Source organism: Oncorhynchus masou, chromosome 6 (genome assembly GCF_036934945.1).
Source record: "Oncorhynchus masou masou isolate Uvic2021 chromosome 6, UVic_Omas_1.1, whole genome shotgun sequence".
Classification (NCBI taxonomy): domain Eukaryota; kingdom Metazoa; phylum Chordata; class Actinopteri; order Salmoniformes; family Salmonidae; genus Oncorhynchus; species Oncorhynchus masou.
Window position 1 is genome coordinate 66,487,470 of NC_088217.1, and position 144,179 is coordinate 66,631,648.

The 144,179-nt window shown below is 42.6% G+C and overlaps 2 protein-coding genes, 1 long non-coding RNA gene and 1 pseudogene across 3 annotated transcripts; 1 reads left to right on the forward strand and 3 right to left on the reverse strand.

The window, feature by feature from the left end:
• Window positions 1-18,184: 18,184 nt before the first annotated feature.
• On the reverse strand, window positions 18,185-22,681 carry LOC135542456 (N-acetyllactosaminide beta-1,3-N-acetylglucosaminyltransferase 4-like). The gene has a single exon (XM_064969416.1). It carries the CDS (start codon window positions 20,376-20,378, stop codon window positions 19,299-19,301), a length of 1,080 nt encoding a protein of 359 aa, XP_064825488.1. The 5' UTR covers window positions 20,379-22,681; the 3' UTR covers window positions 18,185-19,298.
• A 13,082-nt stretch (window positions 22,682-35,763) lies between these two features.
• Window positions 35,764-99,106, reverse strand: LOC135542457 (muscleblind-like protein 2a). Its single transcript, XM_064969417.1, is given in 11 exon segments — window positions 35,764-35,873; window positions 42,817-42,911; window positions 43,821-43,856; window positions 45,897-46,056; window positions 46,548-46,601; window positions 50,369-50,617; window positions 51,608-51,814; window positions 51,925-52,055; window positions 52,058-52,091; window positions 82,576-83,466; window positions 98,829-99,106. Coding segments are annotated over 10 exon segments (1,155 nt in total). The 5' UTR covers window positions 82,750-83,466; window positions 98,829-99,106; the 3' UTR covers window positions 35,764-35,858.
• Window positions 99,107-112,942: 13,836 nt separating this feature from the next.
• Window positions 112,943-115,206, forward strand: LOC135542458 (uncharacterized). Its single transcript, XR_010456084.1, has 3 exons — window positions 112,943-113,007; window positions 113,891-113,939; window positions 114,694-115,206. It is a non-coding gene; the product is annotated as an uncharacterized LOC135542458 (long non-coding RNA).
• A 22,215-nt stretch (window positions 115,207-137,421) lies between these two features.
• Window positions 137,422-139,683, reverse strand: LOC135541665 (zona pellucida sperm-binding protein 3-like; annotated as a pseudogene).
• Between the last annotated feature and the right edge of the window lie 4,496 nt (window positions 139,684-144,179).

Genomic DNA, 144,179 nt, shown 5'->3' on the forward strand with positions numbered 1-144,179 from the left:
TGCCGGTGGACATTAGAGAAGTGATGGAGGCCCAGATCTCACTAGAAGAGGTTGAGAGCGCTCTTAGGAGGATGGGAAAAGGGAAGGTGCCTGGGATGGACGGGCTGTCGGCTGAGTTTTATCTCAAGTTTTGGGGTATACTTGGACCAGTGGTTCTCGAAGTCTTGAAGGCCATCCTTGAGACGGGGGTCCCGGGGGGATCAATGGCTGTTGGTGTGCTGTTACCTTTATATAAGAAGGGGGAAGTAACAGACCTTGGCAACTGGCGGCCGTTGACCATGCTGTGTGTAGATTACAAGCTACTTGCAAAGGTTTTAGCAGACCGGTTGCGCACAGCCCTTCCCTACGCCGTCCATGAGGATCAGACGTGCGGGGTAGAGGGCCGCTCTATTAGATGGAACCTACAGTTAATCAGGGACTCCATCGCTTGGGTTGAAGATAGAGAATTGCCTTTAATGGTAGCAGCGCTAGATCAGGTGAAAGCCTTTGATCGTGTGAATAGATCCTTTTTATTCAGAGTGTTAGGTCGATTAGGATTTGGGGAGAAGTTCATAGGATGTCGGAGCGGGGTGCCGAGTTAGTGTAAATAGTCACTTGGGTGACGTTTTTGACCTCTCGTCTGGGGTCAGGCAGGGGTGCCCACTCTCGGCTCTCCTCTTCGTTCTGTACATGGAGCCTCTGGGGACTGCCATTAGGGCAGACACAGGGGTGGAAGGCTTGCTGATCCCTGGAAGTGGTGGGCTGCGTGTTAAGATGACGCAGTACGCCGACGACACTTCCTTGCTGCTATGCAAGGACTCGTGCCTGACAAGGTCCCTTGCCATCTTTGAGGATTTCACCCGAGCGTCGGGAGGGGTTCTGAACCATGCAAAGTCTTCCCTCAAGTTTTTCGGAAGATGGCGCGGTAGAACGGATGTGCCCAGGGGGTTGTCTCTCTGTGAGGGGGCCCTGAGGATTCTCGGGGTCCATTTTGAGACCTCCGGCTCAGCGACGCTAAACTGGAACATTCGTATCGCAGTGGTACAAAGGAAGCTAGCAATGTGGAAGGCTAGGTATTTGTCATTTATGGGCAAAGTCCAGGTCCTAAAGGTGGATGTGTTGCCGTCTCTTTTGTTTTTGGCGTACATCTACCCATTGCCGGCTTGTCTGAGGAGGCCTCTAGTAAGGCTTGTGTTTCAGTTCATGTGGAGTGGCAGGTGCGAGTGGGTCGCCAGGGCACGCATGCTCTGTCCCATCGGGGAGGGAGGTAGGGGGGTACCACATTTCCCCCTCAAGCTGGACGCAATTTTTGTTTCTTTCTTGTTAACGGAGCTTGCTCATCCAGTGATACACCCGTCCGGTTACCTCCTGCGGGTGTTCTTCTCGTATCAGGCGAGAAGCGTAATGGTGTGGTCTAACACGGGTCCTCGGGCGGAACAGCTGCCGTGGCACTTTGGTCATGCGGCCAAGTGGCTGCGTGCGCACCCTGAGGTTGAAGTTGCCCGAGTAGGTTTAGATCACAGGCACCTGTATGAGGAGGTCAGAAAGGCAGGGAGTCCGGCGCCTGTAGTGGGCATCTCGGAAGTGGTCTGGGAGGGGGTGTAGGCGCGGGGTCTGGACAACAGGCTCAAGGACCTGAATTGGTTGACCCTCCATAAGTGCTTGCCGGTACGTTCCATCATGTACCGGTATAGTTTGGTGCAATCCCCCACCTGTCCAATATCCTCTTGTGGCAGGGAGGAGACTGTGCGCCATGTCTTTTGGGACTGTGCCTTTGCAGGAGTAGTATGGGCTAGGGCACGGGTGTTGTTAGGTTTGGTAAGGGGGGATTTTGTATTGACGTGGGCCAGGGTAGAGAGAGGTGTAGGGAGAGCAAGAGGGATGGATAGGGACAGGTTTCTGCTCTGGCTTCTCATGAGTCTCTTTAAACGGGGGCTGTGGGAAGCCAGGCAGAACATGGTGAAGACAGGGAGAGATTGGGGGGTGGAAGGGATAGTGAGGAGAGTGGAAGGAGATTTGAGGGGGAGGATGAAGAGGGAGGAGAGGAAGTGGGGGCAGCATGCTGCTCGGGAGAGGTGGAAGGGGGGGTTTAGGGCTGGGTGTTATTTAGATTTGTAAGGGGATAGATTAGGGATGGGGAGATAGGGAAAGGTAGTTTGTAGGGTGACTGGGAGGGAAGATGCTCCCCTGAGGTTTTGTTTGGGGTTGTTGTTTAGTTACATTAAAATACCATTATTGGAGTATGTATGAAAATTATGAGTTGTAAAGAATGAATGGTATTGAAGGTAATAAATTATTTTTTATTAAAAAAAAGATAGGGCTGGGTAGGTTTTTTACGGTTATTGGTTTGTATTGTTCGTTATTATCTTTATTAAAGATGTATCGAGATAACCACGCTGCATTTTGGTCCTCTCTTTCACCGGACGAAAACCTTAACACTGTGGCTTATTTTTCAAATTGGCGTGTTTTATTTCTAAATGTTTGTACATGTGTTAAGGTTTCATCGAGTTGTGAGACAGTACTTTTGCACATATAACACACTGTGGCTGAGGAAAGGCACTACTCCCAATATAAGTGAACTCCAAATAAATGTAGTTCTCATCATATTTGCACCTCTTCGATGGTCCCTGTCTGGTGTCCGGTGATTTCCTGGGTAAGGGGGCAGTAGCTCTTCAGCTGCATCAGATTCACAACTGTCAGTGTAGAATTTCTGATGCTGGCATTGGATGTGCTTGTGGAAGTAGAACAACTTGTGTCATCAACAGGTGCTGGTAGTAGCAATACTACCAGTAGAGCTGGTCAGTGTCTCTAAGGACACGGGCCGTACTTTTTAAAAAGCGTTTATCCATTTTCGAGTTAATGTGATTGGATGTTCATTATTTGACTAGGCTACCTGTATTTGCCATTGTGTTGTTATTTTGCTGAAAACTAGATGGTTTAATTTTATTTTTGGCAGTGAAACGAGGCTACTCAGGTAGCCTCACCCAAACGTTGGAAAATATAAATGGACTGTTTGAAAATGTGAACAGGTTTTAGGGGAAGTGTTTGTTCCCGGTGGTTCTCTGTCGAGTTTACTAGACTAAAGTACTTAAACAGCTGCAGACTGAATGTTTCAGAGTTTCTAACCATTTTGTCCCTTTCAGTTCACGCTGTTGGTTACGCTGGTCTATTGTAAAGTCGAACCATTTTACAAGTCCGGCTTACTGTCCGTATACTGGTGTCTAACCATTTGTGACGTCCGGCTTACCCTCCACCTATTGGTCTGATGTGAATTCCGTCATACGTCGTTTTATACACTCTGGAAAAAGGCCGGTTCCATTACGTTTGGCATAATGTCTGTGCTCATGTGGTTACTGACTGGATAAACTTTATTTGAAAAACATTCTCATTTAGAAGGCTAAGATCACATTTAATCTTCTCACAAATAGTTTCATATTTAATCATATAAGTTCCACAACATTTAGATGTAAATCTGATAACTGGGAAATATACACAATCAGAGATACAGTTGTTGTTCTACTGTCCTTAGTTACATCACAGATTAGTAACGAATTCGGACATGATTGTCCTTTAAGTCCCCCCCCCACCATTTCCAACATTATTTATATTAGAAATATTGTTTTATTCTCCACTTTTGGATGATGGTGTTTTGGTGGGAAGAAAGTTTTGTTGCAAAAGGGTTCTTTCCCCTCAATCCTGCAGAGCCCAAAGGCAGAGTTTCTGCAAGGTATTTACGACCGTTGTAAAACTGTTCATCTCCATCCCTCTCCCTCTCTGCGGGAGAGAGAGGGTGCTGTAGAGCGGACCCACTGTAACCTGATCCTTCAGATCCTCACAGGAGAGTCATGACATTTGGAAGAGGTGGGTGGTGTGCCAGCCTCCTGAGTTGGACTAGAAGTGCACTCTGAGTACCTCTTCTATGCAGGCAATGTTTTGGGTCAGCCTCTGGAATCAGTTCAATTACCCTTGGGGGTACAAACAAAGGATCCGATTCGGGAAAGTCGTATTCCTGGTCGTAATGCTGGTAATGCTGGTGAGTTACCGCCGCTCTGATATCCAAAAGTTCATCCAGGTTGTATGTAATAACACAAACATTTTTCTGGCCTAGTAATGTAAGAAATAACACCTAAAAAAAACAATGATAACTGCTCCTCACCTAAGGAAACAGCAGGAAATGTTGCTTCTACATCCAATCTACCTCCAATCTTCCCCATTGATCCTTAACTAGCCTATGTGCAGGTGGTTATGACCTGAGGTTGCTTCAGAAACATTGGATGGATCTCAATATTCAAGCATCGTATGTACTGTATGAGCGTGGATTGGAGCAAAGAATAAAATCAAACAATGCAGAAGATAAAATAAAACATTTATTGCAGTGAATAAAAAATACCCAAGCTTATGCCTGTAACAAAAGTGGACAGCCATTTGCAATGAATTCAAAGCAAATTACATCCATTTCTAATTTCAATGTCTCAACTCGGGATGAGCTAAACAACCACAATACATAAGACTTATAGCTAAATATGTTGTTTTAATCAGGCTTCAGCGGGAGAGACCAGAATCACCTGTACCCAGCTGTGTTCATGACGAGTGACTGGTGTATGGGTCCACCTCTCCAGTTCAGACAAGAAGACTTTCAAGTTAGATACATGTGCAGCAATAAACACACCCCCCCCCCCCAATCATTTTCAATCTATTGAATGTGCCAGTTAGTTCATAGAATCACGGTTATGTGAGTAACCTCTGATATCTGCTATTAGCGGTTGTGACAAACCGAGCAGTTTCTGTTTTCTACCTACACATTTGGCTAACTTTTGAGACATCCTAGCCAATTATTTTCTGATATACTGCCTCAAAAACAGCCAGATCGATCTGATCCTGGATTAAGTTGCATGGACTCACTCTGTGTGCAATAATAGTGTTTAACATGTTTTTTTAACGAATACCTCATCTCTGTACCCCACACATACAGTTGAAATCGGAAGTTTACATACACTTTGGTTGGAGTCATGAAAACTAGTTTTTCAACCACTCCACAAATTTATTGTTAACAAACAAACTATATTTTTTTGGCAAGTCGGTAAGGACATCTACTTTGTGCATGACACAAGTAATTTTTCCAACAATTGTTTACAGACAGATTATTTCTGATCTCAAGACATCAGTCAGACATTTAAGCTTGGTTGCAAATGGGCAATGACCCCAAGCATACTTCCAAAGTTGTGGCAAAATGGCTTAAGGACAACAAAGTCAAGGCATTGGAGTGGCCATCACAAAGCCCTGACCTCAATCCCAAAGAAAAGTTGTGGGCAGAACTGAAAAAGCGTGTGCAAGCAAGGAGGCCTACAAACCTGACTCAGTTACACCAGCTCTGTCAGGAGAAATGGGCCAAAATTCACTTAACTTATTGTGGGAAGCTTGTGGAAGGCAACCCAAAACATTTGACCCAAGTTAAACAATTTAAAGGCAATGCTACCAAATACTAATTGAGTGTATGTAAACTTCTGACCCACTGGAAATGTGATGGAATAAATAAAAGCTGAAATAAATAATTCTCTAGTATTATTCTGACAATTCATATTCTTAAAATAAAGTGGTGAGCCTAACTGACCTTAAACAAGGAATTCTTACTCTGATTAAAAGTCAGGAATTATGAAAGACTCTGCTTAATTAAATGTATTTGGCTAAGGTGTATGTAAACGTCTGATTTCAACTGTACTGTTCAATCTGTAAGGTCTCAGTCGAGCAGTGAATTTCCAAAACAGATTCAAACACAAAGACCAGGGAAGTTTTCCAATGCTTCATAAAGGACACCTATTGGTAGATGAGTAAAAAAAAGACATTGAATATATTTAAGCATGGTGAAGTCATTAATATTACACTTTGGATGGTGTGTCAATACACCCAGTCACGACAAAGATACAGGCGTCCTTCCTAACTCAGTTGCCGGCGAGGAAGGAAACCACTGAGGGATTTCACCATACTAACCTAATTGACAGAGTGAAAAGGGGCCCCCGAGTGGCGCAGTGGTCTAAGGCACTGCATCTCAGTGCTAGAGGTGTCACTTGTGAGAACAGAAATTACAAGATTATGTTATAATACTGTGATTGCATCGAAATAGGGGGGTTTTAGAACACTCATCTGAGTGTGGACTGAAAGTGTGTCTGGGAGATTTAACACTGACAGTAGATTTACAATGGATTGGTGATAAAACAGCATTCCATTCCATGATTAATGTCTGTCTGTCGGTAACAGGGAGAACCAATCTCCAGTTTCTTGAAAGAAAGTATTTAGTATTCTTAGGATGCATTAGTATTTTTGTACAAGCAAGAAGAAAATTAACTCGAGACAGATATTTGGCACCATGTAAATCTTGATGTCTGTTGCATGAGAGCAAAATGTACCTTTTGTATAAATTCTATCATCTGTGATTTGTCATGAACATCCAGGAGGATGGACTGTGCTATAAAATGCTGTGGCTTTTAATCCTGCTGGTTGGGCTCTCAACGAATCACCTACGGGAGGGTGGTTGACAAACTCCATTATTTCAGTAATTACATAATAAAGTTAACTTGTTTTTAAGAAATGTAATTCAATTTTGATTCAAATAATTTCATGACAATTTTGGCGACGATGAATGAACTTCATTTATCTGATTTTTCCCAGTGAAATTCAAGTTAACCGTGCACGGGGAGTTGCATTAGATGCAGCTGGGGAAAGCCATACTCCACTATTCGGAGCAGATCGGATCCCCACCTGCCTGGGAGCGTCAGCTGAATGGATACATCATTTAGAACAGAATTGGATTAAGGGTGAGACTGGTTTCTTACAATGTTTGAACTTGAAAGTGCACAGAATTGATAGTACTAATTAGACATTAATTGAACATTGATGTCGGAGTGGACAATCTGTCAATAAGCGATGATAAGATAAGAAAAAATAAAGATAAGAAAAAGATAAAAGCTCCCGTTGAGGGTATGCTCAGAGCAAGGTCTTCCTTAAGAGGGCCACAGCTGGGGCAACTGAGTTGAGTTGATAAGAGTGTTCTTAAGTGAGGTATCCTTGGACATGATTGCTAATCAGCCAGTTGCGGGCAACCAAAAGTCCAGATCCGTGGTTCTGGGTTTGATCACAGTTGGACTGGTGAGGTTAAGGTATTGAACGAGGAACTAGAGTGCAGGAAACGCCTTGCGAGGGCATCTGGCTTGGTGAAGTTAAAATTATAACTATAATTATAATGAAATGTTTATATTTGGGTAATATTTTGATAATGTTATGGGTTTCCCTGTTCATATAGACAGGGTTTGAAATCCTGTGTGGGTAATCTTTGTCAAAGCATTCTGTGTGGGCGTGGTAGGTTGACTCTGTGAGGGTGATCTTTCAATGATGTTCTGTGTGGACATCTGACCAAGTCTGTGTGAGTGGTCTGACCATTCCCGTGTGGATGGTTATTTAGTTATGTTTTGTGTGAGCATTTGATCAATCCTGTGCGGGTGATCATTAAGGTTCTGTGCGAGCCTGAGAGAATTAACAATTAGTAGATAAGTTAATGATATGCAATGGTTTCAAATAGTTAGGCACATACGTGAAAGCTATAAACCAAATCCACCTATTGAAGTAAGAAAATATTCCAGCAGGTGATAAAAATGGATTAAGTGAAATAATATATAGACATTTGCATAATAAGTATTGCTATAATGTTATCGTGGGGTTCCGTCCATCACTAGGCATCATAGAATATCTCGGGGTGGTATTGAGAGCGGGATGTTAGCAGCAACTCTATAGATTCTGGGAGGCTGGACTTTTCCGTGGTTTCTGGGAGGACAGAGAGCCATTCAGGATCCCATGACAGGGCAGGGCAGTGTCTGGGAAAGTTCCATTTTTTCCCCCGGCTGGGAGAATGTTTGTGAACATGGATTGGTGGATGTGAGTCCCTAAGAATTTCTAACGTTCTATATGGATTCTGTGAAGATATGAAAATCTGATAAATTGTGTGTGTGTATAATAGATTACTAGATATTTTATAAAAGTAATACTGGGAATTTAATGAGATGCAACTTAAACAACCCATACATACAGTAGACATACTTTAGGTTCAGAGTTGGTCCCATTGATAAAGATGGTTTACGCATTATTAAACTCTACAAAGTCTGGGCAATTGTTTCAGAAACGGATTGGAGTGTGTCCAGGCACCGCGCAAGGATTTTCTCTCTCCCGGGGCGAAGGGAGGGTTTGACCAATACGTGCGGGTGCTAAGAAGATAGTCAATGTTCATGACTTTAGAGCTATAAGGAAGTTCTCGCTTTTTCAATAAAATCAGATATGGCACACAGCACATTAGATGTAAATGTGGTTTTTAATTGAATTTGACCAAATATTAAACAAAATAGCTATACGCCTAATACAGGTGACCACAATGCAATGACAAAAACGTCAGAAATGAATAATATCCAAAGTGCAGCCACAACGAGAAGTGCAATGCATTTAACCCATGCCTGTTAACTGTGCACACACTTGTAAAACGAACTGGCAATCATCACAATCTTAGTGATTATATTTCTATTGTAAAAATCCTTGTAGGCCGACAATATGCTGCGTCTTGATTCATCCAGATCAGCGCGATTGAATCATGTTCCCACCACTGGACAGGCGCACTCTGTCAATAAATAAAAGGCCTTTCGGTTACTCACCAAGTGTGACAGCCATGTCGTTTTCTATGTCTCCTCTCTGTGAAGGTACCTGGTATGCAGTGCAACGCACTGACCACACCTGCTCTCATACACTCTCTGTTCTCTCGAACTAGTTTCGAATGTCCATCACTTGTATTGCAAGTGTTCCAGTATTGCATATTGTTGAACCACTCTTTCTGAATTGTCCACTCATTCCACGCTGCCATTGCATATTTATGCTCCACATTAGAGTTGTGTATTGAATGAACTTGTCACCTTCTTCCAGTTCTGGTAGCCATCGAGGGTAAATGCAGCCTTCTCTCCACCTATGGTTTCCTGGACATTGAAAGTGGCGGAATGCAATGATCAGTTTTTCCATTGATCATCCTTGAGATGTTTCTACAACTTGATTGGAGTCCACCTGTGGTAAACTCAATTGATTGGGCATGATTAGGAAAGGAAAACACCTGTCTGTATAAGGTCCCACAGTTGACAGTGCATGCCAGAGCAAAAACCAAGCTATTAGGTTGAAGGAATTGTCTGTAGAGCTCCAAGACAGGATTGTGTCGAGGCACAGATCTGGGGAAGGGTACCAAAAGATGTCTGCAGCATTGAAGGTCCCTAAGAACACAGTGGCCATCATTCTTAAATGAAAAGAAGTTTGGAACCACCAAGACTCTTCCTAGTGAACTGAGCAATTGGGGGAGAAGGGCATTGGTCAGGGAGGTGACCAAGAACCCCATGGTCACTCTGACAGAGTGAGGCCGGACTTGAACCCAATTAAACATCTCTGAAAAGACCAGAAAATAGCTGTGCAGCAACGCTCCCCATCCAACCTGACAGCTTGAGAGGATCTGCAGAGAAGAATGGGAGAAACACTGCAAATACCAGTGTGCTAAGCTTGTAGTGTCATACCCAAGAAGACTCGAGGCTGCAATCACTTCCAATGGTACAAAGTACTGAGTAAAGGGTATGAGTACTTATGTAAATGTGATATTTCAGTCTTTTATATTTAATACATTAGCAAACAATACAAAATAAGACGTTGCATTGTCATTGTGTAGATTGAGGGGGAAAAATAATTTAATCAATTTTAGAATAAGTCTAATGTAACAAAATGTGGAAAAAGTCAACGGGTCTGACTATTTTACGAATGCTCTGTAAATCCGATTTTTATAGACTTGCTAAAGTGCAATTTTCACAGAAAAGTTTTACTGCTGTGACTCCTAGGAATATTTTAACCCACTTATCTCCATCATGGCTGGAACACAGACGTCCGACCAGTGGAGGTGGGCTGCAGAGGTTTTGTGGCAACATCTACAACCAGACTGCTTAGAGACATGGGAATTAAGGGCCAGAGCCAGCGTTCGGCAATCAAAACTGTATCGGAGGCGGCAGAAGGCAGCAGTCAGTGTCTCTGGAAGAGAAGAGGAAAGACCCCAGCTGGGCCCCGAAGTGAGAGTGCCAGGAGGTATGCGGTCAACAATGCTTGACTCAGGGAGGAGGACGCCCCTGCCATGCATAGTCCCATGGGACAAGGCAACTCCTATAACTAATTGGGAATGGGACGCAAGCCTAGGATTGATCACTCTGTCGCTGGCCGCCTTTGGGGAGGGTGTATAGTGTGAAAGGCCGAAACACCCTAGGAACCAAAGGTACACTACTGACGATGCGCTCCCCAAATTTCACCAGGCTCACTGTTCATGAACTCTTGGAAGTGTTTGCACAAAGGATAGTAACATCTCATCCTGTGTACTTGGAATCTGAATATCTGGACTTGTCCAGTGACTGCTGAGAAAGATCAGCTGACAACAGGGGAAAGTCCTTGTGGCGGCACAGAGACGGCTGGCAGGAGGGAATAGACCCCACTGGGACAGTCATGGGGTAGCTTTCCATTTCTGTAGTTTCCCATGCTTCGCAGTATGTTGGAAACACCCGCTTCAGCTACAGAAAGTCAACATACGAGAATACCCCTCGAGTCTGCGAGAGCGGGGACGGAAGATGACTCATCGGCTGACAACATGGTAACGACTGGACCGGAAACGACTACGAGTAATGAGAGCACAGCACAAGAGAACACCACAGCAACTGTCACAAGTTCCGCTGCAACAGCAGGCCACAAACAGATGCAGGTATGTGTCTGTGGTTGGAGGAAAGTTACATCACACCATGGGTTGAGGATCCACCAGGGGAAGGGGTGTTTGGTTAAAGAGAGACATAGGCCTCGCATTGATTACTTTCTGCGAAAGCGATCAATTCAGTCGAATGAAGCACAGCAACTGGACGCAAACCATAGTTTGCAGTGCATCAGTACCACTGTCATGGAGGATGTAAACTCAAGCACCGAAGTAACAACTGAGGTGGAACCAACAACAGGAGTGGAACTCACCCAGCCTCCCAGACCTGCAGTCAAGAGAAGACAACCAGGGCACAGACCGTATGTGAAGTGGCCTGGCGCCAGTGACAAGAAGTTGTGGGAAACAGTGAATACTGACCTTACCTTGACCCTTGAGAAACTTCGAGGCACAGTGGAGCAGAAGTTGGAGAGGATGGGGGACATCATCTATGAGTACGGGGCAGAAAGCTTTGGAGTGCAAGAGGCAAAAGGCGGGAGAAAGGTTCCAACCCCACCAGTTTCCAGGAGGCAACAAGAAATCAAGCGCCTCGTTCAAGAAAGGAGACAGCTTAAGAAACAGTGGAAGAAGGCCTCGGAAGTGGAAAAGGAGGGCATAGAGGCACTTCAGGCTGACATCGAAACCCGGTTGGCATCCCTCCGTAGAGCAGAGAACCTACGGAAATGCAGAAAGAAGAAAGAACAAACTAGAACGCGATTCTATAAAGATCCCTTCAAGTTCCTTAAAAGTCTCTTCACGAGGGAAAAAGGTGGAGCTCTAAAAACAGCAAAGAAAGACCTAGAGGAGCACCTGAGAACAACAAACTTTGACTCAAAGCGACATGAACATCTGGCCATCCCATCAGATATCCCACCCATTGAACCCCCGGAACATCATATTGAGACCAGCCCTCCGACATGGAAAGAGGTGGAAAACACAGTTCGACGGGCAAGAACAGCATCAGCCCCGGGGCCAAATGGAGTCCCGTACAAAGTGTATAAGAATGCACCAGACGTCCTGAGGTTCCTCTTGAGGCTTATGAGAACAGCTTGGCAAAAGAAGATATTACCCAAAGTGTGGCGTAGGGCAGGCGGGGTCCTGATCCCTAAGGAGAAGGATGCAGTGAACATCAGCCAATTGCACCCAATCTCCTTACTGAATGTCGAGGGTAAAATCTTCTTTAGGGTCATTGCCCAGAGGATGGCCGAGTACCTGCAAAGGAATGCGTACGTCGATACATCTGTACAGAAAGCAGGAATATCAGGGTTCTCTGGCTGCTTGGAACATTCCAGCATGATCTGGCACCAGATCCAAATGGCCAAGGTGGAGAAAAGGGACCTCCATGTAGTCTTCCTCGACCTCGCCAATGCATTTGGCTCTGTGCCCCATGAACTCCTTTGGTCTGCCTTCAGATTTTTCCACATACCGGACACCATCACAACCCTGGTGAAGTTGTATTTCCAGGATCTGCAGTTCTGCTTCACCATCTCAGAGTTCACCACCTCATGGCAGTGCCTGAATGTTGGTATAATTGCGGGATGTACCATTTCTCCGTTGGCATTCATAATGGCAATGGAGGTTATCAACAGATCATCAAAATGGGTTGCTGGTGGACAGCGAGTCGACTCTGGTTTCCGCCTCCCGCCACTCAGAGCCTACATGGACGACATTACAACATTGACCACCACTGTCCCATGCACCAGGAGACTGCTCAGAAAACCTGAGGAGAACATCAGCTGGGCCCTTATGAAGATTAAACCATCCAAGTCACGCAGCATCTCGATTGTGAAGGGAGTACTCTCTGACCTGAAATTCTTCATCGGAGATGACCAAATCCCAACAGTGTCTGAGCAGGCGGTAAAAAGCCTTGGAAGGTGGTATGATGCAAGCCTGAAGGACAAAGACCAGGTGCAACAGCTGCGCAAAGACATCAGTAGTAGCCTACAGTCCATCGACAACACCTGGAATGTTAAAGGCTTGGTGTCTGCAGTTTGGTCTCCTACCCGGGTGTTGTGGCCCCTAGCAGTGTATGAGGTTCCAATCTCAACAGTGGAGAAGATGGAAAGAGGAGTCACAGGCTACTTAAAGAAGTGGCTCGGAGTTCCCAGATGCCTTACCACCATAGGCCTCTATGGAGATGGTGTCCTCAAGCTGCCCCTCACCAGTCTAACAGAGGAATTCAAGTGTGCAAAAACCAGGCTCCAGATGACACTGAATGAATCTCGAGACCCAGTGGTGAGCAACAACGCGCCAACCTTGGCAACTGGGTGCAAATGGAGGCCAGGAAAAGCAGTCCAGGAGGCAACAACAGCCCCCAGACATGCTGGCATTGTGGGTCATGTTCAGCAAGGGAGAGGATGCCTTGGGCTAACTAGCCGTACTGCTTGGAGTAAGGCCACTGCATCAGCGCGGCAGAAGATGGTAGTGCAGGAAGTACGCCATCAGGAGGAGGCTGCAAGGTGGGCCAAGGCAGTCTCTCTTGCCAAACAGGGACAGTGGACTCGATTGGACAGTGTGGAGAAGAGGAAGATCCGCTGGAAGGATCTGTGGGCCATGGAAGCGAGGCGGTTGAGCTTTTCCATCAGAGCAACATATGACGTCCTTCCAACACCAGTTAATCTTCATCAATGGTATGGTGAAGATCTGGACTGTGCCCTCTGTTCCATGCCAGCCAACCTCAGGCACATTCTCACAGGGTGTAAAACAAGCCTCACCCAAGGACGCTACACTTGGCGTCACAACCAAGTCCTTAAAAACCTTGCGTCCGCCCTGGAGGACAAGCGAGCTGCCACCAACTCCCTACCACCCCCAGCAGCATCACACCCCTTACGGACGACCTTTGTCCGCAAAGGGGCTAAACACCGAAGAGCGGCTCTACACCATTAGAGCGAGACCAGCTGCAACTCCTATGACTAATTGGGAATGGAAAGCAAGCGTAGGATTGATCACCCTGTCGCTGGCCGCCTTTAGGGAGTGTGTATAGTGTGAAAGGCTGAAACACCTTAGGAACCAAAGGTACACTACTGACGATGCGCTCCCCAAATTTCACCAGGCTCACTGTTCATGAACTCTTGGAAGTGCTTGCAAAAAGGATAGTAACATCTCATCCTGTGTTCTTGGAGTCAACATTTCTCCCGAGTTTTCACCATATTATTTTTTACAAAGTTGTACTACCCAAAAGGTAGGCTATTTAATTGGTGGAACGACCCAACTAATACCCAGTGCGCGTGTGTAATGTATTTACACTCAGAATATAAATGTCAGAGCGAGGATTACAAGGATTACAAGCTGTCATGACTTCCGTTGAAGTCGGTCCCTCTCCTTGTTCGGGCGGCGTTCGGCGGTCGACGTCACCGGTCTTCTAGCCATCGCCGCTCCACCTTTCATTTTCCATTTGTTTTGTCTTGTTTTCCCCACACACCTGGTTCACATTCCCTCATCAGACTAAATGTATATTACCCTCTGTTTCCCCCATGTCTGTGTGTGGAATTGTTCTTTGTGTAGGGTGTTACGCTACGGGCTGGCTTGCGCTAGGATTGTTTCAAACCTAGGTTTGTTTGTTTTGTTTAATCCGGTTCATGTTACCATGGTTGTGCTTTGTGCTGCCTCGCCTGTGCCTTTGGACCAGGGTGTATATTAAAGTTCTCCTGTTATCACCAATCTCTGCTCTCCTGCGCCTGACTTCCCGGCAACCAGTCACTCACCCCGTCACACAAGCATGGCGTAAAGAAAGCAAGTTTGCATTCCTTCTATCAAGAAAAATAAATGGATACATACTGTATATACACAGCTGACTATCAAAGCCATCTTATTGACCACATTGGGAAAATGCAAAACAGGGAGATTCCACTGATGACGAGTGGAAGGTGTGGCTGGGAAGAGAAGAATCTGGGCTTTTGTGATGGGCTTCACTTCTCATGCACACACAAACGGTATCCTCACTTCTCCTCAATAGGGTCTGGCGCCAACAAATACACTAGATGGCATCGAACATCTCATTCCAAAATCGTGAGCATTAATATGGAGCTGGTACCTCCCTTTGCTGAAATAACAGCATCCACTTTTCTGTGAAGGCTTTCCACAAGATATTTTAACATTGCTACATCGACTGCAAGCCACGAGCATTAATGAGGTCGGGCACTGATGTTGGGCGATGAGGCCTGGCGCACAGTCGACATTCTAATTCATCCCAAAGGTGTTCGATGGGGTTGAAGTCAGAGATCTGTGGAGGCCAGTCAAGTTCTTCCACACCGATCTCGAACAAACCATTTCTATATGGACCTCGCTTTGTGCACAGGGGCATTGTCATAATCAAACAGGGGAGGGCCTTCCTCAACAAAGTTGGAAGCACAGAATCGTTTAGAATGTTATTATATGCTGTAGCGTTAATATTTCCCATCATTGGAACTAAGGGGCCCAGCCCAAACCACGAAAAGTAGTCCCAGACCATTATTTCTCCACCATCAAACTTTACAGTTGACACTATACATTGGGGCAGGTAGTGTTCTCCTGGCATCCTCCAAACCCAGATTTGTCCAGACTGCCAGATGGTGATGCGTGATTCATCACTCCAGAGAAGGCGTTTCCAGAGTCCAATGGCGGTGAGCTTTACACCACTCCAGCTGATGCTTGGCTTTGTGCATAGTTATTTTGCCTGTGCTTAGCTTTATTATGTTTATTTTCATCCTACAAAACTCCCTAGTCCTTGCCGATGACAAGCATACCCATAACATGGTTCAGCCACCACCATGCTTGAAAATGTGAAGAGTGATACTCAGTGACGTGTTGGATTTGCCCAAACATAACACTTGTTTCTGTTTTTTATTTTGTGTTTGTTTTTTATTTTGAATACATTTGCTAAATAAAAAAATAAAACGTTTTTTTGTTTTGTCATTATTGGGTATTGTGTGTATATTGATGAAGGGGGAAAAACAAATGAATACATTTTAGAATAAAATAACAAAATGTGAAGAAAGGGAAGGGGTCTGAACTTTCTGAATGCACTGTATTGAATATTCCACGTGGTCTACATTAAACGACACTTATTTAATATAATAGGCTTTTAAAATTTAAATATTGGTACACAATTTCTACTTAAAATACCAAAACGGTACAGAAAAGGCACTCTTCATGTAGCGACCCAGTTATAGCTCATTGCTCTCAAAAGTATTCAGACATTCAATATTCAGACATTTAAGTGGCAGACATTCTTTTTGTGACTTTATTTAGTTTTTTTTTGTTCATTGAAGAGCTACGGGTACAATATCAAAATGTTATATTCCGTTTAGATCATATTTCACATTCATTATTTCACACATGTACAGTATATTCTTGTTGTACCTGTGCCACAAAACATTAAAAAAAAGGTACATAACTACAATTGATCATTTTTATCCTATTACAGATGAAGTAATAATAAAATTCAGTATGTACAGGAAAAGAAAACACAAAAAGAAGTGGGCCTCAGCACCACGCAACAAGAAATTGCCCCCATCCCTCCTGGTATTGGGCAACTTTAGTATTTTTTGTTGTTGTTGTCTGAGTGAGGGAAATGCTGTAAATTAAGATGACTCTATGTCTTTTGAAAACACCAGTTTGTCCTCTCACTCAAACCCTTGTAATTGTTTTGTCTTATGTTGTACCTACCCCACATTTTCCAGGAATAGTCTTATCATGCTACTGAATGTTGCCAGAATATTTTCATGTTATGAATGTTGCCAGAATATTTCGTTATCAACAAATGCAACTGAACAGTACAGTAAATGTAAAATTCACATAATATCAACAGTGTAATTTTGGATTTGGTCTTGTGTCAGTTGCTAAGCTAAGGACCCTGGGACTAAACACCTCCCTCTGCAACTGGATGCTGGACTTCCTGAGGGGCCGCCCCCAGGTGGTAAGGGTAGGTAACAACACATCTGCCACGCTGATCCTCAAAACAGGGGCCCCTCAGGGTGCATGCCTTGCCCCTGTTCACTCATGACTGCATGGCAAAGCACGACTCCAACACCATCATTAAATATGCCGATGACACATTGGTAAGCCTGATCACAGACAACAATGAGACAGCCTATAGGGAGGAGGTCAGAGACTGGCCGAGTGGTGCCAGGATAACAACCTTTCCCTCAATGTGATCAAGACAAAGGAGATGATTGCGGATTACAGGAAAAGGAGGACTGAGCCCGCCCCCATTCTCATCATCGGGGCTGTAGTGGAGCAGGTTGAGAGCTTCAAGTTCCTTGGTATCTACATCACCAACAAACTGTCATGGTCCAAACACACCAAGACAGTTGTGAAGAGGGCACGACATCGCCTATTCCCCCTCAATATATTTATATATATATTTATAGATTTGAATTGAAGTGTTGTGTACTCACCTTTGGTCTAATCATTTTCCCATTATCTCAAAACTTTTCCCATCCCAATTGCTACCATGATTATGCATATCATTTGCTGGTTCATTTCAGTCCAAATCTAGTCGCTGAAGCGTTACAGATTGCGCCACAGAAATGTAAAAGGTCATTTACGATTGGGCCGGTTATGCAGCGTTTACCGGGAACGTAGTCTCCGCTAATGTGGAAACATTGCCTTTAACTTTCAATCACGCTGTAACATCAAACACGGATTGAATAGAGCCCCAAGTGTCAAGAAACTATCTTGTTTGGCTTTTCTTGTCTGGCGGCAATGGAAACAGTTCTACATTTAAGCATTGATGCTTTCTTGCATCAATTTTCCCTTCATCGTCGTGGCGTGGCATTCTTGTGCTCTGTCTGCTAGCATTCTTATTTTGCATCTTTAAATGACCATGTAAAATATTGGAAACAGAGGGTATGATGCTGATGAGTTTCTGTACATAACGTTTTGAATGTCAAATATCTGTAACAAAAATAGAAAATACATAAAAAAATATTAAAAAATATGTGTTTCAAAACATGTGCAGGAGCTTGTGTGAAATTAACCTTTTAAACACATTTCAAATTACAGCGTGTATGTATGCTATCAGAAAGAAATGAGGTGGGTAGCTCGGTAAGTGTGTCATTGTAGCAAAGTAATTATAAGCAACAAATCAGAACTCTTAAATGTTTTGTTAATTTTTGTTCTTTTATCTATACAATAGGCAATCATTGATCTTGACATATTACATCTTTCACGGAGTTTTCCGTTTTGATATGGTTATTTTGCCTATAAACCTTTGGGCCTGCCAATAGAAAAAAACAACTTTGCACTCCTGCCCAGCCTGGCCAGTGTCCTGAAGGCATAGCTGCAGGAAGATGTTTGGGGGTGCTGCTTTGAGAGAAAGAAAAAAAAGTATCCCTGCGCTGCAGTCCTCATATAGGAGTAGTAAAGGCCCAGTGCACTGCTTTTGTGAAATAAATCACAATATAAAAATGTATTTGTATTATTATTGTTTGTATTGTTATTTGTTTCACAAAGTAGTGCACTGTGCCTTTACCACTCCTGTATTTGTTTTTTCAGAGGGCGCTGCAGTACCCTCAGCGCCCCTATGTCCCGTGGCTATGCCCAAAGTGTGTTCAGCATCCCCAGTGGCTCTACAAGTGCATAGATAGAGGGTATACTCCACTGCTGGCCTGCTCTCTAGGTACCATCTCATGAGGCTGAAGCCACGGACTCTGGCCAAACGTGTGTTTTCGAAAGTGAATTCAAAGGCATTTAATAAGGAATTTTTCATTTCATTTGTATTTCATTATAAGTAAGTCACAGCCTATATGCGCAATTTATAGACTCAAATGATGTAATACAACAAAATGTTGTTTAAAATGCTGGGCGCTTAATGTTCCTGCCAGTCTAGAGTGTTGGACTTGCAAATGCTTCATCATTTATTTATTTGTAGACTATAGCCTTGAAATAAAAGGCTAATAAAATAGCCTAAATTATTCATTTTTGTTCCTTCCACTCAACTCGCTCATATACTCTGATCTTGGCACTCCTCCACCATTCAAAAAAAATATTTTGGAAGCTATCAAAAGACGTATTGATATACCACTTATTCTATTACATAGCCTTATGCCTCTATTTAGGAAGATACTGACTTTACGGCCAAAATTAATCTACTTGCACTTTTTAGTCAATTTTGGTACTGAAAAAAAGGTTTCTGATTAATATCGATGTCACATACGCCGAGAGAAGTCAAGTTCCCGAGTTCAGTCCTGATTAATGTTTCCCAACAATACCTCTGTAACCCACTCTACCTGTTTTTAAAAGTTTCCCATCAATATCTCTCTTTTCCAACCTTATAGAATCCTAGAAACATTCTACAAACGTCCTCAACGGAAGTGTCAAATGGCACTAGATGCATCGCAGTATTCTTAAATGGATCTTACACTGTCTGTGCTGATCTGAACATACAGGATAAGGGAAGCCAAATGTCAGAATACATTCAAATATTAGTTTGGGTAAAGGAAAGTATGCTATTTTAGACCATTCATAAGGATAATTTATCTATGAAAGGAATTCTCAATTTAAGGTAGCGAGACAGATAAGCACAGCATGATATACACACACAATGCCAGATGTCTCACATCCTTGATCTAAAGCATTGCAGCTTTGGGTCCTGCTGTAGAGACCACATTGTCCACATCTCCGTGGGATTCAGTTTGTGCACCACCATGAGCTCCCTGTAAATGCAGGGGTTGAAGTGTGTCACCCCCTGTTTGAGTCCAAAGGTCTTGAAGCCAGAGTGGTGCGTCAGCGTGATGTTCATCTTCTGTAGGCACAAGCCCACAAAGACATCATCAATGGGGAACAGGTCAATGCTGGACGCTGCCACTTCCAGACTCAGCACAGTCTGATTTGACATCAGGTAGCCCCCACCCCCAGCGTATAGAGGATATGGCTTGTTGGGGTACATCTCCACTGGTATGAAATATTTACTTTGTTTGTCCCGGACTGGATAGCCAGACATGATGTTCCCAGCATACAGTTGCTCGGAGGGCTTGTTGTCCTTAACATATTCCACCAGATTGCTGGTGTGAACAAAAACATCATCGTCCCCTTTGAACACATAGTGTGCCCAGCGGCACTCCAGGCGGAACCATTTGAGGAAGTGGATCTCCTTTAGGGTCAGGTTGAAAAAACTGTCGTCAAAATCCCACTGCAGGATATCCCCAAACTGTCTGCTCTCCCACTCCAGTACCTGCTGCAGCGGGTAACCCTGTATTGTGTCTGAAGATTTACCTACTAGGAACAATAGTTTCACCTTCTTACCCTGAACATATCCCTTCTTCCCCCATGTGTTCCGAAGTGCAGACCTGCGATCAACCTGGATGGCTGTGGACTTAACGGCCAGCAGGAGAAAGAGGTCATTCTGACAAGGTGTCGGAGACAGCAGGCGGGAGAATGTCCTGCAGTGTTTGTACACGAGGAAGTTGCGGTGGGTAGGTGGAATAGAGGATGAAATGTTGTTCACGGTGTCATTCCGGGAGCACTTGAAGACATCCACAGCGGACTGTGACTGTGGTGGTTTGTCAGAGGGAGAAGTGTTCCGGGGCCCATCTGTGTGGTTCACGTGCAATAGTCTGAGGACGCCAATCATCAACGCAGTGCCAATGACAAGGGACCATCTACTGCGACTCTGGACTCTGAAGAGGATCCTCATGGTTCTGAAAATGAATTGAAAGCACACCACTTTTTAGTCACAAGGAGACAGAATTGGAACTGGTACAGTGGGGAGAACAAGTATTTGATACCCTGACAATTTTGCAGGTTTTCCTACTTACAAAGCATGTAGAGGTCTGTAATTTTTATCATAGGTACACTTCAACTGTGAGAGACGGAATCTAAAACAAAAATCCAGAAAATCACATCGTATGATTTAAGTAATTAATTTGCATTTATTGCATGACATAAGTATTTGATACATCAGAAAAGCAGAACTTAATATTTGGTACAGAAACCTTTGTTTGCAATTACAGAGATCATACGTTTCCTGTAGTTCTTGACCAGGTTTGCACACACTGCAGCAGGGATTTTGGCCCACTCCTCCATACAGACCTTCTCCAGATCCTGCAGGTTTCGGGGCTGTCGCTGGGCAATACGGACTTTCAGCCCCCTCCAAAGATTTTCTATTGGGTTCAGGTCTGGACACTGGCTTGGCCACTTCAAGACCTTGAGATGCTTCTTACGGAGCCACTCCTTAGTTGCCCTGGCTGTGTGTTTCGGGGTCGTTGTCATGCTGGAACACCATCTTCAATGCTCTTACTGAGGGAAGGAGGTTGTTGGCCAAGATCTCGCGATACATGGCCCCATCCATCCTCCCCTCAATACAGTGCAGTCGTCCTGTCCCCTTTGCAGAAAAGCATCCCAAAGAATGATGTTTCCACCTCCATGCTTCACGGTTGGGATGGTGTTCTTGGGGTTGTACTCATCCTTCTTCCTCCAAACACGGCGAGTGGAGTTTAGACCAAAAAGCTCTATTTTTGTCTCATCAGACCACATGACCTTCTCCCATTCCTCCCCTGGATTCCAGATGTTCATTGGCAAACTTCAGACGGGACTGGACATGTGCTGGCTTGAGCAGGGGAACCTTGCGTGCGCTGCAGGATTTTAATCCATGGCGGTGTAGTGTGTTACTAATGGTTCTTTTTGAGACTGTGGTCCCAGCTCTCTTCAGGTCATTGACCAGGTCCTGCCGTGTAGTTCTGGGCTGATTCCTCACCTTCCTCATGATCATTGATGCCCCACGAGGTGAGATCATGGAGCCCCAGACCGTCATCTTGAACTTCTTCCATTTTCTAATAATTGCGCCAACAGTTGCCTTCTCACCAAGCTGCTTGCCTATTGTCCTGTGGCCCATCCCAGCCTTGTGCAGGTCTACAATTGTATCCCTGATGTCCTTACACAGATGTCTGCTCTTGGCCATTGTGGAGAGGTTGTAGTCTGTTTGATTGAGTGTATGATTAGGTGTCTTTTATACAGGTAACACGTTCAAACAGGTGCAGTTAATACAGGTAATGAGTTAAGAACTGGAGGGCTTCTTAAAGAAAAACTAACAGGTTTGTGAGAGCCGGAATTCTTACTGGTTGGTAGGTGATCAAATACTTATGTCATGCAAATGAATTACTTAAAAATCATACAATGTGATTTTCTGGAGCCAGACTATTGGAGGTCTACAATTTATTTTCTGAAGTCTTGGCTGATTTCTTTTGATTTTCCCATGATGTCAAGCAAAAGAGGCACTGAGTTTGAAGGTAGGCCTTGAAATACATCCACTGTTACACCTCCAATTGACTCAAATGATGTCCATTAGCCTATCAGTATGTTCTAAAGCCATGACATAATTTTCTAGAATTTTCCAAGCTGTTTAAAAACACAGTCAACTTAGTGTATGTAAATTTCTGACCCACTAGAATTGTGATACAGTGAATTATAAGTGAAATAATGTCTGTAAACAATATTTGGAAAAAATACTTGTGTCATGCACAAACTAGATGTTAGATGTAGATGTCCTAACCGACTTGCCAAAACTATAGTTTGTTAATTAACAAGAAATTTGTAGTGGTTGAAAAGACGAGTTGTAATGACTTCAACCTAAGTGTATGTAAACTTCCGACTTCAACTGTATGTGATTATAAATGTATTAACTCGTGACCTACCTCTCACATGCCCAGGGCCCACTTTGGGTCCCGACCCACAGTTTAAGAAACTCTGCTTTACCTCCCTAAGTGTGCACTAATGGCACACCTCATCATTGACTTTAAAGCATTGGATTGAGTTATATATATTTTTTCAATCTGGTTTGTATTTAAAACCCAGCAATAGCATATTGATTTCAGACTTTCTGGTCAAAGAGCACTGAACACATTTTATCGGTTAAACATTTTTTCATAATAACATAATTTGAATATCAATGCACAATGCTACATTTTTGGGAAAGATACAATGTCTGTAAGAACCCTGATAATAGTACTTATCTAATTAGGAACTCTGTTTTACAGGTTGTGGAGAGGGTTGCAGTGGAGGTTGTAGAGTAGTGAGCCCTCGACTCCCCTGTTCCATAGATGGTATCCAGACAATTGGGTAATCCGGTGTGTGGGCCAATCAGATTGCAGATTTCTCTGAACCTGTTTGAAAAAATGAATTGTTGAAATTATAAATGTGTTAATTATTCATATTTAATTGGTCTAAGCCTGTGTGTGGGTTGTGTGTTCATGATGTGTGTGCCAATAAGGTTACAGATTTCGCCAAACCTGTTTTAATAAAGAATTGTTGAAATTATAAAAAAAGTGTTAATTGTTTATATTTAATTGTGTAATCCTGCGTGGTGTGTGTGTTTGTGTACATCTTCTAAATAAAATGTTAAATATTTTGTTTTATTCATGCATCCTTATGAGAAAGTTAAGAAAACCATCTATGGGAACATTTATCGAGTTCCTTACTTTGTAATCTTCAGAGAACATTCCCAGAATGTTACAAACTCTGTAACCTTCAGAGAGCGTTCCTAACTTTAACATTCCACGAACGTTCCCCACTATCTTCAATACAGCCAAAGGAGAACGTTCAAAGAATGTTAAGAAAACCATCCATTTGAACCTTCAGGAAAGATTGGTGCGATGATCAGGGAACACTCCCACAACCTTCAGAACAAAAATGTTACTGTATAGAGCAAGTTTAAGGTGTTTGTGGAGGCTGGGCGTTGCGGTAATTCGGCCATTCTACGGCTCTGGTGGAATTTTCTATACAACATGCTGAGTGCGGACGCGATCACGGATCTGGTGGCATTTCAGAGAAGCCCCAGATCCATGCATTCTTTGGATGGGTGAATTGTGGATTTTTCTCAATGGGAACGTTACAACAACAAAAAATGCTTAGGATCGCTAGCTAATTTGTCCTGGGATATAACATTTACATTTAAGTCATTTAGCAGACGCTCTTATCCAGAGCGACTTACAAATTGGTGAATTCACCTTCTGACATCCAGTGGAACAGCCACTTTACAATAGTGCATCTAAATCATTAAGGGGGGGGGTGGTGAGAAGGATTACTTATCCTATCCTATCCTAGGTATTCCTATAAACATTAAGTTGTTAATTTACCTGAAATGCACAACTTTCATAAATTAGGTCCACTACCGTCACCGACCTCGTTCATCTTTCAGTCACCCACGTGGGTATAACCAATGAGGAGATGGCACGTGGGTACCTGCTTCTATAAACCAATGAGGAGATGGGAGAGGCAGGACTTGCAGTGCGATCTGCGTCACAAATAAAACTGACTTCTATTTTAGAGATTGGAAGCGCAGACGCTCGTTGGTGCGCACGAGCAGTGTGGATGCAATAATTGAATAACTTAGATTTCTAAATTTATTTTGCAACACTCGCACATGCGATGCCAGCGGTGTAGTCAGGGTATTAGCCTATTTTCTGGCAATTGTGCTGTTATTATGTGCCAGGTGTTAAGACTACAATTTGTTATAAATGGCCCATTTGGGAGATTGACTTGTCATTTCAATAGGCATAGACTACAAATTAAAATCTGAGTTTATGATTGTAATTGAATTTTGCCATGGTTTGCTTAGATAAAGACAGTTAGCCTATAGCCCCTGATAGGTTTACACCTAATTTCAGATTACAGTAGCCTCGACAAGATGTTGGCTAGATGTAAACTGAACGATTTAGCAGCTTTCTTAGTTTAAATTGACAGACTAATTTATTCAACATGAATAGCGAGATGATTTGTGTTAAACATCCACTGAAGTAACAAGCAAGTTTGATAGCTACAGTAGTGGTAACCAAGTAAACAGACTTGCTATTTGCTAACCAGACCATCAGTCCTAGCTTCAGTTTGCTATTATGAAAATCGAGTTAACAGTATTTATACTGTTTTAATTTCGACTTTTGGTTTCAAAAGCAGCTGAAATAAAACCTGTAAAATGAACTATAGACATTGAACTATACCATGCAAATAAGCTGTGGTAGGCTCTATCAGACATACCACAGGTATCACAAAACATGTATTCTTACTATTCTAATTACATTAGTAACCAGTTTATGATAGCAATAAGGCACCTCTGGAGTTTGTGGTACACGTCCAATATCTACCATGGTTAAGGGTTGTATTCAGGCACTCAGCGTTGCATTAGCAACGTCTGCTTCCAATTTACTCCCAAACACATAGATCCCCTGAACGCAGCTCACTCTCCAGACCCCAATCACCTGTTCACAAACCTGTATGTCATTATCACACACTATTTAGTTCACCTCTTTGCACCCCATCATTGTGAGGTATTGTTTGTTTTGAGACACTTCCAGTCGGGGTTTTCCCGTAATTTACTCCTTCCGTGTATGATAGTTTTTGCCCGCCTCTAGCCTTTTCCCTACCTGTACTGTTACCTTTTTGGACCACCTTATGCCTGCCCCTGGACCCATCTACCGACCTCCTCCTGTGGTCCTTTCCAATAAACACCTGCTGCGCCCTGCGTTTGAAACCAGCTCTCCAGTCTTCCATCGTGTTCATCACAGCATCGTGCATAAGAACAGCCCTTGACCAATATACTGTACAAGGACTATATGCCACACAACCTCGTGCCTTATTGCTTAAATATACAGCACCAACTACATAAATATCTATTAGGGTCCATTATATGCTAACTGAACAACAACAAAAAAGTATTCTTAAAAATTATAATCAAAACATGGTTATTCACTTACTTGTTATTAAAAAAAGACGCAGTTTGACAATCAAAACGTTTGTGCGAATTGAAGTGTGTGTCAAACATCCACAGCCCAGTCCAAGAGGATGCGCAAGCAATGTTTGTACATCTGTCACTAAAACGCTATTTTTGCTTGATACCGTTATGTATGCTAGTCCTGAACTATACCCGCGTTTTTAAGAAGTTATGCTACAAGCCCGGAAGGGAAGGTGCCTTTATAGTCACCTTGAGCAGACCAGAAGGGCGTGCCTTTCTGCTTTGACATTAATGTGCTTGCTGTGCAATCATTAATGTGCTTGCTGAAAGCAAGGCCACTCTAGCACCCTTACATAAGATTTTTAGTGTGCTTGCTGAAGACTAGAGGCAACTCTGGGATGCTGGCCTTCTAGGCAGAGTTGCAAAGAAAAAGCCATATCTCAGACTGGCCAATAAAAACAAAAGATTAAAGATGGGCAAAAGAACATAGACATTGGACAAAGGAACTCTGCCTAGAAGGCCAGCATCCTGGAGTCGCCTCTTCACTGTTGATGTTGAGATTGGTGTTTTGTGGGTACTATTTAATGAAGCTGCCAGTTGAGGACTTGTGAGGCGTCTAATAACCTTGTCCTCTTGCTCACTCTATTCTGGTTGGAGCTAGTTTGCGCTGTTCTGTGAAGGGAGTAGTACACAGTGTTGTACGAGATCTTCAGTGTCTTGACAATTTCTCGCTTGGAATAGCTTTAATTTCTCAGAACAAGAATAGACTGATGAGTTTCCGATTCAAACTGTAATCCGTTAAATGAAGAGTCGGTGCGCTGCACACTTTTTTTTATAGCATCATTTTTAATATTTGGGCTTGGGGAGGATATCAAGTCAGGTCGAGTCATAAGGCTCAAGTCCAAGTCAAGTCACAAGTCATTGATGTTTGTCAAAGTCGAGTTGCAAGTCATCATACCTGCGACTCGAGTCTGACTTTAGTCCAAGTCATGTGCCTCGAGTCTGACTTTAGTCCAAGTCATGTGCCTCGAGTCTGACTTTAGTCCAAGTCATGTGCCTCGAGTCTGACTTTAGTCCAAGTCATGTGCCTCGAGTCTGACTTTAGTCCAAGTCATGTGCCTCGAGTCTGACTTTAGTCCAAGTCATGTGCCTCGAGTCCACACCTCTGCAAGGAAGTGACTGAAAATGTGCAGGGAAGGAAGTGACTTCTGCAAGGAAGTAACTGAAAAGAAAACACTTTACAAAATACAATGAATTATTCCCATACCATTATTACAGCGTATCAGACAAATTATGCTACGCTCTGCCTAGTGGCTACTTAGCTTGTTAATGCCCGTCTTAAAATACAACACTTCCCCTTAAAGACATTAAAAAAAGCTATTTACCTGACTGATGGGTAGAAATGCACATGTTGTGCTTTTATTGGAACAACCACTCCGCCACTGTGACATATACTGAAGGTCTACTGCACCTCTGATTGGTTATGGCGCACCGGTCTGTGAAGAGTACGGGCCTGAGTCGTTCCTGTCAATGCAATAGAATCCTACTCCAATTGCGCTACGACTTCAAAAAATAAAAAGTCCTGTGCAGTTAGTTTTGCATACAACATTTTGCATAGTTTGTTCTATCGGTTCGGTTGCCAGAGACACAAGCGACCCATTCGTTCGGTCTGTTTTGTTCTGTATCTAAATGTTTTATTGACATACTGGCTGGCAACATTCGTATCACACATCCATAACAATGAGCTAATGAGGCACGATTTTGATTGGTATAGGTAATGTGCTCTCTTGTCAGGACACCGTTCTTCATAGGAGCTAGCCAACAACACAGCTAACACAATCACTTCAAACTGAAGCTGGAAAGACTGACAACTAGCTGCACTTCGTTTCGTTGACATTTTTTGTATATCCATAAAAATGGATGCCAGCAGATTCTTGATTTCAACTGGCTGAGAAACGCTGCCTGCCTGTCTGTCTCGTCCCGACACGTTCACCTGTTTGACTCGTCCCAACTCACGACACGTTCATTACTATGAGACTGCTGGAGATCAAATTTGAATATTGAAACACTGTTGCAAATGTAGTAGAGACAGGTTTATACAAATCTCCACTGTTGAAAACTAAATGTTAGTCTAAAAGAAATGTGAGATAATGTCTAGCTTTTTTCCCCCCAGACCTGCTGTTTTCAACTCTGTAGAGACAGCAGGAGTGGTAGAGATACTCTGAATGATCGGCTATGAAAAGCCAACTGACATTTACCCCTGAGGTGCTGACTTGTTGCACCCTCAACAACTACGGTGATTATTATTATTTGACCATGCTGGTCATTTATGAACATTTGAACATTTTGGCCATGTTCTGTTACAATCTCCAACTAGCATAGCCAGAAGAGGACTGGCCTCTGGGTGAAAAAGTTTTTGCCCCCCCCATTCACTCAATAACTGGTTGTGCAACCTTTAGCTGCAATGACTCCAACCAACACGTCCTGTAGTTGTTGATCAGTAACATCGCCGTGAGGGATATTTGGCACACTCTTCAACACTGAACTGCTTTAACTCAGCGACATTTGTGGGTTTTTGAGCATGAATTGCTCTCTTTAGGTATTCCCATAACATCTCAAATTGGGTTTAGGTCTGGACTTTGACTCGGCCATTCCACAACTTCACATTTGTTGCTTTTCAGCCATTCTGATGTAGACTTGCTTGTGTGTTTTGGGTCATTGTCTTGCTGCATAAACCAGCTATGCTTCAGTTCACAGACGGATGGCCTGGAATCTTCCTGTAGAAATCTGTGCCGAAAGTAGACGGATGGCCTGGAATTCTCCTGTAGAAATCTGTGCCGAAAGTAGACGGATGGCCTGGAATTCTCCTGTAGAAATCTGTGCCGAAAGTAAACTGACCTTGAATAAAATAAAATGTTTAAGAACAGGCCATTGTCTCCTCTAATTCATATGGCTTTTATAATGTTAGCAAAATATCAACAAGTGACTGAATGTTTGAAAATTATATGACACTAGAATTATGCATTAATCAATTGACTTGTAGGATCATCTTTTCACATAAGCTTTTATCAACAGATTAGTGGTTTAAAATATACATCTTTATGATTCTGGTGGTCAATTTCCTTATGTCAAAATATTGTGGCTGCGCAACATTGCAATGTTGACCCATGGTTCATTTTCAGAAATTACGAACCTATAGCAATAATTATTCAAATTGACACAAACATGAAACTATGTCTAATAGTACATTTGTTTAAAGTAACAAGCATTACAAACCAGAAACATGAAGATAAGACAGATATCGTGCACTTCTCTCACCAGCTGTTACTTCAATCCCAAGGTTGTGTTATTCCCATCCCGCTGGCAGGTACAAAAGTGTTTTGGTAGTTCTGTTCTTGGTATATTTAATAGAAATGAAATTACAGTTGTTAAATGGTAGAGGACACATATGACAAACACTGCAACGTGACTAGTTTATATCGTGTCAAAGGACACACAGGTGTCTGTAATCATCAGTGTTGCCAACTAATTTTCAGGTTAAGAGGCAGGTTGATTTGTTGCTAAAAGTTGCTAAATGACGTTGTCGTGTCAATGCGTGAGCCAACAATGATTTGCAATTTGCTGATATTGCTGCTGACGTCACTCACAATGCACTTTTGCAGCCAGGCACGTGTGTTGTGACTGAGTGTGTGACAGAGAAAATCATGTGACTTTTAGAGGGAAAATGCGTACATTTTAGCGTTTGGGTCACTTTTCAAAAGTTGCTAAAAGTTCCAAATCATTTTTTTTTAAGTAGCTAAATTTGTTGCTAGGTGCTGTTTGAAAAGAAAGTTGCCCAGGGTAGTCTGAAAAGTGGCTAAATCTAGCAACAAAATTGCTAAATTGGCATCACTGGTAATCATGGCCGGGTGTGGCCTGATATAATTGGTTAATTCTTAGATATAAAAATTGTGTGGGTCAAACAAAGCATGAATTAAAGGTACGAATCTCGGAGCATCGTAGCACCATTAGTTACAAAAACTCGACTTATCCGGTTGCGGCCCACTTTTTGGACGCAAACAACTCGATTTCGTCCCTACATTACGTCGGCTTTGAACATGTCACCCTCCCAAGGAGAACGGGTGACCTCAACAATTTATTGTTAAAACGAGAGGCTGCCTGGATCTTTAATTTAAAAGACCCTTGCACCCTTCGGTCTCAATGTAGATTTTGATCTGAAGCCGTTATTGTGATTTTGCTATTGTAAATGTTTGTAGGCCTTTGTAGCCAAATTGTAACTATGATCGTATGTTATCCATTCATGTTTTTGGTATGTTATTTTTTACATCTGAGAATTAACCAATGATATCAGGCCACACACGGCAATGATTACAGACACCTGTGTGTGTCCTTTGACACTATATAAAAACTAGTCACCCTGCAGTGTTTGTCATTATACCCTGATGAAGACCACTTGTCTGTCGAAACGTTGGATATTAGGTTATTCAATTATTGCATCTGAGCTCCTAGAGTGTGCGGCTCTCCTTACATTTTTTCTAGATGGTGTTCTTACTTGGAGCAGGTCAGAACTATACCTATCATGTAGTGAGAAGGCACTGCAAAATGGAAAAAGCAACATTTGTTTTTGTCCATACAAATCTACCTCAGCTGCTCAAACAATTCTGTATCCAGAGTATCCACCTAAGCGTCATAGCATGAGTTTTTTTTTTCTACCTCCAAAAGCTTCAAAACACACTAGCAAAGCGTTGTATTCCCACCAACAGACCCAAACTACCAATGCCCATACACACCTCCATGTTGCATCCTCCACTGTTCTTGAACCATCTTATGCTACAAACCCCAAATCAACGTTGACATGCAGACAGACAGCCATTCATTTCAATGGCGGAAGAACTGCCACAGAACTGTCAGAATGTTCAAACTAAAGCTATTAACACAAAACCAACTTCCAAATGTACAGACTGACCCAATGGCCTGAGAAAATATTTTTGAAAGCATGTGTACTTTTTGTACTACAACAATATTAAATGAGCTCCCAATACATTAATGGTAAAATAATAATTCTAAACCCATCTCCTCTTTCACCATTTAAGCTATCAACACCAAACCAACGTTGAGACGTTCAGACTGACCCAACTTAGATGGTTTACATTCCGATTTTGTATCATATTTATACTTTTTTGAATAATACCCATTTTTATACAAATTAACATGGATTTGAACCACAAGGTTTGAATGAGAACCCCAGGAATTCAGTGGCAGTTATTTCAAATGGTCCTGCTCCTTGGTCAATTAAGCAACAGGACAAACTTTAGAACTTTAAGTAAATGATAAATACAATAAAATAAAAATCACCCTCGGTTCCTCGATATTTGGGAGTTTTTGCTGGCCACTGTGCCTTCGCTTCTGCTGCATTGGTTTCTCTTTGGGGTCTAGACCGTGTAACTGTAAAGCACTTGAAGCAAATTGGTGATGTAAAAAGGGCTTCATGAAATGCATTTATTTACTTGTGCTTTAGTGAGGGGACAAAAAGTTAATGTATCTTGTGCATTCTGAAATGTATTTTTTCTGTTCCTCGTATCTATTGATCTGCAACATGCATGTTGTAGCACAGGGATCATCAACTACATTCAGCTGCGGGACAATTTTTTTCCTGAGCGAATGGTCAGGGGGCTGGAACATAATTACAAATCATTTGTAGACTGCAAATTGACCGCAAGAAACCCAAACAGATAATATTTGACGAAAACAGTCATTTCAAACCTTACATGTGTGGGGATACTTTGGAACAGATTTCCAAATTGTGAATCACTTGGAGCTGATTTGTGTCATTTTTATAGTCTTATGTCCAACAATAAAAGATTAAAAAAATAAAAATGTTTTACTTAGAAAAAGTTGAGCCACATATCAGCTGCGGGCCAAATGCGGCCCATGGACCGCCAGTTGGGGAACCCTGTTGTACCATGTCTGTCATTCACCACGTATATAAGAGCATTATTAATTTTTACATTTTGGCCATTAGCATACACTTTTCCAGAGCGACATACAGTCTGGGCATTCAACTAAGGTAAGTAAGACATCATTTACATACATTTACACAAGCACACATCGCAGTCATTATTCACATAAATAAGGCCATTTCAACAAACATCCTTTCCATTTTTTCTTTATTTCAATAGATTTTACACTATCTTGCTGGAACCAAAACATTTGACTATAGTAACATAAAATAGCACAAACTATACGCACAAAGAAAACTGAAAAATGGTTACATCATAACTAAAAATCCAATGAGGGTCTTTTACTCTCTCTATATATATTTTTGCAAAGTAGATGGGATACTGCATTTCTGATGGCAAAGCAGTCAATTCATTACCCGGGTAATATTCAATAGTGCACACTGTAGCGAAACATTTTGCAATGTTAAACGAAAACAAGCGTTTCTTATTGGACAAGTTCAGTTAGTCCCTTCTGTTTCGGCACGTTTGCTTCCTAGTGAATACGACCCTGGCGGCAGTCCTTTTAGGGACCATTCAGCATCGCATGTTGGCCACAGCCCTCATCATCAAGCTCTCCACAAGGACATAATAGGGCCCTGTTCCAATACTTTAAATGCATCGTTCCTTCCTCCTTCCTTGAAGAAATACCTAATCTGACATGGCCGGATTGGGGAAAGCTATGTGATAGAACTGTTGCTTACACCTACCAAATAATGTTCGATCCGAAAGTAAGTAAGGAAGGGTGTGTTAAAGTATTCGAACGGGGCTTAGAACACAAGACAGCTTTCTGTATAGCAGTCAATCCTTTTGGCCTCACCTTTAAAAAATGCAAAAAGTAAAAACTTCAAACAATTTAATTTATGTATATAAATAAAAATAGTTTTAAGTTTACATTTTAGCATTATTTATTTATATATATATAACAAAAAAGTCTGTTCAGCAGAGACCAGTTTACAGCCTTTAAAAGTTTATTTTTAACAGCGCTGGAACATAAAACCTTAAGCACGATGGACTAACGACAAGGCAAAGTGTTTGGATAAGCTGTGTCTGCTCAGCTGACCCAAGTGCTTATATATTTAACTCTTATCATCAGTCAGTCAATGTCAACACATTTCATTTAAATAAATTACATTTCTCAGCACAATTCCATTCTCTTGGGCACAACCATGACCCCATTTGAGGACAACTTGAATTTTTGTCTCATGTGCAGACTATTTTTTTGTGTTTTTCGGTATAACTAGAAACATTCAGTACGTTATCGTTTATTAATAAAAACGTTTTTTTTCATGCAAGATGTTCAAAGGTTATTTCTGTGATACGAACTGGTAGCGACTATTATACAGAATTACTGTATTACTGGTGTATAGTAACTTTGCCATACCTAATGAAATTTTCCATCGGTAATAATGAAATGTTTTATTTTACCAGAAGAAGTGCAATCCTTAACTGATGATAAACAATTTAAACTACATTCATAAATATTTTCCCATTGGTGTGCATGAAACCAGTGGTCCTTTCTCAGGGGAAAAGTTGTACATCTTAACTATTCAATTAATAGATCATTTGTTATAATTTCATCCTAAATATCATTGGTAACTTTGTCTATTACATCTTAAGTGTTAAAGTTACACCTTTATAGAGGCTGCTAAGGAAAATTGTCATAATCACGACAAATAAGAAATGTTGAAATCTGCTTTACAATCTAGTGATGTGTGCAGTGTTCTAGAAAAAAAGTAAACTTAACGATTAGATAATTTACAAAAATACAGAACTTTAGTAATTGCAACTTTATGTTGCCACAGCAACAACTTAATATTGTTATGAAATACTAGAGTGAAAAGTACATATTTTTAAAATTATTTTTTGGGTAAAATGTCACCTATACAATTAACATTCTTTTTTTCTTTTCTATTTTTTTTGTTGAACAATATAAGCAATTCTAAAGCTTTGCTCATTACTGTAATGCAATGAACTGTGTTGATGACAAGGCAAGGGAGATCCAGTAGCATTCTATTGGTGGCTTTTTAAGACTCCACCCCCTTGCTCCTGATCTGCATCTCATTGGCTGACTAAAGAGACCAGACCCTGTTGGGACGCACAGCTCAATAAATTACATTCATTTCAAAATAGAATAGGTTACATCATTCTGACTCATTTGACAAAACAATAAAATACGATAAATTACCAAAAAATATCTTCGATCACCTTCCACACCAAAAATTACATTAAAACTGTAACTTTTTAGAAGAAAATCTCAGTGAACAAAAAGAAAGAAAAAAATAATTCTAAGACCAGTGCCATATTATTTTTTAACCAAAGGTGTCTCGTTGTGGATTGTCTGTGTTGATCAAGCGCCATGAAAATGTCATGATTCTGATCTTTTTTGTTGAACACACATACAAGGTAAATAATTGGTTGTGTAGGATGAAGAAATGTGATTTAGAGTCTAAATACATACATCTCATAAAACATTAGGTAATAACGTGAAGGTTGGTTTAAAACAATGCTAGTACACTAACTATATCATGGCATAAAATAACGGATTGTTCTGGTGACACACATACCTTGATGCTTAACATCATAAAACAAACGTGAATACATTGCTGCTACAACCATGAATATAAACTCTCAAAGTATGAGACACGTTACATACATTACACACACACACATCACAATTTCCTGTATTCTCAATCACTTTTTCCAATGTAAACTACTAAAAACCTATGGTAAGAACAAAATATTACATCATGAAATATTTATCAAACATTCTACCAAGCTATCTTGGTTAGTTTATATACTTTCTTTTCAGAAAGTTACTTTTTGTCGTGTTAAATATATGTTTACAATAACACTAGGGTACTGCTTTAACCATGGCATCTGCATGAAAAGTGAATAGTCTTTTCTCTAAATAGGTCAACATACTTTTGGGAACTTTGCTTGAACCATCCTTTTGTATATTCCTATTTTTTTCTTTGACAAAGTATGTTTCTCCAGATGCTTGTTGTTTTAAAGTTAAAAGGATTTTTAGGCACTTCTACAGTTTTTCTCAAATAGAAACAGGATTCTCGGCGATAGCAGGGTGACGACTGACAGTCACAGATAGCCCTCCAGTCAAAAACTTCAAGTCATCTCATGACGATGACGAGCATCTTCGAATGCACCTTTTTTTTCTCTTTTTTTTTTTTTTTTTTTTGAGTCGTAGCACTTGTTTCACCCCTCGCCGATCTCACCCTTATCCCTCCTTCTAGCCCCACCCCTAACTCCCCCAAAGGCCTTGTCCTTGTGGTCTTGACTTTGGGGCCGCTGGTGGACTTACTCTGCCTGTTCCAGTATGCTGGCAGATGTCTATGGCTTGGCCCATCAGGCTGAGGCTCCCTCCAGCCACATGCACTCAGCCACCCGCAAGCTTTCGTTAAGCCCTTGGCACACAAACCGGAGCCATATAGGCTAGTAGCACTCCCTGATGCCAGTATAACTCTCCCCAACACGGACCCCTCTGAGGCTCCCACCCAACCAACCACATACACACAAATACACCCACAAGCCAATGTCAGCACCCATCCAAAAGTTAAAACTGAAAATTTAACAAAATGAGAAGAAATTGAAATTCTAGGTTATTTCCCCCCCCCCCAGGATGTGCACAAAAAACGAGGCCCGACTGCACGTTTTGGCCACAAAGCTGTTCCACGTCTGTTCCCTTGCAGATTGACTCCGATCGCTTCTGTCTGTCAAATCGGTCAGTCGCGATGACTTTCGTTTGGCAAGCCGTTGGTTTTCCAGAGATTAAATGTTGGCAAGTGGTTCATATGGAGCGCATACCACACCGTTTTAAAGCGGTGGTGGTGATGGGGGGTGGGGGAGCACGTTCAAATCATTGTTAAGAGGACAGTCATGGAGTAAACATAAGTCTGCCCTAACATTTGTCTTAAAAAAAAAATAATTAAAACAAACAAAATTAAACAATCCCTTCTAGCTTGGTCTGGAGCGCCAGTTGCAACCAAGGGCTTCTCTGTGACTCTCCTGTTTAAAACAATGAAGCACTTTTGACAATAAGCACTAGTTCTCTTATAGTGCAAATAAGGTGTTTTCAAAGGGTGAACATTTGTGCAGATCGAAGTTCCGTTTTGAAAACAAAATATAAAGGACCCATATTACTTTAACAGAGAAAACAATAGTTAAAATGAACTCGTCACCATCTCTCCACTAAGTGTTTGTAGTTCAGTACATATAATTTTTTTGTCATAATTTTCATGGCAATAGTTTCCTAGCAATACATATACATCTTTTTGTTGTGTGTATCTTCTTACACCAGCACTCAAGTCTTATGGTTAATTGGTAGTATTACACTCTTAGCATGCAGGTTGCTGTAGTGGGAGGGGAAGGTAGTATGTACAGAAGGGCTGTTTTGGGCTTTGTAGTGCAGCTTCTTGACACTCCATTTCTTTCCTGACAGTTACTTCAGGATAATCTGCGGGAGAGGTGAAGAAAAAGAAAAATGGAAAACAAAAACGTCAGTTCATTGTCTATACCTTTTCAAATGATTGGCTCCATCTCGTTTAATCTTTCCGTGATTCCTCACATCTGATCCCCTCGCCTTCTTCTCAACCATATTGGAGGAGAAGATCCAAGTTCCCTCTGACCTTCTCCAATGCCTTTTGAGAAGGAAGCAAGAAGAGAGGATGCAAGGAATCCAGGAAAAGATTGCACAAGAGCCAGATTGTCGTTGTAGGGTGGCTAAAAAGCTAATCCCTAACATACACTAGATGACAAAGTATGTGGACACCTGCTAGTCGAACATCTCATTCCAAAAACATGGGCATTAATATGGAGTTGGTCCCTCCCTTTGACGTCAGGTCTGCGTGCAGGCCAGTCAAGTTCTTCCACACCGATCGACAAACCATTTCTGTATGGACCTCACTTTGTGCACGGGGCATTGTCATGCTGAAACAGGACAGAGCCTTCCCCAAACTGTCACCACAAAGTTGGAAGCACAGAATCGTCTAGAATGTCATTGTATGTTGTAGCGTTAAGAGCTCCCTTCACTGGAACTAAGGGGCCTAGCCTGAACCATGAAAAACAGACCCAGACCATTATTCCTCCTCCACCAAACTTTACAGTTACCACTATGCATTCGGAAGGTAGTATTCTCCAGGCATCCACCAAACCCAGATTCCTCCGTCAGACTGCCAGATGGTGAAGCGTGATTTATTACTCCAGAGAACGTGTTTCCTCTTCTCCACAGTCCAATGGCGGCGAGCGTTACACCACTCCAGCTGACACTTCGCATTGTGCATGGTGATCTTAGGCATGTGTGCGGCTGCTCGGCCATGGAAACCCATTTCATGAAGCTCCAGACTAACAGTTCTTGTGCTGACATTGCTTCCAGAGGCAGTTTGGAACTTGGTAGTGACGGTTGCAACCGAGGAGAGACGATTTTTACAAGCTACACGCTTGAGCACTCAGCAATGCCGTTCTGTGAGCATGTGAAAGCCAACCACCTCACGGCTGAGCCGTTGTTGCTCCAAGACGTTCCACTTCACAATAACAGCACTTATAGTTGATCGGGGCAACTCTAGCAGGGCAGAAATTTGACAATCTGACTTGTTGGAAAGGTGGCATCCTATGAAAGTCACTGAGCTCTTCAGTAAGGCCATTCTAATTCCAATGTTTGTCTATGGAGATTACATTGCTATGTGCTCGATGTTATACACTTGTCAGCAACGGGTGTGGCGGAAGTAGCCAAATCCACAAATTTGAAGGGGTGTGCACATACTTTTGTATATATAGTGTATGTGTATGCAATGTCGATCCTGCAAGCTCATAATAAGTCATTTTAATGACGCGAGTCATTTGACTTATGAGCAAAAAAATGTATAAAACAAAACAAAAAGCTGAATGTTATATTGATGTTGTGTGAGGTCCCGTTGGCTCCTTGTCGCTTACCGCTGGTTACCGAAACAGAGGCCCTATCCAAGCCCCTTGCCTCTACCCCCCTAGGCACTTCCGTAGATCCAAGAATACTAGATGGGTGTAAGTAACAGAGAAAAAGGTTGAGCTACAACCTATCCAATTCTTAAAAATATACAAAATAGATCCACTGTTTAGGTGGTAGGGTCTAGGGATCGTTTTTGGACAGGACCACAGAGAGCAAATTATTGGCTTATCATGGCTGTGAAAGGCCTCAGTTAGAAAGCAGACAGACAGTAGATGAGCTGGCGGATGCATAGAGGACCACAATGATGCGCTGTACCAGCTACGGCATTGAAATAACGGCGTTTCCCTTTTGGTCATGATGGACAGAAAAAAAGGAAATGACAGGTCAGGGGTGGATGCCTGGCCCACCATAAAAGAAAAGCCAACACCAGATGATGTTGTGTGTGACACTTGATTCTTTTTTGTGCCTATGATGTCACAGAACTCCTTATTGCAGACAATCGTCCTGCAAATATGTGAACCAATGTCTACGCTAATTACTTTTTCTAACCAATGTGACAAAACCCACAACTCTAGCTTGGTGTATTTCCCAATTCAGCCAGAAGAGGGAGCCCCCACGTCTGTGTCAGGGCAGTGAGAGGTTTGACCTGCAGGTACTTATGATCAAGACTACTGTCTGTGGGGCTGATGCCAATTAGTCGACATGTCGATTGTTTGGTAGTTAGGCTGTTGGTCGACCCAGATTGTTTTAGTCGAGCAGTAACAAATTATATATATATATACACACACACATTTGTGCCCCCTCTGAACTATTCCATTGTGGAGGCCTAGACTTTAAAACAATTTATGCTTGATCAGAAAATGTGGTCGAAGGCTTCATATGGAGAGTGTGACGCAACTGCGGAGCCTCCAGATGCATCCAGAGGCCAAACTGGATCGCAATGCGCCTCCCAAATGCTGTAACAATGCGGGAGGGCTCTGCATAGCTCCGCATTGACATGATTGGTTGACGGTAGGTGGGGACGGTACATCCTGCAGAAAACAAAACTCACTTCCTTGACAACAGCTCTGCACTGCTCCGTGAAGCACAATAAGTATGAATGCCCTGACTTCTGCTGAAGCTGTATCCACGTAAATGCTGCATGGCCAAGGCCAATGCAGATGTCGGTTTGACCATGCGCCCAGATGCACAATGCACTTCTCTCTCCAGAATGTGCGCTCTCCCGCCAATTTGTGCACATTCATTATTTCATAACTTGATTGTGTGAATTGTTTGCATTTGATTATTAGTGTATAACAATTCTCCATTACATACAGTACCAGTCAAAAAGTTTGGACACACCTACTAATTCAAGGGCTTTTCTTTATTTTTACAATTTTCTACATTGTAGAAAATTCTACATCATGTAGTAACCAAAAAAAAAGTGTAAGAAAACAAAATATATTTTATATTTGAGATTCTTGAAAGTAGCCACCCTTTGCTTTGATTACAGCTTTGCACGCTCTTGGCATTCTCTCAACCAGGTTCATGAGTTTGTAATGCATTTAACCTGTAATGCATTTCAATTAATAGGTGTACCTTGTTAAGTCAATTTGTGGAATGTCTTTCCTCCTTAATGCGTTTGAGCCAATCAGTTGTTTTGTGACAAGGTAGGGGTGGTATACAGAAGATATCCCTATTTGGTAAGTCCATACTTTGGCAAAAACAGCTCAAATAAAAAACAGCTCAAATAAGCAAAGAGAAACAGTCCATCATAGCGCTTGAAGGTCAATCAATGCAGAAAATTTCAAGATCTTTGAAAGTTTCTTCAAGCGCTATGATGAGACTGACTCCCATGAGGACCGCCAAATGAGAGGAAGACTCAGAGTTACCTCCGCTACAGAGGACAAGTTCATTAAAAGTTACCAGCCTCAGAAATTGCAGCCCAAATAAATGCTTTACAGAATTCAAGAAACAGACACATTTCAACATCAACTGTTCAGAGGAGACCGTGACTCAGGATTTCATGGTGAAATTGTTAAAGGACACCAATAAGAAGAAATGACTTGCTTTGGCCAAGAAATCTGTCCTTTGGTCTGATGAGTCCAAATGTGAGATTTGTGGTTCCAACTGCCGTGTAGGAGAATGAACGCTGAGTAGGAGAATGGATGATTTTTCATGTATGTTTCCCACCGTGAAGCACGGAGGAGGAGGTGTGGTGTGCAGGTGCTTTACTGGTGACACTGTCTGTGGTTTACTTTGAATTCAAGCACACTTCATGGATACCACAGCATTCTGCAGCGATACGCCATCCCATCTGGTTTGCACTTAGTAGGGGCTATCATTCCTTTTCAACAGGACAATGACCCAACACACATCCAGGCTGTGTGATGGAGTGCTGCATCAGATGACCTGGCCTCCACAATCACCGACCTCAACCCAATTGAGATGAGTTGGCCCGCAGAGTGGAGGAAAAGCAGTCAACAAGTGCTCAGCATATGTGGGAACTCCTTCAAGACTGTTGGAAAAGCTTTCCAGGTGAAGCTGGTTGAGAAAATGGCAAGAGTGTCCAAAGCTTTGATATGTTTAACACTTTCTATGTGTTATTTATATAGTTTTGACAACTTCAATATTATTCGACAATATAGAAAATAGTACAAATAAAGAAAAGCCCTTGCATGAGTAGGTGTGTCCAAACTTTTGACTGGTACTGTATATCACCAGTAGTACATTTACTGTTAATTCCTATAATTTCTTATCTACAAAGTTTGTTACTTTGGTTATGGTAATTTCTGTTAACGCATTCAATATTATTATTCCAGTCTTTCCGTTTTCATTGTCAGGATGGACACATTGTTTGCAGAGTGCATAACCTATGCTACACTTGTAAGAAACAAGTTTTGGTTTATTTGATTCCATTTACCAGTTTTTTTTTCTTCTCCAATTGAATTATTGTCTTTTGTTTGGACCGCTCCTGTGACAGAGACAGATGCACTCCGCTCAGATCTACACAAGTGCATTGGGGCTAGGGGATGATTTGGGATTCAGGTTAGTCCCCCATATGGAACACTTTTCCCAGTATAGTGCACTACATCACTGATCAGGGCCCAAACGGCTTTATGTGCACTGTAGGGAATAGGGGGCCATTTGGAATGCCCTATGGAGAGGCTACAAAATGGCGATGGGTGTGTGCTTCTAAGGTAATCATTAAAAATCCTTAAGGGCAAAGTCATATTTCTCCCTGGTCATGGTCCAAAAACAGAACAATATCAAGGAAATTGCTAGTCATGAATGATAAATAGCAAGTGAGGCTGCTTATTGAGTTTTGAGGAAAAGGGTGGAGAGACCTATTCGTAATAGTAGACCTACAATAATAAAACATCATAGGCAGCAATAATAAGTCATGTGCCAGTAATAATATTAGCGTGGTTGGTCATACAGACTAGATGCTGGGAGGAGAATCAGTATAGAGAGAATATTATTTGGAATATCAATTGAAATTCTAGAGTCTTGATTAAAGGCGTCTGACATGTTAAAGTTTCAGTGCCTTCAGAAAGTATTTACACACCTGGACTTTTCCACATTTTGTGATCACAACCTAAATTTAAAATGTATTAAATTGCGATTTTTGGTCACTGGCCTACACACAGTACGCTATAATGTCAATGTGGAATTGTGTTTTTCTGTATTTTTTTAAATAAAAAATGAAACTCTGAAATGTCTTGAGTCAGTAAGTATTCAACCCCTTTGTTATGGCATGCCTAAATAAGTTCAGGAGTAAAACATGTGCCTAACAAGTCACATAATAAGTTGCACTCTGTGTGCAATAAGTGTTTAACATGATTTTTTTAATGACTTCCTTGAGTGGCCCGCCAAAGCCCAGACTTGAAGATTGCTGTTCAATGTCACTCCCCAACTAACTTAAGAGACGCTGAAAAAAAATCTGCACGGAAGAATGGGAGAAAACCCCCAAATCCAGATGTGCAAGATGGGTACATACCCAAGATGACTCAAAGCTGTAATCGCCGCCAAAGGTGCCTCTACAAAGTACTGAAGCAGGGGTGTGAATACTTATGTAAAGGAGATATCGGTATTACATTTTCAAAAAGCAAAAAACAAATAAAACATTTTCATCCATTTTGAATTCAGGAATAAGTCAAGGGGTATAAAAACTTTCTGAAGGCACTATATGATATGTAAGAGTACTTTTTTTTGACCAAATAAAGCCCGGGATTGAATGTATAATGATGTGAAACCATCAGAAAACAAACCATCACTTTCTACACTGAGAGTCTCTCAATATAAACCAATTTGAGGGAACAGTGTGAAATGATGAAGATTCACCGGCAACCGGAAGTCTTGATGATCACGGATCGGCGTCATCCGTCCAATACATTTCTGGGAAAGCTCACTGACCACTGAGATGTCAATCAAATCTCATCAAGCCTGTAACGTGGCCACCGCTCAAGGCCTTGCTAAGTGAGGTTAATGGGAGATTGTTTGCTGCGGGCACTCCACCTGGCAGTGCACTGTAATTGTCAGGTTTAAATGGGGTTGTGTGTGTGTGTGTGTGTGTGTGTGTGTGTGTGTGTGTGTGTGTGTGTGTGTGTGTGTCACCCGACTTACGCACCCAACTGCAACTTCCCGGCCCCTGCTGACACAGCCATGCGTCTAGCTAGTAACTGTGCTTATCTGGAGCCATTTTAGGCCGGAGACATCGTCCTGTCTCCTGCAACACTAATATATAGCAGAGATGGCCACCCTGGATCGACAGTTTCCTCAAGGCTTTCGTCCTGACCCATCGGCGAAGAGGGAGTCAACATGGTGGAGCCAACATGGTGGATGGAGATGGAGTGGCTAGGCTTTTTTTCGGTGGAAGAAAAAGTATGTGCGTGCGTGTGTCACGAAACATACAGGTGATGTTTCTAACGCAGGTGAAGAGGGAAACTTGACATCAAAGTGGATGAAAAACAACATGCATGCAAAACAAAAACTAGGATCTAATGCAACACAAGACAACTATTATTTGCAAATGTGAGAGCTCTGAATAAGTGCTTCACTGGGTCATTGAGTGACACGGCCAATAAATTATTAAACATATACTTGTACAAAACGTACAACAGTCCTCTGAAATAAAAGCCAACACATTCTGACACCTGTGGCAGACATTGTAATATACCACAGTAGCAGACTAGACTAGAGCATGAATGAGTTTCCCTGTTGGGACAATAAAGTTTGAATTTAATTGAAGGATGTTGAGGTTGGGCTCAGCCATAGAGTTGGATAGAGGGCACACTTGGCCCAAAACCTGTTTTAACATAGGCAGCGAGGGCTTTCGCCATTTTGAAGTAGTCAACTCTTCTGCAGTCATAGAAGTAAAATAATAAATTGACTACTTGGATTGAAATGATAGTAGATCAGCTCTATGGACTATGGTCATCAAGCACTTATTTAGAGCTCTGGGACTGTATGAAAGAAAGCTTTAAACTGAGCAAACCTGATTGGCTGGCGCTGCTGCTGCGTAGGGGACACTTGTGGCAGGAGTTGTTGTTGCAGAGATAGTAGCAGGCGCAGCACTGTACATCATGGGTACTTTTTCAGGAAGGGGGGACCATGGAAGCAATGAACAGGTTGGCAGTGGAGGCAGTGTGGTAACCATGGCAACGTGTGTTGATTGTTTGGTTGTTGTTGTTTTTGGGCATGACGCATATTAGAGAGGGGCGAGCCATCGTTAGGTTAGCCCAGCGGAAGGCGTGCACATCACAATGCAAAAGCGAGAGAAAGCACAGGAGAAAAAAAAAGAGAAGAGAACCTGAATTACAATCAAGGAAATTTGTCCCGACAATTAGTTGTTCCCAGAGGACTGAGTGAGATATGATGCGTGATATTATAAGATTGAGATTAACTAGAAAACAATTAGAGCCCCATCAAGATCGAGAGCTTTACTACCAATGTCACCCTCTTTCTATTTTTCTCTGGGATCAACACAGCACAGTAAACAATACAATATCTACTTTTCAACAAACAATTCATTTGGAATGCATTTTTCTTCATATATACTAATAATGTTAAGAATAACACTTCACATTTCATAATTAGGGTATAAGACAGTAAGTAGCTAAGTAACAATCATCTCTTACCGGGGAGCTCAAATTGCCATGTAGGACTTTGCAGCACTTTGTGGCGCTTTTCAGTAAAAACAATCAATCATGCATTCTAGCCCAATGTTCTACAACCGTGCCACTCAGTGTGTCACAACATCCACAAACTTTGTGTCACCTGTAAGCGCTTACATCTCCCGGCCTGTTCCCGCACTCCCCCCAATTTAAAGAGGCTCCATGGTGAAGTTTCCCCTAGGTACAGATCTAGGATCAGCTTCTCCTCCCCCAATCCTAACCTTAAACATTAGTGGGGACCCAAGATCAAAGTCTAGGGGAAAATTCACCCTAAACCTTTGAATGAATATGTGAGAGAATGAAAAGGGGAAAGGAAGGAACCTACCAAGGCTGCTAGCAGGAGTCATGCACAAGACTGACCCTGTGTGATCATGCAGTGGAAAAGAGTGAACAGAGGGTTAATAAGGGAAGGAGAAAAACATGTTAGAGAAGAAAGACAGAGATTTTGGTGGTAGCCTGGTCCCAAATCGGTTTGTACCGTATGGCATGCCATTGACCATAGGAGCCGGCAAGAGAGCACAAACAGATCTGGGATCAGGCTGGAGATTTTGGTAGTTGCTATATAAACAACATGCCTTTAAACAAATTTCACAAGCCTGCAATTGGTATAACTGGACTGTGCAGTTCGACTCCATTTGTAGTCTTATGCCATACTTTTATGCTACACATCCAGGCTGTATCACATCCGGCCGTGATTGGGCGGCACACAATTGGCCCAGCGTCGTACGGGTTTGGCTGTCATTTTAATTATGAATTTGTTCTTAAATGACTTACCTAGTTAAATTAAATAAAATGTCTGGTCTGCAAATAAATCATGAAAAAATATGTTCTGGAGGGGGTGGGAAGGTAAGGTCACACATACTACAAATGAAACTTTTTCAGTGTCAGAGGTTAATTAGCCTCAGATAGCAGATGTGTGTGCCATCTTGCCAACTCCTATGGTCTCTGTCACAGCAGACACATGGCGTGACAATGGCAATAGGAGTTGGCAAGACAGCACACACGTTTCTGGGATCAGGCTAGGGAAGGTTAAGGGCTGGATGCTTGGACCATGCAGTGAGAACGAATCAGACCTGAGTTCAAATAGTAAGTCTTCTTTCAAATGACTTTATGCGTTGGATCTGGGATGCCAGATGGGCAGAGTTTGCACTTTTGGTTCAATAAAGCACAGCTAGAGTTTTCATTGAGAAACCGATATTAATTGAACTCATGTGTGGTGTGTACACAGCATTCTGAACAAGCTTCCTACACTAGGAAAGGAGAGGAAGGGTGTAAAAGCCATGGAGGATAAAAACACTTTAACCGTATCTACATGTACATACTACCTCAATCAGCCTGACTAACTGGTGTCTGTATATAGCCTTGCTACTGTATATAGCCTTGCTACTGTATATAGCCTTGCTACTGTATATAGCCTCGCTACTGTTATTCACTGTCTATTTACTGTTGTTTTTATTTCTTTACTCACCTATTCACTTATACCTTTTTTTGCACTATTGGTTAGAGCCTGTAAGTAAGCATTTCACTGTAAGGTCTACACCTGTTGTATTCGGCACACGTGACAAATACACTTTGATTTGGACACTAAAGAAAGGAGTTGTTAGGGAGGGATAGAGGGTTAGGGAAGGTAGTCTCATCCACAAGAGGCTTAGGATTTTGGCAATGAATACCTTTATCTACTTCTCCAGAGTCAGATGAACTCGTGGATACCATGTGTATGACACTGCGTCCAGTATGAAGGAAGATAGGAGGTAGTTTTTAGAGCCAATTGCAACTGGCATTAGCGCAAGCTTAGTGCAAAGACTGGAAGTCTCCTGTTTTATAAGTAGGCCTTAAAATGCCTAGTGTACTTAATATAATCATACAGCAATGTGTCCCATCATCAGCCACAAAAGAGTTTTACCGCTGTGATCAAAGGATATCCATGCCTTTACCTTGTCCTGGCACCTGGCTGTAATTACACATTTATATGAGACGCGAGCATACCGTGGCTGCATTCCGAATGGCATCCTATCCCCTATATAGTGCACTGCATTATTTTGAACAGGGCCCATAGCAACTTGATTTCCACTTGAGGAAAAGCGCTTGATCACTCTGTTGGTTTAAAGAGAGACTGGCCTCAAACTTTTGGAGAAAATATGGGGAATATCTTATTTCCTCACAAGCTCACCTGGTGAAACCTTTTAAGGGTTATATACTTGAATTTTGCCCTTTGATGCTTTTATGGGGAAAGGGAAAGTTGGGGAAGCTCTATCCATGCTACATGGGTGTGTATCTGTATACAAGAGTGTGTACAAACGTGTGTGTGTGTGTACATAAATTGTGTATAGGTGTGTGTGCCTACATACTATGCGTGTGTCTGCGTGCATGAACATGTGTTGCAGGCGGGTGTACCCCCTACCTGTGGGAAAGCCACAGAAAGCCGTCTGCTGCTGCAGCTGTGCATTGGCCAAGGCCTGCTGGTAGTGCAACATACTGGGGTGAAAGAGCGAGCTGGCCCCGTTGCTCTTCTCAAGCGCTGGTCTCTTTGGTAGGGGCTGCAGGCAGCCGTGGGGGAACGCCTGTACGGGAGGGACGAGGAGACGTTAGATACAACGAGGCGGAGGCCTCAAAAATGACTACATTCACATGACTATTCTCTACACTATAACACGAGAAATCACCCTGCTGCTCGGGGTCTTTTGTGGCGACTAGCTACAAAACAGCACAAAGTTACAACAGAGAAGTCACAATGGCAACTTAGGTTTAAATAACCACATGGGGACAATGAAGGAACTACATACGATATCTAGCAAGGCAATTATAAAACAATGATTTACAGTACAGTAACAAACATGATACTTGGGAATTAACATTCTCATTGTTGTTATACGATCAATCAATGTAAAGCATACTAAAATAATAACTACACGAATCATATTGGTGGATATTAATTGCATAATACAAATACTTGGGCATTTAAAACAGCAAAAAGCCAAATTAAAATTATTGTGAGTTGCTACAGTACATTAAAGAAGCTACATGCAAAGCAAAAGGTGAAAGGTCAAAGTACCAGTTCTACAGTTGCCTCGAGGGGTCGCTTCATTGCTTTGGCAGTCGACTGAGTCTTTAAATAGCAGGCAGCGAGCACATGATGGCAGTGGGCCAATGGGAGTCAAGCGTATTAACATACAGGTAACAGCAAGCAGAGGTGCGTCATGGGGGACAGCATTGCATTGTGGATAGGTGAGAAGGAAAAACAAAACAAAATAATCTGAATGCAGTATACCACGTACAAAACAATAGGCATGCACATAAACAAAAAATTGTTTGTTTGTTTAATAAAGAAACCTATCGCTAAAGTTCTGAATTAGTACGAAAGCAAAAAGCATCTACTATACCTTTGGTTAAAAAGTTTAAGAAATACAAAGATTTACAAATGTACTTATGAAGTAAACAAATTACTTGGATAGCAGTTATTAGTTCTGTAAAGCTAGCTACTTCTTTACAAGTAAATCAGCTATCTAATCAATCAATGTATCAAAATATCTTGGGGGGTATTATTGATATAAACACAATCGACATTCAGTTGGGCCAAATCCTAACTTGAGATCTGTGCGCATAAGTCAGTATTTTTCACAAACCTCCCTTTGACATTGTGATTTACGTGAAAGTTTGAGTTATGTTCGCAGAACTAAAAAGGTAGGATTCGGCCTCTTCTGTAAACACACTATCTGCTGTATGGAATATTGTTGGCTCTGTTTTTGGTGCTTTGGTGTGACTGGCCACCATGACAGAATAGGATGTGAGCGCAACATACATTTTTCACTGAAAAACACAAGTCTTTGCTCTAGCCCTTGTGTTCATAGAGCTGAAAGGACTGGATAGGTGAAAGCAAACATATTAGAGGGCTAGGATGGAACCATCACCGTCGCTTCAACCTATCCAGTCCTTTTAGATCCGGGAAAACAAAAACAAGATAAGGGGCTAAGGGAATGGGCTACTAGGGACTAGATGTTCTCAGCAAGTGAGAGTTTTCAGCTCAATGGACAATGGAGAATCAAAAGTATTGTTGATTGGACAATGAAGGACCACATGTCTTATTGATTGGAATTATTCGCTTTTACAATAAAAGCAGTGCAATTTGGAACCAATGCACATTTTATGGAGGCCATTATGACCAATGGTTTGATAGAAGATGCCCTATGGCAGACAATAGTAGAAAGGACAATGTTTTGGCAGCTGGTCGGTCACATCCATTTCAGTCACAGGGTAGAAAAATGCTGATTTAAGTGGTAAAAGCAAAACTATTATTTTTCTTTCCATAACTGCACTACTACATGAGTGAACCCAAATGTGTAACTTGTCAGTGTGTGGTTAATGGGCAACTTTGGAGAGGTGAAAGTCAAAATGTGAATTGTAACAATATCTGTTATTAGGAAAGTCATCACAGAATGTGGAGCTCTGTTTATTCTACATTCCTCTTGGTTTCTACAGTAAAAGAAAAATAGATATTTGCTCAATGCAATAACATTTAAAGAAGATTTTAAAAATGGCGTTTGTTTGCAAGCCTTCTGAATGAAACCAAATCGATGAGATTGCACAAAGGAAACAGCAAACATCGATGGGACAACCAAGGCACTTATGATTACGAGACCATGCACAAGCCTTTCCTTTACGTGTAGGATAAAAAAGATTTTTCGTTAACACTTTACATTACGGTACCTTTTATAAAAGGTATTAGGTATTTTATAAAGTGTTACCATCATTCCAAATGAATACACCTCAGATTCGGTGTTAGATTCAGACTGAAATGTTATGGTTAATGGAAGCAAACGGAGGAGGGGGTAGAAATGTTCTGTTTTAATTAAGGGGGGGAAGCAAAGATGGCAGCATTCAAATTGGGACATGACAGGCTATGAAGACAAAATGGAGCAAAATGAAGTCAAATGACACCTCAGTGTAACTGCATAGCGTAAAACTCAACCACCTCGACCTGTTGTTTATAATCTTATGTACTATAAACTTGGTTCTGTCTGGGGCATATTTCCAGATGACCAAATCCTTGGGGAATGTACGCTCATGATACATGTATTGTTGGTACAGCTCCGGGCACTAGAAAATTACACAATGCATGAGCAACATGGCACTCTGACTCCTTTTGATAGTTTGTCACAACAAACTGTACTATGGTACAACTTTTCAGTGCCTGTAACTGTATCTAACTTAGGACAAGAGTCTGGTCGAGAGGTTTTTAATCCTCTTGCTTCTGGAACCATATGCTTCCCCCTTCGGCAGGGATTCGGTTTTTGCTCCTGCTCCTATCCCATCATAGAAATGATAAATATACACAAGTTCTCCTTTGTAAAAAAAAACTAAAACAGAATCTAACTTACTGTACCTTGTGTCAATACATTGTAATGGCTTTATAGTACATTATACATTTACTGAGAGAATTGCAGTGGGGAAATGCTCCCATAGAGCTGACTAAAAAGCTCTCTGTCCTCCGGTAAACCATAAGCCCTGTCGCCCCAATATTTTATCTCAGGTCACGCCAGCTTAAGGAAACAGAGCGCGAGTTGTCAAACTCATAATCATGGCTTCAGCACGGGATGACATGTGTTTTCCTATTGTTTAGGTCCTTTTTCTTTTAAACCATAACTGTGCTCGGGTCATCTTTTTACCCAGTATCAGTGGAGGTGTGGTTGTGTTTTTAGAGCAAGCAGCGATGGACGAGCAAGCTGATGAGACGAAAAGCATGCTGGACGATGCCATGGAATCAGACAGCAGCGCGAGAGCATTGACAGCACAGTGTGAGTGACAGCCAGCAAGACAGAGCCAAGTTCACCCATTCAACAGCCACTGACTCGGACCAATGTGGACACGAAGTAGAGTGAGAGGGGAGGGAGGGTCACAGCCAAGTGAAAGTCCTATTGCCAAAACCTGCTCCTGCCTGCCTCTGCCTGCCTTAGTGAAGGGGGAGGGTCCAATAATGAGGGAGTGGACCAATGGCCTCGCATTCTCATTCATCTCTCTTGATTCAATTTGTACTAATCTGCAGAGCTCTACACTTATCATTGAGAGGAGGGTGGGCATCGTCTTTGTATGGATGATCAAGGGTGGGAAAAAAAGCTCCTAGCCTGAAGCTATACTATGGGAAAGACTATGTCCCAAATGACACTCTAATCCCTTATCGTGCACTACTTTTGAACAGAGGGCTCTGGTCAAAAGTAGTGCAGTATATAGGGAATAGAAACCATTTGGGATGGGCCCTGGTCAAAATCAGTGCACTACATAGGGAATAGGGTACCATTTGGGACGCAAGCATAGACTGTTGTGGTCTGTTATACATTGACTTTACCTTCTCTAAAGCCTGATAACTATAGAGCCTATACAATGACCTGAGTGTGGGTTGAGTGGTCACATTTCCGTGAATTGTATAAAAGTGTCCATAATTGTATACTAGGAAGATGGTATATCAACTGTATGGAAAAATAAAGCAGTGCTCCACATTTTATGTACTTGTGTTCTTTTGTAGAATTTTCAAGATTTAAGTTTGTGTACTTTACCAAACTAATAGTCTATAGTTGATTACATATTATAAACATTAGAAATTATATTTCTTGATCTGGCCCTTTGTCAGGTGTGCTGTCTGACATTGCTGGGGCTACAAAAGTCTTGTAATTTTCCCAAAAGTCCCAGGTTTTCCAGAAATTACAGTTCAAGGATTCCCTCCTGATTTCAGGAATATTTCAACCAGGATTTCGGCAAATCAGGGAATTTGGAAAAGTTAGCAGATTTTTTGCCACCCTACTCTAGTGTGTGTGCTACGAGGTGCTCACTACTCTACACTACAGGCTGTGAGGGGGCGGGGGACGGGACGGAGGGTCTCACCATGGCGGCGGCTTGTGCAGCCACGGCTGTCTGGTTGGCCTGGTGCTGCGCAGCCTTGATCTTGGCCTGCAGGTGGGCCGGCGGGTGGAAGTACTTGCACTTCTCCCGGGAGCAGCGTGACTTGATGTAGTCCATGCACACGGTCACCGTGTTGTCGCTGGTGTCAATCATAGGGCTGTCGCTGGGGTGAGCGAAGCGGCAGTCCGTCTCGCCACGCGCGCAGTTGCCCCGCTGGAACTCCCGGCACACCTGGGAAGGAGGGTGGGGTGCACACGGACAAACAGACACACACACACACACACACACACAAATATTGGTTTAATATATCATACAATATAATACACGTGCCAATAACATAACAACAACTTATCATTGGGTTTATAACTATAGACTGAATAATGAACAGATTGATGTGTTTATCTATTCAGAGCCTGGGCGTAGTCAATCACAGGGGGCTTCACTCACAGCCTGGGATGTAAAACAACACCGCACACTCACTAAGTGTGGGGAGAACACGCACGCACATGTACACGCAAACACACACAAAGAACACACACAGCCCCTCTACAAACACGCGCAGGAGGAGGTAAACAGTCTCACTTAGCGTGGGGAGTGTCCCCATTCCTCAGTGGAACACGGCCTCTCATTAGCAACCACATGGCTCTGTTGCTAAGTGATGGCACTTTGAGATAAACACACAATACACCTACACTCCGAGGCCCGTCTTTGCTTGCCATCCTTCCAAGGCTATTCTTTGTTTTCATTACGACACAATGGCCTGGGTGCTTAGTTGTTGTATAAACAAAAAACACCCCCATTGAAATAACCTCATCTACCTTAAGAAGATTTAAACAACTGTGAGGTCTAGAATTCTGTTGGCCAGCGCTCAAGTTCTTAAAGTCCTCTATTCTTTCAAAGTCAAGGTGTGTGGAAAGGGAGTAGGTAAAATATAAAATGTTCTCTCTGATGGGTGAGGTTAGGACTAGGTAAAAATAAGATCTGTGTTAAAAGGGGTAACTTCTACCTCAACCTAGGTGGGTAAGGATGATGTCGTGAGATAATAATTATGGAGAGGCTTTCCCAACACCTCGTAGGGCAAACTCTCTTGATTCCTTATATTGTGACCGCCCAGATGCCGGCTCTCCTAACTTCTGGTATTGTTATTGGTTAGTTGGTGATGTCTCCTAACTGCTAATATACTAGGACATCTAGTATTGTTATTGGTTAGTGGTGGTGTACCTCCAGCTTGTCCGTGCGTAGCAGCTTCTGGTTGGAGGAGGAGCTCTGCATGGAGCAGGGAGGGCTGCCGGGAACGATGATACTCTGGGTGCTGGGCTGGAGCATCTCGGTGGGCATCATGCCCATACTGTGGGTCATGTGGGTCAGGTAGGGAGCATAGCTCAGACCCGGGCTGGAGCCCAGGCCCTGGTTAATAGGAAACGACTGCTACCGAGGAATAGGGGGTGAGGTGGGGGGGAAGAGGGGAGACAGAGAGGGACAGAAAATGTTAAAGAGGTGAGAGAGGTAGAGACATAAACAAGTAGTCCATTACTCACCATGGTAGGCTGCATGGTCGTGCCAGGGAACATGAAAGGCATCTGTTGAGCCAACATGGCTGCTGCCGTCTTCTGTTGTATGAGGTTGTTGCGGCCGTTGATCTCCAGCTGAGTCTTGAGGTGGGCCGGGGGTGGAGGTATTTGCAGTTCTCTCGCGTGCATCGGCCCTGAAAAAAAATACAATAAAAAAAATACATTAACACAAGTTAAAGACAGACCTTGTTAAAGACCGAGATTATGAATAAACCCTAAAGACAGGTCAGAGGTTAGGCATATGCAGACAGACTTAAATACATTGAATACTGAGGGGCAATATTGATATTCACAGCTGATGCTTTTGCAACGGCTAATGGGGATCCTAATATCAAACATTGTGGGAGTTGTGTGTATTGGCCTCAGCAACACGACGGGGCTGCGCGTGGCTAGCTCAGAGGTTTGAGCTCGTTAGCTAGCTAGCTAGCTGCTTCAATAAAGGATCTTTAAAACCTTACAATGTGTAGCTTTGGCTTCAACGTGTGTTAGCAAGATAATGACGCCAAAGATAGAACAAGGCACCAGATATTTCACTGGATGTATAAATCTGAAGCATCCGGTATCTATCTTCTGCTGTTGAAATGCCTCACCTCCACACCACCAGGCAGTAAGGGGAGAGCAGTGACCTAATTAGCTGAGCACCAGCTCCCCAGTCATGGGTTCATGCTGAAATAGGACAACCTCCCTACCAGTCCACTGACAAACCAGCATACAGCCAGCCACTCTCCATGCACACACTGCCTAGCTAGCTCTGACCTAGAGCTGCGTTTACTACTGCAGATTGGCACGTGCTCCCTCAGATTTGTCCTGTTTTAATTGCTAAACTTAATTGTGGGGAAAGTCAAGTCGCCAGTCAGATGGGGTGCCACAGGGCTGCACTCTACACCCCCTTCAGTTTCTACAGCTAGTTTGTGCCAGTGCTGTACTGTACTCCCGCTCAGTTTCTCCACTGGCGCATAATAGTGCTATCGATATCCCTCCTCCGCTTTACTCCATCCACAGCCAAAGGGTAAGGTTAGCGCTGCGCCTCATAGCTAAGAGCCTGAGAGGTGTGAAAACCAATCAAAGCCTCTCTCACTGACGCCGCTCTGGGCAGACCAACTCCATGGCGACTGCTGGGAGGGGAAGAGTGATGGGGGATGCGGTGCTGCTGAGGCTGAGCTTTGGATGCCTTCCCTGTTACTGTGAGGATGGCCTGAAGGGCATTAGATTGTCAGGGGTCAAAGCACTATCGCATGAGTAGGGCTGTGACCACCTGGACCAAACCCCAGAAGCTAGTTATAGCCTATTTTCTGTGGTCAGGAAAAACTCTGAAAATCATGGTTAGAAACAAGCCACATTACAACAATGCTTTCTTTGTGACATTTTGCTGCCAGTGTCATGATTGATTCAATGCATTTGGTGCCAGTTTTGAGCATCGTTACTCGCCATTTGAGGGAGGAGTTAAGCAGCCATAAAACACACTTTGGTAGAGCGTTTCATTTGACACATTAGGAACGTATCACATGTAGGGGGTTATAGTCATAAGTGTGGGGCACAGCGGTCCATATGCTCTCCTCCTAAACCACTTTACTTCTGCTTGTTAGCATTGAAGGAGCGGTGTAAATTGTAATAAGCGTTATTAAATGATAATCACAGTGTCATTTTCAGTCACGTACGTAATTAACTTCGAGCCCACCGGCTCTCGAAGTCACAGCGATGCTGGCTGGAACACTTATGCAGTAGGTACACGTGAGATGACGCAAGCAGGGTCGGTCTGTTCAGAGGGAGTCGCGCCACTGACTCTGCAGATAGAGGAGCGTTTCTGGCTGGCTCCCCGAGCAGAGCTGCCGGAGAGTGCTCCGGAGCATTCCTCATGTAACAATGACAGTGCTAAAAAGCTGCCTGTCTCAGATGATGAAACACTGAGCGAGAGACTGTCATTAGAGCTCGAGTCAGATGTTATCTTGCCAGGGGGGGGGGGGGGTTTAAGAGAGGCCCAGTTGTCTTAACCACCCACACACGGAGCAAGAATCTATTCATCCTCACCATCGCCTCAGAGCACGCATTTATGAAAAGGGGCTTTTCAAACCTGAGGCACATGATTACCCTGTTAAATAAGCCCGTTTCAGACGCTACATCGTTCAGATGTAATGACACAGTGGATCCCTTCTGCTAGCTGGGTCTGTTTCAAAATGTCAGCACAAAGTCAAGGATCTATGCATCTAGCTAATTTGTGATACCAGGCCTAATAATATAAGAGGGTTAAGAAGATAATTGTCTCTTAGGGGTTTGAAAAGCGATGACAATAAGGCAGGGAGTATAACACGACTAAATGCTTAATTTGGGTGAGGTTTTTCGACTCGCCTGAGAAGCCTCATTTCACTGCCAAAAATAAAAATTAAACCACATAGAGTTCAGCGAAATAACAACACAATGTCAAATACAAGTAGCCTAGTCAAATAATTAACATCCAAACACATTAACCGTTACTCTCTCACGGGAATTCCACTAATGTAGCCAAACGTAACTGCAGCTCATTCCGTTTGCTCGAAAATGGATAAATGCTTAAAAGTAGTAAGGCCCACATCCATAGATACACATACCAGCAGTACTACAACTGCACCTGTCCACGACACAAGCTGTTCTGCTTCCACGAGCACATCCAATACTAGCATCAGTAAATTCTACATTTGTTGTTAGCCCAGCTAGCATGAACACTGACAGTTGTGAATCTGATGCAGCTGAAGAGCTACTGCCCCCTTACCCGGGAAAGCACCTAACCATAAACATCAATACCTTTCTTAAAATCAATACACAAGTATATTTTTAAACCTGCATATTTAATATTGCCTACTAACATACATTTATTTGACCTTAGGAAATTGTGTCACTTCTCTTGCAACAGAGTTAGGGTATATGCAGCAGTTTGGGCCGCCTGGCTCGTTGCAAACTGTGTGGAGATTTCTTCCTAACAAAGACAGCCAACTTCGCCAAACGGGGGATGATTTAACAATCGTTGCACGACTGTACCTAACCATAAACATCAATGCCTTTCTTAAAATCAGTACACAGAAGTATATATTTTTAAACCTGCATATTTAGCTAAAAGAAATCCAGGTTAGCAGGCAATTATTAACCAGGTGAAATTGTGTCACTTCTCTCGCATTCATTGCACGCAGAGTCAGGGTATATGCAACAGTTTGTACCGCCTGGCTCGTTGCGAACTAATTTGCCAGAAATGTACGTAACTGTGACATAACATTGAAGGTTGTGCAATGTAACAGGAATATTTAGACTTATGGATGACCCCCGTTAGATAAAATACGGAACGGTTCCGTATTTCTCTGAAAGAATAAACGTCTTCTTTTCGAGATGATAGTTTCCGGATTGGACCATATTAATGACCTAAGGCTCGTATTTGTGTGTGTTATTATGTTATAATTAAGTCTATGATTTGATAGAGCAGTCTGACAGCGCAATGGTAGGCACCAGCAGGCTTGTAAGCATTCATTCAAACAGCACTTTCGTGCATTTTGCCAGCAGCTCATTGCAATGCTTCAAGCATTGCGCTGTTTATGACTTCAAGCCTATCAACTCCCGAGATTAGGCTGGTGTAACCGATGTGAAATGGCGAGCTAGTTAGCGGGGTGCGCACTAATAGCGTTTCAAACTTGACTCGCTCTGAGACTTGGAGTAGTTGTTCCCCTTGCAGGCTTTTGTGGAGCGATGGGTAACGATGCTTCGAGGGTGGCTGTTGTCGATGTGTTCCTGGTTCGAGCCCAGGTAGGAGCGAGGAGAGGGACGGAAGCTATACTGTTACACTGGCAATACTAAAGTGCCTATAAGAACATCCAATAGTCAAAGGTATATGAAATACAAATCGTATAGAGAGAAATAGTCCTATAATAACTAACTACAACCTAAAACTTCTTACCTGGGAATATTGAAGACTCATGTTAAAAGGAACCACCAGCTTTCATATTATCTCTGTTCTGAGCAAGGAACTGAAACATTAGCTTTCTTACATAGCACATTTTGTACTTTTAATTTCTTCGCCAACACTTTGTTTTTGCATTATTTAAACCAAATTGAACGTTTCATTATTTATTTGAGGCTAAATACATTTTATTGATGTGTTAAAATAAGTGTTGATTCAGTATTGTTGTAATTGTCATTATTACAAATACATTTTAAAAAAAATTGTCCGATTAATCGGTATCGGCTTTTTTGGTCCTCCAATAATCAGTATCGGTATTAAAAAATCATAATCGGTCAACCTCTAGTCTTAACAGCACGATTTGCCAAGGCAGGATAGTCTGAGCGCAGCCAAATCCAGAAATCTGGCAGTGGCTTCTGATTAAATAACATTTTCACAGAACCGCTTGTTGCAATTTCAATGAGGATCTCTTATTCAGATATTGGTAAGTGGACTGGAGGCAGGGCTTGAAAGGGATAACGAATCTAGATGTTTGTGTCAAATGGTTCAGGAAAGTGCCTGCGTAATTGCGCACCCAACTCACTCAGGAACTTCGCTAAATGACATTTGACATTGTCCGTAAGCTTAAATCATACAATGACGGAAAGACCTGTGTGTTGTCCTTGTTAGTGCAGACAGAGAAGAGCTCCAACTTCTTAATCATAGCCTCAATTTTGTCCTGCATATTGAATATAGTTGAGGAGAGTCCCTGTAATCCTAGATGCAGATCATTCAGGCGAGAAAAAACATCACCCAGATCGGCCAGTCGTGTGAGAAACGCATCATGCAAGCAGTCAGACAAGTGAAAATGATGGTCAGTAAAGAAAACTTTAAGCTCGTATCAATTCAAAAAAACATGTCAATACTTTGCCCCTTGATAACCAGCGCACTGATGTATGTTGTAAAAGCGGTACATGGTCGCGGCCCATATCATTGCATAGTACAGAAAATACACGAGAGTTCAGGGACCTTGCTTTAACAAAGTTAACCATTTTCACTGTAGTGTCCAAAACATATTTTAAGCTGTCAGGCATTCCCTTGGCAGCAAGAGCCTCTCGGTGGATGCTGCAGTGTACCCAAGTGGCGTCGGGAGCAACTGCTTGCATGCTCATTACCACTCCACTGTGTCTCCATGTCATGGCTTTTGCACCATCAGTACAGGTACCAGCACATCTTAACCACCGAAGTGCATTTGATGTCACAAAACTGTCCAGCACTTTAAAAATATCCTCTCCTGTTGTCCTGGTTTCCAGAAGAGGATGTCTTCCTTAACTGACCTCCCATAAACACAACGGACATATACCAGGAGCTGTGCCAGGCCCGCCACGTCTGTTGACCTGTCCAACTGTAACGCATAGAATTCCCTGGCTTGTATGCGAAGCAGTAATGGTTTCAAAACATCTCCTGCCATGTCACTGATGCGTCGTGAAACAGTGTTGTTTTATGAAGACATAGTCTGTATAGTTTTTTGGCCTTTTCCCCCAGCATTGTTCCAGCCATATCCACGGCAGCAGGAAGAATTAAGTCCTCCACAATAGTATGGGGCTTGCCTGTCCTAGCCACTCGGTAGCTCACCATATAAAGGCACTTCTAGCTCCTTCTTATTAATGGTATCCGTTGCTTTTATACATGTTTTACTACTCGAAAGTCGTCTTAATTCTCGCTCAAAAAATTCCTGTGGCTTATTTTTCAAAATGGCATGTTCTGTTTCTAAATGTCTGAGCAAGAGTGAACATTTCATCGAGTTGTGAGATAGACTTTTGTGCAAAAGTACTATAACACACTGTGGCTGAGGAGACTACTCCCAATATAAGTGATCGCCAGAATAATCCCAGGGGGACAGAGATGAAGGCCTGTTATTTCATGAACAGATTAGGATTATGCTCACTTAACCTATTTAGACGTGTCCCCTTGGAGGCTAACTAATTACACCTAATAATTGCCCATGCATACCACCTTGCATCCCACTGCTGGCTTGCCTCTGAAGCTAAGCAGGGTTGGTCCTGGTCGGTCCCTAGATGGGAGACGAGATGCTGCTGGAAGTGGTGTTGGAGTGCCAGTAAGGAGGCACTCTTTCCTCAGGTCAAAATAAATATCCCAATGCCACAGGGCAGTGATTGGGGACGCTGCCCTGTGTATGGTGCTGTCTTTCGGATGGGACATTAAAACGGCTGTCCTGACTTTGTGGTCACTAAAGATCCCATGGCACTTATCGTAAGAGTAGGGGTGTTAACCCCGGTGTCCTGTCTAAATTCCCAAGCTGTCCCTCATACCGTCACGGTCACCTAATCATCACCAGCTTACAATTGGCTCATTCGTCCCCCTCCTCTCCCCTGTAACTATTCCCCAGGTCATTGCTGTAAATGAAAATGTGTTCCCAGTCAACTTACCTGGTTAAAATAAATGTGAATCCAAAGTCTTTAACACTGAGAAATTGGGTTTTTGCATGTTGTGATCGAATCATGGCACTTTTCCCTTGTCGCCATATTGGGGTAGTCAAATGGAGCCAAAGTTGTTTCCCTCAAGAATCTCAATAATAAACTAGCCTAGTTAGTCTCTTCCCACAGCTGCTGTGAGTTTGGGGCAAGCAAGACTACTACTATACTGCTGTTGTTTAAGCATTGTGCTACGTTACCAGAAACAGAATGACACTGCTGTCCTCGACGAGGCCTTCGCGAGGAAGGAAAAACATGTACCTTTAAGTCAACACTGTGGCTGCCTGCTGCTGTATTGGCATGCCACCCCCCCCCCCCCCCAGCCCCCATCACTGCCTAGAAAAGAAATGAAAACTCAGACCCTCCCACCTTCTCAATCAGCTGTGCCCTGAATCGAGACAGATGACTGCGTGTCTGTGGGTGGCACAGCACAGAGGGCCACTTTACCAGGGGCAGCAGAATGGTGCTTCAGTTGAGGCCTCCGCTAACTACCGGCCATTTGCATTTTCCCTTCAATGGGGCTCTATTCTGCCTCGCCCGAGACAGAGGTTCACCGTCTCTCCAGTCGACAGAGGTGCAAAAAATATAAATAAAGTAAAGCCAAACCCTAATTCGGGGAAGGCTGGGTGGCCTTCCTTGTGTCACTATATGTTTTATTACATTTTGTATCTTGTATTCAACTCTGCATTGTTGGAAAATGACCTATAAGTAAGCATTTCACTTTTAGTCTACACTTGTTGTCTTAGAAGCATGTGATAAATTAAATGAAATGACATTACATCTATATGGCTTCGGGGGAGAGAGACCGTGTTCGTGAATGAGAGGGGGCTTTAGTTATGGAGTGAAGTGGTGGGGTTCTGTCGCTCTCTCTGTGTGACTAGGGTCAGACACAAGCTACTCATTCACCCTCAGGAGAAAGGTGCTGCACAGGGTTCGCATAGCTGAAACCCACATTATGACATTATCACCATCCTGACAGCCAGGATCGATGGCCATTGGGAGAAGAGTGACAGACGAGAAGGCCATTAAGACCGAATGCCATTTCAATCAAGGAAGAAGAGTGACAGAGAAAAATAAATAAGAGGCACTGGTGAGACATAGTGGAACGCCACCGGCTGGAATCTCTCTGTACGTTAGTTATTGTGCTAAACATTATTTATTCATGCCTTTGCGTTTCCAGAGACATCCACCACAACACCTGAGATGACTGCACCTCCGGAGAAGCTCTGACAACACAAAGTCCTTCCCCTTTATCCTTTAGTTCTTCTCCCCGGCGACGAGGGGAGGGCTTTGATCGCTGTGAGAACTGACACTAATTTCTATGACAAGAAGCCAGGAATATCTGTAATCCCCTTACACCATATCAGAGGGGCTCATGTCTCCACTGCCCTGACCGGGTGGCCTCTTCTCTTCCTCAGTTTCTCCCTCTGTCCGTCTTCCTCTCCCTAGGTCTCGCTCTCCATCTCTCGTTCTCTCTCTGGGCATTAATGGCTGCTGGCATGTCAACCTTATTCCCAGTCAAGTGTGACATTTTAGCGAAACCTTCTGCAATAAGAGAGAACCCAACAGGATGGGCACTTACAGAACACGTTAAGGCCCAGAAAATGCAGGTCCCGACACCGCTGGATGCACACAGACAGGAGGTCCCTTCATCCTCCTTAGGGGTAGTAGAATCCCTTTCCGGTGCCCTATTCCACTTAGGCCCACTGTAACAGGTTCACCTTAGTCATGAATACTCCTCGAGGTGCCATGACATCCGTAAGCAGTGCTGGCCACCCTAGCTCAAGTTGAGGCATTCAACTCCATGCACACAGGTCTTCCAAAAGAAAATAGGCACTAATTGAAATGCTGTACTTCCATACTGAAATCATATCCTATGGCTTTTAATCTTGACATTTGAGAAGATGAACTATACCCATTAGCGTTTCCTTTAACTTCAGAGTTTCTTACACCATAGAAATAGTGAAAGGTACAATCGAAGAAAGAACGGGAGATATATCTGTAGCAAACCTTGCCCATTTTGTGTCGGCCTACATGTCTGGAGAGTCTCATCATAAGGCTATTATGCGTCAACACAAATGAGAGTCCCCATTAAGAAAATAAATTAGGGAACAGAGGACTTTGTTCTTGCTTTTTGTCACACACACACACACACACACACACACACACACACACACACACACACACACACACACACACACACACCTCCCGATGCATTTATCCGCTGCCTACAAGATTCCAGTGTTGGCTCGACGGTAATTACATATGCCTTTGTTTCAACACCCGTAATCCTAGAGACGGGTAAGCGGTGCTACCGCTGACACGCCTGAGATTACCACAGGAGTGTGGCAAAGAGCCTCCTAAGCCTCCTGGCTTTCCACTGCAGAGGAGAGAAGAGCGAGAAAGAAGGAGGGAGAGTGAGTGAGAAAGATAGGTGGTGATAATTCCTCCCTCCTGTTCTCAGACGCAGGACACACACACTGTCATCTGTGTAGGGACGCTCCTCAGCAGGGGTCCCTCTTACCACAGGCCCACACACAACACACACACACTCCCAAAAACACATCTCCATCTGGGGAGAGGGCGTTGTAGACAAATGTGGCAGGCAGTACTGTGTGTGCATCAGAAATAGAACACAAACTCATTCTAATTCTTTGACTGTAACATCAATGAGAGTGTATTCAGAGTGAGGTGCTGCCTAGAACATTGAGCACGCACACGGTTTCTGTGAAAGACGTGGAAAGAAAACAGCTTGAAAATAGCAGGGTGGCTCTTAATACAATGATGATGCTTGAGATACAGCAGAAATATACACACTTAGTCTTTCGTTAATAAGCAAGTGTAACTTCTGCGCTTGTTGACTGAGGACTGTCTGACATATTGTTGTGGACCAGTTATGAGGGAGCGTCCTGACCTAAGAGCGAGGGCAAGTTTTTTGTGTGCATGTATGTTACAGAATTGTGTGTGTGTTCTGCTTGCCAGTCAACATAGAGAGAGTTAGGATGTGTGTGTGTGTGTGTGTGTGTGTGTGTGTGTGTCTTCACTGCTCTTACTGCAGGTGCCTCCCAGGTCTATGCTGTAGCCCAGTAGGCTGGGCTGGTAATCCAGTGAGCCGTGCCTGCTCCAGTTAATCTGATCATCTGTGACCTGCTGAGACATGAAACCCACCCTGTTGAGCTGCACTAATCCGACGACACACATACACACAGGCGTGCATACACGTACCATCCCAACCTCTGTGTTGACAGGCCGAGGTTCAGGACCGAGGCAATATTCCTTACAACGAAGCCTAACTGTCATGAGCACTCAGTCCATTTCAGACACTTGCATACCAGTTGTAAGATTGGCCTATTCGTCACTGACACCTTCTAGGAGGAAAAGGATTGTAGAATAAGTACTGGCCAACGTCAAACTGCAATTAGAGAAAAACAATTGCCATTTCAAGAGAGAAAATAAACAACAATTGCTAGCCAATCTAAAATGAATCTAGTGCAGCTGGAAAGCATTTAGACCCCTTGACTTATTCCACATTCTCTTACGTTACAGCCTTATTCTAAAATCAATCTACACACAACAACCCATAATGTCAAAGCAAAAACACGTTTTTAGACAACAACAAAAAATCAAATAAATGAAAATCTACATTTACATAAGTATTCAGACCCTTTACTCAGTACTTTATTGAAGCACCTTTAGCAGCGATTACAAGCCTCGAGTCTTCTTGGGTATGACGCTACAAGCTTGGCACACCTGTATTTGGGGAGTTTCTCCCATTCTTCTCTGCAGTTCCTCTCAAGCTCTGCCAGGTTGGATGGGGAGATGTCGCTGCATAGCTATCTTCAGGTCTCTACAGAGATGTTCGATCAGGTTCAAGTCCGGGCTCTTGCTGGGCCACTCAAGGACATTTAGAGAGACTTGTCCCGAAGCCACTCCTTCGTGGTCTTGGCTGTGTGCTTTGGGCCATTGTCCTGTTGGAAGGTGAACAAACCTGCCCCACAGTCTGAGGTCCTGAGCGCCCTGGAGCAGGTTATCAAGGATCTCTGTACTTTGCGCTGTTCATCTTTCCCTCGATCCTGACTAGTCCCCCCAGTGCCCCCACAGAGGAACTCTGGAGCTCTGTCAGAGTGACCATCAGGTTCTTGGTCCCTGACCAAGACCCTTCTTCCCCGATTGCTCAGTTTTGACAGCTGGCCAGCTCTAAGAAGAGTGTTGGTGGTTCCAAACTTCTTTCATTTAAAAACAGAGGCCACTGTGTTCTTGGGGACCTTCAATGCTGCAGACATTTTTTGGTACCCTTCCCCAGAACTGTGCCTCGACACAATCCTGTCTCGGAGCTCTACGTACAATTGCTTCGACCTCATGGCTTGGTATTTACTCTGACATGCACTGTCTGTCAACTGTGGGACCTTATATATTGGGGCGGCAGGGTAGCCTAGTGGTTAGAGCGTTGGACTAGTAACCGGAAGGTTGCAAGTTCAAACCCCCGAGCTGACAAGGTACAAATCTGTCGTTCTGCCCCTGAACAGGCAGTTAACCCACTGTTCCTAGGCCGTCATTGAAAATAAGAATTTGTTCTTAACTGACTTGCCTGGTTAAATAAAGGTAAAATTAAAATTATAGACAGGTGTGTGCCTTTCCAAATCATGTCCAATCAATTGAATTTACCACAGGTGGACTCCAATCAAGTTGTAGAAACATCAAGGATGATCAATGGAAACAGGATGCACCTGCGCTCAATTTCGAGTCTCATAGCAAAGGGTTTGAATACATATATAAATAAGGTATTACTGTTCATGTTTAATAAATAAACATTTCCAAAAACCTGTCATTATGGGATATTGTGTAGATTAAATAAATGTTTTGCTTATCAATTTTAGAATAAGGCTGTAACATACATGTGGGAAAAGTCAAGGGATCTGAATAGTTTCTGAATGAAACAAACACCCCACTCTCCATGGGATTCAGTTCCAATCTGTTAGCTAGATGCTAGTTATTTCTTTATGTTTTTAAAAAATTTGACTGAAAATGGTATGGAAAACATGGGTATGAGTGTTTCCTGGCATATACCTAGCACCTCTGGGACTGAGCAGCTCCACAGAGACATCCTCTTTAAAGGCATCCTGAAGGACCTGGCCAGGGAGGGCTGCACACGACCTCCTGTATGCCTTAGTCTCCAACCTGGATTGTACAATATTTGCACATTATTCTTTTTTAAATTCAAGCTCTGTCAAATTGATTGTTGATCATTGCTAGACAGCCATTTTCAAGTCTTCCCATAGATTTTTAGGCATATTTAAGTCAAAATCTTAGCTAGGCCACTCAGGAACATTCAATGTCGTCTTGGTGAGCAAGTCGACATTGAATGTCGTGAGGTTATTGTCCTTCTGAAAGGTGAATTCATCTCCCAGTGTTTGTTGAAAAGAAGACTGAACCAGAATTTAGTGTAGGATTTTGCTGGTGCTTAGCTCTATTCTGTTTCTTATTATCCCAAAACACTCCAGAGTCCTTGCCGATGACAAGCATAACCTTAACAGAATGCAGCAACCACCATTCTTGAAAACATGAAGAGTGGTACTCAGTGATGTGTTGTCTTGGATTTGCCCCAAACACAACGCGTTGTATTCAGGACATAAAGTAAATTTCTATGCTACATTTTTTGTAATTTTACTTTATTACAAACAGGGTGCATGTTTTGGAATATTTGTATTCTGTACAGGCTACCTTCTATTCACTCATGTAGGTTAGTATTGTGGAGTAAATACAATGTTGTTGATCCATCCTAAGTTTCCTCCTATCACAGCCATTAAACTCTGTAACTGTTTTAAAGTCACCATTGGCCTCATGGTGAAATCCCTGAGCGGTTTCCTTGCTCTCCGGGAACTGAGTTAGGAAGGACTCCTGTATCTTTCTAGTGACTGGGTGTATTGATACACCATGCAAAGTGTAATTATTAACTTCACCATGCTCAAAGGTACATTCAATGTCGGATTTAATAAAGCTTAACCAATCTACCAATGGGTGCCCTTCTTTGCGAGGCATTGGTCTTTGTGGTTGATATGTGTTTGAAATTCACTGCTCAACCGAGGGACCAGGCAGATAATTGTGTGTGTGTGGGGTACAGAGATGAGGTAGTCATTCAAAAAGCATGTTAAAAACTATTATTATAGTCCATGGAATTTATGTGACTTGTTAAGCAAATTCTCTCCTGAACTTATTTAAGCTTGCCATAACAAAGGGGTTGAATACTTATAGAATCAAGAGATTTTAGGTTAATTAATTAATTTGTAAAATAAAAAATGTTTTAACCTAATTCCACTTTGACATTATGGGGAATTGTGTGTAGGCCAGTGACACAAAATCTCAATTTAATCAATTCAGGCTTCAACACAAAATGTGGAAAAAGTCAAGTGGTATGAATACTTTCTGAAGGCACTGCAACGATCACGTTAGATGACTTTAAATCAAGACTCTAGAATTTCAATTGATATTCTAGAAAACGCCAGTCACACAAGGGAGCCTCAGCACATGCTCCTCACACTCAAACCATAAAAACTACTAACTTTACACTGACACTTTATTTTCATTCTTTCGAATATGGATATATATATATTTTTAAAGTATTTATTTTTTTACTCTGCATTTGTTTTACCTTTTTATGTTTTGAGTACATGCTTAACTCCATAGCCAGGTTATTTTTTTCATCTTACGCACCGGCCACCACTCACCCGAGCCCTCGCACTCCTTTTTAAGATTCATACATAAAAAACGCGACATCTTCTTTTCTCCAATCCTCTGAGGCTATTGATAGTTTGTCGGGTGTCGAGTGTTTCACAGTGATGTAAATCCATAGCCCAGACCAAGGGGGATAATGAGATGGAGGGGGTAGAGGGAGGGATGAGGTGGAGGGAGTGCAGGAGCCGATCTAGTCAAAGCCCCTTTCCAACACACTCAGCAAATGGATGAGCATAGATGTGTCCCAAATGGCATATCATTCCCTATTTAGTGTACTACTTACCCATAGGGCTCCGGCCAATAGTAGTTCCATAGGGTGCCATTTGGGACACAGACCAGGAAATCTGTAATATGGGAGACATGGCTGACACAGGCCAGTGTGTCCAAGGTTACAGTGTTGGGTTGTGTTATGGGCCTTTTCTATTCATTCACAATTCATTGAAGGAAAATGCTGTATTAGTGAATCACTCTCAGACTACGAAGTGGCGCTTATAGACAAGACATCAGTCATCCGTATGCGTTGAAATAGCACCATGTTCCAGCCTCAGGTCAAAAGTAGTGCAGGTAGGGAATAGGGTGCCATTTGGACACAGACACCCTGATGAAGGACGTCATCCGGTAGCGTAAAGAAAGAAGCATTTTTCCCATCAATGTCAACTGCCCTTCAAGAGTGGCTTAGTATATTCTCGCATAACCTTAATTCATGCACGTTGGTTAGGCACATTTTCCTCTACCCTGTGCATTTCCGCCATCTTTCTATAATATGCCACTTTTTAGCCAAAGTGACTTGCATTACAGTGAGTCCATCTTTATTACGTTTATGGGGTCCCTACGGAAACTGAACACACAACCCTGGCATTGCTAGCATCACACTTTTACCAACTGAGCCACACAGGAGTAAGAGAGCGATTAGGGAGACACCTTGTGCGAGCATGACAACCAAGCGAGGACAGAATGCATACAAAATGTTTTCTGGTTGGGATAGCGTTTCCCCTGGTGACAGATTTCCCCCTGTACGGCTGAACTCAAAAGCCTCTGAGGGCTTAGAGATGCAGTGGCAGCTCCTCGCCAGGGCCGTGTTCATAAGGCTGCAAAAAACACGACAGACTGAAACAGGGAGGGACTACCTGGACTTGTACAATGAGACATGCTCATTTTTGTTTTCCTTTGCAAAGCATTTTAAAATGATGCATGCCCTAATGATCATGACCCAGGGGTAGGTAGTTTGCTAGGTAGGTACTCTATGTAGGCTCTCTGGTGATATGGGCCTTCTGGCTCTAAATATAAGCCCAAGGTTGCCTCGCACTACTGGAAGTGAATTAGAGCCCAAGAGTGATGACTCACACAAGCCGCTCAAGTGGAGCTAGCTACCTTAAGCGTACACACACACACACGCCAGAATCACCAAGCAAAACACCCCTGTATCGGGAATAGAGGGAGAGTAGGGCAGAGCAAGAGAGAGAGGGCACCACACCCTCTGTAGAACAACATAGGGGTGAATAGAGGGAGTATGGGGCAGACAGAGAGAGTTTGTGTTTCTATGAGTATTCATAAAGCCTGTCAAACAACAGAGACAATACATTTGTCTCATCTCATCATTTGTTAATGAATGTAAACGTTGAATTGCATTGGTCTTTATTAAACGATGACAAATGGAAGTACTTTAGAATCCCTGCGTCACCGGAAGAACACGCTCTCACTCCTTCCGCTCCATCCCTCCACCCTCTCACTCCTACACCTCCCTTGCTCTCACCTACTTTATTCCTCCCGCCCTTGATCCCACATACCTCTCCCTGACTTCCTCCCTCACTCCTTACATCTATCTCTCCCTCCCTCCTAGGATAGTTATAATGGACTATAATGGACTGCAACAATATATGCGCTGCCAATTTGTGTGTCCCCCACAACCACCAGTACTCCCATCTATCTTTCCCTCCCCCTGTACACCCCTCTCTCCCTCCATGGGGTCATCTGAGTCTGGGGAAGTGTGTATGCGTCCCAAATGGTAACCTATTCCCTATATAGAGCACTACTTTTGACTAGGATCCATGGTGCTCTGGTCAAAAGTAGTGCACTATAAAAGGAATAGGATGCCTTTGGGATACAGTCAGTTTGTGGGCCCTGGCCCTGTGTGCGCTGCCAATTAGTGTCCCCCACCTGTCGCCACGGGTCAGTGGCGCAGGCATCTGCTGGGTGTGAAATTGCCCATCTCCATTTCATCCCTGAACTCTGCATGCCCCCCCCCCCCCCCCACCCATGCGCCTACCACCAGCAGGATCTCTAGACCTTTACCACATGACCATACACTGGAGGGGGAGGGGGGCATGCTGCTAGAGTATATGGTGCACTGGGTCGTATCATTAGTACAAACCAGTGCAACATTTTGCAATGAAAACAAGTGTTTCTTATTGGACATGTTCAGGTAGTCCCTCCCCATTTGAGTCTGTTTGGTTTTCTAGTAAATACAAACCTGGAGTGTGTAGAGCACTGGAGAACATGGAAAACACTGACGTTGACTGAAAGACTTCTCAACCTCGCATGTTGAACCAAATCACTATAATAACGACTGGTCTAATCTAGTCTTTGTACTTGGCAGTTATGTAATTACGAGGTACTTTGTTAATGTCAAATCATTAAGCACCCTTTGTGCAGTTGGAATGGTAATCAATCTGGCCTCTGTAATCATTGGATCATTTTCCACAATTGAAACACATGTGCACAGTGCAGACTTTGACAGATGAACTTTATGTGACAGGATAGCAAGGCAACAGTAAACATGTCGTTCCCCACGAATGATGCAGCACCACCCCCCTTTGGGCCAATTGAGATATCGCCTGTGACCAACACATTTCAGTTAATTACTATAGCCTTGGGCCAGTCAGTGTAATTTGCAAGACGCATCATTCACCCAAGTTTGGTCAAAATTGAGCCAGCGCCTTTTGTGATATCGCGTGTGACGAATGTACAGATGAAGACAGATCCTCTCCCCGATTTCATCGTGGGGGATTATTATGAAATGTGACCTAACGGTTTACATGTTCAGCGATTGGAACCATTGTAAAGCATTCCCTGACCGATACATTTGTGTCCCCCAAATGGCACCCTATTCCCTAAATATTGTGCACTACTTCCTATGGGTCGTGGTCAAAGGTAATGCACTACTCTGGTCAAAAGTAATGGATTACACAGGGAATAGGGTGCCATTTGGGACACAGCCATTGCATGGTATGGTTGTTTGCACGTTGAGGAAGTTTAAGATAAGACTTAATGAAAAGAAAGGAAAACACCAGCACATTACACAGAGGCCCTATTTTGGTGGCCCCCGCTTTGTTCATAAATCTCTGGTGCACTGCAGACAAACACGATAAATGAACATCGCATAGGGTGCCCACCACTGCAACCCATGGTCAGTATGATAACAGTAAACTGGGGTGTATTCATTAGCTCTGCAACGTAAAACATGCTTCTTATTGGACAAATTTGGGAAGGTCCCACCCCAGTTGCTTCCGTTTGATTCCAAGTGAATACACTCCTGGTCAGTCACCTTAAGGGGAAATTCATATCTATGCATTCGATAGGATATAGGCTCTGAATTGCATTCCAATTAATTTAAAAGTATAGTCAAGTTAAGCCTACAGGCTGTATGGACCTTTGAAAGGTCCAACGGAGCAATTTCTATCTCAAAATCCATTCAGGGTAACAATTAAGTATCTCACGGTGATTTTAATTGAAAACAAAGGTCAAAAAGAAACAGAAATGCTGTAGCATCTTAGCAAAGAGCAATTTCTCAAGAAATACATTTGCTGGGACTGTCGGAGAGTAAATCTGAAAACTAGCCAATATCAGCAGAGGTTTGGAACTCTTTCTTATTGGTCTATTGACTAATTTATCGCTTGGTAATGTCACTGGGTTATGGAACGCTGTTTGGGTCTTTGCGTGTCAAAAAATATACGTCAAATAACACTGTTTAATTGTAGAATGTTGTTTGACCGCAACATGGGTTAGCTAGCTAGCTTTAGCTTGGTACCTAGCTAGCACCAATACAACCAACATGAAAACAATGACCAGAAGAAACTGCAGTCATTTTCATTATTCTTAGCAATGATTTAGGATTCCTTGTGAGTATTAGCTAGGTAGCCACTTGTTGTTCTCCTATTGAAATTGAACTTCAGTTCATGAAAATAAATAGCTAGCCAGCTACTAAACCCTATTGCCCAAAGCTAACGTTATAAGCAGCCAGCTGGCTTCATGAGGCTTGACCGGACCGGGCTGTGTTGTGAAGCTAGCCACAACAAGGATTAAGCACAATATTTTTTAGAACTAGCGGTTTACCTACAAAATAAATGTACCACGTTGAAAATGATGCAGGCCATATTTAGAATAGATCATGTTAAACAAGGTTGGAATGTGAAGCTATGAAATGGGGTATCCGTCTACTCAATACCAAATATATTTTACGCAAATATTAGCATTGTAGCTCTTATCGCGAGACTGTGAAATCGCCTCCCCAGTCAGCCATTTCTGTGTATTGACATTCATATTGCACTGTACAGCTTTACCTAAAGATTGGGGATCAATGAAATGGGGTATCAGTCTACTCAATACCAAATATATTTTTTTCCCAACGTCCTCCTCAGAGTTATCAGACTCCAAAACATACACGCAGTATCTTTTTCCTCTGGAATAGTGTTCAATACACATGGGTTGACAACAAATGTGGCTCAATTCAATAGTTTCAGAGTCCCACAATAAGAGCTACGACCCTAATGTTCTCTGGGTGTCACTGAGTAGACTGATACCCCATGTCATTGATCCACAATCCACAGGTAAGGCGGTACAGCGAAATAAGCCCCCAATGCAATTCTAAAGTCTAATACATCAAGTGTGATTTCAACAGATTTGTCAAATTAACAAATGATTGCCTTTTGTTGATTTTATATAAAACATGCCAACCTCGTTTAGCACAATCTATTCAATTATGGCATAATTCTACTATTTGTATTCATTTGCATCACTGTCAATGACAGACCTCTATTTTGAAGGCTAACTGCAAAGTCCACTACTGTGGGTAATCCTTATTGTGGCTAACTTCACATAGATGGGTCTGACCATTAATCAAATCAGAACTGTTTTATACATTAGGGTTATTTTAGGTGATGACACCTAGCTAGCTACTGAAACAGATGTCGTTTTGCTATGTTTTTGGGGAAGAACATTGTCGGCATCCCATGAGCTCGCTAGCTTTTTTTAATGACCAGCACAGTAGGTGGGCGAGACAAGTTTACCCGCATCATAGCATACGTATCGATGAATCGTTGTGACATATGAACTACGAGTGATTGATTACACTATGTATAAAAACTATGTTAAAAAAATGGAACAGGTTACCTTATAATGTGACGTGCAGTCATATTCAGGTCCTGATTGGTCAACAAGCTTATTTGACACGACAAATAGTGTTATTTGACGTGTATATTTTTTGAGAAGCAAAGACCCAAATGGCGTTCCAAACTGGTCAGGCCAAAACTGCATCCCACCAAAACAGGCTGAAATTTCAGGTGGTCTTTTCAAACAGCTCTTATATTAAAAAGGGCATTATCATAATTTGCACAGTATTATTCCAAACTCAGTGTGGAAATAGCGTATATAAAACCCAGGGAAATCCATTTATTGACTGCACTGGGACTTTAAGGCTACCTCACTAAAACAAAAGAGTGCTTCACTTCAAGGCTTAAATCACTCCAAGATGACCGCCTCACTTCCCCCCGACATTCCCAGAAAGTGAAAGAAGAAATCATTCAGTCTCTTATCCATACAGACAAGTCATTCACTGGGCTAGTGATAAGTAATCTACTTAGGTCTCTTCCCCATCTGTATCATATTAGGCTGTCTGTCAGCACAGCTTTAGTCTGCATTCCAAATAGCTGGGTTTTTCAACTCCACTATATGCACAGTTCCTTCAGAAAGTATTCACACCCCTTGACTTTTTATACATTTTTTATACATTGTGTTACAAGGTGGGATTAAAATGGAATGAATTTGTCAACGAATTACACAAAATACTATAATGTTAAAGTGGAAGAAAAATTGACATTTGTAAAAATAAATATATAGAAAATAACACTAATATATCTTCATTAAGTAAATTCTCAACCCCCTGAGTAAATAAATGTTACAATCACCTTTGGCAGGGATTACGGCTGTGAGTCTTTCTGGGTAAGTCTCTAAAAGCTTTCCACACCTGGATTGTAAAATATTTGTCAATTTTTGTTATTCTTCAAGTTCATCATTGTTAGACAGCCATTTTCAAGGATTGCCATAGATTTCCAAGATGCTTTAAGTCAAAAACTGTAACTTGGCCGCTCAGGAACATTCAATGTCGTCTTGGTAAGCAACTCCAGTGTATATTTGGCCTTGTGTTTGAGGTTATTGTCCTATTGAAATAGTGAATTTGTCTCCAAGTGTGTTGGAAAGCAGACTGAACCAGGATTTTCTCTAGGATTTTCCCTGTGCTTAGCTCTAGTCGGTTTCTTTTTATCCTAAACATCCTAGTCCTTGTTGATGACAAGTATACCCATAACATGATATAGCCACCACTATGCTTGAAAATATGGAGAGTGGTACTCAGTGATGTGTTTGCCTCAAACATAATGCATTGTATTCATGACAAAGTTAATTTTTTTGCCAAATATTTAGTTGTTTTACTTTAGCGCCTTATTGCAAACAGGATGCACGTTTTGGAATATTTATATTCTATACAGAAGTCATTCTTTTCACTCTCTCATTTAGGTTAGGTTACGTCACCATTCCCAAAGGGATATTCTGATAGTCTGCTTCTACATTTTTTTTACCCATCTAGCAATAGGTGCCCTTGTTTATAAGGCATTGGAAAACCTCCCTGGTCTCTGCGGTTGGATCGGTGTTTGAAATTCCCTGCTCGACCTTACAGATAATAGAATGTGTGGGGTACGGAGACGAAAGTAATTCAAAATAACTTGAAACACTATAATTGCACAGAGTCCATGCAACTTATGTGACTTGTTAAGCAAACATTTTTAATTCATTTTGTAAAACACTCTAAAAACATAATTCCACTTTGACATTATGGGGTATTGTGTGTAGGCCAGTGACACAAAAATTTAAATGTAATCCATTTTAAATTCCGGCTGTAAAACAACATTGGGAAAGAAGTCAAGGGGTATGAATACTTTCTGCAAATACTGTACATCTCAGTGGAGTTGGGTTGCGACGACTGGACGGAATGTACCTCCGACAACATCAAGTTCCTATCAGTCGATACGAGGAAACAGTCAGTGGTTGTATTTGACGAAAGTTTAATTTAAAGTATGCATTTCAGAAAACAATGAAAGGCACGCAGCAACAGAGGACAAACAGGTACAGAGTAAGGGTTTAAGAATTTACATTTTTACTTGTGTCGACAGACAGTGACTCGATGTAGTCAGAGGTTCAGTCTGCCCACAGTCGTCTCCGCTCAACTCCATTGATGTGATGTACATCGTAGAGTTGAGAAAAACTTGGCTACTTCCCAAATGGTCAAAAGTAATACACAAAATAGAGAATAGGGTGCCAATTGGGATGCAAACCTAGCCTCTTTTGGTAAACCGCAAAGACCTCATAGCAGCTCTTATATCAAATGGGCTTTCAGTTGATAGCTTGTCTCCTAAAGATGAGTCATACTGGTACGTCCACTAAGTCTACATTCATACACTAAGTCACTCAAGGACTCTTGGGATACTGGCCTGCTATATAAAGCCATGATTGAACATAGTGTTTTGTTTGGATCAAAAAGAGGCTTAGGTGGTGGGCGTGGCAGGGGGTGAGGCAATGGGCGCGGTCGACTTGTCAGCGTGGCTGAATTGTCAAGAAAATTCTACACGTGAAAGAACATGTTACCATTTTAAAGAAATTCATGCAATTCCATGTATTTTGCCATTGCTGTGTATTTTGCTCAAACATAATAAAATCCATAGTGCTAAATGAATAGTTTTTGACTGAATTAGATAATTACTTTTTCTACATACTTTGTGTTTTTAGTTTACACTAAAAGCGTTTCTCCCTCCGGGAAAGTTGTATTTTTTTAAACCGAAAAAGGTGGGTGGAAAATTGTGTTCTTTTAGGACAGTACACATATTTTCCATTTTTGGTGGGTGACCATTAGTAAAGCACAGCTAGTTAAGTAGGAAAATTATGCTTTTTCATCCTGAATGGAGGACACTTTACGTATGAGCCGGGCTACGGGACACACAAGTGTTTTACATCAATCCGAGACAATAGTGCAGATCTAGCGGCCACTATTGGCTGCCAAGGCTCGCTCCATCCCAATTGGCACCCATTCTGCATTGCCCTAAAAGCTTACCAGTCAAATTAGTTGGTGGTGGTTGTGCCTCACATTACATTTTTTAAGGCCAATTAAAAGGAGACCTGTGGCTCATTAAAGGGACTCCGTCCCCTCTGAAGACAGCTGTGGCTGCCTGTCTCCGAGCTGCTCCCAGAGTGGTTACATTCTGTATCACCAGATCCCAAGGCTCACAAAACACAACAAGGAAAACAAAGTACCTAGGTGGAGTGTAGGTCCTTGTACAAATAAAATACTATTTATTTCACCTAATTTTAAAGTTGTGTAATAAAGAGCACATATTCAACTTCATAACTAATGTTTTCACATCAAGAGGTTAAATAAATAAATAAAATACTATAAAAGTGAATGTAAAAAGGGACAGGGTTGACGTGTATAAGGTGAATTCACCAATTTGTAAGTCGCTCTGGATAAGAGCGTCTGCCAAATGACTTAAATGTAAATGTTAAATGTGTATCTTAAAATCAGCCATTACTCCCCTTGTGACAGGGGGGATGGAAGCTTGTTGTGTGCAACATCAAGGGGAAATTGAATGCAAGCTTAAAGATGCACTCTCAAACTTTTGCATAATTTCAGCCAGTAGTTTTGAAAGTGGTGCTTACGAGCCAAGTGGTCCACGTTTTTTTGTGTACTAAAAAAATAAAAAAATAAAAAAAAAGTTCCTTGGTCACGTACAAAGATTGGCAGATGATCTCACAGGTGCAGCAAAAAGCTTGTTTCTGTCCCGAAGCCACTACCTGCGTTGTCTTGGCTGTGTGCTAAGGGTTGTTGTCCTGTTGGAAGGTGAATCATCCTTTTCATCAAGGATCTCTGTACTTTGCTCCGTTCATCTTTCCCACGATCCTGGCTAGTCTCCCAGTCCCTGCCTAAAAAAAAAAAAAACATTCCACAGCATGATGCTGCCACCACCACCTTCACCGTAGGCATGGTGCTAAGTTTCCTCCAGACGTGACACTTGACGTTCCTCCAGACGTGACACTTGACGTTCCTCCAGACGTGACACTTGACGTTCCTCCAGACGTGACACTTGACGTTCCTCCAGACGTGACACTTGACGTTCCTCCAGATGTGACACTTGACGTTCCTCCAGATGTGACACTTGACGTTCCTCCAGATGTGACACTTGACGTTCAGGCCAAAGAGTTCAATCTTGATTTCATCAGACCAGAGAATCTTCCAAGCAGGCTGTCATGTGCCCTTTACTGAGGAGTGGCTTCCATCTGGCCACTCTACCATAAAGGCCTGATTGGTGGATTGCTGCAGAGTTGGGCGAATCTTCCAGAAGGACAACCATCTCCACAGAGGAACTCTGGAGCTTTGTCAGAGCGACTATCGGGTTCTTGGCCACCTCCCTGACCAAAACCCTTCTCGCCAGCTCTAGGAGGTTCCAAACTTCTTCCAATTAAGAATGATGGAGTCCACTGTGTTCTTGGGGACCTTCAATGCTGCAGACATTCTTTGGTACCCGTCCCCAGATCTGTACCGACACAATTCTGTCTCAGAGCTCTACGGACAATTGCGTCGACCTCATGGCTTCTTTTTTTTTTACTCTGATATCCACTGTTAACTGTGGGACCTTACATAGACAGGTGTGTGCTTTTCCAAATCATGTCCAATCAATTGAATTTACCACCGGTGAATTCCCAGGACCGGTCCTGGGAGCCATCATTACGCACACATGACATCAATCATTACGTGCACATCATTATGAGTCACCTGGACTCCATTACCTTCCTGATGGGCTCCCTTTGGGTCTTTCCTCAGTCAGTATTGTTCCTGTGTTTATGCGTAGACACCACTATTATGTCTTGTTTCATGTTTGTTGTTTTATTGAACATCGCACCTGCTTCTCGACTCTGGCACAAAGGCCAAGCGTGTAGCTAGTTTCCGGCCTGCTTGCCTGCATTGCACTCACTGGATCTCCCCTTGGTCTGCTGCAGTGCCTGCTTACCACAGCGGATGGATGGTGCAATTAACAAGTGTGAGAGATACTGTAGAGAGATACATTCTGCAGAAGAAATTATTCAAGGAGAAAGCATTTCTCAGAGAGCATCTTGTTTTATTGAGAGAGCGAGAGAGAGAATGATTTAGAGCCAGTGAGGGGGGACTTGGTGAAGCCTCTGTCCTACAGACAGATTTTTTTAATGCTCTCAGTCTCCCATTATTGGCTTACTTGTAATACTGGGCCACTAACACCCTGTGCTGAATCTTTGGATGAGATCATGTGGGGGAAGAAATCAATACAAAATGGCTACGCTTCAGTTCCCAATAACAGAGTAAAGCAGCCAATGCTTCAGCGGCCTAGACCAGTTCTGCAGAGGTCAGAGCTGGGGCTGTGCTATGCCAGTGGTCTGGCCTATTCTCACAGCGTAATTTATGTTTAGGAAGTCCATTCCAGGACTGTGGTTTCCAGCCCACAGAGACCGTCACTGGTCCCGCACTGCGCTATACTCCACTGTGGAGACTAGCAGGCCATAGCAGGCAGGCAGGCGCGGGCACACACACACACACACACACACGCGGGTCAGAGCATTGGCCCATTTAAGAGGGAAACACTGGCCTCATATCCGCTGCAGCAACCATCTGCAACAGCTAGACCCTCGCCTCGTCCTATCAACTGTCTGACTGTCGGTCTGGGGTCACAAGATGGTAGCAGGAAAGAGTGACGTCACAGGGACCAAATTAAGTCTGGAGTGTTTACGGTGTGGAGGGCAAGCCGAGAGGCCGCTTTTAAGAGGGGGCTGCTGCCTGCTGGGATCATCAAAGCCTGGCCTCGTCCCCACCGGTATCGCTAGCCCTACCGTTAAAGCTCAGGTCAGCAGCCAGCGCTTCTTTGTTGCTGTGAATGACCCCGGGGGATCACTAGCTTTACTATGCTTTGCTGCCTGCTGCGCGGCACACATTCCCCGGTCCATGCGTGTTTGCTCTGGCGAGGGTGTGGCCCAGTTTAGGGAATTACCCTGAGGAATGCAAGTCCCCCCCAAACACCCACTCCCTAAAAAGTTTGCAAGCTTATATCCACCTGAGATGTCAAGGTGAAGACTAAGTGAAGCATTCCTTCCTCGGACACAAACGTAGCAAATAGGCGAGGTAGGATTTTGAGCTAAATTCAAGATCTGAGATCTAAATTCAAAAAGTATGTTAAGCTATATCCATGTTTCCATATCCATGTAGATCATGTACTGAAGCATGAGGGAGCGGCTGCTGCACAGAGCTCAAAGACGTCCGGGGAAGTTTTTGGTTGAATTTTAGTCAAAATCTTTGACAATTGGTTTAAATCCAGCACCAGGCTTCCTGCCTGACTATACATGCTGTGTGCACCGTAAACCTTCCAGCCAGTGCACTCTCATACCTCCTCTTCCCCACAAATCCATTTGTTTACAAACACTACCATTTTCACATTTCATAATGTCCTTACAGAGGAGAGAAAACAAGGGGATGTTCACACCGAGGGACTATGCCTGTGTCCCAAATGGCACCCTATATAGTGCACTATGTAGTCAATAGGGTGCCATTTGAGACTCAACCAATGTTTATTTGACAAGAGGAAAACACAAAACATGAAACAAAAATTACTACTAGTGTAGCCAACCGTTTCTGTTTGAAAACTCTGAAATCTGATAGGCTGAGGCAGCGTTGGAAAACAGGTTGGTTGTAAACACTCAAGTCAGGCGTGGTGGTGGTCACCGAGAAGTAGCGCTGATGGTGAAGATAACAGACATGGAGGCGAGGGAGGAATAATACAACACCTCACAACAGCATTCTGCTGGCGCTGTAAGAATCAAGCGCAGTTTTGACCATTAAATCCCAATGAATAAGATTATATGGATAGGGGGGGGACCTGATCCTAGATCAGCACCCCTACTGTGAGACACTTATTCAATTTGTCCCCTCGTTTTCATTCTGAGGAATCCCTTCTTGGTATTCATACCCCTTGACTTATTCCACATTTTGTTGTGTTACAGCCTGAATTCAAATTGGTTAAACCCCAAAATTCTCACCCATCTATATACAATATCCCATAATGACAAAGTGAAAACATGGTTTTTAGAGATGTTAGCAAATGTATTGAAAATGACATATGTACATTAGATTTCTCTAAGTTCACAGCACCGAGTCAATACTTTGTAGAAGCATCTTTGGCAGCGATTACAACTGAGTCTTTCTGGGTAAGTCTTGAAGAGCTGGATTGTACAACATTGCTATGCCTACGTTGTGTTGTGTGCCTTGAGTAAATCTGAGCTGAAAAAAACAACAACATTTCTGCCTATTCCATTACAACAACTAGAGCTGTTGTAATCAAAATTCTTATCTTAATTGGCGCATTTCAAACTGTCCTTTTATTTTGCGCAGCTGGGAACTAGTTCTGTATGATGAAGAGTGGTGGGGTCGATAAAGCAGGAGGATTCCATTAATGTTTGAATCTCCAGTTTGGGAACATTTGGCTCTCCAGTAGATTACAACGGTGATGGATAAAAATAGTATATTGCCACTGCTCAACGAGAATGGCCTACGCAGCTGCCAAAACCTCAAACATGTTGACACATGCACACTGCAATCACCCCAGTGTTCCTACCACCGGAGCAAGACGGAAACTCCCACAAAAACACCTCAACTTCGTCTCCACACTGCATTCAAGCAGTGGATTCTGACCGGGACAAAGACGTTATGAGTGTTAGGTATGTTTATATCCACGGATAAGCACCCATTCTCAGTGGTTGAGAAGAATAGGGAATTTCAGCACCTCGTAAAAGTGCTCAAGCCACCTTACGAACTTCGCCCTCTCGCATCCATTTCAGTAAAAAGGTAGTAGCCTACCCACCACTATAAGGAAGCTAAAGCCAAAGTTGTCAATGAATTGGCCAATGCACCCTGTATTGAGCTTACTACAGATGGATGGACCTCCAGGTCTTAACAGTGAAAGTCCATCACATTACCCCAGAGTGGGAAATGTAAATTACTGCGCTACAGACACGCCCCCTTTATGAGTCACAAAAGCGCATATTATAGCATAGGCCTATACAATGTCTGAGCCATGTTAACATATTGATTTCACACACATATTGCACTTTATATTCATGTTGTTCAGTAATCGTGTGTTTTCATTTAAGAATATCCAAAGTGTTGGTATTCCTGACGGTGCTCCCATCAGGCATTATATGACTCATGATCATAAATGGAATCAGGAATAGCAACACTTTGTATTTTCTTAAATAAACTCAAATTAACTACAGTAACGGTTGGCATTTCATTTTCCCGCTGTACCGAAACATGACCCCAAAACCAAAACTGCAATATTTACCGAAAAGGTGGGTTTGGTAAACTGTTAGACCCCGAGACGTGTCAGTAACAGGTGGCACTCAACAACAGGCTATTCACTCACAGCCATTACGACACAATCACATGACTCTGGTATTTATGTTGTTTTCATAGATACCTTCTGTCCTTTGAAGAGGTCGACCGATTAATTAAGACCGATTTCAAGTTTTCATAATCGGAAAAAAAACAACAAAAAAAGAAGCTATTTTTGGACACCAATTTGGCCGATAAAAATAAAAATGTAATCTTTATTTAACTGGGCAAGTCAGTTAAGAACACCTTATTTTCCATGACGGCCTAGGAACGGTGGGTTAACTGCCTTGTTCAGGGGCAGAACGACAGATTTTTACCTTGCAAGATTGAATCCCCAAGCTGACAACCTTACAGTTAACTAGTCCAACGCTCTAACCACCTGCCTCTCATTGCACTCCACGAGGAGCCTGCCTGTTACGCAAATGCAGTAAGCCAAGGTAAGTTGCTAGCTAGCATTAAACTTATCTTATAAAAATCAATCAATCATAATCACCAGTTAACTACACATGGTTGATGATATTACTAGTTTATCTAGCGTGTCCTGCATTGCATATAAATCGATGCGGAGCGTATTCGCGAAAAAGGACTGTCCTTGCTCCAATGTGTACCTAACCATCATTGCCTTTCTAAAAATCAATACACAGAAGTATATATTTAGCTAAAAGAAATCCAGTATCTGTTTTACACTTCATATGAACAATAACACCACATTTAAAATGTCAGTGAGAAATCAAACGTTTCAATGTAGCTTGCATCTCGACAGAACGTAGGCGAACACCCGGAGACGGACGTCAGGTCCTTTCGCGGCACGATTACAAATCGATCCCAATTAAAGTCAGCTGTACACCCATTAAGCTGTTGCAGGGTTTGACGGAGCCGGGCAGCTGTAATAGACCGCCAGTCAATTGGCCGATTGCTCTGCAATAACTCAAAGGGGCTTTACAAATACCAAGGGGGTTGCCAAGAAAACAGCTGATGGCCCCATAAATGAAGCGCCATTTTCAACAGCGAGTTGCTTCAAATGATGTAGAGCTGCCAAGACTCATGTAGTTATAGAGTGGTTACTGGGTTTGGTTCTGAACTGAAGCAGGCAGAATTCCACACATGCCAAAGATGTGATGATCATTACAGATGATGACATTCACAATTTGCAAATTAAAAATTTGTAGTATTTTGGCCATAAATCATGCTGGACAGAGATGTTGTATCATGTAGAATGTGCATTGATCGTAACTCATACTTTTATAGGGTCAGCGACAGTGGGAACAACACCAGAAAAATAGCAGACCCCCCAGTGAATTCTCAGTATTGGTATCATGTAAAAAGCACATCTCACTCTTGTGTGAAACTCAAACTTTTGCCTTTGACCCAAAGCATGACCTTGAAGACCATGTTATAAACACTGCATAACCTTCTGGTCGAGGTCCCTTTAAAATTGCTGCAATAGCTCACACTTTCATCTAAAAAGCTAAGGCATTGTGACGTATGACTATTGTTCGGCAAGATACCTGCTCCAATTTCTCTGCTCATTCATCATTGTCACTGGGTAGGTTTCCAAGGTTTAATCGCAGCTACTGCTACCACTGTCTTACATATAAGGGAGCCTGCACTCCCCCATCCTCACTGCAGTAGTTCGCTGTGTAATGTTATGTAAGGGGACCTGCTTTTAATACGAGGGTCTTAGCATGTTTTTGTCCGGTTCTTTCATCTTGAAAGTTCAGGGTTTTATCTGCATTTGATTTTTTATTGATTCATTGTTGAATTACGAGGCAGCATGATTCCAGTATCGGCCTAGGTCTTTTCAATGACTTAAACAAAATGTTTACACAGTGCAGAAAAAAAAACCTGGATAAATAAATATAAAGGATAAATCCTTGAATGTGCCAGGTAACACTATCTGGATAGTCCCAAGTAGATGTTCAATGAGTAGCAACAACATTTCAACTAACTATCCACCAACCCTAACCCTTCCGTAACCGTTGCAAGTATTTGCTTATCTACAGATAGTCATACGATAAACACACTATCTGTACATCTATATGGGACTATCCAAATAAAAGTGTGACCATGCACCATACTATTGTAGGTTTTATGCTATTGCAACAACTGCTTGCATAAGCCAAATAAAGAAAAACATTCACCTTAATCAACATCTCGTTTTATGTGTCAAGCTGACACAGTCTAGAAATAGAACCATCGGACACCTCTACACCGGTCAGACGTTGGGTCACTAGTATAAAAGGATGGACGTGGAATGGTAACAGGGCTAAACGTATTAAAAACCCACCCCACAACTGGCGGCAGAGATCACGACAGAAGACCTTTCGCTCAATAGGTGAAGCTCGTCTTGACTCTCGCATTGCGTGGAGAACTGACACACACTCTAATTCGTGTGCCTCCTACCATCGGAACGGCAAAATGTTAAAAATTCAGGTGTACTTACATGATACTGTGGTATGAATGATCTACGGCGAAATGCAGTTCACACATAACCTGCTCCAGATTGAGTCCCCTCATATTACAAAATTGTTATGTAATAGGCCAAGCTAATTTGCTTCGATATGCTTCCTACCTTATCTGGCTCTGAGCCTTCTTCAACTAGCTCTTTTAAACTTATTATAACTAGGGAGTTATTTAACAATGATTAGGCCGACAGCACGTCATATCTATTCAAACCAGGGCAAAAGTGAAGCCATTATGAAACAAAACCTGGTTGTAGAGCAAACTTAAAGCGTCTTCACTCTGTAGTGCCCAATTTAAATATACAGTAAATCTGTCCCAATTTAATGAGCAAAGGATTTGGAGAGCGATATCACAGAAGCCCTTAGAATAGTAGGGTCAAACTCAATCACCGTAAGGGCCATATTGAAAAAACAACAAAGTCGTAAGCCAGACATAGCCCGTTTGTATTTAAAGAATTTTGGGCCATTCTTTTACTTGAAGAATTATGCCCCTTTATAATGTCCATTAAAAACGTACATAGGATGCTGTATTGAGTGTTTCAACATTAAACAAAAGATAAATCATATTTGTCCAGCCTTTGCTGCTATGCTTGCAGTGGTGCATAATATGCTACAACCCTAAAAGTATTTCAAAACGGCAAATAACAAAAACGTACCTAGGTTGTACATTTTTCGTGCTGCATGGATCACAGGAAGTTGAAAGCAGCTGTATGTTGCTGTAATAGGCCTACATGTTTATCCTTTGCATGGTGTTTTGTTGCAGGTTTAGTTTTTTTTTTGTTTATTCATTGTCAAGCTTTAAAAACTGAAGCCAGACTGCAACATTTTAGTAGCCTAGGACTGTGGCATGTGTCCATGCCCTTTCCCTCCCCTGCGCACTTTGGGAGCGTATCAAACTGTTGACTCATCATACTCACGTGAATCCTTTATCTAATAACTTTTTGACAACCAATATGACATGACATTGTCTGTGGTACAACAATGACCCGGTTCCTACAACACGCTTAAAATCAGTCAGTGCCCTTAAGGAGAACAGTTGGAGATGCTGCAAATGTTTAGTGATGATATGATACAGCACACTGGCGGGCTCATGGTTGGGTGTGTGTGTGTGGGTCTCTGGGAGGAGGTGTGTGTGTGTGTGGGGGTCTCTGGGAGGAGGTGTGTGTGGCAATGTTCTGCCTTTGGTGCACAGAATGGGCCGGATAGAAATGTGTCACAGGCCTGATCCTGCCGGCGGGCCTTGTTTGACACATGTGCCTTAGAATAAATACTTCGCCTTTATCTCTGCTCTGCATTCCTTACCTTTAGTGAGTCAAAGCAGGCAATCACCCTTCCGTTCTCCACCTGGCAGCTTTTGGGTGGGTGTGCAAATTTGCATTCCTCATCACTCCGCGAACATGTCCCCCTCTGGAACTGCCGGCACACCTCCAGCGTCAGCCATTTTGTGTCTCGCATCGAAGCAATATTTAAAGCCATAGCAATGCCGGATGGGGTAAAGCTAGCCACTTGTTTAAGGTGAGGCTATACTCTAATGGCTCTTCAGTGTGCTAGAAAAACAACCAAAAGTGTAGCAACAAAAAAAAAAAGGTGTGTGGATCAATGAAAGTCGTTTGCCCTTGCGGACTTCAGAGCAGCAGAGCTGGTGGATTTGCAACCCAGATGTGGTCCCTGCTTGGGAGATGGAGGCTATCAGAGAAGCTGCCAATCAAGAGATGTCGCTCGTCAATCAGTTAGTCCCAGGTGCAGGCCACTGACAGGGCAACGGGGGCATGCTCAGAGGCAGGCTGGACTGACGGACCGTCTGAATGTGGTGGTAGTGGAAAGGAAGGGGTAGCGGGGGAAGAGAATTGAAACTGGTGCTATTTCGAGGGTGATGGCACTGCTTGGGCGAGAATATTAAGTGGGTGTAGACGTTGGGTTGGGTATTGACTAAACTTGCCCGAATGAGTCAGTCAACACTCTTGTGTTTTGGCAGAGTGGCCAGACAGTTCCACCAACCTCTGCAGTTAAATCGGTCTGCTTGGGTTTCTCTGGTGCAGCGACGGAGCCTGAAAAAGATGAGTTGGTAGGGCAGGGGCTGAGGTTGAGCTATCTTCTGTCACAGCGAAGGGAGGGAATGTTGCAGGCTCGGTGGAGGAGACGTGCAGGCAGGCAGCTCAAGTAAGAATGTCGAAGGCACTTTCTGTCGACGATCTGTGTGTGAGAGAGAGAGAGAGGTTATTTTCAGAGAGAGTAGCTACACAACTGCCTGAAACATTAATGCAACAGTCTTTTTTAATTTAAAGCTAAAACGCTTCATAAACTGGAAACGTATTGCTGGGGACAGCATTATTTCCCCAAAACTCCTTTCAAGAGTGAACAATCAATTAGAAAACTCTAGAAAAATAAATAAAATAGCAATAAATCCACTGTTCACAAGATGAAGCTGTGAATGTGCTTTAACAATACATATTCATTGGCAAAAGAATTCAGCGATTTTTCTGCCATTGTGATACTTGGGTGGGCCGCTAAACAATGTTTTATTTCATTACCTTTTTGGGATGGAAAAACACTGTCAGTGTAAACCTCTGTCAGTGTGTAACCTCTTCAAGGAATACCTAGGATAGGATAAGTAATCCTTCTCACCCCCCCCCCCTTAAATGATTTAGATGCACTATTGTAAAGTGGCTGTTCCACTGGATGTCAGAAGGTGAATTCACCAATTTGTAAGTCGCTCTGGATAAGAGCGTCTGCTAAATGACTTAAATGTAAATGTTAAATGTAAACCATACAAAGTAGGCTATGTAGAAATTAGAAAAAAAATTCAATAAATTTAGCAATATTATACATTTTGTTATTAGACGCAAGCAAAATAACACAGCATTAGCCCTGGTAAAATGCATTGAATTGCAGGAAACTATCTTAAAAAATCGTCAGACTAATTTGGAGAACTGTAGAAAATTTGCTTAAAAAAGCCAACATTACTATACACCGCCAAGATGAGGAACTTCTTGGCAGACAGGCCGATCACGGTCATTCCCACGCCCACCACCTAAGCCCCTTTTTGAGCTATAAAAAACCCTATCGATTATAAGATTATAATCACGTTTATTACGGTGGAAACAATATCATTCTAATCCATTATCAGGAATTGCGTCAAGCCCTCCAAATCGAAACCAGCTTAAGCTAGAAGAAAAATGTTCTCTCAATGTCATGGCCTATTCTGTCCTGTTCTAACTTTAACCCCAGTTGTTAGTGCTCTAGCAGACTTTACCAGCGGTGGAAAAAGTACCCAATTGTGATACTTGAGTAAAAGTTACCTTGTAGAAAATGACTCAAGTAAAAGTCACCCAGAAAAATACTGCTTGAGTAAAAGTCTTAAAGTATTTGGTTTTAAATATACTTAAGTATCAAAAGTAAAGCTAATTGCAAAAAGATCACTAAGTATCAAAAGTTAAACACGCAGACATCATTTATTTAGTGAGTGAATTGGAACCCTTTCCTGTCCTGCGAAGCATGTACTTTTGGGTGTCAGGGGAAATGTTTTCTTGAGAAATGTAGTGAAGATAAAGAAAAAGTAGTAAAAAATATAAATAGTAAAGTAAAGCAGATACCTAAATATATATATATATATATATATATATATATTTAAGTAGTACTTTACACCACTGGACTTTACCCCCAAAACTGAAGTTCGTGCCCTAGAAATGTAGGGCCTAAGCCAAACATTGAGAAATGGGATAGCAGTGTTTAGCCACATAATAACCAGGAGAATAATATGACTGTCAAAAACGCATCGATATAGAGACGTCTGGCGCCCTGTTTTTAGTGGTATGTGTGTGTGTGTGTGTGTGTGTGTGTGTGTGTGTGTGTGCCCTTGTTTGTGTGTGGGGCTTGGTAAGAGGAGGCTGGCTTGAAGTGTCGTGTAAGCCAACAGAGGGCGGTTGCGAGGTTATTCAGCTGCCACTTGGTCTGAGTTCCCAATCATTACTTTACGTCATTGTGTGCCAACTCGCCCGGCGCAACCCCCAAGCGTGTTGAATACAAAGCAGAGCAGAGAATGTCAACGACCCCTGTGCAATGAGACAGCAAGAGTGCAGTAAACTAAGCCAGTGCGGGACAGGAGGGTTAAAGCCCCCGGGGTCCATCCACCCTGTCGAGTAATGCCGTGACGAGAGCCGCCAGCTAATAGAAAACATGCAGCGCAGCATTATTCCGGGAAGCCATCCAACAGGCAGAGCGAGAGACCAAGACAGATGCATGTGCCAGACACGATTACGCCACTGCCCGGGTACCTAGAGCGCCTCAACACCCACCAGACAGGACCAGTCAAATTAGACGGCGGATCATCGATGTGACCAGTGGATTTTCAATTCATAGAGAGAGAATATAGGTCTCGCGGCTCTCGCTCTGCATCTGTTTTCAGGCACTGTCCTCCGTCTACTGGGGTTGTGGGGGGGGGGATGACTCTCTAGATCAAAAACAAAATGGACATAGTCTATCCTTTAGCTTGCTTTTTGAACCCATTACAAACCAACTACCGCGCAGGGAGCCTGTTATCCCCATCTGGAAATATTTTCTGGTGATAACTGGGAGAGGGGGGTGGGGGTGGGGCAGGCGAACGAGGGAGGGTTGTAAAAACCTGCAGCTGCTGTTTAAAATTCCCTTCACTGTTTCATATACCACAGATCCCTCCAATCAAAAGGCATGGGGCAAAATAAGTACAACAACACTAGCATAGTGAGCACACTGCACTCCACAATGAACAAGAGACATTGGTCAGACTCCATACAAACAAATAGACCTGTGCAAATCATAGTCAAAACTTTGGGGAAGTAGCTTTCGTGGTCATGAAAGAAAGCAAGTCCAGACAGTAAAAGCCATGGCAGCAGCCTACCGTAAGACAGGCGCTCTATCTTTGATCGCTTGGTTCGATATCATGGGCAGTCGTCACATTCAGGTCTGTTTCAATATAAAGTTAGAATAATAACAATTAAGAAAAAACATTGCATTTCCATATCTATGACTATAACCATGCAACAAGCTGCTGGTGCCAAGTTAAAGTAGGCCTAACCCATCATCAGCCATGATGCTCCATTTCTGGACCTGAAAACCAACATATAGGCATACTTTACAGGCTAATTTACAATATTAGTCACATTTCTCATGAAATAATATTTAGAAATGAATGGCAAATGATGTAGTGTGTCATTTTGGAGTCACTTTTATTGAAACAAAAATAGAATGATTCTCAACACTTCTACATTAATGTGGATGCTACCATGATTACAGATAATCATTATTCACGATTCAGTCAGGATTAAGTCAGACAAATATCGCACCCCCACAAAAAAATGCTTGGGGTATGATATTTGTGCATCTGTAACTTTCTCATCTAGTTTAGAAACATATTATATTCTTACTAAAAGGTGACTCCAAAATGACTCCAATATTTACCATTCATTTCTATTAGACAGAAAATAAATCTATAACAACCAAAACAAACAGCAAACGCATCCAACCAATTGGTAGAGTCACAAGCTTGATGTAGTCATTGCGTGCTAGGAACATGGGACCAAGTACTACACTTTTACTACTTTAATACACACAGATTAATTTTTCCCAATACTTTTAATCCCCTTAAAAATGGGGAGATAATGTACAAAAAGTGCTGTAATTACTAAACTTTTCACTCGATATGGATGAAAAGTACATGCTGACCACACAAGCATTGCAAAACTAATTGACACATACATGTTATTCAATCATTGCACCCGCCACCCAACGTCAACGAGCGCCAACGCTTCCAATCGATAAAATAGAAGTCAGTTCTATTTGTGACACTGAACGGGTTCAAGTCCTGCCTCTCCCATCTCCTCATTGGTTTATAAAAGCAGATACCCACGTGCCAACTCCTCATTGGTCATACCCACATGGGTGATTGAAAGATGAACTAAGGTCGGTTGTGGTAATTCACCTTATTTTGAAAGTTAGTTGCCAATCGCTATATAAAGAAGAAAAAGCCTGGAAGGAGGAGAGATGACTAGAAATTATTTTGTTGTGTGTGGATTAATTGTCGGAGTTGAGGACCTTGTGCATTTCAGGTACAATAACAACTCAACGTTTAGAGCTCCATTTTAATGGAATGGTCTGCCTACCCATGTGAGAGAGACAGACTCGGTCTCAACCTTTAAGTCTTTATTGAAGACTCATCTCTTCAGTAGGTCATATGATTGAGTGTAGTCTGACTCAGGAGTGTGAAGGTGAACGGAAAGGCAGTGGAGCAACGAACCACCCTTGCTGTCTATGTAACATCGGATAGGGCCACAGTGTCTCTTGACCCCTCCCGTCTCATCCTCCAGTATTTATGCTGCAGCAGTTTATGTGTCTAGGGTCAATCTGTTATATCTGGAGTATTTCTCCCGTCTTATCCGGTGTGTCCTGTGTGAATTTAAGTATGTACTCTCTAATTCTCTCTCTCAGAGGACCTGAGCCCTAGGACCATCTGGCCTGATGACTTCTTGCTGTCCCCAGTCCACCTGGCCGTGCTGCTGCTCCAGTTTCAACTGTTCTGCCTGCAGCTATGGAACCCCGACCTGTCCACCGGACGTGCTACCTGTCCCAGACCTGCCGTTTTCAAGTCTCTAGAGACAGCAGGAGCGGTAGAGATACTCTGAATGATCAGCTATGAAAAGCCAACTGACATTTACTCATGAGGTGCTGACTTGTTGCACCCTCGACAACCAATGTGATTATTATTTGACCCTGCTGGTCATCTATGAACATCTTGGCCATGTTCTGTTGTAATCTCCACCCGGCACAGCCAGAAGAGGACTGGCCACACCACATAGCCTGGTTCCTCTCAAGGTTTCTTCCTAGGTGTTGGCCTTTCCAGGGAGTTTTTCCTAGCCACCGTGCTTCTACACCTGCATTGCTTGCTGTTTGGGGTTTTAGGCTGGATTTCTATACAGCATTTTGTGACATCAGGTGATGTAAGAAGGGCTTTATAAATACATTTGATTGATTGCTAGCTAATTTGTCCTGGGATATAAATCAACAGCAAGCTAGATAAATAGGACAAATTAGCTAGAAACTGCAAGCTAGCTAGCTAAATTTCCATAAATGTTTAATGCTTTGACCGGTCTCTAAATTATATAATTGGTTCAGAGTTTGCTTTGATATTTCAACCTGCTAAATTCTGGGCAGCAGTATTACAGAGAGCAGTAGCAACATATTTGCAGTTCTACATAGCTAAAGTTATATCTTTAGAAAAAAAAAATCATTTTATAGGCAAGATGCTACACCGCAGAACAATCTGAAACTCATCTCTCGGCCCACTCATCTCAGTCAATCATGGCTAGCGGGAAGGTTCCTGACTTTTTCTTTGGCCAAACCAATCAGGCTCTTAATTTAAAAACGTTATTCATATTTACAGATGGCACAAAAGTTTGTTATTAAAGGTGCATGAAAGTCCACATGTTCGGGGAAGGCATATACGGCCAAAAAACATGTTTCGATACAAAAAACTTTTTTATTATGTTCAAATGGCTCTCCTGTGAAGTCTTGAGACATATGCCTAGATTCCTGAATCGGGTTACATATCGGCCCAACCCTAGTGTGTGTGGTAAAACACCATCCTGTTATCTTGGAAATTGGCCCACTTTAGAACCACACTGCAAATATGAAATGAGATGCATTCTCTCTCTGACACCAAGCCTGCAGTCTCAAAGGCAGGATTTAATTCCACAGCATCTCCCCGGGGACAAGTGAGTCGCTATGAAAGAACCAGGTAAGAGCCATGTCGGATGTGACCTTTCACTATTAATACCTTTCTTATTTTTAGAATCATCAGCCCAACCCCCCCCAAAAAAAAAAACAGATGGTCTCATTTTATTAGGGGTGCAAGACAGTTAAAGGATACGGTTCCTGGCAGCGGAATGACTTAGCCTCACTTGGGTTTGTTTTACTGGTTGGTACAGAGCCAAATGTATGTGTTACATTGTAATATACTATACTAGGCCACCGTATAATTCAAAATCAAATAGACCTAACAGGGAAATTCAGGATTTTGGCAATGGAGCCCTTTATCTACTTCCCAAGAGTAAGATGTACTTGCGGATACCATTTGTATGTCTCTGCAGTTTGAAGGAAGTTGCTAACTCGTCTATGGTATCTGCTAGAATGCTAGTAGATACAGTACCATACATTATGCTAACACTAGTTAGCATTGGCCCATGAAATTACCTTTAACTTCCTTCCTACTGGATGTAGAGACATTTTCTTGTGTTTTTAATTCACGCATAGCCATGGGCACACTTAGATACCATTTACAAAATGAAGCATCTGTGTTTAGTGAGTCAGCTACAGCAGAGGCAGTAGGGATGACCAGGGATGTTCTCTTGATAAGTGGATGAAATTGACAATTTCCTGTCCTGCTAAGGAGCATTCAAAATGTAATGAGTACTTTTGGTAGTCAGGGAAAATGTATGGAGTAAAAAGTACATTATTTTCTTTAGGAATGGAGTGAAGTAAAAGTTGTCAAAAATATAAATAGTAAAGTGCAGAAAACCACATGTAATACGGTGCAGGGTGAATTTGCCCCATGATGCTGATCTTGGGTCAGTTTAGCATTTTCCCGACTAATGCTTAAAAAGTTGGGATTGTGTAATGCAGTACTGCATTTAATCACCAATTGTTTATATATTTTTTTCTACGTTTAATTGGCTCAGAAAACATTTTTTTGCTCCTAAATCATGACAGGCTGAATCATCATCATCGTTCAGAAGCCAAGTATTTCTCAATTTCCCGGCATCAGCAATCCCCACAAATCGATGTGTTATTTGAATAACTGCCTGGGTTACAGCATAAGCTGGGCCAAAGTTGCAAAATGCTCTCAAGCTTTTATTGTAATGGAATTTTGCTAAAACATTCAAACAAAATTGCAACACAGTGTCTTCTTTCAATTGTGTTATGACCCCATATCAGGGTGAGATAGATAAGAAAAGCAGAAAGGCATTTATAATATCAGATTACCAGTATAACATCTTATTGGCCTACTCTAACATCCTTCCTGGCTCAGAAAATACAAAAGAACACAGCTAAGATACCTGGTAGCCTACATATCATGAAGAATGGCCTGAAAAATCAGGTTACTTGAGCGCGAGAGAGCTCATACAGCCATACGATATAGCTCAGCCCTAGCATATTACTGAACCTGTGTTTGTACTGTAGCCTGGCCTAAGCTAGCCCATGTACAGTATATAGGCTACATATTCAATGCCTTCAGAAAACTCACAGCCCTTGACTTTTTCAGCCTGAACTTAAAAAAGATGAACATTTTGATTTCTAGTCACTATGCCTACACACACACCCCATAATGTCAAATTGTAATTTGTTTTTTAAAAATATTTACAAATGAATTCAAATGAAAAGTTGAAAACGTCTTGAGTCAATATGTTATGGAAAGCCTAAATAAGTTCAGGAGTAAACATTAGCTTAACATTGCATGGACTCACTGTCTGCAATGAGAGTTTACAAAAAATTATTTTATGAATACCTCATCTCTGTACCCCACATACAATTATCTGTAAGGTCACTCAGTTGAGCAGTGCATTTCAAACAGATTCAACCACAAAGACCAAGGTTTTCGAATGCCTTGCAAATGTAACCTTCATTTAACTAGGCAAGTCAGTCAAGACCAAATTCGTATTTACTATAACGGCCTACCCCGGCCAAACCATGACGACGCTGGGCCAATTGTGCGCCGCCTTATGGGACTCCCAATCCCGGCTGGATGTGATAAAGCCTGCAAAGAGGAACACCCATTGGCAGATGTGTAAAGAAAAAAATGTAAAAGCAGACATTGAATATCCCTTTTGAGCATGGTGAAGTTATTAATTATAATTTGATGGTGTGTCAATACACCCAGTCACTACAAAGATAGAGGTGTCCTTCCTAACTCAGTGGCCAGAGAGGAAGGAAACCGCTCAGGATTTAAATCATGAGGCTAATGTAATGGTGACTTTAAAACAGAGTTTAATGGCTGTGATAGGAGGGAAATGAGGATGGAGCAACAACATTTTAGCTACTCCATAAAACGAACCTAAATGGCAGGGTGAAAAGAAGGAAGCCTGGACAGAATAATAATAACCTGTTTGCAACAAGGCACTAAAGTAATGCTGTAATTAGATATTTATGTATTTAATTTTCAATAAATGTGCGAACATTTCTAAAAACATGTTTTTACTGTCATTATGGGGTGAAAGACAAAAACAAATATTTAATCAATTTTGAATTCAGGCTAACACAACAAAATGTGGAATAATTCAAGGGGTATCAATACATTGAGGCTAGCCTAGCAGACACACCTCCAGGAAAGAGTGCTGATGAGAACGAGTGGAGGGACAGATGGTGCCCAGATAGGTAGGGCCATGCGACACCCTTGTTGTGACCTGCACAGATTAGTCCTGTATGCCCCCGCCCAGCTCTCTCTCTTGATGCTTTCAGGACAGATTGATGTGCACAGTGCTCAACAGTCAAGCTTTTTTTTGGCTTTCCACTACAAAATAAAAAATGACATATGCAACAAAACAAAAAAATATCCCACTCAGTACACTGAAATGACAGGCAACCTTTAAAAACTGTAGTTAATCACTCTGTTGCCTGAATAGAGGCAGGCAAAGCCATGCCATCCAGTAAAAATGCAATGTTTTACCAAAGAGCAGCTAGCCTAACCAGCCAGGAAAGGAGACCTAAGAGCAGGCCAAAGATTTGTGGGGACTGGAGAACGCTCCATGTTACGACAAGACCTTGATGGATTACAGTTACTAAGGCCAGCTGGCCAAGCATTATCTTGGTCATCTCCGAATTTGAATGAGAGCAGGCCAGTGCAGGGTTCTCTCATGTGAAAGTCATTAGCTTGACCTCTGAATACCACCCATGTATCCTATCAGCTGTGTTCGTCTCCCCTGGATGTTGTCAACCTGAGAGAAAGGCCAAGTCTACACTTTACATCGTTTTCCAGAATACAGACGATCTTATTAAAGCACCAGCTAGGTGTTAAACAGCAGGTCTATAACAACCAAGCAAATGAATACCTGCTCTTTTGAATTGATTACAATGCAGACATGGCAATCCACCATATATTTGCATATGGCCAAGAGGAACACAAGTAGGCCACATTTTCCACGGCAGCAAAGAGTGCGAGTGTGCTTCAGTGTAACGAAAGCGAAAATGTCCATCGATTGGTTGTGGAAAAAGAGTAATAGTGCTGTTTTTTTCTGATCAGGCTACTTTAAAAAAAACTATCCTAATAATAATGGTTCTAAATAGTATATATGATGACAGTATTTTGTTCTGAATTTCCATATGGTCAACTGCCATATCGTGCAATCCATTTGCTGAAAATTCCAACATAAAAATATAGCCTAGGCTCTTTTTTTTGTTCTGCAGATTTCTCTTAAAAAGATCTTGTTAAACTCACAAATTAAAAGCGCATTCACATCACAAGGGAACGTATTTAAATAAGCTTAACTTGTATACCACAATTTCCTGCAAGTCTACACAAATGTCTTACCAATGCATATTTTCAAAGCTCAACTCATAGGCCTGCTATTAAAATATTAGGCTAGGATAAAATGGGTGGAAATTAAAGTATGCCATCCTGCAAATTGATATTGGCATTAGCTACAGCTCCTGGAGCTTCAAATTATCAAATGTTATTAGCGTAAGGGGAAATGACTGACACTAGCTCAGCACAGGTTAGCGGACTAAGCTAAGCAGGGCAACTGGGAAGAGGCAAAGCAGAGAACATTTAACAAAGTCAGCACAAATGTGTGCCTCATATCCTAATTGCCTTAACTAAAACTCAGTGACCGCAATGGTCATCTCATGCCACTGACACAAGCAACTGGCCTATAGGATATTTAACCAATCCCCTGCACTGATTAGGCCATCTACAGCTCAGTATAGATCTGATAGCCAATAAGAGGGCTGGATTTTAAGTGTATGTAGCCTGTAACAGACAGGAGACCTATTTGATGTGACGGTCATGAACTTTCCTGACTCTAGTACTAAAAGATGTAGGTATAACTGTACATTCACACAAAAGTTACTCAGGAAGAAATGTTGTGAAACTATTATATCATCCAACTTCAGATAATCCTCTAATAAACTGTCTGTCTTTTAAAATTGAGCATTTAGCTAGCATTTAGACTTTTCGGTAGTTCTGGAAGAGAAAACAACTCAACTGTCAAGCTATGACTCATGACCAACTAGCAGGCTAATTCTCAAATTACTTCCAATGTGGCCTGTTCATTTTAAAGCAGATGTATCCTTTCACTGAAAAGCCATGCTAACGTAAGGGCCAAATGATTCAGCGTTCTTTTCACAGCACACACACACACAAAACCAGTGCTTGGACATTAAGAGATCATTTTCAAGGTAACGTAGATTGTTGTTAATGTTTAAAAGGTCTGGAGGAATATTTTTAGCTGAAAGCTAAAAAATTCCCTAAAAGCTCCCAAACCTTTAAAAAGGCATGGCTAATTACCTTTCTGTGTCAGAAGCAACAACTCACGTGTGAATCAATTTAGGGAGGGAGTTGCTTGGGCTTGCAGTTCTGGCCTTACTAATGAAGAGCCATGGCAAGTCTGTGACGTTACTGTTTTTTGTTGTTCATTTTTGTAACAGGAAGGGCTGAACGGTCTTCCATTTCAGAAAACACCCACTTCCTCCTCCACTGCCCCCCTGTGACTGCCAACTGTTAGACAGACACCGTTCTAGTGTTTTCCGGCTTGTTTCCAGGCCGCACCGGTCAACATGTACAGCTCCCTCCCATACTAGCACACTACAGAGCAGTGGATAAAGAGCTTACTGTGGAGTGTGGCTGTGGACCTCCTATGTGATAATAAAATATGTGGGACCTCCTTAAAATAGTAAGAAGCCCAAGCAAGGCAAATTAGGGAGCCAGCCCTCGGCTCTGTTTCAGGTCCACCTCCAGTACAAGAGAAAGATATTTTAGCTACGCCTATGAACTAACTGCATTGAAAGTGAAACTCTTTTTATATGGCAAACAATATCCTGGCATAAAAGTACAGTTTGAATCAGCCTATGAAGCAGACTACAAATAAATTGGGCAATTCTTTCTCTCTCTAGGAGGTCCACGTGCTCTGAACTTCATGGAGAGAAGTCTGCATAATTTGTCTGCATCATGAAGGGAAGGGAGAGGCACCATCTGTGGTAGTTCCCCTCGTCATCAACAAGTCCCAATACAAGCATGAGAAACTCAAGCGGCTGTAACCCGCAAAGTGCTTGTTAGACCATATCAGCGAGTTCCCCTCACTCTCACACATTTGTGCTCCCCCTCTTTCCCTCTCTGTTGCTCCCTCTCCCACACAGACACACTCTCTTTCTTTCTTTCCTCCCTACCAACCCAGGATGGTATGCACCATACTGCAGCAAACTACTTTTAAAAAAATTGATCAGAGAGACGTTCTTCCCACCTCGTTTTTTTGCTGAGTCCCGAGTAGCTCTGTCGTGCCTCTCTCTTTAAGCCACAGCATAGATAGACACACCAGGTGCAGCTGCTATGCCTCGGAGTAGTTCCCCTGCTTCAGCGTCTGGAGCGAATGACCACGTGAACTGTTGTCATTCCCTGCGAGGAGCTGCCGAGTGCTGCAGCAGCCAGAGTCCCATGCCTAGACAGATTTTTTTCTCTCTTTCTCTCTCAGCCACGGAGGGGAGCGGAGCAGCCAGACAGGAAGCAGAGCAGTGTCTGCTCAACTATCTGGCTGAAACACTTCCAGCCATCCCCCACAGCCAGCCCCTTCCTGCCTGCCTGCCCAACCGCCTCCAGCCAGGTCCACCCACTCAGGGCTCAGCCCAATAGGAAAAGGGATATCAGGGCATAGCGCTTTTCTGGTTGGCTCGCAGGGTACTGACTGGCAGGCAGGCAGAACTCAGAACAACCCAATGACACAGACACTGCTGGATCTTAAAGGTATTTCCTCAATTTCATGGCCAGCTCAACTGTTACAAGCCATCCATCCCCCTTTTGGGCATTCCACGAAGGACACAACATTTAGCTACAAGGCAACCAACATGAAAGCAGCAAATCCTCCTCTGTATCACTATAAGCAAAACAAAAACACAAAGTTTATATAATAAAGCTAAATACCTGTATGTAACCTATTTATAAAGTAGTAGTCTATTTTAAAAAGAGAGACAGGGTGTATTGTTTTTTGTTTTACACCCATCTGATGTGAAAGGATCTGATGTAGAGCATAAGCTCTCCCCACCTGCACTGTAACATGACATAAGCTTTGCAGCATCCCCTCAGGAAAGAGAACATTGTCTCTCTTCTCCCCACCCCACCCTGGTGACGACACACACAGCAGCCTATTTAGTATCACGTGAGACCTGGTGGATGGAGCGGCAGCAGCACAGAACTGATGAGTCAGAGCCCCGGCCGGCTTCATGATTTTTCGATTCCAATACAACACAACAGCTGTATTCTCTCCCTTTCTCTATCCAACTCTCACTCTTTTTATCTCACTCACCCTCTCTGCGTTGAGCTCCCACTCATGGACTGAAGATTATGTGGTAGCCTGAGTGCTTTATCAACAACATCGATGAGGCTAGACATGCTCTTTCCAGTCCACCGCCAAATAAACCTGATAACCCTCAAGGCTAGCTCGGACAATAACACCTAGTGCTCTAAAAAAAGAGGAACAGATGTTTTTTTATTTTTTTCCCCCCACCACCCAAATCGGTGGTGTGGTGTTAATCTATCCTCCAAAACAAAGTGAATTGTGTATCCTACCGCAGCAGTTGACAGACTAAAAACAATTATATTAGCGCCATCCACCAACATCATCGTTGCATGCGACCCACCCATAGACCGTAATAGGGGACCCAACTTACAGGGTCATATTCAGTAGTGCGCATCGCAGCAAAAAGTTTTGCAAACAAATGTAAACAAGCGTTTCTTATTGGACATAATCAGGTCGGTCCCTCCAGTTTCCCAACTTACAGGGTCATATTCAGTAGTGCGCATCGCAGCAAAAAGTTTTGCAAACAAATGTAAACAAGCGTTTCTTATTGGACATAATCAGGTCGGTCCCTCCAGTTTCAGCCTGTTTGTTTCCGTTTGGTTAGAGTGAATAGTGATATAGAATCAGTTGGTGCTCTACTCTCATCCCTACGCTGAGAGAAGGGGGGGGGGGGCTGGAAGTGACAGTTTGCAAACTGTCACGATAAAGCCATGCTTGACAACACTAGAAAGTGCTTCAGACAGAGGTGGAGAGGAGATGACTGCAGGAAAACATAGCCTAGGATCCTACTGGGGAGCAAGTGGTCCTAAACGAAGTCCAATTATCTACCTAATCCAAATCATTTTGTAATGATGGGATACTAGCCATAAAGAAGGTAATGTTGCAGAAATAGATTTCCAACAGTAACACAAAGGCCTTGCGGACAAACAAGTCAGGCTACTTCCTTCCCACCACGATATCCCCTCCCTAACCTCTGTCCTGGTTCACCCTTGTGCCCAACTGTGATATGAAATAACAGGCTATTAATTCCGCAAGTGACTTTCCAATGAGTAGGCTAAAGAAACAAAAATAACCAACACAAGAGATAGATATTTTTTGATATGTTTTATTTTTAATTGGAGGAAGGTTTAGGATTTGAGGGAACATTTTTTGCCCTTGTTTTAAAGCAATTTCCAAGAGAATTTCATGAACTTTATAGTGCATTTTAGCAAGGAAACATTGTTAGGCTAAATTCTTACCCTGTTTTCATATAGTAATAGTATATATTTTTAAATTGCACTGTTGAGGAAGCTTGCAAGCATTTAATTGCACCATTTACACTGCATCCTGTGCATATGACAAACATTGAATTGGATTTTTATAGCCTATGGCTAAAAGAGGCAAGCAGACCAATCGTTCACATAAAATAAAGGGTGTGGCATCTCTCCATTTCCAAGATTTGAATAAAGAAAATAATGGAAACCAGTGAAAGCTCAATGATGGGATGCTGCCTTCCTGTTGTTGGCTGTAATTAAATAGCAAGAGGCAGAGTTGTGTTTCACTTTGAACCCCCTGGATGAAGGACTTTCTGAAGACCAATGAATACATGACTGAATAAAATGTACAGAACACTATAGAATAGAGTGAAATGAGATAGGTTTACACTACATCCGAATGCAGCTATGTAACATCGTTCAGATGACTGACAATACAGAGAGGCTCCATCTTGTTGAATTGTTCACTTGCCCCTGCTATGTTGCAGAGCTTCAAGTCTCAATCAGCAGTGGGTTTCCATGGATACCTAAGATGGACAAAACAGATCCACGGATAGACCTATATATCCTCTGTGAATCTCATCAACAGTTCTTTGCAATGCATATTCATTTCAGGATCTCTCTTTTTGTACGACACACAATAACCTGCTATTTGAAGGCTAGGCTATACCATTAACTACAGATTTCTAAAGTCCCTTGCCTAGCAATTCTCCAGGACACTGAGCAAAATAACATTTGTTAACCCGATTAAAAAAAAAAAATGTTTTGTAATATCGGGCCTCAGCTATTGCATTAGTTTGACATCTGAAATCGAGTCTGAAATCTGTATTCTGCCCTGCAAACATGAACATCAGAACAAGGAATAAAACAATTGAGTCACACATGCATAGCCAAACTGTTTATTGAGCCTTACTAAATAAATCATCCTAGATCAGCATCAAATCATCTTTGGCACATTAACACACAAGCATAGCCTATTGACCTTCACTCACACTGTACAAGAAAACTGGGTGGGTGAGTGAGTGATTTTTTTGTATGTCTAAGTTATTACATATGTTATATGTCAAAGTTAAGTTATATAACCTACATTATGTTTACTTAACCTACAAAATTATGTATACACTGTTACTGAGGCTGATTATGTCTGCAACGCACTGTCATTTTGCACCTTAAAGAGCCATCTAGGAGATGCTCAACCTATCCTCGTAATGAATAGATTACTTTTCTCTTTAAATTGGACCAAGATGTGGCCATGGAATTTAATTTAGGTAACTAGCTAGTTTGCATCGGCTTTGGTATGGCAACATTGGCTTGCCAAAGCCAACTATCTAGTCAATAACAACATAAATAACATTAGTGACACTGACAGCCACCTGAAGCTTTGGCAGCTCAATAACATGTTCGCGTGCCGTGAACTTAGGAAACCGTTCTAGCCAATAGTTGGAAGCTACCTCGTAGGGGCAATTTAGTGCTAGCTGACAACATTGGCTAACTGAAGTAATATATTTTTTTTAATCTGTCAACTCACTTTGAAAGCCTACGAGATGCTAGCTAACGTTAGCTAGCATTCTTGTTGGAGTAGCTGCGGCAAAACGAACTAACGTTAGCTCGCGCCGGTAATAACATAGCTAGCAATCTATCTATGTTGGCAACCACAGTCACAAAGCCAAGCACAGGGTGACGAGGTAAACAAGCTGCCTCGTTAACAGGTAACTAAACAAAATCGTAACGACTCAAGTAAGAATTTAGCTATTCTATGCTAGCTGCTCACCTGTCGCATCCAGCTGTACTGGTCACCGCGCGCAGTCAAGAGACGTTCATCGGCCCACGCGGAACAACTCCCAGGAAAGGTAAAATAATATTGAATATCAAGTTGCAAACATTCTAGTCGGAAAATAAAAATAAAAACTCGGTAAAGGCAGAAATTATTTTTTCTCACCACTAACTACTTTACAATAAGGCTATCCGTGTTGCACAAGCAACAAGCTCTTTTGCAGTTCAGTCACAGACAAGAAGGGGTAACCCAGACTCGTCACAGGGACTATAAAGCTGAAGCATCCGTTGAGAACGTTTTCTCTCCACCAAATATGGTAGTGAGAGGAAGTCCTGTGGCAGTAGGAGCGGATGGAACAAGCTGATATTGGTCTGACGTTCTTCTAATTTTCTCATCGATTAAATATCTGATCTCAATGTATTTTTCTGTTTCCAAAACTATAATCTGTTCGAACACAGTGCACTAAGTTTTATAGACTTGACGCTTTTCCAACGTTTTAAATTGCGTTGTTTACTAGTGCAAGGTCGAATCGAGTTTCTGCACACGCGCACTTTACAGAGGAGGCGTTCCCTAACGGAAATATGCAAATACATGCTACAACGCCAGCTCGTGCTTGGATTTTCCCACCTCCTTGCTTGTTCGACCCCCGATGCTTCATTTTCTCCCGCTGTAAACGACACAGATGAACTATCTTAGGTTAGTTATAAATATCTTTGGTTCAGGGATGGCCAAAGAATGGTGAAGTAGGATGCACTTGACTACAGGGGGTAGTGGTATTATTATGTATTGCATGTATTAGCACTCAATTTAGCAGTAATTCTAATTTTCATAGTTATTAATGTCAATTGAATTTGTTGTTCAACACATTGAAATAGATTATGTTTAGATAAATATCACCATCATCCTACCAATAGCTGTACTTGGTATGGTCCAAAATGAACGTCAGCAGCACAGGGAAGGGCAAGGGGTCCGCTTGTTGCCTAGGAAACAACTGTGAATCTCCCGGGACAAAATATGAAGCTAGCTACTGTGGCTACAGATTTTAATAATCAGGAAGCTCTTCCAGTGCCACTGGGATTGATATTCAGGATTTTTGCAAGTCATTTAATATTCATCATTTCGTTATGTAGTGTGGTTTAATCGACACTGAGGTCAACATTGATAAATCAAAAAATAACTGCCATCTTCTCTGCAAAACTATAGGTGTTGATGAGTTATTAAAAAGATATTGGTTATCAGAGCACTTTTATTTTTTCATAATTGTTTTAGTTTCTGTACAGTTCATTGACTGAGATTCTATTTCTCTGCGTTGAGTATGTTTATTTTACACACAGCCTACACACAAACACAATCACACACACACACACACACACACAGCTGTTAAGTAATACATACATTGGATTTTTTTTGTTGGAGCTCTCTCGCATATAGGACAGTACGTACTAATTCAGTAAAAATATAATAAAAAGAACATCAATTTAAAAAGTGCGAAGTGGTAAGATCATTAAAAACTGTCCAGTCATGTGCTAAAGTGCTACAAATAGGATGAAAACAGCTCAGGTTGTTTGGTTTAACCACATAATTAGGAATTAGAATACTGGAATGGGGAAGAACCTTGTTATGATGGTAATAAAAGTCAGCCATTTTTGTCAGGGGGTTGGTCAACAATGGTTTGCCAATGCTGTGATAAGATATTGAGTAAAATAATGAATTGTAAGGATTTATCTGCATTGTATGGTTGTTAGCTAGCTAGCCAGCCAGTTTAAGAGGAATTATCTCATAAATGTTTCAAATTAACTTCCAATATGCCAACATTCCATACAAACAATGCAGTCAATCCACAGCCAAACACTGGCTGAACTCAGTTGATGATAGGATTTAAACAAGTTGTAAATGCAACAAGAAAACAATAATGTAGACATTTATGGTCTGTTTACATATATTTTAGAGGCTATTTACACAGAAAATCTGTATTAAACATGTATAAACTGTATTTATAATTATATTGCAATATTTTAGGTTGACAAATATTCTATTACACAATTTCTTATCTATCACATACCTTACTTTTATTTTCCTGCTAAGTAAAATCAGGGTTATGCCTACACTGTCATTCATTCAGACTGGTTTGGATTTCTCTCTGACCAATATTGCTGCCATTTTAACTGCATTCTGATACTGCGTTCTAGGGTTTATGACATAGCCCCTAAGCTTTCTATGGGTTTAACACACACACACACACACACACACACACACACACACACACACGTGTGTTCTTGTAGTCACAGTAAGGTTTTGACCCGTAAGGCCTCACTAAAAATGGACACCTCTGTCACCGTCATAGAGTAGCTCCTCTTCCCTTAAGTCAGCGTATTCCTCATGCTCAAATGCTTTGCAGAAGCACCCACTTGTTATGATACTTAGCAATATTGCCAAAGCTGGATTTAGCATCCATCTGCTACACAAACACTTCTGCCCTCAGCAAGTAGCACAAGTCATTGAGGACCATGTCAAAAATATTCATGGAATGAGCAGGGCATGGATTTGGCTCCTCTGAGTGATGCCCACGCCATGCCTAGCCTATTGAGTGAATGAACAATGAGCCAGCTAGCGCTAGCATGCACTGTGCTCAAGGCCAAAGGGCCAGCAGAGTGAAATGTGTGTGAATGCTAGCCAAGCACAGATGAAGGGGGAAGTTTGACTCATCTTTAGGGATTGTCAATGTCATTCTGTACAATTGTATAGTAAAGGCATGCTTTTTATGGTTAAGTAAATAGAATGAATTATATGGGCAAAACACTGAATATTCGTCAATTTAAGTAGGTTATGGAATTGTAGCCAACGGCGACAGTATAATGTCACATCCGGGTCTCATACCAAGGTCTGATAGAAAACTTACCAACTGTTCCAATAGGGTTAACCCACTTGAGGGAGATCACAACTATCTAACCTAGATAAGGATCGCTACATTATCCCCTCCATTCAGGAGAGCATGTCCCTACATTTCCCTATAGCATGTCCTCCATATACAAGCCCCTCTGATGGCCACACGGCCACCAATTCCCACTTCTGACACCAACGTAGCACATGGTGCCAGTGTAATGCCATTGAAACTATGTGAGGGTCCCATGACGATATTTTAAGTCTTGCACAATGTCTGCTCTTAATTTGTTGTGTAAACAAAATTAGAAAAATCCTTTTGAGAAAGAGTCATAAGCTGCTTATCAGGCATGCGCTATTGCTTGGCAGACATCTTGTGTTGTCCTGAGCATCTTGTCAAAGTTTTCTTTGTTATGTTGTTGTCAGTTTGGATTAATTGGCGATACATTTCTATTCGGTTATCAAGCATATCTTAGATAATTAGGCACCACAGCAAGTGACCGTCTCTGCCATTTAAGTAAGCCTAATTCACAAATGGGACCTCGTTATTTATCAGCTTCTCATTGGAATTTCCTTAGCAAACAGAGCAAGTCAGCAGTTGTGTCCCAAATGGCACCATATTGCCTTTATAGTGAAATACTTTCGCATGGCACCCTATGGGCCCTGGTAAAACGTAGTGCACTACAAAGAGAAAAGGGTACCATTTGGGACGTACACAGTACACAAAGTCTTTTACAGTAGTGCTAGCGTTTGAGGGTACTGGAGTAAGATGTAGTTTGATTCTGCTGACTGTGACCTCTCCCTTACATACCCTTACATACACAGCCTGTTACTTCTAAGTGTGCACTCTTAGGAAAAAGGGTTCCAATAGGGTTCTTCAGCTGTCCCCATAGGAGAACCCTTTTTTGTTCAAGTTGGAACCATTTTGGTTAAAGGTAGAACCCTTTCCATATCGGGCTCTACAAAGAACCCAAAAGGGTTCCAACTGGAACAAAAAAGTGTTCTCCTATGGGGACAGCCAAATAACCCTTTTAGGTTCTAGATAGCACCTTTCTTTCTAAGAGTGTACTACACAGCATATGAGAATGTAAAAAAGACTCAAAACACATCGATGAGAGACAAAAACCTCAGGAGTAGTTTTATACTGACAGTGGCAAGACTGTAATAATGATGACGAAAAACTGCCTATGCCTGAGTCACGCTCATCCCTAAGGGTCTCTCGATCGATTTCACTGCAGAGGAGACTTTACCCTAGTTTTGCATAAACCCCTCTGCACAGCTATATGTTTTCAGGTGATGAATTGTAATTGTATGGGTATGGATAGACCATATAATTAAAAAGAACACAGAAGAGGAACATAGACCATATAATTAAAAAGAACACAGAAGAGGAACATGGACGATATAATTAGAAAGAACACAGAAGAGGAACATAGACCATATAATTAAAAAGAACCCAGAACAGGATCATAGACCATATAATTAAAAAGAACCCAGAACAGGATCATAGACCATATAATTAAAAAGAACCCAGAACAGGATCATAGACCATATAATTAAAAAGAACACAGAACAGGAACATAATGTACAGTATCTAAATATCAAAATGAACATCGTATGGTTCTCCATAACTGAAATACAGCACCCGTGAATGATGGGTATCACCGCTCCCATATAACATCCTGACATATAAGCCTGGACTACACCGGCTCCAACGCTTGTCGGATGTGGCAGGGCTGGCAAACTGTTACAGACCCACTCCAATTTGCATACCGCCCCAACAGATCCACAAATTATGCCATCTCTATTGCACTCAACACTGCTCTTTCACACCTGAACAAAAAGAACACCTATATAAGAATGTTATTCATTGACTACAGCTCAGCGTTCAACACCACAGTGCCCTCAAAGCTCATCACTAAACTAAGGACCCTGGGACTCAACACCACCCTCTGCAACTGGATCCTGGACTTCCTGACGGGCCGCCCCCAGGTGGTAAGAGTAGGTAACAACACATCCGCCACGCTGATCCTCAATACGGACCCCTCAGGGGTGTGTGCTCAGTCCCCTCCTGTACTCCTTGTTCACTCATGACTGTACAGCCAGGCACGACTCCAACACAATAATCAAGTTTGCCGATGACACAACAGTGGGAGGTCTGATCACCGACAACGACGAGACAGCCTATAGGGAGGAGGTCAGAGATCTGGCCGTGTGGTGCCAGGACAACAACCTCTCCCCCAACGTGATCAAGACAAAGGAGATGATTGTGGACTACATTCTCATCGATGAAGCTGTAGTGGAGCAGGTTGAGAGCTTCAAGTTCCTTGGTGTCCACATCACCAACAAACTAACATGTTCCAAGCACACCATGCAGTCGTGCAGATGGCATGACAAAACCTATTCCCCCTCAGGAGACTGAAAATATCTGAGGCATGGGTCCTCAGATCCTCAAACGGTTCCACAGCTGCACCATCGAGAGCTTACTGACGGGTTGCATCACTGCCTCATATGGCCGCAAGGGACTACAGAGGGTACTGCGTCCGGCCCAGTACATCACTGGGGCCAAGCTTCCTGGCATCCAGGACCTCTATACCAGGCGGTGTCTAGCTCCAAAAGGCTTCTAAACAGCTTCTACCCCCAAGCCATAAGACTCCTGAACAGCTAGTCAAATGGCTACCCAGACAATTTGCTTTGTCACCCCAATTTTTACGCTGTTGGTAATCTCTGTTTATTATCCAAGCATAGTCACTTTACCTCTACCTACATGTACATATTACCTTAATTACCTCAACTAACCGCATGTGACAAATACAATTTTATTTGATTTGGAGCCACCTTGATCAGTTAACTCAGACCCACCTACATCGCCATTCTTCTGCCCCTCAACAGAATGTTTCCTGTGTAAATTGTAGGCCCTAATCGATAACGTCCTTGTTTCCATGAGGTAAGCAATGGCGTGGCAACAACGCTGAGTCAACCAGCGCGAGCCCAGTGGGTAGGAAGGAAGGTTGTATTTCTGAACTATTCAAACAGGGCCTAACATCAGACAGGAGGATACAGCATTCTATTCTCAAGCTCTAGAAAACATAATCCAATCTCCTGAACCATAATCCAATCTCTAGAACCATAATCCAATCTCTAGAACCATAATCCAATCTCTAGACCCATAAAAAGAAGAAGATGCCAGGCTGAGGAAGCTGCAAACAAAACAACAAGCTACAGATCTCTTATGGCAGGCAACTCAATACAGTATGCATTGTGCTTTACATATGATGCCTGCTATCAAAGGAGGGTTATTGAGGTCATTTGAGGAGGTGTTGAGCAGGATCTAGAACTGCACTCTATCCCGATTATTAAACAGTGGGCATAACGTAGATTGGGTCTCTTGTATAGGGTGGTATTCATTGGAAAAACGAAAACAAGTGTTTATTACACATTGTCTCTGTACCGGTACACCCTGTATATAGCCTCGCTACTGTTGTTTTACTGCTGCTCTTTAATTATTTGGTATTTCAATTATTTACTTAACATTTGTTTTTCTTGAAACAGCATTGTTGGTTAAGGGATTGTAAGTAAGCATTGTCACTGTCACTATATCCGACGCATGTGACAAATACTATTTGATTTGATTTGATTAGGTTTGGTGAAACGGTTCATGTGTGATTTTGTGTGTTTTACTTAGTCAATTGAAAATGTGCTTAAAGTTTTGAATGTTTAAAGTTTTTGTTGATCCGAGTTTTGTAATAAGAGTTGTAAAATTTGAACACAAACTTGTGAAAATAGTACCGAAGCGATATTTACCGGAAAGAGTTTAAGGGGGTCATACTGGGCAGAAGTGAGAGGTGTGTGTGTGTGTGTGTGTTTGCATGTGTTATGTGCATTTGTCTGTGCATGCATGCTTGTTTGTGTGCATGTGTGTGTGTGTGTGTGTGTGTGTGTGTGTGTGTGTGTGTGTGTGTGTGTGTGTGTGTGTGTGTGTGTGTGTGTGTGTGTGTGTGTGTGTGTGTTGTGGGCATCTATCCTCTGTCAGTCACTTTGATTGATTGAGCCTAGCTCACCTGGGTATTCCACATCCTAGTTTTGCTATTCATGTACATTCCCCTAATCACAATGTCTAAGTAATGATGGATTTGCGATTTCCCCATAGTCATTCCTTATACTCGAACGATAGCTGATGTGCTGAGTGTTGAATTCTTGTCAAATGGCACCCAATTCTCTATATATTGCACTACTTTTGACAACGGCCCATAGGTAAAAATATATATATATATTAAAGGGAGAAAGAAAATGAGCATTTCTTATTAGACATTTCTAGGTTGTCCTTCCCTGCTTCAACACATTTTCTTCCATCTAATGCGTGCTGACATGACCCTGGTGAATGAATTCAAGAACATAGTGTCACAGCAGACGAGTTTCAAGTATGGCTGCCTTCCTCCAGGCTGTTCTTCATACTTTTTCTAAGACCTCCTCTTCTATACAGTGCGTGTGTGTGTGTGTGTGTGTGTGTGTGTGTGTGTGTGTGTGTGTGTGTGTGTGTGTGTGTGTGTGTGTGTGTGTGTGTGTGTGTGTGTGTGTGTGTGTGTGTGTGCGCGTGTGTATGCATTCGTGCCTGTGTGCGTGTGTAATGAGTACTGACATTTACAAGATGCTAGCTGGGCAATTAGACTGGTGTAATTGGAGGAAGACTCTCTCTCCCCCCCAAAATGTTCGTGAAAAATGACGCATGCTTATGTCAATAAAGGGAAGTCTGTATTGTTTTTGTCGCAGGGTTGTTAGTGAAGCGAAGTGTCTGGTCTCAGTATGGCACCCTGATGCTGCATGACCACCAAGAAATGTCACAACACACAGCTCAGAATCAGGGCCTACAGTATATTACCGTGGATTCATTTGATTGGGTAAGCACTTTGAGCTCAGGAAAAACAACTTTTAAATCCAGGAAACAGACAATATGTGTACTTGACACCATTATCAGTGCCCACTTCTGATAGAACGCAATAGTAAGCTGTACAGGACACAAAGAAATCTATGGCCGTTGTTGAGTTCCCCTCTCTTTTCCCAAAGAGGTTCCATCCACACTTTACAGTAAACCTCTTTATATTATGAGCGTATCAAGGTTGCATTAATCGTTGAGAGCCTGGAAGTAGGAGAATTCGGCTAATTACAATCTGTCGACATCACGCTCACTCTGCTCCGCCAAACAGCACACTATGATGTAGTACAGTTAGACAGCAAATGCTGACTGGCGACATGGGCTTTTGTGAATGGAAAATGAATGGATGAGTGGCTGAGGTTATGCATAATACGTGTGTGTGTGTGTGTGTGTGTGTGTGTGTGTGTGTGTGTGTGTGTGTGTGTGTGTGTGTGTGTGTGTGTGTGTGTGTGTGTGTGTGTGTGTGCGTGCGTATGTGTGAGTGAGAGTGCACTTGTATGTGTGTGTTTGAGTGCACGTGTGTGTGCACGTGGAGAAATGTCCTCTGGTCTGATGAAACAAAAATAGAACTGCTTGGCCATAATGACCATCGTTATGTTTGGAGGAAAAAGGGGGATGCTTGCAATCCGAAGAACACCATCCCAACCGTGCACAAGGGTGGCAGCATCATGTTGTGGGGGTGCTTTGCTGCAGGAGGGACTGGTGCATTTCATAAAATAGATGACATCAGGGGAAGGAAAATTATGTGGATATATTGAAGCAACATCTCAAGACATCAGTCAGGAAGTTAGAGCTTGGTCGCAAATGGGTCTTCCAAATGGACAATGACCCCAAGCATACTTCCAAAGTTGTGGCAAAATGGCTTCAGGACAACAATGTCAAGGTATTGGAGTGGCCATCGCAAAGCCCTGACCTCAATCATATAGAAAATGTGTGGGCAGAACTGAAAAAGTGTGTGCGAGCAAGGAGGCCTACAAACCTGAATCAGTTACACCAGCTCTGTCAGGAGGAATGGGCCAAAATTCACCCAACTTATTATGAGAAGCTTGTGGAAGGCTACACAAAACGTTTGACCCAAGTTAAACAATTTAAAGGCAATGCTACCAACTACTAATTGAGTGTTTGTAAACTTCTGAACCACTGGGAATATGATGAAAGAAATAAAACCTGAAATAAATCATTCTCTCTCCTATTATTCTGACATTTCACATTCTTAAAATAAAGTGGTGATCGTAACTGACCTAAGACAGGGACTTTTTACTAGGATTAAATGTCAGGAACTGTGAAAACGGAGTTGAAATGTATTTGGCGAAGGTGTGTGTTAACGTCCGACTTCCACTGTACCTGTCTCAAGGCGCTCCATCAGTTTGAAATATTAATGGCGATGCAGCTGCAAAGCTGCTGCGATAGGTTACATGGACAGTTACTATGACTAAGGGAATGAGAGAGGCAGCACCAAAGACTATGTGGGATGGACGATGTGCAAGAAATAGACTAGTGACATGAAATATTACAGTAGAGTGACCTTCATCCCTTTAAGAAAAGAAGAAAAAGTCTTCAATCGATCTCTAATGTAAGAGAATAGCTCAGTGAATAGAACCAACACACATTTTTTTTTGTGGCTTTACACGTATGAAAATACAATATGTTTTCACAATCTAGCTCTCTATTCACATTACTGTAATGATTGATGGAGCTGTGCTCAGTGAATACAATAAACATGAATGAAATGAAAATAAGGTATGTTCTCTCACATAACTGCATCGATGTCGCTGCACATTTAAAAGGTCAGTGAATAGAAAAATACAAACATTTTCAGTCATTAGTGTGTACTAGTCATCCATCAAGACATCATTAAAGTCCAGCAACTACTGTAGCATATTACTGTTACTATGGTAATATGTAACAGGTGACGTGGACCAATAAAATGGCTATATTTGATTTAAAGATAAATGTACACCCTTGCGGCCACATAATTCTCTAGTTTTTCAATAGACATAATATGGACACAGTATACAGAAGCTAACGGACACAGTATGTATGTAATGGATATAGTAGCAAGTGTTTGCAGTAGCTAACGATGCATACAGAACCTTCAGAAAGTATTCACACCCCTTGACTTTTTCCACATTTTGTTGTGTTAATTAAATTCAGATTTTGTGTGACTGGCCTACACTTGCCACATAATGCATAATGTCAAAGTGGAATTATATTTTTTTGATATGTTTACAAATTAATTCAACATTTAAAGCTGAAATGTCTACAAAACATGCATCCTGTTTGCAATAAGGCACTAAAGTAAAACAGGAAAAAAATGTGGCAAAGAAATTGACTTTATGTCCTGAATACAAAGCGTTATGTTTGGTGCAAATCTATCACAACACATCAATGAGAACCAGTCTTCATATTTCCAAGTGTGGTGGTTGCTGCATCATGTTATGGATATGCTTGTCATTGGAAAGGAGTAGGGATATTTTTAGGATAAAAAAATGGAACAGAGCCAAGCACAGGCAAAATCCTAAAGGAAAACCTGGATCAGTCTGCTTTCCAACAGACACTGGGAGATTAATTCACCTTTCAGCAGGACAATAATCTAATACACAAGGCCAAAAAAATACACTGGAGTAGTTTACCAAGACGTCATTGAAAGTTCCTGGTGAGGCCTAGTTACAGTTTTGACGTAAATCGCCTCAAAAATATATGGTAAGACTTGAAATTGGCTGCGAGCAATGGTCAACAACCAGAGTTTGAAGATCTAAAATAATAATAATAATATGCAAATATTTTAAAAAAAACTTGAATTTTGTCATTATGGGGAATTGTGTGTAGATTATAAAAAAATATATAAAAAAATATATATAAACAATAATAATTAAATTTAATTAAATGTAAAAATATATATATATGTGTATATATATATATATATATATTGAATGCAGACTGTAACACAACAAATTGTGGAATAAGTCAAGGGGTATGAATACTTTCTGAAGGCACTGCATATACATTTAATCAATTGATGTGAAAAATAGAACAGATACTATATGTTGATGTTGTTATTGTTGTCGTGTTTGCCATCTCTCTCTCTGGCCAGGCACAACACCAGTGAGGATGGGGTGGTGGGTGGCAGGTCAGTGGGAGAGAGGAGCCAGGAGCGAAACCGCCCACACACCTCCCATAAGCCCTGCAAGACCTGTCAGTCACACACACACACACACACGCACGCACACGCACACGCACGCGCACGCACGCACACACACACACACACACACACACACACACACACACACACACACACACACACACACACACACACACACACACACACACCTACACCTACACCTACACACATTGAACTTATATGGTACCAATGTTTCTGTTGATTTTAAAAAGACAATAGGAGGGGAGATGAAAAGGAAAATAATTAGGAAAAGAGAAGATGGTTTTTGATAGACAGTGAGAGGTAATCAGAGAGGGGGGGGGGTGAGCAGAATATAAAATGGGATGACCTTCCGCCTTCCGACAAACAAAAACAATAAGAAACAAGATAGACTACAGTATTAATGCTATAGGAGCATCATAAAATCTACATGCAAAGTTACCATTTTAGCCTGTGGTACCTCCGACATTAATGACAATGTGTTACTTGTGATATGTAGACCTATCCCCACTGAAATTAGGCTTATCCACCTAGTGTTCTTCAAGTTAAGTGTTGTGGGATCAAATATTGAATTGTGTCCAATAGTCAAATGTTGCTGTTTAATTTTTGTAATTAGAGTTTATTTAAATATACTGTTTCAGATACACACAATAGTTTAATTCTACTATTGAAAGATGTTTGCAAAATGATACAAAGCTGCAGAAAGTTTCAGTGAACACTTCCATGTTGACTGTTCCCCATCTAGTGGGCAATTCTGGTACTTCTTGTGTCATATTGCAAGCGCTCGTTCAGGTGTCCTCAATTACATTCAGACTTGTGACGATTTTTCCTTGAGGGTATGGTTCAGGGGGTCCTGAACAGAGTGCAAATTGTACAGTGCAAATGGACTGCCTCTTCTATTTATGCGTGGGATTACTTGGGAATCACAGGAGGCTGCTGAGGGGAGGACGGCTCATAATAATGGCCGGAACGGAGCGAGTGGAATGGCATCTAACCCATGGAAACCAGGTGTTTGATGTTTTTGATACCATTCAACTTACTGTGCTCCAGCCTATTCCAAGAGCCCGTCCTCCCAAATTAAGGTGCCACCAACCTCCTGTGTTGGGAACAGATTTCCTAAATTAAAATCTATTTGAGCTAATTTCCTGGTGATTTTTACAGTCTTCTAGTCCAAGAACAAAATTACTCCAAGAACGAAAATGTTAATAATATATAATAAAAATGGCACCGGAGGGAGATGACTGCCATTTGAACCAATTGTGCTATTTTATGTGTTTTTTCACTTTGTAATGATGTTTCTGCCACCATCTCTTATGACTGAAAAGAGCTTCTGGATAACAGGACAGCGAATATTCACCTCAAACTGGACTAAGATCTTTTCTTTAACAAGTCGGAAGCGAAAGATTTACTCCAGATACCGGACCAGGCCCAAATGCCTGTCATTCACACGAAGAAAAGACGGCGATACAGGAGACGCAGGTCCGGGTGCCTAGTGAGAATTTGTTGGCGAGTGGGTAACACGCTTCTACCATCCGTCCTATTGGCCAACTTGCAATCAGTGGAGAATAAACTGGATAAATTTAAAACTATCCTACCAAAGGGACAAACTGTAATATCTTATGTTTCATCGAGTCGTGGCTGAACGACGACATGGATAACATACAGTTCCATGCATCGGCAAGACAGAACAGCTGCCTCCGGTAAGACAAGGAGTGGCAGTCTGTGTGTATTTGTCAATAACAACTGGTGTGTGAAGTCAAATATTAAGCAAGTCTAAAGGGTTTGCTCACCTGAGGTAGAATATCTCAAAACCAGATGTAGGCTACACTATTTACGAAAATAATTTTAATCTTTGTAGCTAGACCATAATTCTATTCTCCTGAATCCTGCTTAAAAGCAAAAACTAAAGCAGGAAGCGGTCAGATGACGCAGACGCGAAGCTACTGGCCTGTTTTGCTAGCACAGACTGGAATATGTTACAGGACTCATCCGATGGCATTGAGGAGTATACCACATCAGTCACCGACTTCATCATTATGTGCTTGATGGTTCATCGGAGGGCATTGCAGAATTTCTTATAAGCGTCCGTGTTAGAGTCCAGCTCCTTGAAAGCGTCAGCTCTACCCTTTAGCTCAGTGTGGATATTGCCTGTAATACATGGCTTCTGGTTGAGGTATGTATGTACTGTCACTGTAGGGACGACGTCATCGATGCACTTATTGAGGAAGCCAGTGACTGATGTGGTGTACTCCTCAATGCCATTGGAGGAATCCCGGAACATATTCCAGTCTGTGATAGCAAAACAGTCCTGTAGCTTAGCATCTGCTTCATCTGATCACTTTCTTATTGACCGAGTCACTGGTTATTCCTGCTTTATTTTTTTCTTGTAAGCTGGAATCAGGAGGATAGAATTATGGTCAGATTTGCCAAATGGAGCGTGAAGGAGAGCTTTGTGTGCGTCTCTGTGTGTGGAGTAAAGGTGGTGTAGAGTTTTTTCCCTCTAGTTGCACAATTAAGATGCTGATAGAAATGAGGTAAAACGGATTTAAGTTTTTAAGTCCCCGACCACTAGGAGCGCCACCTCTGGATGAGCGTTTTTCCTGTTTACTTAAAGCCATATACAGCTCATTGAGTGTGGTCTTAGTACCAGCTTTGGTTTGTGGTGGTAAATAGACAACTATGAAGAATATAGTTGAAAACTCTCTTGGTAAAAAGTATGGTCTACAGCTTATCATGACATACTCTACCTCAGGCAAGAAAAACCTTCCTTAGATTTACTTAGATTTGGTGCACCAGCTGTTATTTACAGATATACATAGACCGCCACCCCTTGTCTTACCAGATGCTGCTGTTCTATCCTGACGAAAAAGCGTAAAACCCGCTAGCTTTATGTTATTCATGTTGTTGTTCAGCCATGACTCGGGGAAACATAAGATATTACAGGTTTTAATGTCCCGTTGGTAGGATAATCTTGATCGTAGGTCATTGATTTTATTTTCAAATGATTGCAATAGAACGGATGGCAGTGGGGGTTTACTCGCTCGCTCACAAATTCTCAGAAGGCAGCCCGACCTCCACCCCCTTTTTCTCCATCTTTTCTTCACGCAAATGATGGGGATTTGGGCCCGTTCCCGAGAAAGCAGTATATCCTTTGCGTCGGACTCGTCAGACTCGTTAAAGGAAAAAGCTTCTTCCAGTTCGAGGTGAGTAATCGCTGTTCTGATGTCTAGAAGTTTTTTTTTTGGTCATAAGAGACGGTAGCAGCAACATTATATACAAAATACGTTAAAAAAAGTGACAACCAACGTAAAAAAATATATAAAAATGTCACAGTTGGTTAGGAGCACGTAAAACGTCAGCCATCCTCTCCGGCGCCATTAACATTTGTTATGCCTGAATTCGACCCAAAACCAACCAAGAAGTCCACTGCAGTGTTGATTGAAAGCAGTCATATGAAATCAATCAGTAGGCTATGTCACGCAAAGCCCTTAACCATGCTAACCCGCTCTTTATTTCTGTTCAGTTCGACGAGCCATACATTTGGCATCTGAACTGTGCATAAGATTATTTCCCATTCCCATGTATAGATATTTCACCTCATGATTGCTGTTTTTGTCTAACTTAACACAGCAGACATAATTCTATTAACTGAAATACACATTCAAATGAAACCATTTCAAATTAAAAGAGGTGAACAAAATGCAAGAGCAGAGAACGCAGGAACACTGGTTGAATGACACATCTTTGGGTATTCTATAATGCAATGAACCTTCGTGTCTCCCCCCCACCCCCCCCACCCCCATCGCCTGTCCATCTATAGTATCTATATCGATTCTATCACCTTGAAGAGACATGATATCGGATTCTGTTCTTCTTTACTAAAGGGAGAATCCTATCTTCCACTTTGGTAACATTTTCACTTAGTCTCCCATTGACATCAATGCATGACTAAGTGAAAATTCAACTAAAAGTTAGGATTGCGCCCCTAATAATAAAAAATAAAAAAACAGGACAGGTGAAAGCAATATGGAGGATCCCTACCTGAGAAATGCTGTAATCTGTCCAATTTCTTTCCCATTACTGCAGATGAAGGAAAGTAGTGGAGGAGAGGAAGCCATATGGGGATGCACTCACGGTATGAATTTTGTTTTGAACACATAGTGCTTGAGCTGCAGGGGGCAACATTACTCTTCTCTACAGATTTCACTGCACTATCATCCCACACAGTTCTTGAGCTGTGAGGGAACAGTCGAGGTAAATCTGCCTTCACTGTATGGGAGTGATACGTTTCTTCTAGGCTATACCTGGAACTGGAAGAAAGACTGATAACCACTCAAATACAACAACAGAAATACTAATTTAAATATAGTTGACCTTACTCACTCACGTAAAACAGAGAAACACACTTGACAGGTAATCAATTGTGTCGACGAAACACTAAGTGTACAACACATTAAGAACACCTGCCCTTTCCATGACATAGACTGACCAGGTGAGTACAGGTGAAAGCTATGATCCATTATTGATGTAATTTGTTAAATCCACTTCAACCAGTGTCGATGAAGGGGAGGACAATTGAAACAATTGAGGCATGGATTGTGTATGTGTGCCCTTCACCCCAGAGGGTGAATGGCCAGGCAAAAAAAATGTAAGAGCTGTCAAACAGGGTATGGTATTAGGTGCCAGGCGCACCGGTTTGTGTCAAGAACAGCAAAGCAGCTGGGTTTGTCACACTCAACAGTTTCTTGTGTGTATTAAGAATGGTCCACCACCCAAAGGACATCCAGCCAACTTGACAAAACTGTGGGAAGCATTGTTTACATAGGCCGGGGGGGGGGGGCAACTCAATGTAGACTGTTGGAGTGAAATTTGTGTAATTTGAATTACAGCAATCTCCCTACCGAGGGTGCTACACGACGGTATATCACTGTGTTGTGTGCACATTTGTTTATTTTCTCTATGGAGCAGCGCTGTCTGGTAGGATATCATCCTCACTGTTTCTCCCCCACACCTGAGAGATCGACATGTCCTCCAGCTCGTGTCTCCAGCCAATCGGACAATAGCCATGTGTCTCACTCCTGTGCACTCTCTAGCCATGTAGTCTATCTAGACCTTGATTGGTTAGTAGCCTAACGCATTCTCTCCAAGGGAGTAAATATTCCCCATACCGAACGGTCTTTTTCCATTCTGTGAGTGTCGGTGGACTTGTATACATGGGATGCTTGAGAACATGTACATTTGTATCACTATTGTTATGGTGTGTTTACTACATACAGTGCCTCCAGAAAGTATTCATATCCCTTGACATATTCCACATTTTGTTGTGTTACAGCCTGAATTTAAAATATTTTATATATTTTTTACTCACTGATGACAAAGTGAAAACTTGTTTTTAGAAATGTTTGCACATTTATTGACAATGAAATACAGAAATATCTAATTTACACCCCTGAGTCAATAATTTGGAGAAGCACCTTTCTGAGAAAGTCTCAAAGAGCTTTCCACACCTGGATTGTGCAACATTTGCCCATTCATTTTTCAAAATGATTCAAGCTCTGTCAAACAGGTTGCCATAGATTTTCAAGTACATTTCAGTTCAAACTGTAACTTGGCCACTCAGGAACATTCACTGTCTTCAAAGTAAGCAACTCCAGTGTAGATTTGGCCTTATGTTTTAGGTTTTTGTCCTGCTGAAAGGTGAATTAATCTCTGTGTCTGGTGGAAAGCAGACAGAACAAGGTTTTCCTCTAGGATTTTGCCTTATCCTGAAAAGCTCCCCAGTCCTTCACGATTACAAGCATACCCATAACATGATGCAGCCACCACTATGCTTGAAAATATGGAAAGTGGTACTCAGTAATATGTTGTATTAACACAACACAGGAACATCTTGATGCAATTAAATCCTTTAAGTCTGGGAAAACTCCAGGGCTGGATGGCATACCAGTTGAGGTATACCAAACGTTTTTTAATGTACTCAGAGGTCGTTATTAGTATGTTTTAACCACTCCTATAAAAATGGTAGATTGTCAGATACTCAACAAGAAAGTATGATTTCAGAATTACTCGAACAGGACCCAAGTGGTAAATGTAAAGATCCAGTCCATTAAAATATGTTGAGTCCCCTTACACTTTAGTGTTGTGATGCAAATATTCTACCAAAATGCATAGCGCACAGAATTAAAAAGGTATTGTCGGATATTATTCATCCTAATCAGACAGTTTTTTACATGGAAGATACATTGGAGATGATATAAGACAGGTACTGGAAACAGTACAACTCTATGAAAAATCTGGGAAACCAGGCCTATTATTCATAGCTTTTGATAAATGGATGGTTTCTCAAATGATTGCCTCGCTTGGTTCACCAACTACTTCTCCGATAGAGTTCAGTATGTCAAATCGGAAAGCCTGTTGTCCGGACCTCTGGCAGTCTCTATGCGGGTGCCACAGGGTTCAATTCTCGGGCCGACTCTCTTCTCTGTTCAAATCAATGATGTCGCTCTCGCTGTTGGTGATTCTCTGATCCACCTCTACGCAGACGACACCATTCTGTATACTTCTGGCCCTTCGTTGGACACTGTGTTAACTTAACTCCAGATGAGCTTCAATGCCATACAACTCTCCTTCCATGGCCTCCAACTGCTCTTAAATGCAAGTAAAACTAAATGTATGCTCTTTAACCGATTGCTACCCGCACCTGCCCACCCGTCTAGCATCACTACAAATACCTACAGTGGGGAGAACAAGTATTTGATACACTGTCGATTTTGTAGGTGTTCCTACTTCCAAAGCATGTAGATGTCTGTAATTTTTATCATAGGTACACTTCAACTGAGAAGTGAGAGTGAGAGACGGAATCTAAAACAAAAATCCAGAAAATCACATTGTATGATTTTTAAGTAATTAATTTGCATTTTATTGCATGACATGTGTATTTGATCACCTACCAACCAGTAAGAATTCCAACTCTCACAGACCTGTTACTTTTTCTTTAAGAAGCCCTCCTGCTCTCCACTCATTACCTGTATTAACTGCACCTGTTTGAACTCGTTACCTGTATAAAAGACACCTGTCCACACACTCAATCAAACAGACTCCAACCTCTCCACAATGGCCAAGACCAGAGAGCTGTGTAAGACATCAAGGATTAAATTGTAGACCTGCACAAGGCTGGGATGGGCTACAGGACAATAGGAAAGCAGCTTGGTGAGAAGGCAACAATTATTAGAAAATGGAAGAAGTTCAAGATGACGGTCAATCACCCTCGGTCTGGGGCTCCATGCAAGATCTCACCTCGTGGGGCATCAATGATGATGAGGAAGGTGTGGAATCAGCCCAGAACTACACGGCAGGACCTGGTCAATGACCTGAAGAGAGCTGGGACCAAGGTCTCAAAGAAAACCATAAGTAACACACTACGCCGTCATGGATTAAAATCCTGCAGCGCTCGCAAGGTCCCCCTGCTCAAGCCAGCGCATGTTTGCCAATGACCATCTGGATGATCCAGAGGAGGAATGGGAGAAGTTCATGTGGTCTGATGAGACAAAAATAGAGCTTTTTGGTCTAAACTCCACTCGCCGTGTTTGGAGGAAGAAGAAGGATGAGTACAACCCCAAGAACACCATCCCAACCGTGAAGAATGGAGGTGGAAAAATCATTCTTTGGGGATGCTTTTCTGCAAAGGCGACAGGATGACTGCACCGTATTGAGGGGAGGATGGATGGGGCCATGTATCGTGAGATCTTGGCCAACAACCCCCTTCCCTCAGTAAGAGCATTGAAGATGGGTCGTGGCTGGGTCTTCCAGCATGACAACGACCCAAAACAAAGCATCTCAAGGTCCTGGAGTGACCTAGCCAGTCTCCAGACCTGAACCCAATAGAAAATCTTTGGAGGGAGCTGAAAGTCCGTATTGCCCAGCGACTGCCCCAAAACCTGAAGGATCTGGAGAAGGTCTGTATGGAGGAGTGGGCCAAAATCCCTGCTGCAGTGTGTGCAAACCTGGTCAAGAACTACAGGAAACGTATGATCTCTGTAATTGCAAACAAAGGTTTCTGTACCAAATATTAAGTTCTGCTTTTCTGATGTATCAAATACTTATGACATGCAATAAAATGCAAATTAATTACTTAAAAATCATACAAAGTGATTTTCTGGATTTTTGTTTTAGATTCCGTCTCTCACAGTTGAAGTGTACCTATGATAAAAATTACATAACCTCTACATGCTTTATAAGTAGGAAAAGTCTGGTTGGACTGTAAACTCTCCTTCCAGACTCACATCAAACATCTCCAATCCAAAATTAAATCTAGAATCGGCTTCAATTTCGCAACAAAGCATCCTTCACTCATGCTGCCAAACATACCCTCATAAAACTGACCATCCTACCGATCCTTGACTTCGGCGATGTAATTTATAAAATAGCCTCCAACACTCTACTCAACTAATTGGATGCAGTCTATCACAGTGCCATCCGTTTTGTCACCAAAGCCCCATATACTACCCACCACTGTGACCTGTATGATCTCGTTGGCTGGCCCTCGTTTCATACTCGTCACCAAACCCACTGGCTCCAGGTCATCTACAAGTCTCTGCTAGGTAAAGCCCCGCCTTATCTCAGCTCACTGGTCACCATAGTAGCACCCACCCATAGCATGCACTCCAGCAGGTATAGCTCACTGGTCACCCCCAAAGCCAATTCTTCCTTTGGCCGCTTCTCCTTCCAGTTCTCTGCTGCCAATGACTGGAACGAACTGCAAAAATCTCTGAAGCTGGTGACTCTTACCTCCCTCACTAGCTTTAAGCACCAGCTGTCAGAGCAGCTCAGAGATCACTGCACCTGTACATAGCTTATCTGTAAATAGCCCATCCAATCTACCTCATCACCACTGTATTTATTTATTTTGCTCCTTTGCACCCCAGTATCTCAACTTGCACATTCATCTTCTGCACATCCTACCATTCCAGTATTTAATTGCTATATTGTAATAACTTTGCCACCATGGCCTATTTATTGCCTTACCTCTCTTATCCTACCTCATTTGCACATGCTGTATATAGAATTTTCTACTGTATTATTGATTGTATGTTTGTTTATTCCATGTGTAAATCTGTGTTGTTGTATGTGTCGAACTGCTTTATCTTGGCCGTGTCGCAGTTGCAAATGAGAACTTATTCAATCAATCTTTATCCCAGTCCGCTATTCCCACATGCTTCAAGAGGGCCACCATTGTTCCTGTTCCCAAGAAAGCTAAGGTAACTGAGCTAAACGACTAGCACTCACTTCCGTCATCATGAAGTGCTTTGAGAGACTAGTCAAGGACCATATCACCTCCACTCTACCTGACACCCGAGACCCACTCCAATTTGCTTACTGCCCAAATAGGTCCACAGACGATGCAATCTCAACCACACTGCACACTGCCTTCACCCATCTGGACAAGAGGAATACCTATGTGAGAATGCTGTTCATCGACTTCAGCTCAGCATTTAACACCATAGTACCCTCCAAACTCGTCATCAAGCTCGAGACCCTGGGTCTCGACCCCGCCCTGTGCAACTGGGTACTGGACTTCCCGACGGGCTGCCCCCAGGTGGTGAGGGTAGGTAAACAACATCTCCACCCCGCTGATCCTCAACACTGGGGCCCCACAAGGGTGCGTTCTGAGCCCTCTCCTGTACTCTCTGTTCACCCACGACTGGGTGGCCATGCACGCCTCCAACTCAATCATCAAGTTTGCGGACGACACCCACAGTGGTAGGCTTGATGACCAACAACGACAAGATGGCCTACAGGGGGGAGGTGAGGACCCTCGGAGTGTGCTGTCAGGAAAATAACATCACGCTCAACAACAACAAAACAAAGGAGATGATTGTGGACTTCAGGAAACAGCAGAGGGAGCACCCCCCTATCCACATTGATGGGACAGTAGTGGAGAGGGTAGTAAGTTTTAAGTTCCTCGGCGTACACATCATGGACAAACTTAATTGGTCCACCCACACAGACAGCGTTGTGAAGAAGGCGCAGCAGCGCCTCTTCAAACTCAGGAGGCTGAAGAAATTTGTCTTGTCACCAAAAGCACTCACAAACTTTTACAGATGCACAATCGAAAGCATCCTGTCGGTCTGTATCACCGCCTGGTACAACAACTGCTCCTCCCACAACCGTAAGGCTCTCCAGAGGGTAGTGAGGTCTGCACAACGCATCACCGGGGGCAAACTACCTGCCCTCCAGGACACCTACACCACCCGATGTCGCAGGAATGCCATAAAGATCATCAAGGACAACAACCACCCGAGCCACTGCCTGTTCACCCCGCTATCATCCAGAAGGCAAGGTCAGTACAGGTGCATCAAAGCAGGGACCGAGAGACTGAAAAACAGCTTCTATCTCAAGGTCATCAGACTGTTAAACAGCCACCACTAACATTGAGTGGCTGCTGCCAACATACTGACTCAACTCCAACTCACTTTAATAATGGAAATTGATGTAAAAACTGTATCATGAGCCACTTTAAACAATGCCACTTAATATAATGTTTACATACTCTATATTACTCATCTCATATGTATGTATATGTATATACTGTACTTTATATCATCCACTGCATCTTGCCATCTTTATGTAATATGTGTATCACTAGCCACTTTAAACTATGCCACTTTTATGTTTACATACCCTACATTACTCATCTCATATGTATAAACTGTACTCGATACCTTCTACTGCATCTTGCCTATGCTGTTCTGTACCATCACTCATTCATATATCTTTATGTACATATTCTTTATCCATTTACACTTGTGTGTATAAGGTAGTAGTTGTGTAATTGTTAGGTTAGATTACTCATTGGTTATTACTGCATTGTCGGAACGAGAAGCACAAGTATTTCGCTACACCCACATTAAAATCTGCTAACCATGTGTATGTGACAAATAAAATTTGATTTGATTTTGAACTAGACTACCTGGTTAAATAAAGGTGAAATAAAAAATTATTAAATAAAGTATTACTGTAATGTATGTACAGTTGAAGTCGGAAGTTTACATACACTTAGGTTGGAGTCATTAAAACTTGTTTTTCAACCACTCCATAAATTTCTTGTTACCAAACTATAGTTTGGCAAGTCGGTTAGGACATCTACTTTGTGCATGACACAATCAATTTTTCCAACAATTGTTTACAGGCAGATTATTACACTAATAATTCACTGTATCACAATTCCAGTGGGTCAGAAGTTTACATACACTAACTTGACTGTGCTTTTATACAGCTTGGAAAAGTCCAGAAAATGATGTCATGGCTTTAGAAGCTAATTGACAAAATTTGAGTCAATTGGAGGTGTACATGTGGATATATTTCAAGGCTTACCTTCAAACTCAGTGCCTCTTTGCTTGACATCATGGGAAAATCAACAGAAATCAGCCAAGACCTGAGAAAATAAATTGTAGACCTCCACACGTGCAGCCGTCATACCACTCAGGAAGGAGACACGTTCTGTCTCGTTGAGATGAACATACTTTGGTGCGAAAAAGTGCAAATCAATCCCAGAACAACAGCAAAGGCCCTTGTGAAGACGCTGGAGGAAACAGGTACAAAAGTATCTATATCCACAGTAAAACGAATCCAATATCGACATAACCTGAAAGGTTGCTCAGCAAGGAAGAAGCCACTGCTCCAAAACCACCATAAAAAAAACAGACTACCGTTTGCAACTGCACATGGGAACAAAGATCGTACCTTTTGGAGAAATGTCCTCTGGTCTGATGAAACAAAAATAGAACTGTTTGCCCATAATGACCATCGTTATGTTTGGAGGAAAAAGGGGGAGGCTTGCAAGCCAAAGAACACCATCCCAACTGTCAGGCACTGGGTGGCAGCATCATGTTGTGGGGTGCTTTGCTGCAGGAGGGACTGGTGCACTTCACAAAATAGATGGCATCATGAGGAAGGAAAATGATGTGGATATATTGAAGCAACATCTCAAGACATCAGTCAAGAAGTCAAATATTGGTCGCAAATGGTTCTTCCAAATGGACAATGACCCCAAGCATACTTCAAACGTTGTGGTAAAATGGCTTCAGGACAACAAAATCAAGGTTTTGCAACTTCAATCCTGTAGAACATTTGTGGGCAGAACTGAAAAAGGTTGCGCGAGCAAGGACGCCTACAAACCTGACTCAGTTCCACCAGCTCTGCCAGGAGGAATGGGCCAAAATTCACTCAACTTATTGTGGGAAGCTTGTGGAAGGCTAGCCAAAATGTTTGACCTAAGTTAAACAATTTAAGAGCAATGCTACCATACACTCAATTAGTATACAGTATGTAAACTTCTGACCCACTGGGAATGTGACGGCAGAAATAAAAGCTGAAATAAATCATTCTCTCTACTATTATTCTGACACTTCACATTCTCAAAATAAAGTGGTGATCCTAACTGACCTAAAACAGGACATTTTTACTCGGATTAAATGTCAGGGATTACGAAAAACTGGGTTTAAATGTATTTGGCTAAGGTTTATGTGAACTTCCGCCTACGACTGTGTAAATGCCTGGAATATTTCCATTTTGGATAATCTCTTATACTGTGGGTTAAAGTTATTTATATAAAACATATTTAACTAGGCAATTCAGTTAAAGAACAAATTCTTATTTACAATGACGACCTAGGAACAATGTGTTAACTGCCTTATTCAGGGTGCAGAACGACTGAGTTTTACATCGTCAGCTCGGGGATTTGATATTGCAACCTTTCGGTTACTGGCACAACGCTCTAACCACTAGGCTACCTGCCGCCTCATAGTAAACCTAAGTGTGGAATAGTAAATAATGGCTACTTCTCAGAAAGTATTAAACTGTCAAGAGAAGTAAAACAAGGTTGTCCACTATCGGTATATGTATTTATTATGGTCATCGAAATGTTAGCTATTGAAATCAGATCCAACAATAATATCAAGGGCCTAGAAATCCAGGGGATAAAAATAAAGGTGTCATTGCACGCTAATTATTCATCTTTTCTTTAAATCCATTATTTGGATCCCTCTACAGCCTCATAGAGGATCTAGATAATTTTTCAAACCTCTCTGGATTACAAACTATTGTGTAGTTTACCAATAAAAAGGTCTGACGGTGAAATGCACATGCTTGATATTCATATCCCGAAAGTGATCTCACTAAAACACATTTTAATAGAAAGTTACCAAAAAATAGACAAGATCTTGCTACCATGGAAAGGGAAATACCTGTCTATTTGTGGAAAAATTCCCCTTATTCAATCTTTACTCATATCCCAGTATTTGCTCATATCCTTGCCAACACCTAGAGACTTGTTTAAAAAAAATTATATTTAATTTTATTTGGAATGGCAAGCCAGACAAAATTAAAATGGCCTATTTATAGAATTAATATAAATTCGGAGGGCAGAAACTATGAAATATTAAAGCATTAGACCTATCACGAAGGCTTCAGTCATACAAAAGTTATGCTTAAATCCAAACTGGTTCTCTAGCAGATTAGTAAAAATGGCTCACCCCATGTCAAAGAATGGCATTCTTCACAAAACTATGAAATAACACATATGGAATCATGTAGTAACAAAAAAAGTGTTAAACTTTATATATTTTATATTTGAGATTCTTCAAAGTAGCCACCCTTTGCCTTGACAGCTTTGATCACTCTTGGTGTTCACTGAACCAGCTTTATGAGGTACAGTAGTCACCTGGAATGCCTTTCAATTAACAGGTGTGCCTTGTTAAAAGTTAATTTGTGGAATTTCTTTCCTTCTTAATGCACTTGAGCCAATCAATTGAGTTGTGACAGGTTAGGGGTGGTATACAGAAGATGGCCCTATTTGGTAAAAGACCAAGTCCATATTATGGCAAGAACAGCTCAAATAAACAAAGAGAAATTACATCATTATTTTAAAACATGAAGGTCAGTCAATTCGGGAAAAAAAGTTTATTCAAGTGCAGTTGCCAAAACCATCAAGTTCTATGATGAGACTGTCTCTCATGAGGACCGCCACAGGAAAGGAAGACCCAGAGTTACCTCTGCTGCAGAGGATAAGTTCATTGGAGTTAACTGCACTTCACATTGCAGCCCAAATAAATGCTTCACGGAGTTCAAGTAACAGACACATCTCAACATCACTGTTCAGAGACTGCGAATCAGGCCTTCATGGCCGAATTGCTACAAAGAAACTACTACAAAAGCAATAAGAAGAAGAGACTTGCTTGGGCCAAGAAACATGAGCAATGGGCAAAAGACGGGTGGAAATCTGTTCTTTAATCTGATGAGTCCAAATTTGAGATTTTTGTTTCCAACCGCCATGTCTTTGTGAAACACAGAGTAGGTGAACGGATGATCTCCACATGTGTGGGTCCCACCGAGAAGCATGGAGGAGGAGGTGTGATAGTGCTTTGCTGGTGACAGTGATCTATTTAGAATTCAAGGCACACTTAACGAGCATGGCTACCACAGCATTCTGCAGCGATACACCATCCCATCTGGTACTATCATTTGGTACTATCATCTGTTTTAAAACATGACAATTACCCAAAACACACCTACAGGCTGTGTGAGGGCTAGTTGACCAAGAAGGAGAGTGATGGAGTGCTGCATCAGATGACCTGGCCTCCACAATTACCCGACCTCAACCCAATTGAGATGGTTTGGGATGAGTTGGACCACATAGTGAAGGAAAAGCAGCCAACAAGTGCTCAACATAAGTGGGAACTCATTCAAAACTGTTGGAAAAACATTATGAAGCTGGTTGAGAGAATGCCAAGAGTGTGCAAAGCTGTCATCAAGGCAAAGGGTGGTTCCTTTGAAGAATCTCAAATACAAAATATGTTTTGATTTCTTTAACACTTCTTTTGTTACTACATGATTCCATATGTGTTAGTTCATAGTTGTGATGTCTTCACTATTATTATACAATGTAGAAAATAGTAAAAAATTAAGAAAAACCCTTTAATGAGTAGGTGTGTCAAAACTTTTGACTGGTGCTGTATATTTCCCCAACAAATATATGTGGAGTGGAAATGATGCAGACAATTACATTGATTGAAGCCTATCTGTAATATTAAAGCTGCTCTACCCCCTACAAAAACACATTCAGGCTGTAACACAACAAAATGTGCGAAAAGCCAAGGGGTGTGAATACTTTCTGAAGGTACTGTAAGTCGAAATCTTTTTGCCCGTTGATGTTGCCTATTTGGGTGTAGCTTCACTGTCTCCATTGAATGTCATTAGGTAACCTGTGTATTGTTAGCATGAGTGCCGTTTGTGAATTTTGTTACTATGCAATACATGGTTATTAGATACAGTCCTCAAGTTGTTCTATTCATTATCGTTCCTTCGAGCATAACTTATCCCACTCTATTCCTTCACGCATAACTTATCCCACTCTATTCCTTCACGCATAACTTATCCCACTCTATTGCACTCTGCACATATCGATGCAGTATATTTACATCCTGTGTATTATAGTCATCCTCTGTCTCTGTACGTTTGCAGAACAATCCCCAGTGGATCACAAACCAGTAAAACACATAGAGCCAGGGCGCTTTCGTTGTCCAGGTCGGGATACTGTAAAGCAATTTGTGACAACTGCTGCTGTAAAAAAGGATTTTATTATACACTGTATTGATTGATTGACAGATGGAAGTTGTGGTTGTTATGAGGAACAGATTGTTTTAGAAGGTGTAACCAAGGGAAATCCTGTTTTCATACTTGGGTCCTTCAGCAAGGCCGTAGATTTATCAACTGGTGAAAGATATACCAGCAACACAGGAACGGGCATTTCGCTAAAAGGTGACTTCTCTAACGTGGGACTGGACACACACACACACACACACACACACACACACACACACACACACACACACACACACACACACACACACACACACACACACACACACACACACACACACACACACACACACAAACTCACGTGTACAAACACTCGCACCAACTCACACACACACACACACAGAACTCCCTTGAGGCAGTGAACCAGGAAGATAAAGAAAAACAGGATTCTATTTCTCTGTGTAGCAAAGGAAAACCAAAACAGAAGTGCTGACGGCTCCCTTCACTCAAACCCGATGGGAGCGTTTATCACATTGGTGCTGCAAGATAGAAATCTGCTTTATTTATTCAGGTTGATGGTTCATCCTCATTTAAATGATAAGGAATGCATTGTTATGCTGGTGTGATGCCATTTCCTATACGCCAATCAGGATTTAAGGTCACACTCTATTAGACATGAACAATATTGGTATATTAGGATTCATAAACGATGAGCAATTGCACATTTTTTGCTACTCCATGGAGGAACACTCTTTAGTTCCCATCTCAAAACGGGGCTCAGAGATAGGATTCCTATAATCTGCCTTCCTCCCATCTCCCCAATACACACTCGGTGTATGACTGCAAACACAGAAATACAGTACACGTTTTGTATACGTACACAGACGTGCACACACACATACACTACCGTTCAAAAGTTTGGGGTCACTTAAAAATGTCCTTGTTTATGAAAGTAAAGCACCTTTTTTGTTCATTAAAATAACATCAAATTGATCCGAAATACAGTGTAGACATTGTTAATGTTGTAAATGGGTATTGTAGCTGGAAATGGCAGATTCTTTATGGATTATCTACACAGGAGTAGAGAGGCCCATTATCAGCAGCCATCACTCCTGTGTTCCAATGGCACGTTATGTTAGCTAATACAAACGTATCATTTTAAAAGGCCAATTAATCATTAGAAAACACATTTTCCAATTATGTTAGCACAGCTGAAAACTGTTGTTCTGATTAAAGAAGCACTTACAACTGGCCTTCTTTCAGTGGTGGGCCATCAGGGCCAGTAAGGCCTTCTCCGCTGGCCTAAACATCATCAGAATATATATATTTTTTTTAAATATATTTTCCCACAAATATGTATTCAATTATTGCCCAGAGTAAGAGTTATACTCTTCATTTCATAGCGTTCCTCTTGGTTGCACTGCTTCCAGCCCCAGGTTGAGATTTGGAGGGCTGGTCTTTATGTTAGATCTTTAATCCAATCATATTCAGCCATCATGTGTTGCCAGGGGTCTAAAATCTGCCCTCAGGCCTTCAGAATCAACAGTGCGGGCGCTTGTAGCTTAAAGTGAATGGAAATTAAAAGTTAGTGTCAACCAATCAGCTTTAGAGTTGGCTATTGTACGCCTGCTGGCTGGCTCCAGTGTTTCACAGGAGCCAGCTAGCAGGCGTAGTGCGTGCAGGTCTTTTGATTGGATTACCAATATTGAGAGGCAGGTCCTATATGGGCAGGTCTCAGAACTAGGAAACTGAAATTGATCAACAAATTAATTTGCGTACTACTAAGCTGTTTTTTCAACCCAAAATGGCGGAAGGAGAAGATATCGATTTGGTCGAGGATATAATTATAACGCCATTCTCAAGACAAACTTTTCAAGAAAAGTTAAACATTGTCAGGAGAGGTAGACGCCGACTCTACAAAGCCTATCACAGGCGGGAAAGGGGTACGTTCGCCACTTTCAACTATGGTCGCTATCAATGACTCACAGGCTCCGAGAAGCACTGCAAACTGTACTGCTGGGAATGCCTATTATTTGCAAGTGATCGATTTGGTGTTTGGAGCCACACTGGCTTTGCAAACCTGAGTTGTCTAACCAAGGCAGCAACGAGACACTAAAGTACGGCTGGGCACTTACAAGCAATGGTGCTTTTGAACACTTTTGGGGACACCCGAGTGGATCTACTGCTCAACGAACAAGCGCGCAGGGCAACGAAGCTGCACAATGAAAAGGTATTGTACTCTTCCCCTGCAATTCTCTGAATAAAAATGTCAATTTCAAGGTGACGCAACGCCTGGTTATACTGCTTTTCTGTCTAAATGTATAGTGTCGAGAGCCATGGCATCATAATGATGGTAATAAGAGGTGGATTAATTTGGGTGGGACTGTGTAGGACTGAAGGCCCAGGCCCCAGAACCCCGGCACGCTACTGCCTTCTTTAGACGAGTTGAGTATCTGGAGCATCAGCATTTGTGGGTTTGATGACAGGCTCAAAACGGCCAAAAACAAAGAACTGGCAGCTTCATTAAATAGTACCCGCAAAACACCAGTCTCAACGTCAAAACTGAAGAGACAACTCCGAGATGCTGGCCTTCAAGGCAGAGTTGCGAAGAAAAAGCCATATCTCAGATTGACCAATAAAAATAACAGATTAAGATGGGCAAAAGAACACAGACACTGGACAGAGGAACTCTGCTTGGAAGGCCAGCATCCCGGAGTCGCCTCTTCACTGTTGATGTTGAGACTGGTGTTTTGCAGGTACTATTTAATGAAGCTGCCAGTTGAGGACTTGTGAGGCGCCTGTTTCTAAAACTAGGCACTCTAATGTACATGTCCTCTTGCTCAGTTGTGCACCGGGGCCTCCCACACCTCTTTCTATTCTGGTTAGAGACAGTTTGCGCGGTTCTGTGAAGGTAGTAGTCAAAATAATCCAAATTTATTAGTCACATGCGCCGAATACAAAGCAAATAGTCTGGGTAGCCATTTGACTAGATGTTCAGGAATCTTATTGCTTGGGGGTAGAAGCTGTTTAGAAGCCTCTTGGACCTAAACTTGGCACTCCGGTACTGCTTGCCGTGTGGTAGCAGAGTGAACAGTCTATGACTAGCGTGCCGGGAGTGTTTGACCATTTTTAGGGCCTTCCTCTGACACTACCAGGTATATAGATCCTGGATGGCAGAAAGCTTGTCCCCAGTGATGTACTGGGCCAATAACACTACCCTCTGTTGTGCCTTGCAGTCGGAGGCCAAGCATTTGCCATACCAGGCAGTGATGCAACCAGTCAGGATGCTCACTATGGTGCAGCTGTAGAACCTTTTGAGGATCTGAGGACCCATTCCAAATCTTTTCAGTCTCCTGAGGGGGAATAGGTTTTGTCGTGCCCTCTTCACAACTGACTTGTTGTGCTTGGACCATGTTAGTTTGTTGGTGATGTGGACACCAAGGAACTTGAAGCTCTCAACCTGCTCCACTGCAGCCCCGTCGATGAGAATGGGGCGGTACTCGACCTCTTTTTCCTGTATTCCACAATCCTCTCCTTTGTCTTGATCACGTTGAGGGAGAGGTTGTTGTCCTGGCACCACACGGACAGGTCTCTGACCTCCTCCCTATAGGCTGTCTCATCGTTGTCGGTGATCAGGCCTTCCACTGTTGTGGCAAATTTAAGGATGGTGTTGGAATAGTGCCTGGCCTTGCATTCATGAGTGAACAGAGGGGACTGAGCATGCACCCCTGAGGGGCCCCTGTTTTGAGGATCAGCGTGGCGATGTGTTGCTACCTACCCTTACCACCTGGGGGCGGCCTGTCAGGAAGTCCAGGATCCAGTTGCAGAGGAAGGTGTTTAGTCCCAGGGTCCTTATGCGCTTTGAGGGCACTATGGTGTTGAACGCTGTGCTGTAGTCAATGAATAGCACTCTCATATAGGTGCTCCTTTTGTCCATGTGCGAAAGGGCATTGTAGCGTGCAATACAGATTGCATCATCTGTGGATCTGTTGGCGCGGTATGCAAATTGGAGTGGGTCTAGGGTTTCTGGTATGGTGTGTTCATGTGAAGCCATGACCAGCCATGACCAGCCTTTCAAAGCACTTCATGGCTACAGACGTGAGTGCTACGTACCGGTAGTCATTTAGGCAGGTTACCTTAGTGTTCTTTGGCACAGGCACTATGGTGGTCTGCTTAAAACATATTGGTATTACAAACTCCGACAGGGAGAAGTTGAAAATGTCAGTCAACCTCAGGTGAGCAATAGCTCAACACTTCATTAGATATTGTGCAGCAGCTGTTATTTACAAAAATACATAGTCCGCTTTCCCTTGTCCTGCCTGTACATCGTATAACCAGCCAGCTGTATTTTGATTTTGTCGTCGTTCAGCCATGACTCCAAGAAGCATGTTATAGTTTTTACTGTCCCGTTCGTAGTTTAATCCTCCCGTAACTCATCGATTTTATTCTCCAAGGACTGCACGTTTGCTAGTAGAATGGAGGGAAATGGGGTTTATTTGATCGCCTACAAATTCTCAGACGGCAGCCCGCCCTTCAGCCCCTCTTTCTCTGCCTCCTCTTCACGCAGATCACGGGGATCGGGGCCTTTCTCCACCTCCTCTTCACGCAGATCACGGGGATCGGGGCCTTTCTCTGCCTCCTCTTCACGCAGATCACGGGGATCGGGGCCTTTCTCCGCCTCCTCTTCACGCAGATCACAGGGATCGGGGCCTTTCTCCGCCTCCTCTTCACGCAGATCACAGGGATCGGGGCCTTTCTCCACCTCCTCTTCACGCAGATCACGGGGATCGGGGCCTTTCTCTGCCTCCTCTTCACGCAGATCACGGGGATCGGGGCCTTTCTCCGCCTCCTCTTCACGCAGATCACGGGGATCGGGGGCTTTCTCCGCCTCCTCTTCACGCAGATCACGGGGATCGGGGCCTTTCTCTGCCTCCTCTTCACGCAGATCACGGGGATCGGGGCCTTCTCCGCCTCCTCTTCACGCAGATCACAGGGATCGGGGCCTTTCTCCGCCTCCTCTTCACGCAGATCACGGGGATCGGGGCCTTTCTCTGCCTCCTCTTAACACATATCACGGGGATCAGGGACTTTCTCTGCCTCCTCTTAACGCATATCACGGGGATCGGGGCCTTTCTCTGCCTCCTCTTAACGCAGATCACGGGGATCGGGGCCTTTCTCTGCCTCCTCTTAACGCATATCACGGGGATCGGGGACTTTCTCTGTCTCCTCTTCACGCAGATCACGGGGATCGGGGCCTTTCTCTGCCTCCTCTTCACGCAGATCACGGGGATCGGGGCCTTTCTCTGCCTCCTCTTCACGCAGATCACGGGGATCAGGTCCTGTTCCCGAGGAAGCAGTATATCCTTCGCGTCGGGCTCGTCAGAGTCGTGAAAGGAAAGAAAGGATTCTGCTACTCCATGGTGAGTAATCACAGTCCTGATGTCTAGAAGTTATTTTTGGTCATAATAGTACCTGCAAAATAGTACCTGCAAAACACCAGTCTCAACGTCAACAGCGAAGAGGCGACTCCGGGATGCTGGCCTTCTTGGTAAACTTCCTCTGTCCAGTGTCTGTGTTCTTTTGCCCATCTTAATCTTTTATTTTTATTGGTCAGTCTGAGATATGGCTTTTTCTTTGCAACTCTGCCTTGAAGGCCAGCATCCCAGAGTTGCCTCTTCACTTTTGACGTTGAGACTGGTGTTTTGCGGGTACTATTTAATGAAGCTGCCAGTTATTTGTTTCTGGTCATTTTGAACCTGAAATCTAACCCACAAGTGCTGATGCTCCAGATACTCAACTAGTCTAAAGAAGGCCAGTTTTATTGCCTCTTTAATCAGAACAACAGTTTTCAATTAGCCTTTTAAAATTATTAACTTGGATTAGCTAAAACAATGTGCCATTGGAACACAGGAGTGATGTTTGCTGATAATGGTCCTCTGTACGCCTATGTAGATATTCCATAATAAATCTGCCGTTTCCAGCTATAATAGTCATTTACAACATTAACAATGTCTACACTGTATTTCTGATCAATTTGATGTTATTTTAATGGACAAAAAATGTGCTTTGCTTATGTGACCCCAAACTTTTGAGCGGTAGTGTACATATATGCACGCACACACACACACACACACACACACACACACACACACACACACACACACACACACACACACACACACACACACACACACACACACACACACACACACACACACACACACACACACACACACCTGGGATCAAAGGAACATTTGCTACACTTCAATCCACCAAAGGAAAAACAATTACAGACTTTATTGCCCAGTGTTTAATACCACATAAAACCACATTAAAAGTAAGACAAACAGTGCTTTTGGTCGAGGTTCTTCTCATAGCGGATGGAGGCAATGTGCCATGTTTGCTTTGGGATGGATTTCTGCTTTGTCAGAGGAGAAAACCATCTGCTCCACAGTAAGAGATATCTGTGTTAAGTTCCCTGTTGCAAACAGTACCTTGGGCCAACCATTTATTTGTATCGTAACGCTGGCTTCGAGGTGAGCGAGAGGCCTCCACCTCATGCTAGCACAGCTGTTATGGGAAAATAGGGAATCATAGGAAAATAGTCTGTCAAGAAAAAGGTTCTTCTGTCTTCAGCTGAAGTCTGTGATGATAGATTTACTGTCCAATTGAAACACAAGGAACATATGCATGGCATGTCATCGATAGTCAGAGTAAATGGATAGGCTATTACTTTAACACAGTCATCGGGGGGGATCTGATCAAATGTGCAGCCCAACTGCAATAAAGACTACCTGGAACATACCCAATAACAAAGATATAAGAAAACTAGCAAGGCTGTAAGCTATAATATTGAGGTTATATGCTACTGATGTAGGTTTTATTCACTAAGAGAGTACACTGTGACACGTTGCTCTGGGTTAGAGACTAGAGAGAGAGAGCAACCTCTGTCAAATGATCTCTTCCGACGATCTCCATCACAGCCCATAACGAACTCCGTTAATTAAGATCCTGGTCAAGGAAGAAAAAGAAAACGGGGTTGATAATGGAGGAAGATTATTTAATTAGCATCCTCCGATCCAGACTCGCAGGACATAATTAAGGATCTCTTATCCTGCCTTAATGGGCTTTAGGGAGCCAGAGCCCCTCATTCATTCTCTTATTTCGTCTTTTGCTAACATGCTGATGACATGCTACCACTAACCTCTTTTAGAGCAACACAACACGGATCGAAATGTGTGTCAGAAGTTGTGGCTAAGTCTATCGGTAGAAAAACGAAAAGGTTAGAAAGAACGGTTTTGAATACATTGAAAGTAGTTCTTCGTGGAGATCACTCTGCAACAACAGGTTCCCCTCAATCGGTCTTTACTGTAATTTCCATATTTTATTCATAATCGTGGGTTGTTTTCATTTCTTCGTCTGGAGGAAATTGATATTACTGTCTCCAGAATGGAGTGTTTTGTGTGGAGTAAATAGAGGGATGGCGAGCTGTCCTGTCTCCGCATCTTCCATTACATCTGTCTGATAATCAACCTCCTGATGTTCTAGTCCCTTTCGTCCATCCATCTGTGTGTGTGTGTGTGTGTGTGTGTGTGTGTGTGTGTTCACGCGTATTTGCGTGGTGTGTACATATGTGTACGTATGTGTGTGTATGTGTGTGTATGTGTGTGCGTTTGTGTGTGTATGTGTGTGTATGTGTGTGCGTTTGTGTGTGTATGTGTGTGCGTTTGCGTGTGTATGTGTGTGTATGTGTGTGCGTTTGTGTGTGCTAGGAAGAGAGAAAGGCTGTGGGACAACCTTCACCTGCTATAAGGTCACTGTCCCGCCCAATGGAAGAAGGAAGGGAAACTGCCGTCATGTGGGGGAAACTGCTGTCATGTGGGGAAACTGCCGTCATGTGGAGAAACTGCTGTCATGTGGGGGAAACTGCCGTCATGTGGAGAAACTGCTGTCATGTGGGGAAACTGCCGTCATGTGGAGAAACTGCTGTCATGTGGGGGAAACTGCTGTCATGTGGGGGAAACTGCTGTCATGTGGGGAAACTGCCGTCATGTGGAGAAACTGCTGTCATGTGGGGGAAACCACTGACTCCAAAACATCCCCAAAGGGAGCGGCAAGAACTCCTGTGATCTTTTTTTTTGTTTTGTACCCTAGGGTCTATTGATGCTATTGTGAGATTTGTTTTCCCACTCATGTTCAAAGCCATCCATGACCACTTGGTGTTAACTATCCTTTGTTTGGAAGAAATCCTTCCTACTGACAACAACTTGCAGATGCACTTCCTATGTCTCAACCACACTACGCCTCAGGAAGACAACGAGGGCTAAAGTGTGGAGAGTAAACATCTCAGGAATCACATTGATATGATGTGCAGCATGACTGCAGTCAGAAGAAGACCTGTAATTACGACCGGTTATTCGGTTAATGTAATTGATTGGCTGGTGAGCACATTTATTTAATTTATATGAATAGGTTCGATTTTTGAGAAAATACCAGCATTTACAAGTCGACAACTAAAACGTAATATAGGGCTCTATTAATTAACTCTATATTGATGAAGTATTACTGATTGTGCAATATACATTTGAAAGCCAGCAGGTTTACCGTGAATGCAGTCTCCACTAAGGTGGGAACATTGCCTTTACGTTTCAACCACGCTGGACTTCCGCTCTCAGGGTTGAATACAGCCCATACACTTTTCCTTCGCACTTCCTACAGAACCATATTTTCACATTTTCCATGGCCATTACCAAACTAGCGCTGCCTCGGCTAGCCTGGTTAATCTTAAAATAGACTGGCGAAGACTAATTCCATTGTTTTTATTCGTGTACGACAATCTAGAGCTAGGATTCCTTTAGAAACAAAAAAAACGACAATCCAACAAGATGGGTCTTCCTTCTCGCGGTGGCCTTCTCACCGTACCAGCGGCGGTGAATTCATGAAACGTGGTGCTCATCAGGAACTGTTGCTTACCAGCCTCGGAAGATGAATAGACATGATTAAAAAGACCATTGCTGTGAGCCTTTATTACAGTCATATGTAACGCCCCACCTTAATAGGGTGTTTGCTCCCATGTGCAGGCCTGGCGGCTGTGTGTGTGTGTGTGTGTGTGTGTGTGTGTGTGTGTGTGTGTGTGTGTGTGTGTGTGTGTGTGTGTGTGTGTGTGTGTGTGTGTGTGTGTGTGTGTGTGTGTGTGTGTGTGCGTGTGCATATGTGTTGCGTGCTTTGTGCCCGACGGCTGGGTATTTGATTGGTGGGTTAGGGGCCTACAGAGGGCGCTATGGTGTAATGAAATACATGTTTAATAGAGCGTGGGCAGGCCACATGACAGCAGTTTCCCCCACATGATGGCAGTTTCCCCACATGACGGCAGTTTCCCCCACATGACGGCAGTTTCCCCCACATGACGGCAGTTTCCCCCACATGACGGAAGTTTCCCCCACATGACGGAAGTTTCCCCCACATGACGGCAGTTTCCCCACATGACAGCAGTTTCCCCCACATGACAGCAGTTTCCCCACATGACAGCAGTTTCCCCCACATGACGGCAGTTTCCCCACATGATGGCAAGTCAAGTAAGTTTCACTGGAACGGGACAAAAGCAGGGCCCGAACGAGACTTTAGATAGTGTGTGTCCTACAACTTTCACCTTTCCACTCGTTCCATACATGCGAACACAGACCCTCCTACACCTTCTAAGGCTTAAGCCAAGGAGTGGGCTAGGACCAGGCCAGAGAGAAAAGAGAATTTGAACAATTGAGAATAAATTCAGTGCATCATTCTACTGTTATTGCCCGAATGTGTTCACAGATGTCTAACTGTTATCGTTTTGTGGGGGCGCAAATTGACAAGTTAATCAGTGAGAGTGTAAGAGTGCGTGTGAGTCTCAATTTGAATGCGTGTGTATCAGTCATTTTGCCTGACAGGATACATGACCCGGAGGCAAGCCACACATCAAATGTAATGGTTGTGTCCCAAGCTACGGAGAGAGGCCTGTCACATGTCTAGCACACAGATCGAGTGTGATATTGAATATATATTGCTCCATGACATTGGTATGCAACGGCCATATACACATACTTTCATACCACAGCCGTGTTCGATGACAGCACCGAGCATGAAACACCAGACGGCATGTAATTGTGATGACTGGGATCAGGGCTGGCCTTAGCCTGCTTAAACCAGACTGAATGTTGTTCTCACCATTGAGTGAGTCTGGTTCAGTCGGTTTTAACCACGCTAGCCAACAGTAGGCAATACTTGGTTCAGAATGTAACCGTTTTGTAATGGTCGTGGCAACTTTGAATACGGTTTATGTAAGTGATTTGGGGAAGTAAATGTTATATTGATTTCAGGGTTGGGTAAGTTACTTTCTAAAAGTAATCAGTGAGTTACTAGTTACCGGTCAAATTGTAAATCAGTGACGTAACTTTTGGATAACCCAAACACAGTAGCATATTCTGATTACTTTTAGATTACTTTCCCCTTAATAGGCATTAGAAAACTAAAAAGGATCCATCAAACGCATTTAGTGTGTCAGTGGTCTCAGGCTTACGATCAGACTCGCTCAGATGGAACAAACTCAAACTCAATACTGAATTGAATGTCATTGAGAAAACAGAACAATGTCATAATGTATTTATTTTTGCCAACATCCTTTCTGAATTTAAAAGTAATCCATTAAGTAATCTAGTTTCCAAAATGATCTAATTACAATATTTTAACTGGTAATGTAGTTACATGTAATCAGTTACTCCCCAACCCTGATTGCATTTTATGTGAATAGATTTTTTTTTTAAATGAATGGTTGAACGTGTTACCAAGGAGCTGTTACTGTTCACTGGCTCGTTGATTTAGCTTCCGTCACAGAGGGCTGCAGTATATGCTGTTTATTGTTCTCAAATCCTGCCTATTAAATGAGAAATCGAGCCGGACACCACAGCCTCAATTACATTAATTAACCAGATAAATTGGTATTCCATGTCATCTTCCTAGCGCCCGGGCTGCACATCTTGCCGCATCATAATCACGGACTTCGATGGGATCTGATCATCTGCCTCGGCGCAACTACGATAACGATCTGGAACCTACCCTATTCCAAAGATAGTAAATAAGACTGCAGAGAACTGGAGTCAGTTCAGAACAGGTTTATTGTCATCTACATGGTTGCTTGCCTGTGGGGTTGGCGTAGCCTCAAATACAGCAATGTCGCCAGTGCAAGTGAGTGAGACCACTCCCACAGCAGCCAGCAGTATCCCCATGAGAGACACGCCTGAGGAAGGAAGTTCAATTATTTCACTCGGAATACAATACAGCGTTATCATAAACCTGAGTAATACAACATTTCTGTCCAAATGTTTACCTGCAAGCTCTTGCTTATAGCATGGGTTTTTAGCAGTTTCTCAAAGCTTCAGTTAGTGGAAAACATTTTGAAATAGGGAGGTATCTTAACTTGTCCAATAAGGACGCAGATTTTCACTTACCATTGCTAAATGTTTCCTTAAGGTCTGCCCTAGTGAACAACTACAGCTAAATGCAAAAGTCCCTCACCTGTTGTGCTCTGGTAGTTGACCTCTAGTTGAGACGCCTGCTCCTCAGGGAACTCATTCATCTGTAAGCCAGTCGGAGTCCTGGACTAAGATGGAACCGAGAGCAGCCTCCGCCTCCCATCTATCTGTTGTGAAACAGTGATCCGTCAGTGTACAGAATCGGATGGGGAAGGGATGCAAGCTAGACACCACTTGATAGAAAAGCACCACCAGCATAGATCAAATCATAAACTTCAAAGCTTACTCTGGTGAAATACATTGTCAGTCAGCAGACTCAGGCCACAGGTGGAGTCCCAGCAGCCACACACCAGGTCATCCCGACCTGCTGAAACCCACCTTAGAGGAAAGAAAACAGGACCCCAGTTCAGAAAATGCAAACCAATGAAAACCATGTATAGCTTTGGGTCCTAGCTCTACACAAATCCAATAAACATCCATGTTTGCAGAATTATAGTTTTGTGCAGTATAAACTCAATCCCCATAGACAAACCGGTCTGCCTCTGTAGTGAACGAGCAAGCCTCGTGTTCTGGGTCGATGGAAGCAGAGGCCGACCTTGCTCTCAGATGTGATGTATATTTATAGGAAGGTAGTAGAGATATGTCTTGTACAGGGTTGTGTTCATTAGAGTAAACAACAGAAAGTCAAAATCAGTGTTTCTTATTGGAAAAGTCCAGATGTTCCCTGTTTGTTTCTTCCATTTAGTGCCTAATGAACATGACAGGTGAGTACAGTACATACAGACTAAAAAATAAAATGGCCTTCAGGTGAATGCGTCGTTTCTCACAGAGCTCCTCTCATCTTGGTGGAACCTGAAGGCCTCAAGCTGAAACTGGAGTTTGTCATCCTGGGTTTGCTGCAGGAAGTGGGACTTGGAGCCTGTCTGTCTAGCATCAGTCAGACACCTAATGGGATGAAATAAAATCATAGTTTAATTTACATTCACAATATACAGAAGTATAGTAAGGGGAACGCACACACACCGCTCATGCACTCATGGTTCTCAATGAAGGAATATCCACGGTTTAGAGGCCATTTCAGGGGCCATCGTAGCCACACAGCTGTCCACGGAGACATGGAGAGTTGTGTGGTGGGCTTGGATAATGGAGGCTTCAATCCTCATGACATACCCCAGAAAGTAGACAATGGGGGGCCTCTCAAATTGTCAGTCATCTGAAAGAGAAGAAATGCTAAAGCAGCAATAGAGCCCTACAGTGGAGGTGTCATAATACCCATAAAACCTAGCGGTCAAACAGGGAAATGGTTCCAGTTGTTTTTCCACCATTCATTTTTTCCCCCATAGGGGATTTTAGAAACTCTTAAAACAAGGTCTGTGTGATGTTTTGATGTCCAAGAGAGATTTGCATGGCTACGGTTACTTTTATTAATATGTTCTGCTCTCTTTACTCTCAGATTCTAAAATGCTAATTAGCATCCATGTCGACATCATGCAAGACTCATGCAAATCCCTGCAAGGTCCTGTATGTCATCTCTAGCTGACACCTTTGCTAGCAGGTATTGTGTGAATTTCAAACTTGCACAAAACTGTACAGAGAATTGGCAATTTAAATAGACTTTGCCAATGTATCCATTACTACATTTTAGCCATCATTAGATAGTTAATCCAGAGATTCTTACCTTTGCCTTGATTTGGCAGTCTCGTCCAGATCATCATGGCATTTGCAGTGCTTTATGATAGCCACATTAGCATTTCATGGGGGAGGGGGTAAATACAGGAGAATACATGAATAAAAGTGAATGTCCTAGAGAGATTTACACAGTTATCAAAACATCATGGCAGGGTAAACCTACATAACAATGCCCTATGGGGAAAATGAGTGGAACCACTTCCCTGTTTGACCGCTAGGTTATGGGTATTATGACTCTATAGCCCAAAATGGCAGAGGTCAACTTTAAAGGAGTAGCCTCACCTTTATTTCCAGTCAAATATGCGGCCCCTGCGCTTGTTTTCAAAGTTTGAGGGCGGTCCTTGGGGATTAAGAATTTGCTTTGCTTCTTGGCCAAATGTGTTCACAGTATCTCAAGTTTCTACTGGAGTGATGAAAGTTACAGATTCCACCTTAAAACCCTATGTTCTATACCCACCTGTCAAGAGCCTGAGAGATAAGACCAGCTGCTGCTCTGAGACCTTAGTGGAGGCGAAAGGAACCCAGGTAGGCTTCAGAGCATTACTGGTCACACTGTGCTTCCTGATGGATACAAACGTTTTGCAGTCAGAGCCAGGGTTGTGTTCATTAGAGCATGACACGGAAAAAATGTGAAAAGTGAGAATGAAATAAAAGTCCTTAGCTTTGATAATGGCATTCAACTCCAAACTCATTTGTTCTTACAATGGGAGTGCCTTTCCCAAGGAAATCCTGCTTGACCTCCACCCGAACCACGTCCTCCCAGCACTGGACCGCTACACTGGTGGCAGACACTCCTTCACCATATGGTTCAGGACTCGGCCACGCACAGGCGGTTTCCCTGGTTGAAACGCCGGTTGCTTTCTGGCAGGCTGTTGAGGTTCATATTTTACAGGCACCTGGGTTGGTTACTGAACAGGGTTTCTATGTTCAAACTGTACAGGAGATGGTGCAGGTCTCCCGTGCTCAGTGTGCACAGGGACTTGAACAGGTATCCTTTGTTCAAATGGCATAGCGGTCTGAATAGGTCTTGGGTGGGTATCCTTGAGTCTGTGCTCACAGGCTCTTCAGCTTGCTGCTGTGGACCATAGCTGGCAAAGTTAGACGTTTCTTGACTACGTGATGGCATTGGAAAACATCAACTCTGAGCATAACTAAATGACCTGAATGAGACAAGCACAACAAACCCAACCAAATCTACTCGCAGCCACATTCTGATTTTTTTGGACATAGTGTCCATTGTGCATTCAATGACATTTAATTTTAAAGCAGAATCTGTGAGCTTGCTCCCGACTCCTACCGCTTGTCGTAAGTGAAATTGCTGCCCGGAGAGTTGCACAAGATTATGGGTGTGTCTCAATACTCTTTCGTGGTTTTCTATCCTTGTATCCTGTCACTCATAGAGGGTAGGGCATGAAAGGACTCTACACTTTTGAGATGCACCCTCAGTTTAACTGACTTTTGCTTATAAGCTGTGTTCGAATTCTCATACTAACCGTACTATTTGTGACGTAAATTGAGTATAAAGTATGCTTATTGGTTATAGTATGGATATAGTTAGTATGCCAAAAGTACCCGGATGTCGTACTAAGTACTTTTTGGGCCCATAATGCAATTTTTCCGAAAATGGGCGTGGCTTCACAATGTTATCATATTTGATGAAAATGGTGGAAAATATGCAGCCAAAGTCCGACAACACATTGAAGATTGGGGCAGCAGGTAGCCTAGTGGTTAGAGTGTTGAACTTGTAACTGGAAAGTTGCAAGATCAAATCCCCAAGCTGACAAGGTAAAAATATGTAATTCTGCCCTTGAACAAGGCACTTAACCCACTGTTCCTAGGCTGTCATTGAAAATAAGAGTTTGTTCTTAACTGACTGCCTAGTCAAACGAAGGTAAAAATTCTATAGCTGAATGATATTTATACTTTTGGTTATGACAAGAGGACAGATAATTAGGGTTTTCAAAAGATTCAAAATGTAATCAAGTTAATCACAGGATTTGCTGTGATTAAATTCTGAATTTGCTAAAAATGAAGTTGTAATTTAGGATTTTTCATATTAAAATAGAGCGAGTGCCCATTTATAAGCCCTATGAGGAAAAGCCATCACACCCTGGGGGTTTGAAGCTTGGCCTCTCTACGGGGACCTTAAACGTCCACGTCAGCTGATCAAGTGGCTCCCGTGGCTTGAAGAATGTGGACTGTGGCTGTGTGTGTGTGTGTCCGTGTGTCAGGTGATTTATGATCGTTCCCAGTGGTGCGTCAGATGGAGGGGAGTGTGAGGGACAGTGAGCAGGCCTCATCTGGAGCCTATATGAGCTGTCAACAGGCCTGTCAATCACACCAAAGGGGCGGGGAGACAGAGGGGCAGGAAGTACATGGCTCCAGTCTTTCTGGTTGTATTACAATACGAAAACGTCCTCACTTACTGACCTCTACCCTTGTTGATATTATTGTAAAGAAATAGGAAAATGCTTGGATGGGTATCAAGAATGTGGCAATGTAGTAGAAATGCTGTCTAGGCTTCAGTTCAACAGGCTAACCCTCGATGACTCGGGTTTAAACACACACACACAGCCACACAAATAGACACACACAGACATCCACCTACTCGTCTGTGGAAATTCTGAAAAGAAACATCACATATTAATCTGTAAGGACTATTCTTGGAAGAATCAGCAAACCCATCTCCCATAACTCATAATACAATACCGTAGCTGCCTTTGCGTTGAAATACTGGAGTACATTAACTAACTTTCCTCAGCCGTTTTTTTCCGAAATTACATCCCACCTGAAAAGCCTCCATTGTCAGGAACTGCCTGTTATCTCCCGATCAGCAGTCAAACAAAAGACAGAGGAGAGAATAGAGTCTATAGACCTGAGATGAGTCTGAGGTCGCCCCAAATGGCTCCCTGATCCAGTCTGGCAGTGCACTATATAGGGAATAGGGTGCCATTTAGGATGCAGTCTGAGCCCCGGTCTGTCAGTCAGCTCCCTTGGTCAATTTCTCCGTCTAACTTAGTTAACAGGCTTTAATGTGGCCTATGGGGAGCCCTAATTTGGCCCCCGAGGGCCTCCAGATAGGGCCTGGCAACCTCTACGACTCTGTTTCCAATAAGCCTGGCCCATCTGGAGCTGAAGGGGAGCACAGGAAGAAAGGTAGCCATGACAACAACCCCCCTCACACACGCACACTACACATACACTTGACACACACAAACACCCACACTCTGCCACACCAGCAAACCAGCTGCTCATGTGTTTATTAAATGAGAGGGCAGGGATTGGGGAAAGCTGTTGACTATAGGAAGGGCACTGTGCTTTTCACTTGACCCATCTTGTCTGACTTTGCACTCCAAGGGATACAGTCACCGATACGAAGTTTCAAGTTAAACGTTTTTTTTATTAGTTGTATGGCATACACCGTCCAGCAAAAATGCTTACTTGCAGGTTCCTTCTCGACAATAAGAAATTTTAAAAAAGACAAGAATAAGTTGTGTCTTTGATTGAGATCTTAAAATTCACCTACAGTGTACGGGTTCTGTACTTAACTCTATGTTACACCTACTCAGATTTCACATGGACACAGATGAGCACTGTCCTGTTATGAGCCTCGTCAAAAAAGTGTTGTCTGTGTGAGGTAAACGGGATGGAAGCCAGCACAGATGTTCTATAACACCAACACACTGATATAAACCAACACAAATACACACGTATAATACAACCTCGCAGAGTCAGAAATTAGGTGATTTTGCCACTGCTCCACAGTGGAACATATGGTTAACGGTTATGATGCTCAATTAGGATGTGTAGGAGACACAGAAGGAGTTATAGCCTTCTGCTTTGGGGAGAGAGAAGTGTTCAAGATTAGCAGGTTTATTGCTTGTTCATCATCATTCCGCAATGGTGATTGCAAAATGTGGATGGCTGTTTGGGACCTGGTTGGATTCTGTGAGGATTTTATCACACCATCCTCTCCCAGTGACTGCCTTTGCAGTCTTGGCATCTGTGATTACGTTATTTTACAATCATTAGCATGATTCACATAGCTGCTTGCTTTATGGCCACTGATACAATGTACAATTGTCTTGTATTGTGTTCCATTGGGGGACGTTTTTAATTTTAGTTTGAATCTGGTGGAGAATGAGAATAGGTAGAGGAAGAAAGCTATTGAAGAGAGGGGCGGAGATAAATAGAGAGAGAAGGGAGAGACAGACAGACAGACAGACAGACAGACAGGCAGGCAGGCAGGCAGGCAGGCAGGCAGACAGGCAGGCAGGCAGGCAGGCAGGAAGGCAGACAGACAGACAGACAGAGGGGAGAAAGAGAAAGAGAAAAAATGAATGAGAGAAAGAAAGAAAGAGAGAAGGGAGAGACTGCACAAACAATGGAGATACAGGAGGGGCAAAGGGAGGATGTTTTACTCTGGGTGCAGAGAGAAACATCAGAACCCCCCCCCCCCACACACACACACACACACACACACACACACACACACACACACACACACACACACACACACACACCACCCCTGGTGATATCATACGGAATTATCCACAGAATGATCCACTGTACACCGAGCGTACAAAACGGTAGGAACACCTTCCTAATATTGACTTGCACCCCTTTCTGCCCTCCGAACAGCCTCATTTCGACGCAGACATGCAATCACAACAACAAGGCTCTCTGATTCACGAGCCATCAGACTCAATTTCCAGCAGCTTAGCAGAGAAGATGGTCTGTCTGTTCCACCACAGCTCTAATGTACTGTTATTAAAGATATGCATCTCACCACATCCCCGCAGACCACACCAGGCCACACCAGACCACACACACACGTCCTCAGGCAGGCAGGAGCACACACACACACACATTTCACACACTAAAATAACACTGTCTCCGGCATAGCTGCTGTATCACTTAGCAAAACGGTGCAATGACGTAACATGGTGCTGCAGAGGCAGGTTGATAGTTTAGACTTGGTCTGTGTCCCAAACAGCACCATAGTCCCTATGTAGTCAAAGGTACTGTAATGCACTGTATAGCGAATCGGGTGTCATTTGGTTTGCACCTTTGGTCTACTGTTACACATCTCATTCCTAAATGGTAGCCTATGTACAGTGCATTTGGAAAGAATTCAGACCCCTTGCCTTTTTATACATTTTGTTACATTATAGCTTTATTCTAAAATAGATTCAATTGTCCCCCCCCCCTTATCAATCTACACACATTTCCCCACAATGACGAGGCAAAAACAGGTTTTTAGACATTTTTGCAAATGTTGTAAAATAAATCAACTGAAATATCACATTTACATAAGTATTCAGACCCTTTACACAGTGCTTTGTTGAAGCACCTTTGGAAGCGATTACAGCCTCGAGACTTCTTGGGTATGACACTACAAGCTTGGCTCCCCTGTATTTGGGGAGTTTCGACCCATTCTTCTCTACAGATCCTCTCAAGCTCTGTCAGGTTAAATGGGGAGCGTCGCTGCACAGCTATTTTCAGGTCTCTCCAGAGATGTTAGATTGGGTTCAAGTCCGGGCTCTGGCTGGGCCACTCAAGGACATACAGAGACTTCTCCC

What these genes read in the sequence shown, in the direction of transcription:
- LOC135542456 (XM_064969416.1), bottom strand. Translation starts at nt 20,378, where the DNA reads ATGAGGATCCTCTTCAGAGTCCAGAGTCGCAGTAGATGGTCCCTTGTC.